At 40.8% G+C, this 144,179-nt stretch overlaps 1 protein-coding gene across 1 annotated transcript; it reads right to left on the bottom strand.

Annotated features, from left to right (window-relative positions):
- Window positions 1-39,389: 39,389 nt before the first annotated feature.
- Window positions 39,390-39,895, bottom strand: LOC148033716 (uncharacterized). Its single transcript, XM_087680954.1, has 2 exons — window positions 39,825-39,895; window positions 39,390-39,714 (listed from the first exon to the last, which is right to left on the bottom strand). Exons 1-2 carry the CDS (start codon window positions 39,893-39,895, stop codon window positions 39,390-39,392), a joined length of 396 nt encoding a protein of 131 aa, XP_087537080.1.
- Window positions 39,896-144,179: the final 104,284 nt, after the last annotated feature.

Here is a 144,179-nt window from a genome sequence, read left to right as displayed (position 1 = left end):
TCATGCAAGACATCACCCTCTTCCCCTCATCATTCATGATCATAGCATGTGTTTTTTCATCTATAAGGTATTCGTAGCCTACTCAAATATGTCTAAGGTGCAATCTCTCCCACCTACAAGGCCACAGTACTAGTCATAACCAAGATACCCTTGTGCATATTGCGTACCTGCAAGGATAGAATATCTCAAAGTATCACTCATAAGGGTACCACCTATAGATGACTAAGAAAAACCTGGAGTCACAAGAGTAGATGTCTCTATAAGTGTGACAAATCCTTGAGGTGATAAGTGCATACTAGATGAATGAGATGGAGACATTGCATCAGGGTATCCACAACATCCACTTGAGCCACCCTCTCTAGAACCGGGATAAGAACAAGAAGTAGCAATCCTCTCTAGAATTCACTATGGGCTCATAGCATCTATATCTTCATAGTACCTCCTAGAACTACTCCCTCCATTCAGGGCAAGTCTAGAGCATTGATCGTGCCTAGTGGAGATCAACGCATCAGAGTGTGCTAAAGTAGACCTCACAAAATGGCCTAATGATGTCTGTGATAACTCTTTCTTTGCCATATCTCTAAAGTGGGCCATCTAATCTAGAGAAATACGTGTGAAGATCTCCTTCAGCCCCTCATTCATCATCCCTTAACTCATCCTCGTCAAGAGTCTTGTGGTGGGGGGACTTTCTTGAGCTGCTGCATACTAAATACACACCATACACAAAAGAGAAAGGTCACTTAAGAACACAAGAAGAGAGAGAGAGGCCAAAATGTTTTCTTGCTTGTTTCTTTCTTCTTCTCCCATAAACAATACAAAGTGCACAAAGTATAGAGATAAGATACAACATACAGGAAAGTGGCCTACTAAATTAAACCGTGCATAACTGACAATACTAATCAATGGGTGCTAAATCTATGCCAATTGTAGATAGGTGTAACAAGCTAAATATAATAAGTAATAGGTCAAAGCCATGTGAGGATCATAAAGACCACGACGTGCTAAGTGTAGACATGCGGACCTATCTAGCCAAGTAGTCCATCATCAATGTCTGCACGTATTGAGCTTGCCATATCAACACTCCCCCTCAAGCTCAGCTCTATTTGTACAACTCCAAGTAAGCTTCAGAACTTTTGAAGCTTCTCTACATTCAATGCCTTTGTGAAAATGTCAACTATTTAATCCTATGTGGTGTTGTTGCATATACCAAGTTAATCTCTCCTGCAAGTAACTTCTCTCTCACAAAGTGGTAGTGCATCTCAATGTGTTTTGTCTTAGCAGAGAACACTAGGTTCCTAGCTAGTTGTATGCTACTCATGCTGTCAAAATGAATGACAACTGGGCCATCTCCCTACACATCCAAATCACCCAATAACTTTTGCAATCATACCACCTCACATGTTGCCATAGCAGTACCACCATACTCAGCCTTTGTACTCGATAAAGCAAGTATAGGTTGCTTTTTATTGCTCCTTGTAACTATTACACTACCAAGAAAAAACATGAATCCACTGGTAGAACTTTTGTCTTCTAACATGCTACCAACCCAATGTGCATCTGTGTAACGAAACACATGTACATCCTTACCTACCTCATAAAAAATCCCATAATGTAAAGTGAACTTCACATACCTCAATATGCGTCCAATTCAATCCAAATGAGGCTTTCTATGCATCTCCATAAATTGATTGATACGGCCAATAGCATAGCTCAAGTCTTCTAGCCTTGTGATAGTCATGTAAATCAAACTTCTTACTATCCTCCTGAACATAGTAGAGTCTTCTATCTATTCCCCGACGTCGGTACTCAACTTCACATTTTTCTCTAGGGGTACTGAAAGAGGATTACATGCTATCATACCATACTTGGATAATATATCCAAGCCAGATTGCCTTTGGGATATCTATATGCCATCATCGCATCTTATCACCTCAATACCAAGAAAGTATCTCAGCTCACCCAAATCCTTTATCTCAAACTTCTTCTTCAAGAAGTCCTTAACTTCAGCAATCCCATTGTCATTGTCACCTATAATAATCAAGTTATCTATATAGATAACTATGATGAGCAAACATGCATCTCCTCTTCTCATATAAAGTGAGTGATCAGCATAAAAAATATAAAATCCAATGTTAACAATCTACTCTTTGATATTGTTAGACCATGCTCTAAGTGCTTGCTTTAGCCCATAGAGTTCCTTTTTTAACTTGCACACATATGTGGGATGCTCTAAATCCTCATAACTTGTTGGCTACTCCATATACCCCTCTTCTTAAAATTCACCATATGCAAGAAGGCATTCTTAACATCCATTTGCTATAAAATCCAACATTTTTCTGCCAAGGCAATCACACATCTAAAAGTTAACATCCTAGTAATTGGATTGAATGTCTCTTCATTATCTATGCCATATTTTTGGGCATAGCCTTTTGCAACCAGCCTAGCCTTATACCTACTAACCAAACTATCCGGAGCATTCTTGACTTTGTAAAACCACTTACATGCAATAGATTCCTTGCACTTAGACAAGGGTATCAAATCGAAAGTCTTCTTGGCTTTTAATGCAACTATCTCCTCATCCATTGCTATGTTCCAATGAGCATAACCAACAACATCCTCAAAACAAGTGGGCTCAGACTTAACTTCATTCACCATATAAGCATAATAGTGACCTGCATAACCTTTAAAATGAAATCTTTTAACAATGTGCTCTTTGGGCACTTGGTGTCAAATTGAAGAAATACCAAGCTCATCATCCAAACTCTTTGAACCAATAGAATCTCCATCAAATCCCAAATGACTAGTAGATGCATCATTATCATCCAACACTTTCTTCTTTCCTTTATCTTTACTTGCAACAGTTATAGATCCACTTGAAGTTATGGAGCTGCTCCTTAGTCTCCTTGATCAAGGGCTAACTATAGGTATATTACTAAATTATGTTTCTGGTCCACTAAGGCTCCATGATTCTCGCTTTTCTTTCTACACATTGTTATCATGATCATTATCGTCATCTAATAAATCACTAGTAGATGCATACCAGCTGCTCATCTCATAAAAAATAACATCCCTGCTCAGTCTAAACTCACAGGTGTGATAGGGTTATAACAATGAGACCCTTTCTACTCTAAAGAGTATCGAATAAAAATACATTATTCAACTTTTGGATCAAGATTCTTTCACATCTCATTTGGCACATGAACGCATGGAATACAACCAAATACTTTCAAGTGTGATACATGAGGCTTCTTACCTATAAAGCATTCTTCCAGGTCATCCCATGAACTATAACTATGGGAGTTCTATTCATAATATAGACAATAGTATGAAAAACTTTAAACCAAAAGTGTTTTGGCATATTCTTTTTAGCCATCAATGCTCGTGTAACTTCTGCAATTTGCCAATTTTTTCTTTTTGTAACCCCATTTTGCTGTGAAATATACCTGCAAGTAAAGTGTCTCTTTATCCCATGAGACCTCAAGAAGCTATTAAACTCATTAGAGAGATACTCTCCCCCTACATCTGATCTCAAGCACTTAACTTTCAAGCCTATTTTTATTTCAATAGCCACCTTGAAATATTTTAAGTGCTTAAGTACATCACTCTTTTCCTTCATAAAGTATGCCCATAGCTTTCTTGAACAATCATCAATAAGCATGACAAAGTATTTACTCTGCCACCAAGAGATACATTCTGTGTAGACCCCCAAACAACTATATGCACAACATCAAGTATATTTCTACTGACATCTTTATCATGCGAAAAGGGTTGTCTTGTCTACTTACTACCGAACTTGCATGCTTTACATATTTTATAAAGGTTTTGCAACTCTAAAAGTAGATAACCCTCTAACCAATCCTTTGGACTGCATTAATTTCAACATTTGCACATTTGCATATTCAATATGCTTATACCATATTACAATATTTGACACCACTCCTTTTCTTTTAATATACATAGCAACATTCATTGTAGGAATTCCACATCTAAAGTAAACATGCGACCCCAACCTGCACTTATCATTAAAGTCTTCTACAAAATAACCTTTTGTGTTAAATTGAACTTACAACCTTTGCTCTACCATTTGGCCAATAGACATTAAGTTCTTTGTGAGATTGATGGCACATGTAATACATCTGACAGACTCTTTGTCTAGCCATCATGCAAGGACAAGGGAACCTTTCCAATATGTGAAATTAGGTGGCATGAGTCATCACTTATCTACACATAACCTGGATTTTACAAGTCCTACATCTCTCCAAACCATTCAACATGACTGGTCATATGATTAGATGCACTTGCATTAGCATACCATACATCATGATGTGTCCCTTTTCTAATAATAGTATTCAACATATGCTTCATAATAAAATGACACTCATTTTTATCTTCATTCTATCGTGAGGATGATACATAGAATCCTTGCTACAATTTACCACTATGGATATCGTCCTTATTTTAGCATAATAATGGGTTGCAATATGATATTTTTTGCCATAATAATGGTAAAAATTAGTAGAACTTCCAGAACCTTTGTTCTGTCATCCACCTCTTTCTCTAGAGATCCCCCTACCTCTAAAGTTTCCACGGCCTCTTGAAACCTACATTTCACCATCTTGCTGACTTAACATGTTTTAGTGGTTATCATCAGCGTGTCCCATACCATGGCCTCTCGAAGAGGGTCTGCCACATTTCCTTTCTAAACTTGAGTAAAATTATTAGACCTATTCACTATTTCTTTTAGATGAGTCACCCTGCATATTGATATTTTTCATAATCATGAGAGAGACCAACTCATCAGAATTTGAAAATGGCTTCCGTACATATACGGAAGTGACAAAAGATTTTCAAGCCTTCTCATTATTAAGAAAATGCAAAGCAAATGAAGCCAAATCATCATCATGAGGCAGTGCATCAATCGTTGTTAAAGGATCTACGATGCTCCTCACCATTGTCAAGCATTTTTGTGAAAACTGAAAAGCCCTAGTCAAACTGTAGTTAGGCTTGAATTTTGCTAGCTTAGTTGTTTGCATGACAGTTTGTTTTGTTATTTCGTAGTTGGATTTCTTGTGTTTGTCTAGCTTAAGATTTATTTTTGTCATTTTGTTTGATTTTTTGAGTGTGAAACTTGATAGCCTTGGTCGAGTTTGGTATTTTTTTGAACAAGTAGGAGCTTGTGTTTGTCAATAGCTACTGAACATGGAGGAGCTAGGTATGTTTTCTTATCGAGACTTACATCACAGGGATTATGGATTCACAAGCACTTCACGTTGCACTTATTGATGCACTACACTCGGGGATCGTCTCTTGTTCTTATCAAATACTTCCATACCATGGGTTGGGATTATGCACATTTTGCACCATCATTGAGCACTAGCATGGCATGAGGCCCACTGGAGCTATATGCAGTAAGTTTTAGATGCACGCACACATGAGAGAGCACGTGTCATTAAGCACGCACATTTCTTGCACACACAATATTTGGGAAGCTCATCACAAAGTTAGGAACCTCTGGTTGAGTGTGTAAGGAGGTTGGGTGAGTTAGAGGTCGTGAAAGACGCCACCAATTATGAGATGGGTTGTTTTTATCTAGTCAACGTCTTGAGGACCATCATTTTCTAGAGTGATTGTGAAATTTTGGATGGGTGAAGCGTAGTATATCATATCTTTTTTTATCAGAGTTGAGAGGTGAGGACAAGGAATTTTAAATTAATCAAGAAATTTTGTTTGCATTTTACATGACGCACGATCACATGTAGATAGACTAGGCATAATTTCTTCTATGTATACATTATTTTTGTGTGTAGCATTGTTTGAATGGTAGCATATCATGGATTTGATCAATTGCATGTTTTCTCAAATCATGTATGGTTGTGCATGGAGTTCTCTTTCATAGCATATTCCTGCTAGGACACACTATATAAAAAAATAGATTCATATCCAAATAATATTTATTTTGAAGACTCAAGGATCAAAGGAAAAAGGTCGTATGTTTTACATCATCAACGAGTATTTCTTGAAGAAAAAGAGGACATGTGTGCTAAATGTGTGTGCAATTATAAGAACAATAGGCCTAGGAAGGGAATAAGTCGTCCAAGATAAAAAACTGAGAAAAATGATACAATTTACAAAAATATGTAATTTTTTCCATTTTTTATAGATTTTTGTAATTCTGCTACTTGTCGACGAGACGTGTTCCGATCGTTTTGAGTACCTAAACAACTATATTTGGATTTCAAATGACGAAGTTATTATCCAAACAACCTGCAAACAGGCATGGGCAGAAAAAACGAAAATAGTGAAAAGCATTGGAAGGCAAAAGCCAAAAACTAAAAGCAAAAAGCCTAATGTGTATGAGTGTGGATAGAAAACTATATAAGGAGATGAGAATGGAGAGTTAAGGGCCTTCCCCCTTGATTACAATTGTATTTTGTGAGAGAGGAGAGTGGAGGGTTGCATACTAGAGTGAGCTCTTGTCATGCCAATTTGGAAGTTGGAGCTTTTGGGTGTCAAAGCGCCGAGCATCGGCTCAAGATTGTTAAGGTACAAAAATATATCTCACTTGGTTTGTTTTCAAATTTTTGGTATTATCGTTGTGTTGTGGTTGTGTGATGCTCTACCTACATTCGGGTTTTTACTTGTTTTGAGCTTCAAGAGGCATTGTGTTTTGTCTTATTTTTATATGTGGCTGGTGGTGTATTATCAAATATTTGAATTTTTCAAGTTGTCTTGTCCATTCAACAAAGTCAATTACCCCAATTGGCACTCCTTAAAGTCAATTACCCCAATCGGCACTCCTTAAAGTCTCATTATTGGGTTGTGAGTGAGGCTTGCTCTCAATCACTGCTCGCATAACAGCGTGTGCATCCATGCGTGTCTCGATCTAGTACATGTGCATCCACTAATATCCTATGACTATACACACACACATAATGCATCCATGTGCACATCCATCTACACACAAATGTGCATCCGCTTGTTGTGTGCATCCATAGATACACATATTCATCCACACCTCATATGCACCCATTCACACGTGCATATGTGACACTACATTATGTATACACTTATAATACTTTAGAAAAAAGTAGTATACATTAAGTATCCATTGATACACACATATTGAATCCATAGACCACTCCACTATGCGATGTGCATGCATGTACCTCCACTACACTCTACACACACCCATGTATCCTAATCACACACACAACATTCGCATGCATATATCAAAATCCCTAGACATGCACATCCCTTAAGACATACATATGCATGCTAGCACACTTTTGTAAGTTCAACATAATAGTATGCCTTTTACACATAGAACTCATTCATGTGAATGTAGTGCCCTTGTCACCAACTATATCTAGTGCATTAGTACACTACACAAACCTGCTTGGAATACCTTATGCTCAAGCATCTCATTCCCTAGCCACATACAAGCTTAAATTCATCCCACATTAGCTCACATAGGATAGGCACAAACTCAAGTGCACCAATATTTACGTACATCACAGATCATATAAAGCTTGCATTAATGCATTTAGGTCATGCACATGTAAGTGTATGCAAGCATATATACTAAGGACATTAATGCATTTGTAGTGCATATAGCTCACTTTTCCACTGTGCACATGCATATACGTAGAGCACACACTTTTATCCACCCACTCTACATTAAAATTAGCCTTACATAACTTGCACTTACCTTGTAATCCATACAATTAGGCACCTATATTGCATTAAGTGTAATTAGGGTAGGTGCAAACACCACCATAAACATCCTAGGATATATTAAGCACTAGGACACACGGTAGTTGCATGCACATATACTAACCCATGCATCCACCCTAGGACCCACACACCTATGAGTTCACATGGTACCTCCTGTGCACATTCACCTAGGACCAAGACATGTAGGCTTGATCGTACTTTGGCATGTGTGAAACTTCATTGTATGTGAGCTTTGAGGCATGGACACTAAAAGTAAAGTGTAACCAAGAAGCCGAGCAAAGCAAGACCTGACATATGAGGAGCTAAAAGATGCAAGAATTGAATTGCAAAGGTTGGAATCTCAAGAGCAAACAAGAAAAAAAGGTACCACAATTCAAAAACATCATCGAATTAGCTTATTCAACATGCTGCAATCAGCTCACAAGTGTTTTGAAAGGAAAGAAAGCCTACTTGGATAGCACGCACTCATAGAGAATTCTGATAAAGATAAGATGTGGTCATTACTTCTCATATTCAAATAATATTAGAGTGTGTAAATAAGAATGAATCCGCGAGCCAAGAATGCTTGAACCATAAAAAGGGACCTAAAACCGTTACTTTTTTCTTCTTGTAGTGTTTGACCACATCAAAAATAGAAACCCTAGTGTGAGGTGGGAGTCTTGAACAAACTTAATAAGCAATCATGGATCCTTTCCAACACACTACAGAGTTAGTAGCCTTCAATATGATCTTAGCAACAACCATTGAGCTGCATTACCAAATCAAGTTTCCATAACAGAATCTCATATTGCACTTGACTTGGATCAAAGAACCTTTCACTCTTCCAATGATCAAAACTCGAAAAGAGATCACATGATTAGAAACACCAAACTTTTTCTTCAACTCCACAACATGATAACCCCACTACAAAGTAAAGTGTGACTTATATGTACCCAATTCAATCAAAATCCAGGTGCTAGGTACTCATCTCATGATCCACTCCATACATCATCTATCACATAGCCTTTCAAGCCTAAAGCTTCTTGGAATTGTCATCAATTTGGTAATGTGGCCTTCTATTGCCCAACACAAAAAACATATGCTTATGATCCTCAATGCATTGGGTTAACCTCCATGTGTCACAAACCTCCAAAACATGTAGTTTCCAATAGCAATTTCCCTACACCTAACAACTCTAAGATTTCTACTCACATGGCATAGGCTATTACTGTACCCATATACAAATTCTCTCATCCTTGTCTCTCTCTCTCATATCTGACATGTGTACCCACACACACTTTCTCTCTCTTTCTCTTCTTACCTTTTTCTATCTATGTGCCATGGGTATGGGAAGGACATAGAGGCTGATTGCATAGGGAGGCAGGTAGGTCACAATGGAGTAATGGGCGGCAAACATAGCAGTTTGGTAGAAGTAGAGAGGTGAGGGGGAATGATGAGGTGATGTGAAAAAGGATTGTGGGCCATGGAATATGGTAGCTAGGCTAGGTGCCGGGACAAGTAGCATGGGTTGTAGGTTTAGACAAGGTGCTCGAGGGCAAGCAAACATAGTGGGAGTCGAGAGGGCACGCATGCAAGGATGTGGAGGCATGGCCCTGGAAAAGGCGGCAATAAACCATAGGTCTTGCTACAACTGCATGGCAAAGGGGTAAAACCCTTTCTTTTTGTGGGCCAGTGGAGAATGGGTGCCCCTCCTCCCCTTTTTGCTTCCTCTTCTTCTTCTTCTTCTTCTTCTCCTTCTTCTTATTTTCTTCTCCTCCTTTTTCTCCTATTCTCTTTCTTTCCTTCTTTCTTTTCTTCTTCTTTTCTTTTCCTCCTCTTTTTCTTTTTCTTCTTCTTTTTCTCCTTCCTTTCTCTACTTTTTTTTCTTCCTCCTCTCCTTCTTCTTCTCCTTATTTTTATTCTTCTTTTTCTCATTCTTTTCCTCTTCTTATTTTTCTCATTTTTATAGTTCTTTTTTCTCGTCTTCTTCTTCTTCTTCTTCTTCTTCTTCTTTACCCACAATGTAAAGTTGAGAGAAGAATGAAGAAGCACTAAGAAAATTTAAGAGAACAACTACAATTTCCACTTTCACAAACAACCATGAGCAACCCAAGATTACACTTATTTTTTTAAAAATTTAGTTTTTCAAAATTCAAAATAAAAATAAGACTAAAGAAGTAAAGGATATCATTTTTGTCAATCAAAATATTGCAATCTTTCTAAAACAAACTTACATTACAAGATACATGCCTCATACCAACGTTCAAAGTGACGAAAATGTTAACAAAAAAAATTGCTCCCGTCATTGCTAAACACTGTTGTTAGTGTCTCCATAGATCGTCGCTATTGGCATTACTATTGATGTCACTATTTGTGTTGCAAATAATGATGCAAATAGCGATGCCAATAGCAACAGTTTGCGACAAAAATTGCAACACGTGCAATAAATTTGCGATGCTAATAACATCGGTTACAAAGAAAAAAAGTAGTGGTAAGCTGCCATGCCACATGAGCACTATGTGCTATATTTACGTTCTACAAATGGATCTCAAGACATATGTGTGAAGATCTCCTACATTTCCTCGTCGCTCATCCCTCGACTAATCGTGCTCTCCAAATATCACCAAGGGTCACCTACACAGACAAAAATTGATATTAGCATAATCAATTTAAAGATTCAAGCAAAGCATGGTAATATAACTCTGAAAAAAATGATATTACTTAAAATGCATATTCTAGAGTACCCTTATAAGTGATTCATCAATGAATTGAGTAGGTGGATGCTACAAGTATGACGTAGCCTATGGTCCCATGTCAATCTCCTAACACAACTCAGCATACACTAAAAGGTTGATAAAAAGGTCACTATAAAAGGATGAGTCCACCTAGTTCTCAAAGATTTCTTAGCCTTCTATCTTTCCAACATAGTAATTACCTAATTCTGACTCCTCTACATGCTCCAAGCTTTGGGCGACCTCCACCCCTTGCAATATCCATCCCTGTATCTGCATATTGTTCTCATCTACATTGGGAACATTACTTTCATCATATACTCTCCCAATTCAGGGAGCTGAAGGCACAACATACCACCATTGAGGTTGTCAAGGGTTTGAATAGAAAATTACTTGTTCCAAATCACATATAAGAGAGATTTAACATTTGTGACATATACCATGTCGTAATAAATTTTTAAAAAATAGTTCATGCACTTGTTCACAATGGGCTGGCAAAACAAACATGTCACACAAATCTTTCCATCTTTTTTCAGAATCTATTTCGAGAAATCCAAATGGACCTCGTCGACCATTGCTCGGGATCCTTCTAATACCACTTTGAACCATTGCACATCGAATATGATCATGGAGAAGCTACGCTAATCCACCATGATAACACTTTGCAAGTTTCAAAAATACTCCATCTCATCTATAATGGTGTTTGGATCTATGTCTCGCCATCGGCTCTCTTGCTCGAACTTTGTAATGACACTATAATCCATTGTGGAGCGCATTTTGTGGATATGCTCCACGTGAAAATGTCATCCGTGTGACCATGCCGCACTGTATATTTTGTACTCTACATTGAAATGGTTAAGTATTTGTCACATATAAAATCTAGATACGACAACTTATAAAACATGTGGTCACCTTTGGATTACATCCCCTCGATAAATTCCACTGCTCTCATCAAAGACCTCCACCCCTTCGCGAGAGGCTGCGATCAAAGCCCCATGTAACCATCATATAGACATAAACTACAGCATCTCCTCCATGCCCTTAGGATATCAAATTGGTCGATTACGCATACTATGTCGAGATTTGGATCGTGCTTCTTCCCAATCTTTCCTGGCTTGCTCATACCTAGCGAGCCACGTCTCCATGGAGACATGCGCAACATACAAAAATGATTCACTTTCTCCTCCATTGCAACATCCATCCTTTTTTCTACCCCATTTCCAACCACCACATCTCTGGTCAGTCTATCATCGTCCTTCAATGACCATAGCATATTATTATCTGAATTCACCATTGGTAGCCTTTGTGAAATATGCACTAACACCTTAGACACCAACCAACCTTTAGCCATGCTACCTTCTGGCCGAGCTCGTTGTCGCACAAAGCCTTTTAGGGTTTTCATAGGAGGAGGCGACATGGTGGAGTGGCAGCAAGCCTTGGTGGCGGTGTTGTGTTGTGTAAGGGGATGGAGAGATATGAGTAGCTTGAAGGAGGTGGGGTTGATGGCCATTGTGTTTGTGTGGAGGCAAGGTCGGCCAAGATATCAAAACTCTCCATGAAGTATTGCTTGTAGAGCTTTTGATAGGGCTTCCAGTGCTATGTTGCCAGAATCAAATGAGAATAGCTCCTCAAATGAGGAAATAACTAAAATAGAGAAGAATGAAGGTAATGACCAAGGATAAAAGATAACAAGAAGAAGAATCAACAACAAGAACAATATATTCAAGAAGAGAAATTTTAATAGCACCAAACGCAATTTCAATCTCAATAAGCCCTATTTGTAACCTAGTCATACAAATAGTAAGATTTAAGGGAATATGGTTGTATGGAAAAATTAGCTTTTGACTTTGATGTCAAGCTCTTGAATGCCATTAAAAAGCATATTCTCTTCATTTTCCATCAAAACTTGGCAATTTTCATGGCCCTTTCAATATGCATGGAAGAAGCTTTGATTATGGCTACTATTTGTAGGGCTTCCTCCACCACTCTCGGGTTGAAGGACACTAGGACTTGTTTAAGATTTATAATCTCATTATAGTGTTTCAAGGAGCATAGTCCTTGTGAGGCTATGAGATTGGTAGGGTTTCAAAGAATTGATCGCACAATTGATAGTTGGTTGGATTATTTAAAAAGTTAATATTATGCAAAAGTGTGGCATTGTCCATGAGGTCTTGGGTTGGCACGTTCTTATCAAGGACATTTGTTAAGTCCCACATTACGTATCATGCCTCTTATCCATGGAAAGGTGTTCTGTCTAGATATTATTGAGGGGTTGAATTCTAGCCTATGGGGGGCTGGTGGTTTTTGCTAATGGAGTTACCAAGGCATGTCATGTTATGCTTCCATACACCATCTATTTACTAGGTATTAGTTTGCACCATATAATTTGTGATAAGATAGACACTCGGTGATTCTATAGTTCCAAGCATTTTGCTTGAATACTCCAGAATTTTCATAGGTTCTTTAGTTTCTAGCCTCATGGCATTTTGCTTGTAATAGGGGCAACGAGCATTTTAATTTGTTAGGATTGGGTGGGACTTACAATTCTGTCTTGATTGGCACAATAATGGAAGAATTGGAACAATATGCACGTGGAAAAGTGTTCATACGTTCTGAACATGAGCTAATTCAGTGTGAAACATAGCTGGCCCATGTTCTCTAATACATATGGACTCCTCCAAGAGTTCTTGCACTTTAGTAGCTAGACTCAGCCCAAAAAACCTTCGACAAGGCATCTATCCAAGCTGCCGGTGTGAAATCGACAAAATGCCGTCCTTGTATTTGAAAACCAATAGTACAATCGACAACTTCTGCGTGACTTTAATCGATCTGCTTCTATATATGGAGTTCGAGACGTATGGATCAATTAGTCAACGGTCCCTATCTATCTATTAGCTAAATTAGACAAGGTTGTATTGATAAAAGTTCAAGGTCGACCAAACTGATCAGAAGATGAAGTGTCTGATGATGCCGAATGCGCCATTTATCCTGGGCCTCATGATGATGGCGCTGGTTCTGGGAATGATGATGGCGGTCACGATGAATGATGCATTTAGAGGTAGTGGTGGTGGCGGCGCGTTTGCCGCTGACGATGCCTGCGGCGGCTGTGGCTTCCTGGCGCAATGCTGCATCTGCCGAACCAGCAGGTTCTGCAGCCTCCTGTGCATCTGCTAATGTTTAATCATCATCGATCTCACCCATTATATCTTAACTATATTCTCTCACTCATAATAACTAATGAGAGCTGGCGCTCTTTTAATCCCTTCACCATATTCGATCGCCCATGTATCCATCAATCTTGCTACCTCGATACATCAAAAGCGCTCCTTTAATCTTTGAATTAAGTACCTGCCGGCGCAGATTTTGCAGGTTTTTGATTACATGTCCTTGAACAGTTTTATAAGATTTTGCAATCTACATGTTAAAGATTCTTCAATCTCTCAATGGTTTGTGCGAAATTTTACAATTCCGACGTCTCACGGGTGTCAAAGAGAAGCTATATTCCTTCGTATGGGAGGTATTACATGTTATACTTCTTCTTCCTCCTCTTCTCAGGAGGAATACGAGAAAGATGCTATGACGTAAAGAAAATGAAATGATGTCCTGATGATACCTCCTCGTGTCCACAGCCTTTCCACAAGTTGCGTAGTACTATGGTACACCGCATACTCTTTCACCAACTCAGTCACCAGACAACTACAATATAGCCATGTTAGAAAAATACGAACTACAATATAGCCATGTTAGAAAAACACAAACACACAGTGAATGCTAGATCAAATAGATAGAAGATTGAAATGATTTATAGAATCCAAACCTAAAATATAAACAAAATGAAGCACAATATTAACAAAGTCTTCCTTAAAAGAGGCCCAACCATCCCTCCCAAGATGTGATGATGAACCTATTGTAACTCACAAGTGTGTCACCTCCACCTCTCCGGATTCTTCTATATGTAATTCTTAATCTTTTTCCATTGGTTTTGGTCAAGCCATCTAAGCTTTCTTAACCTATTTTTGTAAGCATCATGCACCTCCAAACAAAGATGTGCTAGGTATTTTGAAATGCACGATTGTATGTAAAATAAAGCCATTGTTGTAATAAGCATAATGTATCTCCAAACAATGATGGGCTAGGTATTTCGGCATATGTGTCTGTACATAATCATTTGAAACCCTATCAAAGAGAGATGATTATGCAAACTCATCATGGAGAGTGTGGATGATAATATCTAGTTTGTGGAATGGGCCCTAGTTTCTCCATTTCTCTGTGATGACATGGTGGTAGTCCTACATGATAATTAGCTCATGCAACTTGGATGGGTCTCTTTCATTTTTTATTCATGACTAACTAACCTATACTATTGTTGATTGAGTATAATATGTGAAGAAGAGTCGTGGGAGTCCTCACCTTGCAAGGTATAGTAGTCTCAAAGAAAAAGGGGTGATCACTACTATAGCGAGGCTTTGTGTGCCACTAGCTCCCATGGCTATATTAAGGCTAGTAAGCATAGATGTTTTTAATTATATTTATTCTAATTGTTATAGAAAAATCATACAGACACACATCTTTATGAAAATAAAGAACAAAATTAGTAAGGATCTAGCTCTCTGAGGACTAGATTTTTGCTCTCCATATATGCTATCATATCATATATAGATTGCTATCCAAACTGTCATGACTCAAGTGGTGAGGAGACATGCTTGAGCTACTGTGCCAAATATATACCATACATATATACAAGAGGAAACTCACTCAAGAATATAAGAGGAGAGATGGAGGCCAAAACGTGTTCTTGCTTGTTTCTTCTTTTTCTTTTTCACACAATACAAAGTACACAAAGTATAGATAATATACAATATAAAGAAAAGTAGCCTATTAAGTCAAATAGTGCATAACTCACTATACTAATTGACTCGAGCTCCAACTATATTGGCTGTAGTATAGGTAGGTAGATATGTAAAAATATTGAACCAAGTGATCCATTATCAATGTCTGCATGTATTGAGTTTGCATCTCAATGCTCCCTCCCAAACTCACTTGTATCTTTGCAACTCCAAGTAAGCTTCAAAAATTTTTAAGCTTCTTTGAACCCAATGCCTTCATAAAAATGTTAGCTATCTAATCTTGTGTATTTTCATATAGCTAGTCAATATCACTTGCAAGTATCTTCTCTCTCACAAAGTGGTAATGTACCTCGATGTATATTATCCTAGCATGGAATACTAGGTTCGTAGCTAGTTGTATGTTGCTCATGTTGTCACACTGAATGACAACTAGACCATCTCCTTGCACATCTAAATCACCCAATAACAATACATCCTTATATGCTACCATAGAAGCACCTGTGTAGTCAACCTGTATACTTGATAAAGCAACCATAGATTGTTTTTGCAGCACCACCTAACTATTGCACTACTAAGGAAAAATATAAATCTACTAGTAGATCTTTTATCAGATATGTTATTAGTTCAATTTGCATATATGTATCCAAACACCTATATATCTTTACCGATCTCATAATACAAAGTGAACTGCATATACCTCAATATATATCTAACTACATCCAAATCTCAGGTAAGTTACTGATGAATATATGTGTGCATCACATGGGTTCAAAAAGATGTATTTTTAAAATACTATTTTTATACATTTTTTACATATAGAAGGGTATAATATAAAGGGGTTATTTACAGATTGAATAGAAAAGGGTTATGTTTTATTCATGAGAAATTCATAGATAAGGATATTTATAAATAAGCCTTGAACGCACGTGATGTAGAGGATATACATATAGTAACTTTCTCGAGATCCAAATAGGGATTTCTAGGTTTATGCATAAATTGACTGAGGAGGCTAACAACATAACTCCAGTCTAGCCTTGTGATAGTCATGTAAATAAGACTCCCTACTACTATCCTCTTGAATATAGTAGAGTCTTCTATCTCATCCCCAACATCAATACTCAACTTTACATTTTTCTCCAATGGGACTAAAAGAGGCTTACATGTTGTCATACTATACTTGGACAACATATCCAAGCCATATCATCTTTGGGATAGCCATATACTATCATCACATTTGATTAGCTCAATACCAAGAAATTACCTAAGGTTACCCAAATCATTAATCTCAAACTTCTTCATCAAATGGTTCTTGACGTTTGCGATCCCACTATCACTATCACTTGTAATGATCAAGTCATCTACATAGATGACTATAATAACCAAACCTACATCCCTCTTTCTCACATAAAGTGAGTGATCACCATAAAAAACATAGAATTCAATGTTGACAAGATCCCCATTGATCTTGTTAAGCTATGCTCTAATTGCTTGGTACAACCTATAGAGCACCTTCTTTAACTTGTATACATATGTGAGATGCTCTAAATCCTCATGACTTGTTGGTTGCTCTATATACATGTTTTTTTGCAATTCACCATGCAAGGTATTGTTTACACCCATTTTCTACGAACTCCAACCTTTGGCTACCACCAAAGCAATCACATATCTAATAGTTTCCATCCTAGCAACTAGACTAAATGTCTCTTCATAATCTATGCCATATTCTTAAGCATTGCCTTTTGTAACTAGCCTAGCCTTATATATGCTAATAGAACCATTTGCATTATTCTTAATCTAGTAGACCCACTTACAACCAATATCTTTCTTGCCCTTAGGCAATGATACTAGATCTTAGGTCTTATTACCTTCCAATGCACCCATCTCCTCATCCATTGTTGTATCCTAATGAGCAAGACCAAAAACTTCCTCAAAACAAGTCGGCCCAACATCCTCAACCACCTTTACTATATAAGCATAACGGTGAGCTGTATAACATTTAAAACCAAATCTTTGAATAGGGTATTTGAACTTGCTAGACTTGCCTACCAATGGATTAGTTAGTGGAGCCGTTATATTAATATATGCTTTTTGTATACATAGTGTCTTGATTGAAAGAATACCAAGCTTATCATCCAACAGGGTATTAGTGAGTTTGGGAATCTCCCAATTCCCATTTTTTGAATACTAAAAAGGTGGCACCCAGATAACATGCCCATAAGTTTCTGAAAACTAGCTGCATATCAATGTATAAATTCCGAACGGATAATTCCTTTTTATATGAAAGAAAAAAAATTTCCCCCTCTCCTCCAGCCCGATAGTCGAGTTGGAGGAAGAGGGGGATTAGTAAGTGGGAAAGCTCCTTGCTGGAGCTTGCCAAGGGCATTAATGCATGCCCAGCAATACGTCAAGGGGGGAGGATTCCCCCCCTCCCCTATAAGAAGGAGAGTGAGCCGCTAATCGTCGTGAGAAGGGAGAAAGGAGAGAGAGAGAGCTACTCGTGTTTGACTGCGCGGTGGTGGAAGTGGACGCCCTGTCATTACCGGAGTAGGGGGGGAAGTCCGTTGAGTGTCGGCTCATGTTTGGCTGCGTGGTGGTGATCACCACCAGATCAAGGCTGTGCTGCGCTATGCGGCCCGATTGGTCATCAACCGCCGCCATCCATCCTTACATGCCACCAATTTCTAGCACAGCCCCTCCTCTTTCTCTTGGAGTTTTCCTACTCCATGTCGATTTGTTTACCCCAGAAGCTTCCTGGAAGCTTCTTGGGAAGCTTCTAAGGGGGGGCTCTTCTAAGCTCCCTTCCCGTGGAGGCTTTAAGCTTCCCTTCCCGTGAAGGCCTTAAGCTCCCCTTCCATGGAGCCACTAATTCCCCACCCTGCTTAATCCATTAAACCCCACTCCCCTTGGCCTCATAAACCCTTTTCCCTTCCCCGTGCCTAAATTTGTAAAGTCCCTTCTTGTGTTTCTTTGAAACCGTGTTGCACCCCCCCTCATATTCCTTTTTTTTTAACACTCCCCCCCTAAGCCCCTTACCCCCGTGTCTCCTTTTCTTTACACACCTTTTTCCCTCCCTTGTGCTACAAGCCTTCACCCTTCACCTTTCCCTTTCACCTCGGTTTAAATCCATAAAGCCATTACTACTCTATGTCCTAAAACCTCTCTAAAAATCCCCCTTTCTATACCTTTGACCCCAAGCCCAAAGTTCTCCCAAGGTTCATATGGTTGCCAAGCCACACTCACACATAACCTTTTTGCCATGTGTATACCCTATAGGGCCTTCTTAGGCTTTATAAACCTCTCCCTCTTCGAAGAAGCTAAGACCTTAAAGGTCTTGTTACCCCTTTCTCGTGGTCAATCCCTTAACGATTCCTTGACTCGAAAGGGAGAAGGGGAATATTGAAGCGACGGTGAATTCCGGAAAGGAGTATAAAGCTATTTCCTCATTCGAAGGATTACAACTGCGATGCCGCTTAACAAACTCCAAGGAGTAGCTGCGGGAGGGTCATCTCCCGGTATCCATGTGGATATCTCACCCCAAAACTAGATTTTTCCTTCTTGGTTTTATATCGGTTTTAATTCAATCATGCAAGATGAATTGTTAGGGGTAAGATATATTTTGTCCTAATTATTTATGATGAAGGATTTTAGCTTAATTGAACATGGAAAAATGATAATGTATAAAACATAGTTTCTTTCAAATAGCATCATGCATTCAAACGAATTATGAGCAAGATTATCTACCTACTATAGTAGTATATTTCACTTGAAACTTGAAGGTACAAAAATTGCATCTTGCACCATTAACCCCTATTCTTTTTTGCAACGAATCATCATAGAAGATGAAATTCATGAAAGGTTTTTTATGGTGCCTTAACTCTAGGAAGTTATCATTGCTAACTGCATATCTTAGCAAGGAAAAGATTGTTATTTGGCATAAGTTTCATTCGCAAGGAAAAAGGAAGATTAATTGAATTTACCTAACCTCAAAGAAATAAAGTTTAGGAATGAAAAATCAATTGTCACAAGGATAACAAATCGTGCCAAGGTGATCTCAATATTACCTTCTAAAAGTTAACCCAATTAATGTAAACTTAGAAATACCTATGCTGCGAAATATGCCTTGGGAATGATTTAAAAACCAAGAAACGTTTATACCTTAAACACTTGTCTATCTTCCCTGATTGTAGGGTCAAAAAATCGTAAATAAAAAAGAACTAGGGTTTGTCCCTGAGGTTCTTAAAAAGAGATCCTAGGTCTGACAAACGTCAGCTTAAAGAAACTAAAACGGATTGTTTCATCATATATTACGATGTAGGACTTGCGCAGCAAGTACGAAGTCACATGGTCTTGTGATTGATTCACAAGAAGAAATGTTAAAATACCCTCAACAAAGATGGCGGATCCTTACGCAAGTTATCTGGCAAAAGGATGTATTCTTTGATATCCTTCTAAATAAGGAAAGATAAAAACTGGAAACTAAAGTATCCAATGAACCTTAGGGTTGACCAATTTGGGTTAATAGGGTACGCCCTAGCCTAGAATATAAGGGACCTTGCCAAGTTGCAAGACACCCTGGAACGAGTGCTGATGCATTCAAAAGGAAAGAATCATTTCTTAGCAGTTTGCCAACAACAAGATCGATTAATAGAAGTGCTTGTGCTTACTAGAGATTTTAGAGCACTGTTTGATTTATGAATTACAAAATTAAATGAATATCTATACTTCAGGTTGAAGGCCTGAAGGGAGAGGCAACTTCAGTTACCCCCGACTGCCTGCCTGACCCTAACCAAGGGGGTTGTTGACCGCGCCGGGAAGATGGACCAAACCCGCTGCGAGAGGTCTCTCCGTTGAGCTCTACTTGGAGCAGGAGGACGCTTGGGTGCCAGGGGGGCTCTGGCCATAAATCCCTTGCCTTCCGAGTCCTGCACAAGAGGCTAATGTGACTTGGGATTGGATCTCGAGGTCTGTATACTAGTCTATGGGCGGAAGCTTGGAATAGTGATCCCTGTGGATTACTGGATAGCCTTCGTGCGGATTATGGACAAGCCTACGGGCGGAACTCCTTGTATTTCAAAGATGAATATGATGATATGATAATAAAGAACTTGTTTGATATTGTTTTTCTATGTCACATGATAAGATTACGTGAAGGAATCAGTGCTTAACGGATTAATTAAAGAAGTTGATTGTTACATGTCCAAATTAACATGTTAGATAATTACATAACTAAAACAAGCCGAGGAAAGTGTGGAGGATGGGCCATGGGTCCGTCCTACGGTTGGGTGGTCCCGGTTAGCCGAGAACTTTTCTCAAATCTCGAAGAACAACGGGATGATCGTCAAAGGACACGAACAACGAAAGCGATGACCTAGAGTTATGTCTTACCCGATTTACACTGTTTTAGGGAAACATAATGGGACTATGCCTTATGGCAGAGAGGTTGATCTTTGCATCCCTCTCATTTTCCATTCTCCTTGAACCAAGTGCAGTGTGAATCCGCTTCGGACGTGGCGTTTCTACGTAAAGTAGTTCGCTTGGGTCCGACGCTAGTTACTATTAGGTAATGACCAATCAGGAAAACCCTAATTTTGGATGATCCTAAGTGGGAATGGCCAGAATACTTCCGCTACGTGGCAGACGCGGAAAGTCCTAGATCGCAAATCCCATAACATTCTATGGGAGTGCCGGGTGGAGCTTTCTAGACATCCTTTCCGATGGACTACTAAGACGTGTCCTGGACCATACTAGTGGACACGTTACAGTTGGTATGAGAGCCGACCAATAACGGAATTGTTTTTATGAAATCTCAAAGAAATGAAGTAAAGCAATTGTTGATGTCCAAACATTTCCTTACCTTCAATGCTATCTTGCAAAATTACGAAGTGTGGAACAAGTTTTTGGTATTTCAAGTCATGTTTATGACTGCAATGCATTCTCCGCTTTATAGACAAAGAATTGGGATGATGATCATCCTGGAGCAGATTTATAATCCATCACCTTTATACATGGAACGAAGATGGACGGGTGCTTCTGGAATCTACTATATAGCCGCCCACCGGTTTTCTTATCTACAGACCAACCTAAAGAGGATCAAGTGGTTGGAAGACTTGAAAGTCGTGAAGTTGTTCATTTTTGTGGAAGCTCACGTAAATTCGACTTTACATTTTTTAGGTCGGAGGGTTGAAATGAACTCATATGTATATGAGGAAGTAACTCGTATAATCCACGCCGACATGATTAAAGTGTTGGGCCACCATGAGAAGTATGGATTCCAACGGAAAGGATATCCTGAACTTCCAATAACTAATCGATTCCTGAAGATCCATGACCCAAAACCTTACTATTGCACAGTTCCTATAGATAAATGCAATACAATGTTGTTCTCCCCAAACTAAATGTAACAATTGGCTTATCATCACATGAAACGTTGTATTCAAAAGGGCTATGCCCATGTAAATATAAATAAAGACTTCTTTTTATCGATGTCTGGCTGTGCATACGAATTGATAAAAAGTTAAGTAGCTACATTGTTTACGAGATAGCTGAATTAAAGATGTAATATAAGCTAACATTGATTATCGTATAATAACGTTAAGAAAACCTTTATTCAGGCACAACCCTAGGTACAGGTTCCTAATTCGCCTCCTACATCAAGTACTGCTGTGATCCAGAAGAAGAAATTCCTTCTCAAGCAGATTAAGCTACTCGAGTTTGACGGGAGAGGCAGATTCATCCAGGCTGATGCTGAAATTTGGATTGAATCCATGGAGAATTACTTCGAAGCAGCCGGTACTACACCCACCAATCAGGCTATGCTCGCCAAGCTAAAGCTCACCGGCGAAGCCAGGCTTTGGTGGAAACAATGGTGCAGGGATCAAGCGATCACAGAAGGATCCATTACCTGGGAGAAGCTGAAGAAAGCCGTGCAGGGAAGATACTTGCCACCTGCATATCGCACACAGAAAATGAATGAGTTCTACGAGCTAAAACAGCTAGGACTCACTCTTGACGCATACTACTCTAAGTTCGTCTCACTTTTAAAGTATGCGCCACAGATGGACATGACACAACAGGTGTCCAAATTTTGTGCAGGTTTAAATCCACCAGTAAATACCCGTCTCGAATCTATGCGTCCATTATATCTTCAAGATGCACTCATTCGAGCGGCACCTATAATTCAGGAGGTACAAGATAGACCAAGGGGTAACAAAACTTGGTCTTATAATGACCTGGGAGAAGCTGAAGAAAGCCGTGTAGGGAAGATACTTGCCACCTGCATATCGCATGCAGAAAATGAATGAGTTCTACGAGCTAAAACAACTAGGACTCACTCTTGATACGTACTACTCTAAATTCGTCTCACTTTTAAAGTATGCGCCACAGATGGACATGACACAGCATGTGTCCAAATTTTGTGTAGGTTTAAATCCACCAATAAATACCCGTCTCGAATCTATGCATCCATCAGATCTTCAGGATGCACTCATTCGAGCGGCACCTATAATTCAGGAGGTACAAGCTAGACCAAGGGGTAACAAAACTTGGTCTTATAATGACCCGAACAGAGGAGCATTCAGACCTCAAATGAAGAGAGTTCAAGGTCATAATCAGGGACAAAGAAAGAAAGCAAGGATGAATAACATCAACAACTTTGTTCCTACTCAAAGTAATGGCCAAAACCTCCATTGTTTCCACTGCAACGAACCCGGTCACTTCAAGACGCAATATCCCAAGCTCGGCGGAGGACATCGCCAAGCGTCTTTCCAAAAGAACAGGCCGTGGTCAAGGTACCACTACCTGAGGAAGAGGAAGAACCGCCTACATTGCCAATAGGAAAAGGTGCGAAGAAGAAGAAGAAGAAGATCCGACCATGGAAGCAGAATTCGAAAGAGTAACAGTCCATGCCGCTTTACACAAGAACAAGACAAATCGCCAGTTCTTGATGATTCAGACACCGTCGGACTATCAAGGTAAAGGTTTCAAAACCTTAATTGATTGTTGCAGTACACATTCCTTTATCTCACCAGCATGTGCAAAAAGATTAGGAATAGCCACGATAGAAGCACCTACCCTGCTTGTGGAATTGGCAAATGGTCATGAAGTAACTTGTACCAGGCAAACTGCTAAGGTGTAATTCTTTCTGGGAGGAAAGAAGACTTCGGTTAAATTCAGAGCCATGAATTTAGGTATCCATGAGTGTCTACTCGGAATGGATTGGCTTAAGCCCAACGATACCCACATTCATTGTGGAAAGGGTCAAGTTTTCTTTCAAAACTCTGAAAGTGAATTAGTCACAATTCAAGGTGAGGCAGGAATGCCAAGAATCCAATTGGCCAAAGTATCTCGGATCATAAAAGGAGTCAGAAAAGGATTACCCGTTTACTTAATCAAACTCAACAAGCTAGATCAAAAGCAAGAGTCTCATGAAGGACCTTCTTGGCTAAAGGAATACGCTGACGTATTTCCTGAAGAATTGACCGAACTTCCACCTCAAAGAGAAGTAGATCATGAGATTAGGTTAGTGCCTAGAGTTGCACCAATTGCAAAGAGACCTTATAGAATGTCCATACTAGAAGCAATTGAGTTGAAGGAACAACTCAAGCAACTGCTAGATCAGGGCTACATCCAACCTATTAATTCACCCTGGGGAGCTCCAGTACTATTCCAGAAAAAGAAAGATGGGACACTTCGACTATGTATTGATTACCTAGGGTTGAATCAATCAACAGTCAAGAACAAGTATCCTATTCCTAGAATAGATGAGCTTCTTAATCGTCTTCAGGGTGCAAAGATCTTCTCCAAGATTGATCTCAGGTCAGGTTACTATCAGATAAGGTTCAAGGAAGAAGATATCCCAAAGACGGCCTTCAATACAAGATATGGGCACTTTGAGTGTCATTCGGGCTTACGAATGCACCTGCCACTTTCAATAGATTAATGCACGATATCTTTAGGCCATATCTTGATGATTTGGTACTTGTCTTCTTCGATGACACTTTAGTCTATTCTAAACAGGAAGAAGATCATGAACCTCAACTTCGGATTGTCTTTGAGACAATGAGGTCACATAAGCTGTATGCAAAAATGAAGAAGTGTGCATTCTTCAAGCGTAAGATTGAATATCTGGGATTCATAGTATCATCAGAAGGAATATCAGTGGACCCAACCAAGGTCAGAGATGTGCTTCAACGGCCAATACCAGTATCCGTCAAAGAAATACGCAGCTTTCTTGGATTGACAGGATGGTATAGGGTCTTCATAAAAAACTATGCTTTGATTGCAACACCTCTGATGGATTTACTGAGGAAGCAAATATCCATTACATGGTCAACTCCCGAACAGAATAGCTTCGACAAATTGAAGCAAAGTTTGGTATTAGCACCTATTCTAAAACTTCCAGACCTCAATAAGGAGTTCAAGGTAGTAATTGACGCTAGCATTCTTGCCTTGGGGTGTGTACTTATACAGGAAGGTCATCCAGTAGCATACTCTTCAAGAAAACTAAATAACCATGAAAAGAATTATGCTACGCATGATCTGGAATTACTAGTTGTCATCCATGCTCTAAAGCTTTGGAGAAACTACTTGTTGGGTAACAAGTTTACTCTAGTAACCGACCATAAGAGTCTCAAATGGATCTTTACCCAGAACGAGCTCATCATGAGGCAACGTTGGTGGATTGAAGTGTTGGAGGAATATGACTTTGAAATCAAGTACCGACCAGGGAAAGAGAATGTAGTTGCCGATGCACTTAGTCGCAAGGCATTCCTAAATTTCCTAATCTTGAAAAATCCATCAACGGCCAGATCTCTAGCTACAAAATTATCTATGCCAAACAACCCTATACTTGAGTTAGCTAGAGAAGAAGCATGCCATGATTTGGCCTATTAGACAATGCTAAAGGAGATCTCTACCAAGGAGCAGAATCAAAAGTTGCAAGATAAATATCAGGAATTCTCCATTGATAATGGACTTGTCTACTACAGAACAAGGCTGTGTATACCAACAAGCCAATCACTTAAGTAGAAGATAATGTAGGAATCTCATGATTCCCCTTTCGCAGGACATCCTGGCTATGCTAAGACTCTTAATGCAGTTAGGAAGAGCTACCATTGGGGAAGGCTCAAAGGTGACGTTCTCAAATATGTCACTGAGTGTTTGTCTTGCCAACATATCAAAGCCGAACATGTCAGGATGCCAGGGAAACTGCAACCGCTTGACATCCCCCAAATGAAGTGGGAATTCATCAGTATGGATTTTGTTGTAAGCTTACCTCAAGTCCATGGAGGATACAACTCCATCATGGTTGTGGTTGACATGCTTGCCAAGGTTGCACACCTTATTCCAGTAAAGACAAACTATAAAGCCTCCGACATTGCAAGATTGTTTATCAAGGGGATATTCAAGCTACATGGTTTACCCAGAAGAATCATTAGTGACCGTGATTCTCTCTTCACATCACACTTCTGGAGAGCTATCTTTGAAGCTATTGGGACTCAACTCTGTTTTAGCATTGCCTACCATCCCCAAACAGATGGCTAAACAGAGCAAGTAAATCAAGTCATCGAGGATATGCTTAGGGCATACTGCTGTCAAGAGCCGAAGAGGTGGATTCAATACTTGCCATTGGTTGAATTTGCATACAATGCTTCTTACCAGCAAAGCATTCAGATGGCCCCTTTTCAAGCATTATATGGTCATGATTGCAGAAGTCCCCTAAACTTCTCCGATCCAACCTTAAGGGTTGAAGCTTTAAGACAAATGTTGGAAGACGTGGATGATCAAATAAAGTCAATAAGACAAGACATACAAGTGGCCAAGGATAGACAAAAGGCATATGCGGATTTTAAGCGTCAAGAAAGAGTCTTCGAAGAAGGAGACATGGTCTTCATTCGCGTACGCCCTAAAAAGAGTTCTCTATCCCTAGGAGATTGCAAGAAGCTAAGTCCAAGGTATTGTGGGCCGTACAAAATCCTCAAATGCCTAGGAGCCAATGCTTATAGATTGCAACTCCCTGAGAACCTAAAAGTTCACAATGTATTACATATCAGCCTATTGAAAAAATATGTACCCAACCCTAACCATGTACTTGATGACCAACAAATGGTAATGCCTAGTCAAGGAGTCCTTGAACTAAGGCCTGATAGGATCTTAGATGTTAGGGAGAGAGAGTTAAGATCCAGAACCTTGAGAGAATGCCTCGTCCAGTGGAAAGATTATTCCGAAGAGGATGCCACTTGGATAGAAGAAGACACTCTCAACCATCAATATCCCCAGTTTATCTCGAGATGAGGACATCTCGATTCCTCTCAGGGGGAGAGAATGTAAAAATTACGAACGGATAATTCCTTTTTATATGAAAGCAAAAATTTTTCCCCCTCTCCTCGAGCCCGACAGTCAAGCTAGAGGAAGAGGGGGATCAGTAAGTGGGCAAGCTCCTTGCTAGAGCTTGCCAAGGGCATTAATGCATGCCCAGCGACACGTCAAGGGGGGAGGATTCCCCCCCTCCCCAATAAGAAGGAGAGTGAGCCACAAATCGCCGTGAGAAGGGAGAAACGAGAGAGAAAGAGCTGCTCGTGTTCGGCTACGTGGTGGTGGAAGTGGACTCCCTGCTGTTACCGGAGTGGGGGGGGGAGTCCATTGAGCGTCGGCTCATGTTCGACTGCATGGTGGTGGTTGCCACCAGATGAAGGCCGTGCTGCGCTGTGCGGCCCGATTGGTCATCAACCGCCATCCATCCTTACACACCACTCATTTCTAGCACCGCCCCTCCTCTTTCTCTTGGAGTTTTCCTACTCCACATCGATTTGTTTACCCGAGAAGCTTCCTGGAAGCTTCTTGGGAAGCTTCTAAGGGGGGGCTCTTCTAAGCCCCCTTCCCATGGAGGCTTTAAGCTTCCCTTCCCGTGGAGGCCTTAAGCTCCCCTTTCCGTGGAGCCACTAATTCCCCAACCTATGCTTAAGCCATTAAACCCCACTCCCCTTGGCCTCATAAACCCTTTTCCCTTCCCCGTGCCTTAATTCGTAAAGTCCCTTCTTGTGTTTCTTTGAAACCGTGTTGCACCCCCCCTCATATTCCTTTCTTTTAACACTGCCCCCCTAAGCCCCTTATCCCCGTGTCCCCTTTTCCTTACACACCTTTTTCCCTCCCCCGTGCTATAAGCCTTCACCCTTCACCTTTCCCTTTCACCCCGGTTTAAATCCCTAAAGCCATTACTACTTCGTGTCCTAAAACCTCTCTAAAAATCCCCCTTCATATACCTTTTACCTCAAGCCCAAAGTTCTCCCAAGGTTCATATGGTTGCGAAGCCACACTCACACATAACCTTTTTGCCGTGTGTATACCCTATAGGGCCTTCTTAGGCTTTATAAACCTCTCCCTCTCCGAAAGAAGCTAAGACCTTAAAGGTCTTGTTACCCCTTTATTGTGGTCAATCCCTTAAGGATTCCTTGACTCGAAAGGGAGAAGGGGAATATTGAAGCGATGGTGAATTCCAGAAAGGAGTGTAAAGCTATTTCCTCATTCGAAGGATTACAATTGTGTTGCCGCCTAAGAAAGTCCAAGGAGTAGCTGCGGGAGGGTCATCTCCCGGTATCCATGTGGATATCTCACCCCAAAACCAGGTTTTTCCTTCTTGGTTTTATATCGGTTTTAATTCAATCATGCAAGATGAATTGTTAGGGGTAAGATATATTTTGTCCTAGTTATTTACGATGAAGGAGTTTAGTTTAATTGAACATGCAAAAATGATAATGTATAAAACATAGTTTCCTTCAAATAGCATCATGCATTGAAACGAATTACGAGCAAGATCATCTACCTACTATAGTAGTATATTTCGATTAAATCTTGAAGGTACAAAAATTGCATCTTGCACCATTAACCCCTATTCTTTTTTGCAACGAATCATCATAGAAGATGAAATTCATGAAAGGTTTCTTACGATGCTTGAACTCTAGGAAGTTATCATTGCTAACTGTATATCTTAGCAAGGAAAAGATTGTTATTTGGCATGAGTTTCGTTCACAAGGAAAAAGGAAGATTAATTGAATTTACCTAACCTCAAAGCAATAAAGTTTAGGACTAAAAAATCAATTGTCACAAGGATAACAAATCGTGCCAAGGTGATCTCAATATTGCCTTCTAAAAGTTAACCGAATTAATGTAAACTTAGAAATACCTATGTTGCAAAATATGCCTTGGGAATGATTTAAAAACCAAGAAATGTTTATACCTTAAACACTTGCCTACCTTCCCTGATTGTAGGGTTAATAAATCGTAAATAAAAAAGAACTAGGGTTTGTCCCTGAGGTTCTTAAAAAGAGATCCTAGGTTTGACAAATGTCAGCTTAAAGAAACTAAAACGGATTGTTTCATCGTATATTACGATGCAAGACTTTCGCAGCAAGTACAAAGTCATATGATCTTGTGATTGATTCACAAGAAGAAAGGTTAAAATACCCTCAACAAGGATGGCGGATCCTTACGCAAGTTATTTGGCAAAAGGATGTATTCCTTGATATCCTTCTAAATAAGGAAAGATAAAAATCGGAAACTAAAGTATCCAATGAACTTTAGGGTTGACCAAGTTGGGTTAATAGGGTACGCCCTAACTTAGAATATAAGGGACCTTGCCAAGTTGCAAGACACCCTGGAACGAGTGCTGATGCATTCGAAAGGAAAGAGTCATTCCTTAGTAGTTTGCCAACAACAAGATCGATTAATAGAAGTATTTGTGTTTGCTAGAGATTTTAGAGCACTGTTTGATTTATGAATTACAAAATTAAATGAATATCTATACTTCAGGTTGAAGGCCTGAAGGGAGAGGCAGCTTCAGTTACCCCCGACTGCCTGCCTGACCCTAACCAAGGGGGTTGTTGACCGCGCCGGGAATGTGGACCAAACCCGCCGCAAGAGGTCTCTCCGTTAAGCTCTACTTGGAGCAGGAGGACGCTTGGGTGCCAGGGGGGCTCTGGCCATAAATCTCTCACCTTCCGGGTCCTGCACAAGAGGCTAACGTGACTCGGGATTGGATCTCACGGCCCGCATACTAGTCTACGGACGGAAGCTTGGAATAGTGATCCCTGTGGATTACTGGATAGCCTTCGGGCGGATTATGGACAAGGCTCTGGGCAGAACTCCTTGTATTTCAAAGATAAATATGATGATATGTTAATAAAGAACTTGTTTGATATTGTTTTTCTATGTCACGTCATAAGATTACATTGTCGAAGGGTTTGTGAAAGCAAAGTCGCGTCTGCTAAAGACCTTGATAAATTTCTAAATAGAAGATTAACAAAGATGCGAAGATGAAAGAATCCTATACAAAGCTGTCGTCACTATTTTAACAGTGATCAGTTGAGCTAGCAGCCCTTTTTCAGCCTGTAAGTGACATAAAGCAAAACATACATAAGCTGTTGTATGGGACCAGTTAGTTTACGGCTTGGAGTGTTGGAAATAGTACACGATCGACAAGCACAAAGCCTTTTATACTGTAGATGGAGTATTGACTAACATAATAGGACTACAATCCTCATGTTCATATCATCCAATTCAGCTCTGAATGCTTTGTGACCTCTCCATGCACCTCTACTTCAACCATTGTATAACACAGCCACTGCAAGATCCTATGTCCTTTGTTTTCTATCTTCTTGAGTGAACATTTGCCCTGTTAAGGAATGAATATGCCTTTTTATGCTGCAATTGAGACTGACGCAGTTCGAGAGGGCATATCATATACATTTGTTTTGAATGTGCTCTCCAGGATGGAGAGGGGCAATTCGACGATGGGAGCCACACAAGAAACTCTTGCTTTGTTTATGAGGATGTCAATGCGACCATGCTTTTCAATGATCGAGGATACGGCCTCAGAGATGGAGTCCAGAGAGGAGACATCCAAGGCACGGGTTTCGACATGCGGGTGGCTACAGAGGCTATCATCCAAGGTGGAGAGGGAGCAGCTTGTGGCAACGACATGGAAGTCAGCCCAACCTGCAAGTTCGAGGGCAAGAGCGTAGCTGATATGTAACAATCAGCTGAGAAATAGTTTTGCTTCTTCCTTCTCAATCTGCTGGAAGCCTTCTCATCTTCTGTTCGAAGCGATTACCACCATGAAGGATTCTGCTACCTGTTCTTCAATGAGAATGCTGCCAGGACCCACACTGATCCGTCGAATTCGTGACACTTCCTTTTCTCCACAGTCGATTCACCTCCCAGTACAGTACGATGGCCTCCCATCCTCCTTCTCTCCTCTTTCACAAGCGCTATGCAGCCCCAAATACAGCGATCCCCCCCCCTCTTCAACGAGAAAAAGCCCACTTTTTTAGCCACACTTTCCTCTCATACACACGCAGCTTTTACCTATCGAAAAGTAGCCTCCACCTTTAGCAAATATAAATGGAGAGCGTCGAGGATAGCATCACCTGGTTGCCTGTGGTTAGTACCTTCCATTTAATGCTTGTGCATAACTCTCCCACACTGTGAATGTGGGGAAGCTGCAGCCCTCAATGTGACAATTGCAGGGGTGCGAAGGGATAGACAGCATGGCAAGCTAAATCTTCTTTAAACAGAAGTCTTACAACAGAATCTCCATTCAAATGCAACCACAAGCCGCCCCGGACACTGTGCAGCCGCAGCTATAGCATATCCCATACCAACACCCATCATACCCCATGTGCCAGCATCAAGACGTGTTCTTGGTTCTGTCTTTGGTAACACAGATCGGCCAATGTCCATTGTATTTGCACCCTTTGAAACAAGTATAGGTGAGGGTGATCCCAATTCAGCTAGTGCATCTTTGATTATTCTTAATGGAGCTAAGAAGTTGAAACACACCACATCCTTGCTGAAAGACTCTTGCATCCTCTCACTATTCTTGGTTACCTTTTCTCTTATAGCCTCAAGCCAGGGGTGACTATCACCAAGGGCAAAGGGATCATCCTTTATCTCTGCATTTAGCTATTGTAGAACTATTCTTGCATCACCCAAAAGCTCAACAGCTGGTTTACGAAGCTCAATTTCCTCTCTTGATATGTTCACCAAGATAAATTTCACATCGGTTCACCAAAGATGTCTCAAGTACACATCCTGAGCACCATTTGGGTAACGCTCTGTAACTGGAATTGATGTGTTGTAAACAGACATCTAGACATAACGCAATTCATCAGTGCCTGAATCCTCATCATATGGCTGTCCACCCAGCTCTCTGTTGAGCAAGTCGGCCTTGCTGGATTACAAGTGCATTTAATGCATGTTTCCTGTAAGCACATTCAATACCTTTTTCTTCAATAGCTAGCACAGTTTAAAACTGTAATACTTGAACCTCTTTCATCTGTCCAATCCAGTGAGCTTGGTCCTAAGCTTGTAAATCGACCTATGGATTCCAATCTCTATCATAAAGAATGACACATCAGCCGTTGCCATATTAATTTCCAACCCTCCAGCCCTTGTAGATAGTAAGAGAATGAACTTGTCACTGCCTGGTTGATTGAAAGAATCAGTAGCACTTTCCCAATCTTCCCCACTTGTGTCTCCATCAATATGACAGCACTGTTAGTCTCTGAAAACACAATAATCGTCCAGAATATCTAGCAGTTGTGTCATCTGCATTTTGGATCAGATGTTCCCCTGTTCTGAAAGTTTGTCAAATACTTGATAAGCTTCTGCAGCCCAACCACAACTGTTATACATGTCCACAAGTGTATTGCCAACATGAAACTCATTATCTAGTCCCCTTTTGTATATCTCTACATGGAGTTCTTGGCTTGTATCTAAAGCTCCTATGATGCTACATGATTTTAGGCTGTAAACAAATGTACTAGCATCAGCAGAAATACCATCCAGTTGTAGATGTTGGAAACATCCTCACAAAGCCCATAATCAGCATATCTTGAAATAAGTGTAGCCCATGAGATTGCATCTCGAGTTACCAGTCTACCAAAAACTCCCTGTTCTTCTACAAGCATGTCACATTTAGCATACATGTCAACCAGAGCATTGTTGATTAATTCCTCTTGATCCAAACCCTCTTCACTATATTTCCCGCATAGAATGAAAAAGCAAACATAACGACTAAGTATGTACAAAGTATCAAATCACACACACAACTTTCGTGTGGTTTTCACACCTCCAATGTGCAGCAATATGACATCCAGCCCCTCTAATCCTGGGCATCCTCCAGATGGGTCAACTACCCATGATCGTTATCATCAAGATCCACAAACAGATCAATCTCTTCATTATGCATTTCCGGTATATCAACAAGATTATCTGTCATATCATCTGTCTCTTCCATTGGAGTTTCTTCTCATTGCTCTTCTCTTGAAAATTCTTCCAATGGATAATCTTCATCATCTCTTTTCTTGAAAATCTTGATTCTTTTTCCAGTAATAGGCACTTTAAGCAATGTCCCATCCAATTCTGTCAACTCATATGTTGCATTATCAAAAACATGTCTGACTATGTACGGCCCAAACCATCTTTTCACCATCTTCCGAAGTGCAGTATGCTGATTTTCAAGGCTACTATCAAAGACCAATACCCAATCTCCCTCTTCTATTGCTCTAGGCCGCAAGAGATGCCTACTGTCAAACCTGTCCTTATTCCTTAGTCTAGCAACCTTCAACCTGTCAATAGCTAGCTGAATATCCTCTAGTCTCCTCTCCAACTGTCGAATCCAAAGAGCTAAGAGCTCCTCTCTCGTCAAATCCTCCTGCCAAGGTAAAACTAACCAAGTCAAAGCACAAGTCTCAGTCGGCATAACAGGTTTCTGACCATACATCAACTCTGCAGGCATATATCCTATGGTAACACTATGAGTCGTACGATCAGCCCACAAAGAAAATGGTAGAAGTCTCGGCCATTCTCCAATCCGTCCTCTGCATGCTTTGGCTAATGCTGTCACTATCGGCGGATGCCCTCTTTCACTCTTCCCATTTCCCTCTGGATTATATGCTATAGTTAGAGCCAACTTGATTCCTAGCTGAGAGAAAAACTCCCTAGCTTCATCTGCATCCAATTCACCACGATCCATAGTGATCTTACCCACACAACCATACCTGCAGAAAATTTCCTCCAATAAGAACTTACACACTGCACTAGTGGTCTTCGTTCTCAAAGATCTGCCCTCAACATGATTAGTAAGATCCTCTCTAGCCAAAACAATATATCTCATCTGCCATAGACCCATAGGCATAGTAACCAAATCAACTACCCACTTATAATGAATGCATAGCGGATAGGTCGGATGAAGCTCATCTCGATGATGCACTACCGAATACATTTGGCAGTGTCTGCAAGTCTCAACAAAGTGAGAAACATCTCTATACATGCCTTTCCACCAATATTTCTCCTTGATTTTCTCATAAGTAGCCCACACTCCTCTATGACCAGCCCAAGGACTCTCATGAAACTCCCTCATCACCTGTAACTGTGTCTCTCTATCGCAGACAACCCGCAAAGGTAATCCACCTCTTTTCTTCGGATGCTTCCAAAGAAATCCGTCCTTGAGAAAATAACCATAGGCTTTCCTTCTGATTTTCTTGAACTCTTCATCTGTCCATTCATCTCTTTTTCTTAGTGTACTAAGGTACCTGCCAATCTGCAACCAATCTCCAATATAGAGTTCTTCTATGAAAGCCACAATATCATAGACATGGCAAACATGATCAACCATAGTGGCTGAAATTTCTGCATCATCCTCTTCTGCAAGTAGAGTCTCCTCATCATCATATCTGGCTCTAGACAACATATCTGCCACTGGATTATCCTTCCCTGCTATGTGTTTAAATTCTGGATTTAATGACTTGATGTATGCAATCCATCTCAACATAGCTATATCCAGAGTAGAGCAACTCGTGATCATACCAATCAATGGCAAACAATCTATCTCTACCACAACTGAAGCTCCAATAAAGTACTCCTTGTCACATTTGAGAGCCGTGACAATCCCCAATAACTCCCTCTTGATTTGCGGATATCTCCTCTGTCTCTCATTTAGGACTTTCGCCCCAAATCGAATAGCATACATATTTCCATCTGCATCATCTTGACCCACAGTCCAACCTATACCAATTGGACTAGTGTCAACTGTCAATACAATAGGCTTTTCACAATTATAATCTGCTTTCCTGAGAGTAGGAGCATTCTGCAATAACTTCTTCAATTTCCGCATGGCTTTAGTGTGGCTCTCATCACAATAGAATTTCTGCCCCTTTCGAAGCAGCTGATATAAACAATCTGCTATGTGTGCAAAATGAGGTATCCAAATCATATAAAACACACAAGCTCCAATGAATCTTTGTACCTCTGAAGTGGTAGAACAATACTCCGCAATCTTGCCTATAGCATTCACCTTATCAGGTGAGGGTTTCCTGCCATAATATCCACACATATGTCCAACAATGACAACCTCATTCACTCCAAAAACAGATTTTTGCCCTGAAAGTGTCAAGTTCACTTCTTCTAACCTGGCCAAAATCTTCTCACATGCTGAAATATGATCAACCACAAAGGATCTGCATCCCTGCTCATTTAGACTCTCATTCTTCTCTTCTTCTGCACACCCCTTAATGGGCACATCATCCAAGAAAGGCATGGTAAGCTGAGGTATGTAATCACGAAGGACCTTATGCATGGCATTCATCATATGCGCAATAGAATTAGTGGCACCTTGAGGCAAGGTACACATCCTGACAAGCCCAATAGGAGTTCTCATGGTGGTTATGTCCCTGCTTTCCAAAGCCAGCTGAAACTGATCATATCCTGAATACAAATCACCTAAAGAATAGATGGCACGTCTAGCAAATGCCTCTGCCAACTCATCCACAACTGGACGTATACCAACATTCCTGATAGTAACTCTGTTCACTGGCTGCATGTCCTGAATAAATCGGAGAGTAATATTCTTCTTTGGAACTGTAAACCACCTGTTTGAGTATGGTGCAGATGAAGGCTCAAGAATTCCCATCCTGATTTTCTCATTCAATAAATCAATCAGCTTTGGCAGGTGTGCCTTAGGCACTGGAATATGTCGGAGATTCCATGGAATATGAGGAATAGTAAAAATGACCATAGGAGCAACAATATCTGGATTCACACATCCAATCTCATGCGGGAAAAAAGCAAATCCCCTTCCATGACGCTCAAGCATCTCCTGAAAGCATTGCTTCTCTATGGGTAGCAAGAAATCACCATTTCCAATTTTCAATTCAACAAGAGTCTCTGCTGAAAATTTATGACCAATATGCTCCGGATTCCTCAAAATTTGCTGTTTAGCAGCCCTCTCTATTTGCTGATCACTGTCAGGTGGAAGCGGTATAGCTACCGGCTTCACCTTCTTATCCACAGTTTTGTATTTCGTGTCAACCCTGGCTTCATTATGCTCTTCTGCATTACACAAATCTTGCTGTAAATCAGCAATTCTGCACTTCAATGGCTGAATATCCTTAGCCCTCTGCTCTATGGACTGCATACGAACAACCCTAAACTCTGAATGCTGAAATATTTCAGCAGTACACTCTGTTGGCTGAAAATTTTCCCTCTGTGTCTCTGAAAGTTGATCATAACTAGCTGGAAACTTTGTTTGCTGAATTTCTTCAGCACTCAACACTCTTTGCTGAGTTACCTCAGCCTGTGACTCAATCTGTGACACAAAATTTGCAATTTCATGAAACATGTCCAGGGACTACACTAATACATTACTGTGACAATTCTACATATCAGTTTTCAGCATATCTCCCATCTCTGTCATCGTATCTGCACAAATCACACTGTCATACATCCCATCTATGTGCTCATCATCCTCCAAAATTCCTGCATTTTTCAAAATTTTCTCATTCCTGCATATATACAGCATGGCAGCTCTAGGCAACCTAGAAGTCTTTTGATAGCTCATTGAACTATTTGCTGAAATCCCAATAAAACCGGAGGAGAAAACACCACTGCCAGGAGGCGAGAATTCCAATCTCCTCTGCTCTGTACCACCATCGTCTCGCGAAACGGCGATACCTAATGAAAACCCGAATCCCTCACAGTGGGCAAAGGTGCATCTCTGAGAGTATCCTTGTTTCTAACATGGTTCACACACATAGTCATAAACTGAACTGCTCTCATGCCATCTTTACTGCGAATCCGTGCATAAGCAGATCCATCATCCATGACCTTTGTTTCCATGCGCATCTCTGTGATGAATGGCTGTCCAAGAATTATAGGATAAGAGCATGAATCCTGCACAAAGAAATGAAAATCCTCCTCTACATCACCAATAGAAACCCTGACACTAGGACATGCATCATACAAATTACCAGCAGTGTTATTGGCGGCTCTCATACGCCACCCATGCTCTACATCCATAGGCCATCTGTTACTCTCATAAACTCCATGAACTATGAGATTAATCTCTGAACCATGATCCACCAATGCAACATAAGGCACCTATTTCTCTCCAATCTTTACCATCGTCTCTGTAGTTGCCCTAGCCCAATGGCTCCGCGAAAAGTGACTACACGGTATCAAAACAGGCTCATCAATTTCAGCATAATGCATAGGCTGAACCCTCTTCTCTACGTGTGGAAAAACATAAGCATTTTCAACCATAACCTCATCCTCATCCTCATCCAACTCCCCAATCAAAACTCCCTATGTATCAATGGTAGACAATGCATGTCTTTTCCTCTTCAAAACCTCCTGAAACTGATCCTGAAACTCTCTTTTCGAGATGCCCAAAATCTCAGAAATAGTGAAAGTTACCTCACTGCCAAGTATCTTGTCATTAAAGATTTTCTTCATGTCTGTAGATATCTCAATATCGGACATCAATCTAAACCCTGGCTGCTTTCTCTCTCTAGGCTCTTGCCTCTTTTCTCTCTTTTGAGCATCTTCCATCTGTTGATCTGGCCCTGGTCTTGAAGACGGTCCTGCAGTAGGTGGAGTAACAAACTCACCCCCTCTAGTCTTCTTAGCTGCACTTGGATTTTCTTCATCCCTCTTACGCTTCTCCTCAACAAGTGCATCTGCTCCATGAGACTTAGCCAAATAAGCATAAATAGAGTACCTGTCAACAGGCGAGTCCCAACCTGTCTCTGATCTGATGCTAGAGTCTGCACTAGTCAAAACAATTTGCTGAATTTTCCCCTTGTTTGCAGTCTCCATAACATAAGTCCATAGTGCTGACTGAGTCTCTGATCCCTTTTCAATCTGGACTCCATATGCAGAAGCATCACCTCTAGCTGTCACATAAGAAGTACGCACAGCCATGTCATCCACTAACTTCTTCATTCTGCCTTTACCAAAGTTGGTAGCAAGTGGAGCTCCTGTCTCAGTCAACCAAATCTTACCATCTTGTCCCCAATATACCAAATTCTGCCTCCTTGCATCTTGAAAAGATTCACAATCCCTGCAATACTGATGGTCCGTACTATCACACCAAATACATCTTCGATCTCTCCTAGGTGCACTATGAGCACTCCTAGGTGCAGTAGGAGCACTAGAAGAAGTAGAAGGCGCAGTCGAAGCAAACTGCTCTTTCAACTTTCCCACCAACTCCGCTTTGACTAACTCTAGTGTCAAATTTGTTATGCCTTTGATTATGTCATCAAGAGAAGTAGGCACCGATGGAGCGGATGGTTTTGGAGCAGAAGGTGTAGGCATCGGTCATGGAATAGGACGAATAGGTGGAGTGGAAACAGTAGGCACTGGCATAGGCCAAGAAACTGGCTGAGGAGGAGAAGAAATAACAGGGATAGAAGAAGGCATAGGAGCTGATGATGGTGTAGGTATCATGGAACCATTCTGTAGGCGAGTCTTCCATATCCTTCTCTTGGTCAAAGTCGAGACTGCATCCTGAGCATCCTACCAATCTGTTTTAAGACCCATAGGCTTCGTGCGATCCTCAAGAAGCTCACCCAATTCTTCTTGAAGAGCAGGATCTGCAGCTTGCAAAAAAAGCTCAACTTTTTCAACATCCAATGCTCTTTGTTCAATGGCATCAAGCTGACTATACCTCTCCTCAAATTCTCGAATCAACTCTGAAGCAGCTAGACCTTTGTTTGGCATGTAGACCCACTCTCGGAATGACCGCCGAGTAGCCATACCAAAGTCCTCAAGGAAATATTCTTCTTTGAGGGCCTTTTTAAAATCTTTCCAATGTGTATTTTGAATAAAAAGATCAGTCACTTTTGCCCTCAAAGCGGGTGTGACAAGACAAAGGAAGTACTTACTCATAAGTCCAGCTGGAACTCCGAAAAACCCCATCTTGATCTCATATGTCTTCAAATATGCTGAAACATTACGGCCGTCAAATAGCTTCTTCTCATTCTCAACTGCTTCAATAGCCTTAGTCGCGCTGTTTGCATTCTCCTGCTCCGAATAGAGTTGCCTTTGCTGAGACAACTGTTGTTGATGCAATTGTTGCTGCTGCTGCATATACAATTGTGTCTGCTGATTTTGGAGCTGCATATACATGGACATATTCTGCAAAATCTGCTTTAGATCCTCTGTTGAAGTACTTGACGTAGTAGTCATTGATGGAGCTAAAGTAGACACAGCTAGAATTGTAGAAGAGGCTGAAAGAGAGGCTGAAGTATCTCCCATCCTGAAATTTATGCGACGCTTTCATGTCGGCTTCACCAAAGATGTCGAAGGGTTTGTGAAAGCAAAGTCGCGTTTGCTGAAGACCTTCATAAATTTCTGAATAGAAGATTAACAAAGATGCGAAGATGAAAGAATCCTATACAAAGCTGTCGTCACTATTTTAACAGTGATCAGTTGAGCTAGCAGCCCTTTTTCAGCCTGTAAGTGACATAAAGCAAAACATACATAAGCTGTTGTATGGGACCAGTTAGTTTACGGCTTGGAGTGTTGGAAATAGTACACTGTCGACAAGCACAAAGCCTTTTATACTGTAGATGGAGTATTGACTAACATAATAGGACTACAATCCTCATGTTCATATCATCCAATTCAGCTCTGAATGCTTTGTAACCTCTCCATGCACCTGTACTTCAACCATTGTATAACACAGCCACTGCAAGATCCTATGTCCTTTGTTTTCTATCTTCTTGAGTGAACATTTGTCGTGTTAAGGAATGAATATGCCTTTTTATGCTGCAATTGAGACTGACGCAATTCGAGAGGGCATATCATATACATTTGTTTTGAATGTGCTCTCCAGGATGGAGAGGGGCAATTCGACGACGGGAGCCACACAAGCAACTCTTGCTTTGTTTATGAGGATGTCGATGCGACCGTGCTTTTCAATGATCGAGGATACGGTCTGAGAGATGGAGTCCAGAGAGGAGACATCCAGGGCCAGGGTTTCGACATGCGGGTGGCTACAGAGGCTATCATCCAAGGTGGAGAGGGAGCAGCTTGTGGCAACGACATGGAAGTCAGCCCAACCTGCAAATTCAAGGGCAAGGGCGTAGCTGATATGTAACAATCAGTTGAGAAATAGCTTTGCTTATTCCTTCTCAATCTGCTGGAAGCCTTCTCATCTTCTGTTCGAAGCAATTACCACCATGAAGGATTCTGCTACCTGTTCTTCAATGAGAATGCTGCCAGGACCCACATTGATCGGTCGAATTCGTGACGCTTCCTTTTCTCCATAGTCGATTCACCTCCCAGTACAGTACGATGGCCTCCCATCCTCCTTCTCTCCTCTTTCACAAGCGCTATGCAGCCCCAAATACAGTAATCCCCCCTCTTCAACCAGAAAAAGCCCACTTTTTTAGCCACACTTTCCTCTCATACACACACAGCTTTTACCTATCGAAAAGCAGCCTCCACCTTTAGCAAATATAAATGGAGAGCGTCGAGGATAGCATCACCTGGTTGCCTGTGGTTAGTACCTTCCATTTACTGCTTGGGCATAACTCTCCCACACTGTGAATGTGGGGAAGGTATAGTCCTCAATGCGACAATCGCAGGGGTGCGAAGGGATAGACAGCATGGCAGGCTAAATCTTCTTTAAACAGAAGTCTTACAACAGAATCTCCATTCAACTGCAACCACAAGCCGCCCCGGACACTGTGCAGCCGCAGCTATAGCATATCCCATACCAACACCCATCGTACCCCATGTGCCAGCATCAAGACGTGTTCTTGGTTCTGTCTGTGGTAACACAGATCGGCCAATGTCCATTGTATTTGCACCCTCTGAAACAAGTATAGGTGAGGGTGATCCCAATTCAACTAGTGCATCTTTGATTATTCTTAATGGAGCTAAGAAGTTGAAAGGCACCACATCCTTGCTTAAAGACTCCTGCATCCTCTCACTATTCTTGGTTACCTTTTCTCTGATAGCCTCAAGCCAGGGGTGACTATCACCAAGGGATCATCCTTTATCTCTGCATTTAGCTGTTGTAGAACTATTCTTGCATCACCCAAAAGCTCAACAGCTGGTTTACGAAGCTCAATTTCCTCTCTTGATATGTTCACCAAGATAAATTTCACATCGGTTCACCAAAGATGTCTCAAGTACACATCATGAGCACCATTTGGGTAACGCTCTGTAACTGGAATTGATGTGTTGTAAACAAACATCTGGACATAACGCAATTCATCAATGCCTGAATCCTCATCATATGGCTGTACACCCAGCTCTCTGTTCAGCAAGTCGGCCTTGCTGGATTACAAGTGCATTTAATGCATGTTTCCTGTAAGCACATTCAATCCCTTTTTCTTCAATAGTTAGCATAGTTTAAAACTATAATACTTGAACCTCTTTCTTCTGTCCAATCCAGTGAGCTTGGTCCTAAGCTTGTAAATCAACCTATGGATTCCAATCTCTATCATAAAGAATGACACATCAGCCGTTGCCATATTAATTTCCAACCCTCCAGCCCTTGTAGATAGTAAGAGAATGAACTTGTCACTACCTGGTTGATTGAAAGAATCAGCAGCACTTTCCCAATCTTCCCCACTTGTGTCTCCATCAATATGACAGCACTGTTAGTCTCTGAAAACACAATAATCTTCCAGAATATCTAGCAGTTGTGTCATCTGCATTTTGGATCAGATGCTCCCCTGTTCTAAAAGTTTGTCAAATACTTGATAAGCTTCTGCAGCCCAACCACAACTGTTATACATGTCCACAAGTGTATTGCCAACATGAAACTCATTATCTAGTTCCCTTTTGTATATCTCTACATGGAGTTCTCGGCTTGTATCTAAAGCTCCTATGATGCTACATGATTTTAGGCTGTAAACAAATGTACTAGCATCAGCAGAAATACCATCCAATTGTAGATGTTGGAAACATCCTCACAAAGCCCATAATTAGCATATCTTGAAATAAGTGTAGCCCATGAGATTGCATCTCGAGTTACCAGTCTACCAAAAACTCCCTATTCTTCTAGAAGCATGTCACATTTAGCATACATGTCAACCAGAGCATTGTTGATTAATTCCTCTTGCTCCAAACCCTCTTCACTATATTTCCCGCATAGAATGAAAAAGCAAACATAACGACTAAGTATGTACAAAGTATCAAATCACACACACAACTTTCGGGTGGTTTTCACACCTCCAATGCGCAGCAATATGACAACGTGAATGAACCAATGCTTAACGGATTAATTAAAGAAGCTGATTGTTACATGTCCAAATTAATGTGTTAGATAATTACATAACTAAAATAAACTGAGGAAAGTGCAGAGGATGGGCCATGGGTCTGTCCTACAGTTGGGTGGTCGCGGTTAGCCGGGAACATTTTTTCAAATCTTGAAGAACAACAGGATGATCGCCAAAGGACATGAACAATGAAAGCGATGACCTAGAGTTATGTCTTACCCGATTTACACTGTTTTAGGGAAACGGAATGGGACTATGCCTTATGGTAGAGAGGTTGAGCTTTGCATCCCTCTCCTTTCCCATTCTCCTTGAACCAAGTGAAGTGTGAATCCACTTCGGACGTGGCATTTCTGTATAAAGTAGTTCGCTTGGGTCCGACACTAGTTGTTGTTAGGTAATGACCAATTAGGAAAACCCTAATTTTGGACGATCCTAAGTGGAAACGGCCAGAATACTTCCGCTACGTGGCAGATGCGGAAAGTCCTAGATCGTAAATCCCGTAACATTCCATGGGAGTGCGGGGTGGAGCTTTCTAGACATCCTTTCTGATGGACTGCTAAGACGTGTCCTAGACCATACTAGTGGACACGTTGCAATCAACCACTCATCTCATAAAAAATAACATGCTTGCTGCTCACTCTGAACTTGCTTATGTGACATGGCTATAACAATGATATACTTTCTACTCTAAAGAGTATTCAATAAAATAATAATTTTTAGTCTTTGAATAAGCTTCTTTTGTAGTTCATGTGGCATATGAATATATGTAATATAACCAAATACTATCAAGTGTGACACATCAAATTTCTTGCCTATAAAGTATTCTTGGAGGGTCATTCTATGAACTACAGCTGTGAAAGTTCTATTGATAATATATATATCAAATATGAATAGCTCTTTAGACCAAAAATATTTTTGTGTATTCTTTTCAATCATCAATGTCAATGCAACTTCTATAATATATATATATATATATATATATATATATATATATATATATATATATATATATATATATTCCTTTTACAATTCCATTTTGTTGTGGGGTATATGTGGAAGTAAACTATCTCTTTATCCCATGAGACCTCAAAAAGTCACTAAACGCATTAGAGAGGTACTCTTCCCCTCCATTTGATCTCAAGTACTTAATGCACCCTTAAAAGTTTTGAAGTGCATAAATACATCACTCTTTTCCTTCATGAAATATATCCATAGTTTTCTTGAACAATCATTAACAATAAACATGACAAAATATTTGCTGCCACTAAGAGATATGTTTTGTGTAGGCCCCCCAAACATGTATATACATAACATGAAGTATATTCCTACTCACGTCTCGATAATGAAAAATAGGTTATGTAGTCTACTTTTATGAAATTGATATGCTTTATACACTTTATGAAATTATGCAACTCTAAAAGCAGGCAACCTTATAACCAGTCCTTTAGACTTCATTAATATTAGTCTTTGCACATTATCATGCCATAATATGTTTGTGTTATATTTCAATGTCTACACCACTCCTTTTCCTTTAGCATGCATAACAGCATTCATAGTAGGAATTCCAACATCTAAGGTGAACATGCAACCAACTCAATCATTTAGCATGACTGGTGATATGATTAGATACATTTGAATCAATATACAATGCATTATCATGTATCCCCTTTCTTGTGACAACATTTATCATATGCTGCATAGTAAACAAACACTTATTTTTATATTCATTTTATCATGAAGATTGTGCATAATTTCCTTGTTCTAACTTACCACTATAGATATCATCCTTCTAGCATAATAATCAGCTAAAATATGACCTATTTTATCACAATCATAACAAACAATACTAGAATTGCTAGAACCTTTGTTCTTCCATCCACCTCTTTCTCTAAAGCTTCCCTTGCCCTTTAAAGTCTGCATACCCTCCTAAATCATGTATTTCATCGAAATGTTGATTTAACATGTTTTGCTGATTTTCACCAGTACGTCCCATATCACGGCCTCTTAAAGAGGATATGTCACATCCCCTTCTTGAACTACTTGAGTAAAATTCTTATACTCGTTTACCACTTCTTTGAGTTGGTTCACACTACATATTGATCTCTTTGGTGATCATGAAAGCAACCAACTCATCAAAAAATGGAAATGGCTTCCATACATACATAAAAGCGACAAATCATTTCTAGGCCCCTCATTATTAAGGCCACACAAATTAGATGATTGGAAAAGGCCTCTATGAGTTTGTTTCAGGTAAGGAAAAAGAGCTAGAGCTAAGTAATCTTGTGAGTGTAGAAGAATTAAAGGTGTGAAGAAAAGAATGAAATGCAAAAGACAAAAATGTAATATATTGGCTGTTTGCACTCATTGGATAACACTATGTTGGGATATATTAAAAATGTAGAAACTTCATACGTATCTTGGAAAATCTTTGAGAATATAATTTTAGTAACACAAAGGTACGAAAGATTCAACTCAAGCAAGAGTTGAATACTTTGAATAAAGAGAAGATTTCTGTAAATAAGTATGTTTTGAAAGTGAGAAGCATTGATAAGTTTTTTTGTCCAGCCTTCTGAATGATGGGACTTCCGTTCTACTATTATTACAAAATTGGTAAAAAATAGCAAGCAAGTATTTTGCAACCTTTCACAACAAGTACACAAAAACATACAAAACAACCTTTTTGAATGGCTTCTGAATAATACATGTAACCTACAACTAATTGGCAAATAAAACTTGTATTTTCTTCTAGGTAGACACCTCAAAACTTACGAATTTGAAATCTGCAACATATGCATCCTCTTTCAATCAACAAAATCGAACTTGCAATATACCCCCAAACTATTATTCACAATCTTGCAGGTTTAAAATAGTGCTTAAAATGACCTTAGATGAACAAAAACACTACACGAATTTACAAAATATAAAGTGCTCTACTTTTACACAAAATCTCATAGCAATATGAGATTTTTGCTATGCCCTTCTTCCCATGTTTGGACATGCTAGTCCAAGAGAAAGAGTGGAAGAATGGGAGAGCTTCTAATCCATTGCTGCCTTAAATCATTGCTTCTTATCCTTCACTTTAGCTTTCAAAATTAGCCTCTCTTAGTAGTGCCACTCTAAAACCATATCACAAATCACATGGAAAGGGGACTTCCTTGAGCTACTATGCCAGACCCATGCCATACACACTAGGGAAAACTCACTAAAGAACACAAGAGAGATGGAGACCAGAACATTTTCTTGCTGGTTTTCTGTTCTTCTTATTCACACAATATAATATACAAAAGTATAGATAATATACAATATAAATGAAAGTGACCTACTAAGTTAAGTAATACATAAACTGACTATATTAATGGACTGGTGCTATAACTATGCTAGCGAGATATGTAGGTGCAACAAAATAAATAAAATAAGTGATAAGTTAGTGGCCATGTGAGGATCATAATGACCACTAACCTGCTAAGTGTAGACATGCAAACCCATCTAACCATGTCCTCCTCCCATTGATAGCTCTCTACAAGATACATAATCTCATGATACACCACATATGCTTTCTCTAGCTTGGTTGATGAATCATGAGTGTAGTCTTGCTAGAAAAGAATAGCTATAAAATGTATACTAAATCAAATATATTCAATACCTAAATGGTTCATAAGATCCAAACTTGAAATACAAACAAAATGAAGTATAATATTTACAATTTCTTCCTTGAAGGAGGCACAACAACCAATTTTATGGTCTGATGCTGAGCCCATATGCATGGCATCTCTAATTTTTTGGATTTTTCCTTATGTCATTCTTGATTTTCTTCCATGGATCCCAATCAAGCCATGGACACTTTCTTAACCCATTGTTATAGGCATCACCTACCTCCAAACCAAGATGCACTAGATATTTCTAGATGATTTTATGTATATGATCATTTAAAAACCTATATGAGATAGAAGATTGTGCATACTCATCATGGAGAGTGTGGATGATATAATCTTTGTGGAATGGGTTCCTATCTCTCCATTTCTCTATGGTACTATGGTAGCATAGCTACATGATAGCTTTGTACAATCTAGAAATGAGCTTATTTCCTTTGTTATTCATACGATAAATTGATGTGTAGGGTTATTGATCAAGTATGATATGCCGTGAGGAGTCTTTGGAGCCTTGAACTTGCAAAGTCCAATAGTCTCCTAATGAAGGGATGATCACTACCAACTAGGCTCATCGTGTGTCCTTAGTTTCAACTCCCATGGCCATCTCAAGGCTAACCTATCAAGATGCTTTTTATGACCTATAGTTTGACAAATACAGAAATATTGACATGCATACTAATGAGTATAGAGATAAACTATTGGTAGGGATCTAGCTTTCGAGGTGTTAGATCCACGGTTTCCATTTTTTCTATCCTAAGAAGCCAAAATTGATTTTTTGAAACTTGTAATGATAGCATATGCTTTGGTGGAGAAACTGTGAAGATTCTAGTTTGTTCTTACCATAGGAAAAACATGTACTAAGAGATAATGGACCTTGAGGCCCAAAAGTGGGCCAGATACTCAAGAGGGATAAGGAAACCCTAACCTTAAAGATCATGTATAAAAAGGATGAGGATGAATAAAAAGTGAGTACTCAAGGTATAAAAACCCTAACCTTAAAGATCATGTATAAAGAGAGTAAGAGAGTAAGACAGTGAGATAGCAAGAGAGATCTTTGTCCTTCCTTTCCCCCCTCTATTCAACCTATGTTTCTGCGTGTCTCGCCGAGACCATTGCTGCCTCGTGCGCTTCTTGTGCCAGCCATGGATGCAATCAGGAAGCAGCTCGACACTCTCATGGAGAGCCAATCGGAACGGTGACATGCAGGTAGTCAAGTGCAAATAGTAAGATCCACACGTCTACCGCCTCTACATCGCTGGTCTTTGCCCCCACGAGCTTTTCCAACTCAGGGAGTGAAAGAGGGGAGAGTTGAAGTCGCTACGCTAGCTGCCGCCACTTGAAGCCTGAGCCCCTACCAGCGCCGTCTGGATTCGCTGCCGCCTGAAGACAGTGGCCACCATCAAGCTCCCATCCTCTTCCCTCCATGCCACGTACTACAGTCTAGAAGCTTCTTGGAAGCTTCTAAGGGGGCTCTCTAAGCCCCCTTTTCCATTACTCCCTAAAGCGTTTTTTACAACCCTAGGATTTAAGCTCCCTTTCCCCCCTTGCATTCCACAAAGCGATTTTACCCACTCCCGTGGATTCACACTAGCCGGTTTTAAACCCCCTTTTTTTCCCACTGAATCTCCTTAGGTCCACTTTACCCCCCCTCCCCCCCCCCCGATTCTTCTTTAAAACCCTTTTTTCATTGCAATTCCCACAAGCACATTTTACCCCGTGTTTCCCTTAAAACCCTTTCCCATTGCAACTCCCATAAGTCCTTTTAGATTCTCAATAAGCCATCCTGCCTTTGAAGCAAAGGAGAAGTTTATACATCCCCATTTCCACAAATCTATACAACCCTTCCTAATTGAAATTTCAAAGAGAAGAATCTCCCAAGCCTCCGTTTCTGCAAGGCTTTTGCAAGAACCCACTTAGGAATCTCTCTTTTCCGAAAGAATGAAGGCCAAAGCTCAAAACCCTAAGGCCTTCCAAAGCCCAATTCTGCAAGTCGGTACTTCGGTCAAGGAGCCGTACCTCAAAGGGATTTCGGATACGAGGGAGACAGGCCAAGATCATAAGATTGCGGCCAAGGCAAGAGGGAAAAATTCAAGATGGCCCCTAAAAAGGCACAAGTCGCAACCGCAGGAGGATCATCTCCTAATATTCATGTGGACATTTCACTGAACCCACAAGTCCAGGTTTTCTTCCTATTTCTTGATTTATGTCTAAGTATTACAAACATGCATGGTTAATTTATGGAATTAGGTTGCACTTATGCTTGTCAAATCTACCTAGTTTGATAAGATATACTTTTGCGCATGTAATACATTGGCTAAGTTAAAGGAAATAACTCACGATTGAAGAATCGATCATTTTTATTTTCAATGAAACGAATGAAAAAAAGAACATAAGATGTCTATGCATTCTTAGCAAGTTGTTTTTATGCATTGCAAAGTAACGACTCTAGATCAACTAATGACCATCATTACAAAGTCAAAATTATTGTAGTGCACTTTGATTACGCATGGAAATATTAAATCGCATGTCGCATTATTAGACATCTCTCTCTTTGCAATGATTCATTAAAGAAGGTCGCTAACAAACCGTAGGAATTTGCAAGGCATGGAAATGATTCTAGGGCTGCATGAAGTAGGTTAACTCTAGTCAATTGGCATAAATCTCATTCAACTACATTGTAGCTAGGAAAGGTTGCGTATGAATATTTCATTCAGAAATGATGTTAGGGAAAAGCTGCATGGTTCATTTGAACATAAAGCCCTAAAAGCTTAGTGGCATAAATCGTGAATGCATGTCCTAGTAAGATCAATGGGAATTGTATCATAACTTAACATGCGCTTTGAGGTTAGCTAGAAAATCTAGGGTTTGTAAATCTAATCATACGTAGGCAATGAATCGTGTGCTTACGAGAATGGTATCGTAATGCAACTAGTTTTTTCCCTCTTTGACCAAGACAATATCTTTAGGAATAGACAAGTACATTGTTTTACCCTAAAAACCTAAACCGTAAAGGACTCGCTTAGGAATGGTTAAATCGATGCAACATATCCCAAGTGCTAACTAGGGTTTAGCACAATGAGAACGTGACCTAGTCACACTTATTGCCAAGTTGAAACTCTCATACCCTAAAGACCTGCCCACATTCATAGAATGTAGGGACAATAGGACATACTTGCAAGAAACGATCTAGGGTTTTGACCTTAAGGATCGCTCGTTAAAAACATGAAACTCGGATTGAGTTGGAACCCTAGGACCGACAATGTCGGCCTAGTGCAATCAGGAATGGATTGGATATGAAGACACCCTAACCCTGTTTCTTATCTAATCATGATCTCATGATTGGAAGACGTCATTCATTGGGTAGAATAGCTCCATGGATTAGATGTGGCACTTATGCAACAAGTTATAAAGTCACATGATCTTGTGGTTTGATCACAAGAGAATGGTCAATTCCTTGGAATGAGATTGGCAGATTCTTGCGCAAGTTTATCTTGCAAGAGGATGAGTAGTCATCCTGATATAGCACCTTTCTTGGGAAAAGTGACCAAGATAAGGGGATTAGATATTTTCTTGGAAGGAAAAGACCGATCAATAATTTGGAGCAACATATTTTCTGTTAATAGAACTTAAGGTATTGGTTAAGTTGGGATAATAGGGTACGGCCCTAACCTAAGGATATAAGGGTTAACAAAGAAACCCTTGAAAATCTTGCCAAGTCACAATTGATCCCGGATCAAATGTTGGATGCATTTGGAGAGAAGGATTCACTCCTTAGTAGTTGGTGAAATTAAGAACCACTAGAAATGATTGTGCTTGTAACAGTTTAGAGAGCATTGTTTGCTTTGTTTGCTCAAGGAATTAAAGGATGAAAAGATATCTAATGCTTCAGGTTGAAGGTCTGAAGGTAGAGGTAGCCTTAGTTACCCTCGACTGTCTGCGTGACTCTAACCAAGGGGATTGTTAGCCACGCTGGGAAGGTGGACCGAACCCGCCGCGTGAGGTCTCTCCGTTGCGTGCTACTTGGAGTAGGAGGACACTTGGGTGCCAGGGGTTGCTCTGGCCATAAATCCCTTGCCTTCGGGGCCCTATACAAGAGGCCAACGTGACTTAGGATTGGATCTCGAGACCCACATACTAGTCTACGGGTGGAATCTTGTATTAGTAATCCCTATGGATTGCTGGATAGCGGATTATGAACAATCATGCGGGCTGGACTTTATAAATGTATTCCAAAGATTAATATGATAACATGTTGAAAAGGAACTTGTTTGGCATTGCTTTTTTATGTCAAGTGCTATGATTACGTGAAGGAACTAGTGCCTAACGGGCTAATTAAGGAAGCTACTTGATGCATGTCCAACTAAAATGTGGTAGGTAATTAGACAATGAAAACAACTTGAGGAAAGTGCGGTGGATGTGGCCATGGGTTCGTCCTATGCAACGTGAATCCACTTTGGCCCTGGCGTTTTTGTGTAAAGTAGTTCGATGCTAGTTGCCGTTTAGGAAATGACCATGTGTATTGATTATAGAGGGTTGAATCAATCAACTGTCAAGAACAAGTACCCTATTCCTAGAATAGATGAGCTTCTTGATCGTCTTCAGGGTGCAAAGATCTTCTCCAAGATTGATCTTAGGTCTGGTTACTATCAGATAAGGATCAAGGAAGAAGATATTCAAAGACGGCCTTCAACACAAGATATGGATACTTTGAGTTTCTAGTTATGTCATTCGGGCTCACAAATGCGCCCGCCACCTTCAATAGGTTAATGCAAGATATCTTTAGGCCATATCTTGATGACTTCGTACTCGTCTTCTTCGATGATACCTTATTCTATTCCAAATAGAAAGAAGATCATGAACCCCAACTTCGGATTTTCCTTGAGACAATGAGAGCACATAAGCTTTATGCTAAGATGAAGAAGTGTGCATTCTTCAAACGTCTGATTGAATATCTGGGATTCATCGTATTAGCGGAAGGAATCTCAGTGGATCCAGCCAAAGTTAGAGATGTTCTAGAATGGCCAATACCAACAACTATCAAAGAAATATGCAGTTTTCTTGGATTGACAGGATGGTATAGGGTCTTCATCAAACTATGCTTTGATTGCAGCACCTCTGATGGACTTACTAAAGAAGCAAACATCCATTGCATGGTCAACAGCCAAACAAACCAGCTTTGATAGATTGAAGAAAAGTTTGATATCAGCACCTATCCTAAAACTTTCAGACCTTAGTAAGGAGTTTGAAGTTGTAACTGATGCTAGCACGCTTGCCTTAGGATGTGTGCTCATGCAAGAAGGTCATCCTGTAGCATACTCTTCAAGGAAACTGAGGAGCCATGAGAAGAATTATACTACCTATGATCTAGAATTGTTAGCTATCATCCATGCTTTAAAGCTTTGGAGACACTACCTGTTGGGTAACAAGTTTACTCTAGTGATTGATCATAAAAGTCTCAAGTGGATAACAAGTTTACTCTAGTGATTGCTAAGTATCATGAATTCTCTATCAATAGTGGACTTGTCTACTATAGAACGAGATTATGTATAATGGCAAGCCAGTCACTTAGGTAGAAGATACTGTGGGAAGCTCATGATTCCCCTTTCTCAGGACATCCTGGCTATGCCAAGACTCTCAATGAAATTAGAAAAAGCTACTATTGGGAGAGGCTTAAAGGTGACCTTCTCAAATATGTCACTGAGTGTTTGTCTTGTCAACGTATCAAAGCCGAACATGTCAAAATGCAAGGAAAGTTGCAACCACTTGACATCCCCCAAATGAAATGGGAATTCATCAGTATGGACTTTGTTGTTGGCCTACCCCAAGTTCAGGGAGGATACAACTCCATCATGGTTGTGGTTGACATGCTTACTAAGGTTGCACACTTTATTCCAGTTAAGACAAACTATAAAGCCTCAGACATTGCAAGGTTGTTTATCAAGGAGATATTCAAGCTACATGGGTTACCGAGAAGAACATCAGTGATCGTGATTCTCTCTTCACATCACACTCTGGAGAGCTATCTTTGAAGCCATTGGGACTCAACTCTATTTTAGTACAACTTACCATCCCCAAACTGATGGCCAAACGGAGTGAGTCAATCAAGTCATTGAGGATATGCTAAGGGCACGCTGCTTTCGTGAGCCAAAAAGGTGGATTCAATACTTGCTCTTGGTTGAGTTTGCCTACAATGCTTCTTACCAACAAAGCATTCAGATGACCCCTTTTCAAGCATTGTATGGTCATGACTGTCGAAGTCCCTAAACTTCTCAGATCCAACCTTGAGGGTTGAACCTTCAAGGTAGATGCTGCGAGAGATGGATTACCAAGTAAAGTCAATAAGACAGGACATCCAAGCTGCCAAGGATAGACAGAAGGAATATGCAGATTTGAAGCATCAATATAGAATCTTCGAGGAAGGAGACATGGTCTTCATTCGTGTACGCCCAAAGAAAAGTTCCCTATCCTTAGGAGATTGCAAGAAGCTAAGTCCAAGGTATTGCGGACCATACAAGATTCTCAAGTGCCTAGGACCTAATGCTTATAAACTGCAACTCCCTGAGAACCTAAAGGTTCATAATGTATTCCATATCAGCCTATTGAAGAAGTATGTACCTAATCCTAACCATGTACTTGATGACCAACAAGTTGTAATGCCTAGCCAAGGAGTCCTTGAGCTACGGCCTGACAAGATCTTAGATGTTAGGGAGAGACAATTGAGATCCAGAACCTTGAGAGAATGCCTCGTCCAGTGAAAAGATTATCCTGAGGAGGATGCCACTTGGATGGATGAAAGCACTCTCATTGATCATTATCCCCAGTTTATCTCGAGATGAGGACATCTCGATTCCTCCAAGGGGGAGAGAATGTAATATTTCTGTTGGAAAATATTACTAGCCGCGTGAGACTCATGTAAATGACAATGCTGGCGCATTGAAGTTATGGACGGTGTGATCTTTAAACTGTACGCAACATATCATGACTCTCCACTGGCCAAATAGGGCAGAGGTTTAAAAGAACCCGCATAACCGTAGGTGAACATCCTCTTGGGAGGAGGTCAAGAGGATAATAATAGGATAAGTGCAAATTTGTTTATTACCTTCCCCCAGCTGAAGCATGGCTGAGGGAAGGGGATGGGCTGAATTGGGAAACTACAGAGGTGGAAGGGGGGATAGCCATGCAAGGCAACACATGAGAGGGATCCCTCACCCCCCCTCTTCCTATAAATATTTCCCCCTTTAAGGGGTGGAGAAGGAGCAAGTGGAGGAAAGAGACAGTGAGAGAGCAAGAGAGATCTTTGTCCTTCCTTTCCCCTCTCTATTCCACCTATGTTTCTGCATGTCTCACCGAGACCATAGCTGCTGCTGCCCCGTGCGCTTCTTGTGCCAGCCATGATGCAACCATGAAGCAGCTCGACACTCTCATGGGGAACTAATCAGAACAGTGATGTGGAGGTAGGCAAGCACAAATAATACGATCTAGATGTATGCCGCCTCTACATTGCTGGTCTTTGCCCCCATGAGCTTTTCCAACTCACGGGGTGAAAGAGGGGAGGGCTCAAGTTGCTGCACCAATTTCCGCCGCTTGAAGCCTGAGCCGCCGCCAGCGCCATTTGGATTCACTGCCGCCTAAAGATTGTGGCTGCCAGCAATCTCCCATCCTCTTCCCTCCATGCCACATACTGCAGTCCAAAAGCTTCCAAGAAGCTTCTTGGAAGCTTCTAAGGGAGCTCTCTAAGCCCCCTTTTCCATTACTCCCTATAAAGCGGTTTTGACAACCCCAGGATTTAAGCCCCCTTTCCCCCCTTGCATTCCATAAAGCCATTTCACCCCTTCCCATGGATTCACACTAACTAGTTTTAAACCCCATTTTTTTCCCACTGAATCTCCTTAGGTCCACTTTACCCCCCCCCCCCCCCCCGGTTTCTTTAAAACCTCTTTTTCATTGGAATTTCCACAACCACATTTTACCCTGCGTTTCCCTTGAAACCCCTTTCCATTGTGACTCCCATAAGTCCTTTTAGATCCTTAATAAGCCATCCCACCTTTGAAGCAAAGGAGAAGTTTATACATCCCCATTTCCGCAAAGCTATATAACCCTTCCTAGCTGGAATTTCAAAGAGAAGAATCTCCCAAGCCTCCGTTTCCGCAAGGCTTTTGCAAGAACCCACTCACGAATCCCTCTTTTCCAAAAGAAAGAAGGCCAAAGCTCCAAACCCTAAGGGCTTCCAAAGCCCAATTCCGCAAGTCTGTACTTTGGTCAAGGAGCCGTATCTCAAAGGGATTTCGCATACGAGGGAGACGGGCCAAGATCATAAGACTGCGGCCAAGGCAAGAAGGACGAATTCATGATGGCCCCTAAGAAGGCACAAGGCGCAGCCGCAGGAGGATCATCTCCTAACATTCATGTGGACATTTCACCAAACCCACAAGTCTAGGTTTTCGTCCTATTTCTTGATTTATGTCGAAGTATTACAAACATGCATAGTTAATTCATGGAATTAGGTTGCGCTTATGCTTGTCAAATCTACCTAGTTTGATAAGATGCACTTTTGCGCTTGAAATACATTGGCTAATTTAAAGGAAATAACTCACGATTGAAGAATTGTTCATTTGTATTTTCAATGAAATGAACGAAAAAAAGAACATAAGATGTCTATGCATTCTTAGCAAGTTGTTTTTATGCATTGCAAAGTAACGATTCTAGATCAACTAATGACCATCATTACAAAGTCAAAATTATTGTAGTACACTTCGATTATGCATGGAAAGATTAAATTGCATGTCGCATTATTAGACATCTCTTTCTTTGCAATGATTCATTAAAGAATGTCGCTAATAAACCGTAGGAATTTGCAAGGCATGGAAATGATTCTAGGGATGCATGAAGTAGGTTAACTCTAGTCAATTGGCATAAATCTCATTCAACTACGTTGTAGCTAGGAAAGGTTGCTTACGAATATTCCATTCAGAAATGAAGTTAGGGAAAGGCTGCATGGTTCATTTTAATATAAAACCCTAAAAGCTTAGTGGCATAAATCATGAATTCATGTCCTAGTAGGATCAATGGGAATTGTGTCGTAACTTAACATGCACTTTGAGCTTAGCAAGAAAAGCTAGGTTTTGTAAATCTAATCATACGTAGGCAATGGATTGTGTGCTTATGAGAATGGTATCATAATGCAACTAGTTTTTCCCCTCTTTGACCAAGACAAAATCTTTAGGAATAGACAAGTACATTGTTTTACCCTAAACACCTAAACCACAAAGGACTTGCTTAGGAATGGTTAAATGGATGCAACATATCCTAGGTGCTAACTAGGGTTTAGCATGTTGAGGACGTGACCTAGTCACACCTATTTCCAAGTTGAAACTCTCATACCCTAAAGACCTGCCCACATTCACATAATGTAGGGAAAATAGGATATACTTGCAAGAAAAGATCTAGTGTTTCCACCCTAAGGATCGCTCGTTAAAAAGATGAAACTCAGATTTAGTTGGAACCCTAGGACCGACTTTGTCGGCCTAGTGCAATCAGGAATGGATTGGATATGAAGACACCCTAACCCTGTTTCTTATCTAATCATGATCTCATGATTGGAAGACGTCATTCATTGGGTAGAATAGCTCCATGGATTAGATGTGGCACTTATGCAACAAGTTACAAAGTCACATGATCTTCTGGCTTGATCACAAGAGAATGGTCAATTCCTTGGAATGAGATTGGCAGATTCTTACGCAAGTTTATCTTGCAAGAGAAAGAGTAGTCATCGTGATATAGCACCTTTCTTGGGAAAAGTGACCAAGATAAGGGGATTAGATATTTGCTTGGAAGAAAAAGAACAATCAATAATTTGGAGCAATATATTTTCTGTTAATAGAACTTAAGGTATTGGTTAAGTTGGGATAATAGGTTACGGCCCTAACCCAAGGACATAAGGGCTAACAAACAAACCCTTGGAGATCTTTCCAAGTCGCAATTGATCCCAAATCAAATGCTGGGTGCATTCAGACAGAAGGATTCACTCTTAGTAGTTGGCGAAATTAACGACCACTGGAAATGATTGTGCTTGTAACAGTTTAGAGAGCACTGTTTGCTTTGTTTGCTCAAGGAATTAAAGGATGAAAATATATCTAATGCTTTAGGTTGAAGGCTTGAATGTAGAGGCAGCCTCAATTACCCATGACTGTCTGCCTAACCTTAACCAAGGGGGTTGTTAGCCACGCCGGGAGGAAGGTGGACCGAACCCGTTGCGTGAGGTCTCTTCGTTGAGCGCTACTTGGAGCAAGAGGACGCTTGGGTGCCAGGGGGGCTCTGACCGTGAATCCCTCACCTTTCGGACCCTGCAGAAGAGGCCAATGTGACTCAGGATTGGATCTCGAGGTCCGCATACTAGTCTACGGGCGGAATCTTGGCTTAGTAATCCCTGTGGATTGTTGGATATCCTTCGGGCGGATTATGGACAAGCCTGCAGGTTGGACTTTATAAATGTATGCCAAAGATTAATATGATAACCTATTGAAAAGAAACTTGTTTCACATTGCTTTTCTATGTCAAGTTCTATGATTACGTGAAAAAACTAGTGCATAACAAGCTAATTAAGGAAGCTGCTTGATGCATGTCCAACTAAAATGTGGTAGGTAATTAGACAACTAAAACAAATTGAGGAAAGTGCGGTGGATGTGGCCATGGGTCCATCCTACGAATGGGTGGTCCCGGTTGGCCGAGAACTTTTCTCGATCATAATGGACAACAAGAAGATCATTTCAAAGGAAATGAACAGCAAGGACGTTGATCTAGAGTCTAGGTTATAATAATCCCAGTTTACGCTGTTTTAGGGGAACGGAATGGAACTATGCCTTATGGCAAAGAGGCTGAGCCTTGCATCCCTCTCGTTTCCCATTCTCCTCGAACCAAGTGCAGCGTGAATCCACTTCACCCATGGCATTTTTGCGTAAAGTAGTTCGCTCGAGATTCGACGCTTGTTGCCGTTTAGGAAATGACCATTAGGAGAAACCTTGATTCAGGTTGATCCTAAGTGGGAACAGCCAGAACACTTCCGCTACGTGGTAGACACGGGAAGTCCTAGATCGCAAATCCTGTAACATTCCATGGAAGTGCCGGGTAGAGGTTTCTATATCTTCTTTCCGATGGACTTTTAAGACGTGTCCTGAAGGGAATAGGTGGACACGTTACAAAGTTCTTCCTTTATAGGATTGAAGGAAAGCCATGCTTGTCACTACAAAGAAATTCTTGCATTCATGTGCAAGAGACCATGTGAGGGGTAGTCATTAGTTCTCGTATGTCAAAGCAATAAGGGAGTGTCCAATGTTCTACTACATTGAGTGTGTAGCACAATATTTTGATTCCATCATTGGGACCAAGGAGTTATTGAGCATGAAGTCACTCATGCATTGTGTATGTGGAATAGGAGGGGTGCCAAAGTACAAACTATAAAACATAAGTAGTGAGTTAGGGTGGTTTTTGCATTCATTATCTGATTAACACTATAAGGATATAGGGGAATAGTGACGGGCTATTAGGATACATATCAGTAGCGCTACTATTTGCAATGCAAAGAGCAACAATACTGAGAAAAAAAAGTGGCCAAAACTCGAGCACGACATTTTGCCGCGAAGAGTGAAAGAGAGAGCCAAAGAGATTGTGCGTTTGGTAGAGAGAGAGAGAGAGAGAGAGAGAGAGAGAAGGAGAGATTCTTTCCACCATCGTCGCCATCCATGTTCATGAAGAAAAGGAAGAAGTGCACAATGGGCAAAGAGGGATCGTCGTGAGGAGGAGATGAAGAATACATCATCGAGCCTTTGTGGTAAATACATTTCTCCCTCTTGGTTTTTTCTTATTATTTCTTCTTTTATTTTTTTCGTTTTTCTTGAGAATGAGGTGTATTGAGGGAGAAAGAGAGGAAGAAGAAGAAAGAAAAAGGAATAAATAACAAGAAAGAGAGGGAAAAAACATGAAACATAATAAAAAAAGAGAGAAAGAGAGAGGGTGAGAGGAAGGGAGAGAGAAGAATGAATGAGAAAATATGAGGGGGTAGAGAGAAATGAAGAGAGAGTTTGTTCTTAATCTTTCTTCTTTTTTTGGTTTCTTTCTTTTGAATGATGTGCATTGAGGGAGAAAGAGAGGAAATGAGATAGGAAATGAGAGAGGGAGAAGAAGAAAGGAAAAGGAAGAGAGAACGAGAGAGATAATAAACATGAAAGATAACAAAGAAAGAGATAAAGAGAGAGAGAGTGGGAGGGAGAGAGGAGAATGAGTGAGAAAACATGAGGGGGTGGAGAGAAACAAAGAGAGTGTTTTTCTTGAGAATGAGGTGTATTGAGGGAGAAAGATAGGAAATGAGAGAGGGAGAACTTAAGAAAGGAAAAGGAAGAGAGAATGAGAGAGAGAGAGAGAATAAACATGAAAAGAGAGAGAGAGAGAGAGAGAGAGAGAGAGAGAGAGAGAGAGAGAGAGAGAGAGAGGGAAGGGGAGAGAAAACATAAGGGGGTGGAGAGAAATAAAGAGAGGGGTAACAAAGAAAGAGAGAGAGAAAGAAAGATAGAGAGGGAGAAGAAGAAAGGAAAGGGAAGAGAGAAGGAGAGAGAGAGAAAGGCAACAAAGAAATGGGAAAAGAGAGAGGGAGGGAGGGAGAGAGAAGAATGAGTGAGAAAACATAAGGGGGCGGAGAGAAACAAGGACAGACGCAATAAGGAAAGAGAGAGACAAAGAAAGACAAATGGGAGAGAACATAAAATGAAGAGGACAAAGAAAGGTGGAGAAACAAAGAAAGGGAGAGAAAACAAAGACTTTAGTTGAAGTTAATTTTGTTGAGCTATAAGAGAAGAAATCCCTTCTCAGACAAATTAAGGAAAAAAGAGAGAACGAGGAAAAAAATAAATTATTTATCATAACATAGACAAAATAGAAAATGATGGTCATGATGTTCAAGATCACGAGGTATATCTTAATCAGTGTGTCCCGTGTTCTTACTCTCAATGCAAGCTAGAAATAAGACGAAAGCATCACTTATCTACAAAACACATACGAAACTTTGACGAGTCTCAATTGGAGATAATTGATCTAGCGATCTCAAACTTTGATCAAATGGTAATAAAAGTGTATATCAATCATGCATTATACTCGCAAACTAATTGAATATTATATACAAAAACATTGGATGTGGCTGTAAAAATTTATACATGGAGGTGATTTCTCATCCCAAGTAGGGGTGCACCTATTGCTGCCAATTAGAAGGGTTCACGGGTGTGCGATGGATGGAGTGATGAAGCCAATCCACCACTTGGAAGGCACTATCCAATCTACAGCGTCAATACCAGAGGAGACAAGTAGCCTTTCAGACTTTCCTACAATACGGAAGCCTGAGTCTTGTGATGATACATGACGGTTTTACAAAAGTTGGTCTCTCTTTTACCATTTCTTTGTTCTCTTTCTCTTTCCCCATGCCATTATATGATGATGGGTGCCGAGTATCTCACCTGAAGACGCTACTTGCACTCCTAAGTATGCAAGCAAAATATAGGTGGAGCAATGCGAGTGTAACCGAGTTATTGAGGTACCTTCTTCGTATGCTTCGTTGATTTTTTTTTGTCACCATTATTAAAAAACTTTATACTTTTTCAAGGTGTTTTACGATTTCTTTTTAGGTTGCTAAAGTATCATTTATTACCACTTGGAAATACCATGCCTAAGTCTCTTGATGATACACGACATGTTTTATGAAAGCTTGGCATGGACTACAATAGCATCCATGCATGTGTCAAGGATTACATGTTGTTTCGAGCAGAGTAGGAGACTATGGAGACATGTCCATAGTGTGGTACTTATAAGTATCGACAAGACTTGCAAGGGTAAACCATTCCTCAAAAATTTCTTAGATACTTTTCACTTATCCCTTGTATATATCACATGTTTTATAGGTCAAGAATAGGGACGTCTATCTCCATCCATTATTTGATAAGCTTAAGATTTTGTGGGAGGAGAGGGTCACCATGGAAGATACGAGCAAGCACATTGGTCGATGGTCTGTCAATATATGAGGAAGCATTTTCATGTGGACCATGCATGACTTTCCGGGATTTGGGGAGTGTTCACGTAAGTAGGCTTTGGTTCTCATTGGCCATATCTATCATAGCTCATTCAAGTTTGTATTCATAGGATAGAGGTGTTGGGACATGTCTGAATACCTCGCGTTATCATGCATGTCCATTGTATGGGCCACCGTTAGACTCCCGAAGGTCACAAAGCATGAAGAAGATGGTGTATCAAGAACACGTCCCTTTCTTGTTGGAGGGTCATGAACTCAAAAAAGGTTTTCTTGGACGACCTTCAGCATGAATAAACATCCAAAGTTGGTACGAGTTGAAAATGGTCCACATGGAGTCGCATCCAAACAAAATGTGATGGTTCTCACTTTTCTATGGGTTGCCATATTGTACCCACTTGCAGATCAACCAATTTTTGGATCCCATGCATATTTTCAAGGATGTGGGCAGCTTAATATGGGACCACATCAAAGGAACGACAGACACTACAGGGGCATAAATGGATTTGAAGGAGGTAGGCAATATGGAGGTGCTTTAGCCACGATTGAGTGTTGATGGTCGCTTGCAACTACCTTGCACTCCTTAGGTTTTTCTCACTACAAAGAGCACTTGTGAATCAAATTATGAGATCTATCCACCTTTCGACATTTATGATGTGTTCTCTCAGATCCACATTTTCTAAAGACAACCAACTATCAAGGCTAAAATCCCATGATTGTCATAAGATATGTCAGGTTTCTACTAGGAATGGATTGCAAGCGGCATGCATATTTTTCTATTTGGAGTGTAGTCCTTGTTCGTAATGCTTCTTCATTTGTGGCAATTTTTACTATTGATCATGATCATAGGATGTCTTACTCCAGAAATACATGGGGCGATTTATTGGTTGGAAAATTCAGTGCAATGGATGTCACAAAAAGAGATCAAGACATCCTCTATTGAATCTGCAAGGCAGGGAGTAGTGGAGATGTTCTCTCTCTTTAAGAAGCACATACACACCAGAATGTTCATGATACAAATCCACCTCTTGGTGCATCTTGTAGACAAAGTGGAGATTGTTGAACCTATCCATACACAATGGATGTTCTTCTTGGAGTGCTTCATGAAAACCTTGAAAGGCTTTGTGCAACAAGGAGCTCTCGGCTAGAAGGTAGCATGGCTGAAGGTTGATTGGTGTCTGAGGCGTAGTACGTACCATCAACGGATTCGATATCTTGAGGGCATAGAGGAGATGACGTGATTTATGTCTATGAGATGGTTAAATGGAGCTTTGATCGCAGCCTCTCATGAAGGGGTGGAGGTCTCTACTGAGGAGTGGGAATTGTCGAGGGAATGTAGTCCAAAGGTGACCACATGTTTTATAAGATGTTATATCTAGATTTTATATATAAAAAATAATTAATCATTTCAATATACAATGCAAAATATATAGTGCAGTGTTGTCACACGGACATAGTTTCCACGTGGAGCGTATCGACAAAATGTACTCCAGAATGGATTATGGTGTCATGGCAAGCTTCAAGCAATAGAGCCAATGGTGAGCCGCGGATCCAAACACCATTATAGATGAGATTGAGTATTTTGAAAACTTGCAAAGTATTATCATGGTGGATGACGGTAGGTTCTCCATGATCATATTTGATATGCAATGGTTGAAAGTTGTACTAGAAGGTGCCGAGGCAATGGTTCAACGAGCCTATTTTTTCTTTTTGTAACCCCATTTTGTTGTGAGGTATACTTGCAAGTAAACAATCTATTTATCCCATGAGACCTTAAGAAGCTATTAAACACATTAGAGATATACTCTCCCCCTCCATTTGATCTCAAGAACTTAACTTTCAAGCCTGTTTTTGTGTCAACAGTCGCCTTGAAAGATTTGAAGTGCTCAATACATCACTCTTTTTCTTCACAAAGTATGTCCATAGCTTTCTTGAATAATCTTTAATAAGTGTGACAAAGTATTTACTCTGCCACCAAGAGATACATTTTTTGTAGATCCCCAAACATCTGTATGCACAACATCAAGTATATTTCTACTCACATCTCTATCATGCAAAAACGATTATCTTGCCTACTTAAGAAACAGGCATGCTTTACATCGTTTATAAAATTTTTACATTTCTAAAAGTAGGCAACCCTCTAACAAATCCTTTGGACTGCATAAATTTTAGCATTTGCACATTTAGATTTCCAATACGTTTATGCCATATTACAATATTTGTAACCGCTACTTTTTCTTTAATATACATAGTAGCATTCATTATAGAAATTCCAACATCTAAAGTGAACATGCGACCAACATACACTTATCATTAAAGTATTAAAAAAAAACAACATTTTGCATTAAATTGAACTTACAACCTTTACTCTACCATTTGTTCAATAGACATTAAATTATTTGTAAGATTGATGGCACATGTGATACATCTGACAGACTCTTTGTTTGGCCATCATGCAAGGACAAGGGAACCTTTCCAATGTGTAAAATTAGATTGTATGAATCATCACCCATCTACACATAACCTAGATTTTGCAAGTTTTGCATCTCTCCAAACCATTCAACATGACTAGTCATATGATCAGATACAGCTAAATTAGTATACCATACATCATGATGTATCGCTTGGCTTATAACAATATTCATCATATGCTTCATAACAAAGTGACACTTATTTTTATCTTGATTCTATCAAGAGATTGATACATAGTTTCCTTGCTACAATTTACCACTATGGATATCATCCTTCTTTTAGCATAACAATGGGTTGCAATATGACATGCTTTACCACAATAATGGTAAAAAAGAGTAGATTTTTTAGAATCTCTGTTTTGTCATCCACCTCTTCCTCTAGAGCTCCCCCTATCTCTAGAGTTTCCACATCCTCTTGAAACCTACATATCACCAACTTGTTGACTTAACATGTTTTGTTGGTTATCATCAACAAGTCCCATACCACCACCTCTCAAAGAATATCTACCACGTTTTTCTTCTTGAACTTGAGTAAAATGCTTGGATCTATTCACTATTTCTTTCAGATGAGTCACCCTCCTGCATATTGATATTTTCCATAATCATGAGAGAGACCAACTCATCAAAATCCAGAAATGGATTCCATACATGTACAGAAGTGAAAAAAGATTTCCAAGCCTTCTCATTATTAAGACAACCCAAAGCAAATGAAAGCAAATCATCATCATCAAGCATTGCATCAATTGCTACTAAAGAACATGCAATGCTCATCACCTTCAAAACATACTCATTAACATACATTTTTCCTTTCTTCAAGGTATTTAAATCTTACTTGAGTTGAATATTTCATGCCTTTGTATTTACTGAAAACATGCTCTAAAAAATTTTCCAAGTTGCATGTGAAGTTTTTTCATTCTTGATATATCCCAGTATAGTATTATAAATTATTGCAGATAGCCAATACATCACCTTTTTTTTTGCATTCCATTCTTTCCACGCCTTTAATTCATCTAGAGTCACATGGATACTCAGCTCTAGCACATTTTTTCACCTGAAACAAACTCATAAAGTCCCTTTCAAATGAGAAAGTTCATCACACAAAACTTCTATGAAGGGTATTTGTTCTTGTCTAGCTTCTTAATGATGGGATTTCCATTGTTCTCTACCATTATCAAAAAAATGATACAAAACAACAAGCAAGTCTTCTACATCCTTTCACAACAAGTACACATCAATACACCAAGCAACGTTTTTCACTAATTGATCAATAGTTTATGTAATTTGAAACCTATTTGTAGATCAAACTTATGTTATCTTCTTGGCAAACACCTCATAAATTACATATTCAGAATCTGCAACAACCTATATATCCACTTTCAATCGATACTGTCGAAATTATAGTATATCCTAAAACTGTTGTCTACAACCTTTCAGCTTTAAAGCAAGGCGTGAAATAGCCTCAGATGCCGAAAAAAACAACAAAAAATCTCTAAAGGACACATTTGCAAAATATAGAATACTTTTCTCGCACACTAAATCTCACAGCAATCTGAGATTTTCTCTCTGCCTTGCTTTCAATGCCTCCACAAGGACTATCCAAGATAAAGAGTGGAAGAATGGGAGAGCTTCTTATCCTTTGCATACTTTCATTGATTCTTCTCCTTTACTTTGGCCTTTAAAACTAACTTCTCTTAGTGGTGCCACTTTGATACCATGTCAAGAATTGCGTGGTGGGGGAACTTGCTTCAGTTGATGTGTGAAACACACACTGTACACATACGAGAAAGCTCACTCAAGAACACAAGAAGAGAGATGGAGGCCAAAATGTTTTCTTATTGGTTTCTTTATTTTTCTTCCACATACACAATATAATGTACATAAAGTATATATAAGATACAACATAAAGGAAAGTCACCTACTAAGTCAAACAGTGCATAACTAACTATACTAAAGGATTGGTCATATATCTATGCCCGTTGTAGGTAGGTGTAAGAAACTAAATATAATAAGTGATAAATTAGTGGCCATGTGAGGATCATAATGACGGTTGGAATGCTAAGTATAGATATGCTGACCCATCTAACTAGGTGGTCCATCATCAATGTCCGTACATGTTGAGCTTGCCATCTCAACAATCTTTCTCTTTGAGTATCATCAAAGGTAATCTGCACAGACAAAAGACGATGTTAGCATAATCAATATAAGTATTTAGGTAAAGCATGACAACATAAATCTACAAAAAAGAATGCTAATTAAAATACATATACTAAAGTACCCTTAAAAGTGAACTATCAATAAATTGAGCAAGCAGACACAAATTAGACTTGACTTATGGCTCCATGCCAAGCTCTTGGCATAGCTCGGCATAGAGTAAAAGATCTATACATAGGTCACCATAGAAAGAGGTGTCTACTTCATTCTCGAAAAATTCATGGGCTGTAGTTTCTTCATCTATGTTATCCATGCATGTCTCCTCTACACACTCCAAGCCCTCTTTGCCCTTCACCTTTGCAACATTGACCCCTCTATCTGCATATTATCATCATTCATGCTGGGAACATTGCTTTTATCATGCACCTCATACTCTAAGGTGTTGATGGAACAACATATCACCATGAAGGTTGTCGAGGATTTGGATAAAAAATTATATATTTAATATTATATATAAGAGTGAATCAATATTTGTGACTATTTTGTGTTGTGAAAAATTTAACAAAAAAGGTTTTGTACCTATTCACAATAAACAACAAGACAAACGTGTCACACAAATGAAATCTATCTCCAAAAATCAAGATGGACCTCACAAAATGATTGTCCTAGCTCCTTCTAATACCACTTTAAACTATTGTACATTGAATATGATCACGGAGAAGCTATGGTAATCCATTGAGATAACACTTTGCAAGTTGCTAAAATATTCCATCTTATCTACTATAATATTCGGATCTGTGGCCCATCATTGGCTCTCTTGCTCAAACTTTGCCATGACACCACAATCCATTGTAAAGCACATCTTGTTGATGCACTCAACTTGATAATGTTGCCCACAAGACCACACTACACTGTAGATTTTGTACTATATACCAAAACGGTCACATTAGTTATCATGCATAAAATCTATATATGACAACAAAGAAAGTATACGGTCACCTTCAGACTACATCCCCTTGAGAATTCCCACTTCTCTGGTAGAGGCCTCTATTTGTTCACGTGAAGCTGTGATTAAAGTGTCATATAACTAGTGCATAGATATAAACCATGACATCTCCTCCATACCCTTAGGATATCAAACCAGTTGATGGCATGTGGCATCAAAATTTCAATCACGCTCCCTCCCACTCTCTATCGGCTTGCTAATACCTAGCCAGCCACTTCTCCATGGATGCATGATGTAATATATAAAAACGGTTCACTTTCTCCTCCATGGCACCATCCATCCTTTTTTCTACCCCATATTGAACCACCACATCTTTGATGATCACTCTATCATTGTGCTTTAACGTCCATAGCATACTATTGTCTGAATCCACCATCCATAGCCACTTTCAGATATATGCACTAATGCCTCTAGTACTACTAGCCAACCTTCTACCATGCTGCCTTTTGGTGAGCTCGTTCTCACACAAAGCACTCTAAGAAGAATTTCCATCGTGTATGGATGGGTCCACCAATCTCAACTTCATATCACAAGATGTACCAAGAGGTGAATTTGTATCATGAGAATGCTTGTGGCTAGGTACTTCTCAAAGAGACAAATTGTCTCCACCGCTCCTGCCTTGTGGATTCAATAGAGAATGTCTTGATCTCCTTCTATGAGATACATTGCACTAAATTTAACAACTTATAAATTGCCGAGTGTATTTCTAGAGTGAGGTATCCCACAATCGTAATCGATAGTACAAACTGTAAAATATTTGAAGCATTATGAACATCGAATAGACACTGAATAACGAAATAGTGAGGCTACTTGCTATCAAGGCCAAGACACATTTGGCATATCTTCTGCCAATCATGGGATTTTAGTCCTAATAGTTGGTCATCTTTAGAAAAATAGACATGAGGAAATGCATCATACTTGTCAGGATGTGGATAGATCTAATAATTTACTTCACCATGCACCCTTTTTTAGTGGACAAGATCTAAGGAGTGTGAGAGGTAGTTGCAAGTGAATGTTAGAGTTCATTGACTATGGTGCCTTCATCTTTCCTATCTCCTTCAAATCCATTTGTGCTCCTATAGTGTGTCTCTTTCTTGTGATGTGGTCCCATAACAAGCTGACCACATACAAGATATTTCTAGATGCTTTTATGTATATGATCATTTCAAAACCTATGTAAGTGTAATATTTCCGTTGTGATAATATTTCTAACCCATGTGATAGTCATGCAAGGGAATTCCAACATCCAAAAATACACTGACAGTGTGATTTTCAAATTACCTACAACGTATCTTAATCTCCACTTGCATAAACAAGTTAAAAGAAAAAGAAAAACCGTTTAGTTACGTGGGAACCTCCTCCTAGGAAGCCAAAAGAATAAGCTTTAGGAATAAGGGGAAATTTTTTTATTATTATTTCCCCCCTTTTTCCCCCAGCGAGACTGTCGTGCTGGAGGGGAGGGGAATAGCAAGGATGATTGAGCATCCTTGCTGGATGCCGTAGAGGGAATAAACCCATGCACGAACCGCGTGGGGGAGGGGAGGTACCTCTCCCTCTCCCATATAAACCCCCTGTGGGGGGAGGGAAGGATTAGAGAGGGAGAGAGGCGGTCATAGCCATCGCTCTGCTAAAACCACGAGTCGAGGAAGGAGGCGAGTTTCTGTTGGTCACACCGGGAGATCAAGAGGGAGGAGGAAGCACCACGTGAGGCCGCTGTCATCCACAAGAGTGGAGGGAGGAGACGGCAAACTTTTGGCGGCTGCTGTGGAGCTAGGAGAGGTCGTTGCCATCTTCAGACGTGACCCTCGCCGCCTGTCTAATTAGTCGCCAGGCTGGGCCAATAGCCCCAGTCGTCGATTCCTTCTTTTTCCCCCCCCCACATGGCGTGAAGCCTTAGAAGCTTCCTGGGGGGAAGCTTCTAAGGGGCCTCTTAAGCCCCCTTTCCCCCTTAAACCCCTTCCTAGGCCTTGGGAACTAACCCCTCCCCCCCCCCCCCCCCCCGTGTTTTATTCCCATAAGCCCCTTTTCACCCCCTTATAACCCTTTTTAACCTTTTTCACCCCCTTATAACCCTTTTTAACCCTTTTCACCCCCTCATAACCCTTTTATTTCCACAAACCCCTAAGATTTTTCTTAATCCCCCATATCCCCATTATTATCAAAATCCAAATCATCATCATGGCCTCGGATGATATCCCGTAAGGAAAAAGGTAGGCCGTGAGATAAAAGATAGGGAGGGAAAGTAAAGGGAGTGAAAAGAAAGAGTGAAGGAGGAAGAGTGGGAAAAAGATAAAAGATAGGGAAGGAAAGTAGAGGATAAGGAAGTGAAGTAAAATATAAGAAAGGGAAGTCGGGAGGAGTGAGGAAAAAAAGAGAGTAGTGTGAAAGAAGTAGAGGGTGAGGAAAAGATAAAGAAGAGTAAGAAAGGAGTAAAAGAGTTAGAAAAGAGAAGGAATAGAGGAAGGGCAAGGAAGGAGAATAAGTGCCTTCTATTTCTTTTACCCCAAGTCAAAGTCCTCCCAGGGTTCTTGTGGTTGCAAAACCACACTCACCCTTAAACTTTTTTTTTCCAAAGAGACAGTGGAATTCTAGAAGAAAGAGAAAAAGGCTATCTCACATTTGAACTACGATGCCGCCTAAGAAAGTCCAAGGTGTAGCTGCGGGAGGGTCATCTCTCGGTATCCATGTGGATATCTCACCCCAAAACCGGGTTTTTCTTCTTGGCTTTAATTCGGTTTTAAGTCGATCATGCAAAGAGAAATTGTTAGGGATAGGATATATTTGTCCAAGTTATTTGTAATAAAGAAGTTTAGCTTATTTGAATGAATGATAATGAATAGAACTTAGTTTCCTTCGAGTTGCGTCAAGCATTATAAATTACGAGCGAGATTATCCATTTACTATAGTAGTATATTTTAGTTAAATCCTAAAGGTGTAGAAATTATATCTTGCACCATTAGTCTTATTCCTTTCGCAACGAATCATTGTAAATGGTTTAATTCATGAAAGGTTTCTTTCGATGCTCAAATTACTAGGAAGTTATCTTTGCTAAATTGCACATCTTAGCAAGGCAAATGTTGTTATTTGGCATGAGTTCATCTGTAAGGAAAACGGAAGTTAAAATTAAACTGTATTGACTGGAAAGTAAATTGTCACAAGGATAGCAAAACCGTGACAAGATGATTAATATTACCTTCCAAAAGATAACTAAACCAATCTAAACATAGAAACATTCATACCCTAAGCACTTGACTACTTTCCTTACTGTAGGGACAATAAATTTGTAAAGATAAAGAACTAGGGCTGTCCCCGAGATCCTTAAAAAGAAACCCTAGGCCCGACATACGTCAGCTTAAAGGATCTAAAATGGATTACTCCATCGCAGGACTTGCGCAGCAAGTACAAAATCATTTAGTCTTGTGATTGATTCACAAGGAGAAAGGGTACAAACCCTCAACAAGGATGGCAGACCCCTACGCAAGTTATCTTGAAAAATGACGTATTTTTGCATATCCTCCTAAATAAGGAAAGTTGTAAACCGGAAACTAGCATATCTAAGGAACTTAGGGTTGACCAAGTTGGGTTAATAAGGTACGCCCTACACCGGAATGTAAAGGATCTTGCCAATATACAAGACACCTTGGGAACTAGTGCTGATACACTCAAAAGGAAAGAACACTTCCTTAGCAATTTGCCAAACAACTGGGTTGATTAATGGAATTGTTTGTGCTTGCTAGAGATTTTAGGGCTCTGTTTGAATTATGAATTACAAATTAAATGAGTACCTATGCTTCAGGTTAAAGGCTTGAAGGAAGAGGCAATTCAGTTACCCCCGACTACCTGCCTAACCCTAACCAAGGGGGTTGTTCACCGCGCCGGGAACGTGGACCGAACCCACCGCGAGAGGTCTCTCCGTTGAGCTCTAATTGGAGTAGGAGGACGCTTGGGTGCCAGGGGGGGCTCTCGCCGTAAATCCCTCGCCTTCCGGGTCCTGCACAAGAGGCTAACGTGACTCGGGATTGGATCTCGAAGCCCGCATACTAGTTTACGGGCGGAAGCTTGGAATAGTGATCCCTGGGGATTACTGGATAGCCTTTGGGTGGATTATAGACAAGCCTACGGGCGGAACTCCTTGTAATTCAAAGATAAAACGATGAAATGTAAAAAAAAAGAAACTTGCTTGATATTGTTTTTCTATGTCACGTGATAAGATTACGTGAAGGAACCAGTGCTTAACGGGATTAATTAAAGAAGCTGATTGTTATATGTCAAATTAATGTGTTAGATAATTACATAACTAAAACAAACTGCGGAAAGTGCGGAGGATGGACCATGGGTCCGTCCTACAGTTGGGTGGTCCCGGTTAGCTGGGAACTTTTCTCAAAAATCTTGAAGAACAGCGAGATGATCATCATCATCAAAACGAATAACAAAAACGATGACCTAGAGTTACGTCTTACCCGATTTACGTTATTTTAGGGGAACGGAATGTGACTATGCCTTATGCAGAGAGGTTGAGCTTTGCATCCCTCTCGTTTCCCATTCTCCTTGAACCAAGTGCAGCGTGAATCCACTTCGGACCTGGCGTTTCTGTGTAAAGTAGTTCGCTCGGATCTGACGCTAGTTGCTGTTAGCTAATGACCAATCATGAAAACCCTAATTTCGGTCGGTCCTAAGTGGGAACGGCCAGGATACTTCCGTACGTGGCAGACGCGGGAAGACCTAGATCGCTAAACCCGTAACATTCCATGGGAGTGCCGAGCGGAGTTTTCTAGACATCCTTTCCGATGGACTGCTAAGACGTGTTCGGGATGATACTAGTGGACACGTTACAGTTGGTATCAGAGCTGACCAACAACGGAATTGTTTTTATGAGATCTCAATAAAATGAAGTAAAGAAATTATTGCTGTCCAAACATTTTCTCACCTTCAATGCTGTCTTGCAGAATTATGAAGTGTGGAACAAGTTTTTGGTATTTCGGGTCATGTTTATGACTGCAATGCATTCTCCCCTTTATAGACAAAGAATTGGGATGATGAACATCCTGGAGCAGATTTATAATCCATCACCTTTATACATAGAACGAAGATGGACGGGGTCTTTAGGAATCTACTATATAGCCACCCACCGGTTTGCTTATCTACAGACCAACCTAAAGAGGATCAAGTGGTTGGAAGACTTGAAAGTCGTGAAGCTGTTCATTTTTGTGGAAGCTCACGTAAATTCGACTTTACATATTCAACGTCAGAAGGTTGAAATGAACTCATATGTATATGAGGAAGTAACCTGTGTAATCCTAGCTGACAGGAGTAAAGTGTTGGGCCGCCATGAGAAGTATGGATTCCAACGGAAAGGGTATCCTGAACTTCCAATGAACTATCGATTCCTAAAGATCCATTACCCAAAACCCTACTATTACACAGTTCCTGTAGACAAATGCAATACAACGTTGTTCTCCCCAAATTGAATGTAAGGAATGGCCTATCATAACACGAAACATTGTATTCAAAAAGGCTATGCCCATGTAAATACAAATAAAGACTTCTTTTATCAATATCTGGCTGTGCATAAGAGTTGTTAAAAAGTTAAGTAGCTACATTGTTTACGATATAGTTGAACTAAAATAAAAAATAAAAGATGAAAGATAAGCTAAACGTCGATTATTGTATAATAACGTTAAGAAAACTTTTATCCAGGCACAAATCTAGAGTTTCTCTTTCTCTTTGGCTTGGAAGTGTCTTCCTCTCCATGAAGATAAGAGGATCCAGGTTTCTCTGTTTGTTGAATAGGGGCTCAAAGGGAGGTTGGAAACTTAGCAGTTGTTGTAGGGCAGGACTGTACATGATGAAACTTACTCTGGACAGGAGAAGACACTCTCTCTACACTAGATTGTTTAGATTCCATGGCAAGAGACTGAGGGCAAGCAAGGGTAGGTGGGATCTCAGGATGGAAAGATTGAGAAGCTGAAAGCCTTGTCTCCTCCTCACTCTCTTTGTTGTCTATATACACCTTCCTTGCAGTCTGCTTTGTCCTAGCCATGAACCTGCAGAAGAATGAGACTTGTTAAAACATTTAAAAACTATGAGTAAAAATGAGACTAGATAGAATATTTAAAAACCATAAGTAAGCCAAAGAGAAATAACAAATACGACGTGATATGCAAAAAATCCTAGGTTTGAAGTGAAGCTGCTCACGGCGTATTTGCGGATGACCAATATGGCACGATAACGACAACCTGTGGGTCAAAAGTTCTAATCTTCACATCGTATTTGCGATAGGCTAAAGTACGGTTTAACTGATACGACGCGAATGCATCGAAAAGAAGTTTTAAAAAGCAACCTCTTGCGCCATATTTGTGGTGAACGATACAACGTGAAAACAGTGAAAAGGGTGGATTTGTAGTGTTCGATATGGTGCGTAAACAATGAAGTGTATGTTTAAAAAGCACCTGCTCGCACCGTATTTGTGGTGACTGATACAGCACGAATATGTTTAAGCGTAGGTTAAAAAATAACTCCTCGCACCGTAATTGCAGTGACCAATATAGGGTGAAGTTGATCTCGACGTGGCTGTGTATTTGTGCTCTGGATTTGAAAAGTGAGCCACTTAAGCTACAATTAATCTTTTATAACTATGAGGTCTGTGACACGTGGTCATGTTTAATTGGCTAGGTTTTGCATGGGCCATCCACGTGGCATCGCACATGGCAAATATTTTTCACTCTATATAAACACAGTTGTCAGGCATTTATGACTTTTTTTGCAAATTTACAAGCTTGTTTAGAGTTGAGGTCCACTTTCTGTGTCTCTTATGTGAATTTGCGCGATTGTGTTTACCCCTTGATATGAAGCGAGGAGATATTGTCCTTGAGGTCGCTTGGCCAAATTCGTGTCATATCACCGATTAGCAAATACAAAGCAAGAACGCATAACTCGTGATGTGGTTGCACACTTTCACGTGGTATCGTACTTTCATTCATGTCTAAGCCTAAGGATGTTGTAGGCTCCCAAGAGCACGTAACCCCTTCTAAAAAAAGAAGAATATTGTTATTAGGGTCAACAAGAGCTTCTGGTTGTGCTGCCTTCTCCCTTGAAATTCCCACAGCTTCCTCCCCTTGTTTAGCAAGTGTGGGAATACCTAAGAAGTCTCCAATCAAAGGCAAGTCACCATTGAGGATTTTTGGATTGTCTCAGATCACAGAGGTTTCTCCATCTGAAAGGCTCATAGAAATTCTTCTTCAGAATGGCATAGAGTTATCTTACTCTGGAACTACAAAGGATATTTTCAACCCTGACTGGGATATTGACCATGCATTGAACTCATGTAAGAAGTTTTTCTTGGAGGAGTTTGCTGAGTTTGAAAGTCTTGCATTTCCAGTTGTTAAAAAGGATGCAAAGGAATATGTTCACATACCTATTGGGAGCTCACCTTCAGAGAAGGCTTTGTTTTCAAGAAAGTGTACATCTCAATCTCTTAGCTAGTTTTGTACCTCGGATTTGTTTTGTTCTACTCATTCTAGGAAATGCAGGATTATGTCCAAAACAGCTACATTCATTACGTTTTCTCTTGTTAAATATCCTGTGAAACTTGATGAGAAACAATTAGAAGGTCCAAAATGTTCTAGCTTTTACATTTTGGATGAGGTAGCAAATGACAAGGATGCAGAGGAATGTTTGGACCCTTAGCAAGAAACAAATATTACTAGAAAACTAGATATTGCCCAATTCAAAGTTGAGACCATTATTGAAGAAACCCATGCAAATGCAGATCTTGTTTATGACTCTTCTTTTAATACTATTGCTTCACTTCCAACATTCCCTATCAAGGACAAAGAATGCATACTGCTAGCAAAAATTCACAGGCTCTTTAATCTTAGGGAGGATTATTGTTTAGCCATCATTACAGAGACTTTTGATGCTACAAATGTCATTGTTGATGTCGAAAATGAATCAAAAGAAGAGTTACTTAAACTTGGCACTGAAATTATGGATGACAAGTTTATTGAAGCAAGGGATGCCCTTTCTCTTTGTTTTCGTAAGGCAAAGAATGCTGAGGAAGAGTATGGGATTACTTAAGAGGAATTCCACGGCCTTCAAGACCGACTTGGAATTTCCCATTTTGGAAGAGAAGAGTTGCAATATGTTAAAGAATTGGAGGATACCAATGAGGCACAATCATCAATTAACATATGGAATCCAACTAAGCTAGAAAATGATGAAAATCAATTGGTACTATTATCTCAAATTTTGTAAGATCTATATACACTAATATACTTGATTTCGACATTCATTTGACATTTATCTTTTTTCACAGTTGGAGATTGAAGATTTTGATAACTTGTTGGGATGGGGTAAAGGGACAAGAGTTGGTAATAGTTCACATAAAGATGTTGCACTTAATTATTACTTAGCAAGGATTGATTTGCATGTTTTCTTGGTTTTTCATAACATCTTCTCAAAGGAAGCAACATGGCCTATACTATGTATTAAGGCACTTACAAGGCTACTTGGTTTCTCTAGGCTACAATACAATGCACACAAGGTGATGCTTTTGGAGAAGACTGTGGCAATTAGGATTTTTGGTTATGGTCTTGGTCTCTCTGCTTCTAGAGCATGATACTTTCTAGCCCTCTCATCTTATGCTTTGGTAGCAAATCGAACTGATATAAAATCCATAGTTTGCTACAAGAGAAGAAAATTTTTGCATTATAAAGGAAATATCCTGGAAAGGAAGGATGATGTAAAGGCTCTTGAGAGCTAGCTTTGTACTTTCCTTTCTTGAATTCTCAAGTTGAAGTATTCATTCTTTGAAAAATACTATGAATTCTTAAGTTGAAGTATTCATTCTTTGAAGCTGTCGTCAAAAAACCAATTGAATATCTCCTCAAGAGCATTGCTTTTGGTAACTCCACCTCCATGTCTTGTGCTTCAACAAAAACTTGTATGTGCTTGATAATGAGATTTTTCCATGCCTTGGCCGCTAGAAGTTGCGAGGGGGCCTTGCTCATCCACAAAGTAAGGCCCATGGATATGAAGGATATGCTGCAAATTCGTAAGAGTAAGAATCAGTTTTTGCTAGTGGAAATTTTATCGAAGAAAGATTGGATTAAATATTCTCTCTTACCAAATAAAAAGTGATATCTTTTTTTTCCCATGCCTCCTTTATTGCTTGAACAAGATTTGTAATCAAACATTTGAACTCTATAATATTTCTACTCAAAATACTAAGTCGACCTTAAACCCTAAGCAATAAGGCACCCCCAAGTAATCTACCACATCGTACAAAGTCGGTAGTTAAATGCTTAATCCGCGCACGCGATAAAGAATCCCAACCACATTGTGCGAATAAGGCCGAGGCTAAAACCCACAAGGCCGCATGAGAACACCCTTCACGGGGGGGAAAAAGGGTTACTGGATAACTTTAGTGCAATTTTTTTAATAATTACCCCCTTCCCTCAGTTGATTGATGGCAGGGGGAGAGGAAGTGTGAGAGGGAGTGAGTTAAGTGGATAAGCATGTGGAGGAGAAGGCATGCAATCATGCCAAGGGGGTGGCTATTCTTCCCCCCCTTAGCCTATATAACCTCCCCCTTAAAGCTTGGGGGGAGGCACGAAGAGAGAGAAGATAGAGGTCGTGGTGCTGCTGCTACTGCTGCCCTGCGCCGTGCTGGTCGCCATCCTGCCATCTACCATCGCCGCCCTACTACAGGCCGCCTTCACTGCCACCATCATCATCACACCCCTCCTTGTTGACATCACCGTGGCTGTCGTCCTCTCCTCCAATCATTACCCCCCCTCCACGTCATTGTGTTGAGAAGCAAAAGCTTCTTGGACTAACAAGGCATTCATAAGCCTCGTACACGTGTGCTTTCCCGGGAATTAAAATCCAAGCCTCCAAGGCCCCTGATCCTGCACAGGAGAGGAAGATCGTGGACTGTGAGTCTTCAAGACGCGCGAGTAACCCAAGGGAAGCTGCTGCAACAAAAAAAAAAAGTGTTGCATGAATGGCCCCAAAACAAAAGATGCAAGGCGCACATGCGGAAGTCTCCAACCCAAGTCTACGCATGGACATTCCTACGAGTTCTCATGCCCAAGTTCTACGAGCTTAATTCCGCATAAAAGAAATGCATTAGGTACGTTTAATTTTCATGGGAAGAATGCATTTACGCATGTCTCTAATTCACGTAGTCAAGTTAAAATACATTTGGGAATTTATCTCCTTCGACGATTTACAAGAGTTAGTGCATGTCGTGCATTTGGGTTTGCTTGCATTTCCAAGTTGAAAATCCTAAGAGCATATTGCGTAGGTTTAAAAAGATGAAATTGTTTAAATACATATTTGATTGACTGCGGAAAAGAAAAGCGCATAAGGCATTTAGGTAGTAATTTTCTAATTGTAGATTCGTATGATGTAACCATTGTCGCTATTGTCCAAGTAGTTGCATTGCATGGAAATGAAACCATGAACTTGCCTATTACATGCGAAGATGCGTGCATTTTAAGTCAGATTAATTGTTGTAGAATGGATTAAGACAACATTAGTCTTATGATATTCGTCATGCATGAACTTCATTTATCGAAATTGTATCTAGAAAATGTTGCTTGTCATATTAAAGTCTGAAATTCAATTGCATTAAACAAAAGGTAGTAGGCATAGCTTCTTGATGTAAATCTATGTAGGTTTTATGCAAGTTATTCCCCAAGTTGTCAATCATCATGATTTTATCAAGGAAAAGAAATAGTCATTGCAAACCTTAGAGTTGTACAGAAGTAATGAATCACATATTTGCACGTAATGTGATGTCTTGCAAATATTTATACCTTTAGAAAAAATTTAGCATCTCTATGAAAATATCATTTCTTGTCACAAGACTAGTAGACTGATTTAGCTAAAACACTTGTAATGACATAACCCACATGGGATTCTGAAAAGAATAAGTAGTTAGTATAGTGAACACCTCAAAGTGCTAGCTAGGGTTTAGTACGCTAACAATTATGCCTAGTATCTCACTTGATACACCAAGTTGAGACTTTCGAACCCAAAGGTCCTATCCACATTCACGGAATGTTGGGTTAATTGGACGCCCATACAATAATGATCTAGGGTTTTACCCTAAGGATCATTTGGTCAAATACTAGACTTCCATTGAGTTTAGAAACCCTAGGGCCAAACATTATTGGCCTAGTAAGGTTAGGGATTGGGTTGAGTCAAGAGGACTCCCAAACAGCTTAACTAAACATATTTCTTGACCAAGAAATGCCGTTTGATGGGAGAAATGATCCCATGAGTTGGGTGCGACACTTGTGCAACAAGTTGCAACGTCGCATGGCTTCCTCTTGAAATCCCAAGATAGATTTGCCACTCCTTGGAACATGGTTGGCTATAACGTGTCTACCTGTTTGCACGTAGGACACGTCTTAGCAGCCCATTGGGAAGGGAGTCTAGAAAGTGTCACCCGGCACTCCCACAGAATGTCACGGGGTTTGCGATCTAGGTCTTCCCGATTCTGCCATGAAGCAGAAGCATTTCCGGCCATTCCCACTTAGGACCAACCTGAATCAGGGTTTCCCTAGTGGTCAAATTCCTAGAACGGCAGCTAGCGTCGAACCCCAGGCGACTACTTTACGTAGAAACGTCAGGGTTGAAGCGGATTCATGCTGCACTTCGTTCAAGGAGAATGGGAAATGAGAGGGATGCAAAGCTAGACCTCTCTGCTCATAAGGCATAGTCCCATTCCGTTCCCCTAAAACAGCATAAATCAGGATTCTAGTCACCTAGATTCTAGGTCATCGTTCCTTGCTATTCATTTCCCTCAAGAAGAGTTTCTTTCTATCAATTTTGTTTGAGAAAAGTTCTCGGCCAACCAAGACCACCCATCTGTAGGATGGACCCATGGCCACATCTACTGCACTTTTCTTAGGTTTTCTTTAGTTGTCTAATTACCTACCACATTTAGCTAGACACGCATAAAATAGCTTCCTTAATTAGCCAATTATTCACCGGTTCCTTCACATAATCTTAGTGCCGACATAGAAAAACAATGTCTAACAAGTTCCTATACAATAATTGATCTTATTTATCTTTGAAAAACATCATATAATCCATCCCATAGGCTAATCCATGATCCGCCCGAAGGCAATCCAGTAGTCCACATGGATTAATCCAAGATTTCTCCCATAGACTATTATGTGGGCCTCGAGATCCAATCTAGAGTCATGTCAGTCTCTTGTGTAGGGCCTGGAAGGCAAGGGATTTATGGCCAGAGCCCCCTGGCATCCAAGAGTCCTCCTGCTCCAAGTAGTGCCCAACAGAGAGACCTCTCATGGCAGGTGCGGTCCACGTTCCCGGCGTGGCTAACAACCCCCTTGGTTAGGGTCAAGTAGACAGTCAGGGGTAATTGATGCTGTCTCTCCCTTCAAGCCTTCAATCTGAAGCATTTATTATATTTCCATCCTTAGTTCATTGAGCAAAGCACTATAAAAAGTGCTCCTAACTTATACAAGCACAAACAATCTAGTGGTCATTTTATTTGGCCAACTGCTAAGGAGTGAATCCTTTCCTCCGAACGCATCCAGCATTCGATCCACGATCAATTGCAACTTGGCAAGATCCTCAAGGGTTTGTTTGTTTACCCTTTTTTCCTTGGGTTAGGGTCATACCCTATTAACCCAAATTAACCAACACCTTAGGTTTCATAAATTAAGACAGTAAATCCTGGTGACCATATCGCTCTAACTTGATTGATCCTTTGCTTACTAGGCAATACATAATTTCCCTTAACTTGGAAAATCAGCCCAAGAAAGGTGATGTAACAAGATGTCTACTCATCCTCTTGCAAGTTAGACTTGCGCTAGAACCTGCCAACCTTATTCCAAGGAGTAGCAAGTTTATCTTGTGGTTAAACCACCAAGCCATGAGATGTTGCAACTTATTGCACAAGTGTTGCATCTAACTCATGGGATCATTTTACCCATCAACGGCATTTCTTATCAAGGAGTATGTTTAGTCAAGATGTAGGGTTTGGGGTGTCTTCTTACCCAACCCAATGCTATCCCTGGTAGGCCAATAACGTTTGGGCCTAGGGTTTCTAGGCTCAATCGAAATTTTACTATTAGGTCATTCGATTCTTAGGGTAAAAACCCTAGTTCGTTATTGCATGCCATTCACTTAACCCAACCATTCCGAAAATGTGGGTAGGATCCTTTAGGTTTGAGGGTCTCCACTTGGAGTCCAAGTACGATACTAGGCAAAATTTATAATGTGCTAAGCCCTAGCTAGCACTTGAGGTGTTCATCATATCGACTAGTTATGCCTATACAAATCCCTTGAGGGTTATAACATTACAAGGGGTTTAGCTAAACTGGTCTACTTGTCTTGCGACAAGGAACAATTCTTTCTTACAAACGCTAAACTTGATCTAAAGGTGTAAATAGTTGCAAGACATCACATTAAGTGTAAATATGTGATTCATTACTTCTAGGCACTATAAGGGTCACAATAACCCTTTCTTTTCTTGCTAAACTAAAGTTGACTTAATTCATTTTACAAGATTATGCAACATACAAGTCCATAGTTTCATTTCCATGCTATGCAATTTTTCGAACAACATCTAATGGATGTTAACGATTTTTCCTCATGCGAATCACTACAAGGAGGTTATTGCCTAAGTGCAATATTCCCTTATTCTTTCCATAGCCAAAAGATGCACTTAACAATTTCATCTTTTAACCCTAAGCAATATGCGCTTAGGCTTGTCACTTTGGAAATACACAAAAAAGGCAACATGCAACTAAGCTCGTAAGAGAGACAATTAATTTATGTTCACAACTTGGGAAATGCAAGTAAGAGCAACATGCAATTTAAAACTTGTAAGATGAATGCATAATTTTGTATTCATAATTTCGGCATGAAATTTGAGCATTCCCATTGTGGAATTAAACTTCCAAGAACCTGGGTTTGGGGACTTGCAGCGATGTCCACGTGTAAGATTGGATTCAAGACTTCCGCGGGTGCGCTTTGCGACTTTGACTTTGGAGCCATCGTTGATGATTTAACCTCCGCGAACTTCTACGTGATCCCCGAACTTCCTCTGAGCTTTTGCAAAACAACCTCCAAGTCTGCCTACTTTCTCCCTTGCACAGGAATACCCTTTACGATTGTGGGTTATAGGCAACCGTGGCCAAAACCATGTGCACAAGGCTTATGGGGCCTTATACTTAGAAGCTTCTAAGGAAGCTTCTAAAAAGCCTCTGCTTTACTATAGAATGACGTGTAAGAAGGGGAGGGTAATGATTGGAGAGAGGAGATGACGATGAAAACAAGGGGGGATTATGATGAAACAGCGGTGATATGGCCGCTGGGCGACGGCCCAATGGACTGGGGAGCGGCAAGGCGGCAATTTCTGTGGGTTGCAGTACAGCATTAGTATGACGCTCTTCCTTCTTCTCCTTCGTGCCTCAAGAGCACGGCAGCCTCCTCTGAGCGTGCCTCCCCCTAAGGCTAAGGGGGAGGTTATATAGTGTAAGGGAGGGGGGGGGGGGGAGACTCCACACACATGGAGCCCTCATGCCTTCTCTCTTCTTCCCATGCACTCCACCTCCACTACAACAAAAAGGCCTCATAGACGCACATTTAGACGCGATTTTTGAATATAGAGAAAATCTTACGGCCGCATCTATCTGCCCGTCTATTTCGCGTCTACCATTTCGCGTCTATAATCGCATGTATTCACGAATTTACACGCACAAATAGACGCGCTATAGACGCACATATACATGCGCATATAGACATGCTGGTAGACGTGTTTTTACAAGCACTGGTAGACACGAACGGAAAACAAAAAATGTTCCTTTTTTTTAAAGATATTTAATTCCTTTTTTAAATTTGAATTATGAAGCGTGTGTATAAGTGCGTGTAGTCTGCACTATAGACGCGCATATAAACGCGAATTATCTGCAATTTAGACGCGCGGATAGACGCACAAAACAGAACTGGGAAAAAAAAACAAGAGAGCATGTGGTTGCAAAGTAAGCACATGCTCTCTGGTTTTTTTTCCCCCTCCCATACATCAAATTGTGCATTTGGGAAAAAGACAATGTATCTTACGTGCACGAGAATTGAAAATAAAAGTCCATGTATTCATTATATATCAAAAGCATTTACATGGGAAGTTTAAGTGCTTGCGACCTAAAGCGTGGCCGCAAGCAGTAGGCTCAAAGATGGATCATGCATATACAAGAAAAGAAGGCCTCATGAGGAGGTATGGTGCTCCTCTACGAATCTGAAAAGGAAACATCTTCGCTAGTACCACCATGGCTACTAGCATTGCTATCCCCCTCCTCGCTATGCTCCACATCCGGGTTCGCCTACACACACAAAAGATCAGGGTTGCTTACATAGAAAAGGTGGAGAAAAAGTTATAATTAGCTATACTTTTAATAGGAAAGTAAGAAAAACATACCTCCTCTATGCATTCATCTCCCACTCCCTCTGCCCCTGCCATGCATCGGCTGAGGGGAGGGATAATTATTTTAAAAAATTACACTAAAGTTATCCATTAACCCTTTTTCCCTTTACGTAAGGGTGTTTTCACGCGGCTTTGCGGTCTTCATGCCCTGGCCTTATTTTTCACAACGCGAATGGGGATTATTATCGCGCACGTGGGGTAAACACTTAGCCACCGTCATTAATGGACGTGGGAGATGGCTTTGCATAGCTTTTGCGTAGTGATCAAAGATCTTTAATATTTTCAGTGGAAATATTATATTCTCTCCCTCTTAGAGGAATCGAGATGTCCTCATCTTGAGAAGAACTGGGGATATTGTTGGTTGAGAGTACTTTCATCCATCCAAGTGGCATCTTCCTTGGGATAATCTCTCCACTGGATGAGATATTCTCTCAAGGTTCTGGATCTCAAATGCATTTCCCTAACATCTAAGATCCTGTGAGACCGTAGCTCAAGGACTCCTTGGCTAGGCATTACAACTTGTTGATCATCAAGTACATGGCTAGGATTAGGTACATACTTCTTTAGTAGACTGATGTGGAATACATTATGAACCTTTAGGTTCTCAGGGACTTGAAGTCTATAAGCACAAGGCCCTAGGCACTTGAGAATCTTGTAGGGTCCACAATAGCTTGGACTTAGCTTCTTGCATTCACCTAAGGATAGGGAACTCTTCTTTGGGCGTACGCGAATGAAGACCATGTCCCCTTCAGCGAATGTTCTATCTTGACGTTTCAAATCCGCGTATGCCTTTTTTCTATCCTTGGCGGCTTGGATGTCCTATCTTATTGACTTTATTTGGTCATCCATATCTTCCATCATTTGCTTTGAAGCTTCAACCCTCAAGGTTGGATCCGAGAAGTTTAAAGGACTTCGATAGATGTGCCCATACAATGCTTAAAAAGGGGTCATCTGAATTCTTTGTTGGTAGGAAGCATTGTAGGCAAACTCAAGGAGTTGCAAGTATTGAATCCACTTTTTAGGTTCACGGCAGCAGTGTGCCCTTAGCATATCCTCAATTACTTGGTTGACTCGCTCCATTTGACCATCGGTTTGGGGATGGTAAGCTATACTAAAATAGAGTTGATTCCCAATGATAGCTCTCGAGAAGTGTGATGTAAAGAGAGAATCTCGATCATTAATGATTCTTCTGGGTAACCCATGCAGTTTGAATATCTCCTTGATAAATAACCTTGCAATGTCTGAGGCTTTATAGTTTGTCTTAACAGGGATAAGGTGTGCAATTTTGGTGAGCATATCCACCACAACCATAATGGAGTTGTATCCTCCCTGAACTTGATAGGCCAACAACAAAATCCATACTAATGAATTCCCATTTCATTTGGGGAATGTTAAGTGGTTGCAACTTTCCTGGCATTTTGACCTGTTTAGACTTAATACGTTGACAAGACAAACATTCAGTGACATATTTGAGAACTTCACTTTTAAGCCTTACCCAATAGTAGCTCTTTCTGACTGTATTGAGGGACTTGGCATAGCCAGGATGTCCTAAAAAAGGGGAGTCATGAGCTTCCCAAAGTATCTTTTTCTTGAGTGACTAGCTTGTAGATATACATAATCTCATTCTATAGTAGACAAGTCCATTATCGATAGAGAATTCTTGATACTTAGCCTCTAGCTTTGGATCTTGATTCTTGATAGGGATTTCACTTAGCAACTTTTGATAGGTTGGATCATGGCATGCCTCTTCTCTAGCTAGCTCAAGTATTGGGTTGTTTGGCATGGATACCTTTGTGGCTAGAGATCTAGTGGTTGATGGATCTTGCAAGATTAGAGAATTTAGAAATGCCTTGCAACTAAGTGTATCGGAAACTACATTCTCCATTATAGGCAATTATTTGAATTCAAAGTCATATTCCTCCAGCACTTCAATCCATCGACGGTGCCTCATGTTGAGCTCGTTCTGGGTAAAGATCCATTTGAGACTTTTATGATTTGTCACTAGGGTAAACTTGTTACCCAGTAGGTAGTGTCTCCAAAGCTTGAGAGCATGGATGACAGCTAACAACTCCAGATCATGGGTAGCATGATTCTTCTCATGGCTCTTCAGTTTCCTTAAAGAGTATGCTACACGATGACCTTCCAGCATAAGCACACATCCTAAGGCAAGTATGCTAGCGTCAATTATTACTTCAAACTCCTGACTGAGGTCTGGAAGTTTCGGGATAGGTACTGATACCAAACTTTGCTTTAGTCTATCAAAGCTAGATTGTTCAGCAGTTGACTATACAATTGATGTTTGCTTCTTCAGTAGATCGGTTAGAGGTGCTGCAATCAAAGCATAGTTTTTTATAAAGACACTGTACCATCCTGTCAATCCAAGAAAATTGTGTATTTCTTTGACAGTTGTTGTTATTGGCCACTTCAGAATATCTCTGACCTTAGCCAGATCCACTAAGATTCCTTCCGCTGATACGATGAATCCCAGATATTCAATCTGTCATTTGAAGAATGCACACTTCTTCTTTTTGGCATAAATCTTGTGTGCCCTCATTGTCTCAAGGACAATGCGAAGTTGGGACTCATGATCTTCTTCCTATTTGGAGTAGACTAAGGTATTGTCGAAGAAGATGAGTACAGAGTCATCAAGATATGGCCTAAAGATATTCTGCATTAACCTATTGAAGGTGGCAGGTGCATTTGTCAACCCGAATGACATGACTAGGAACTCAAAGTGTCCATATCTTGTGTTGAATGCCGTCTTTGGGATATCCTCTTCCTTGATCCTTATCTAATAGTATCCAGACCTAAGATCAATCTTGGAGAAGATCTTCGAACCTTGAAGACGGTCAAGAAGTTCATCTATTCTTGGAATAGGGTACTTTTTCTTAATGGTTGATTGATTCAACCCTCTGTAATCAATACACAGCCGAAATGTTCCATCTTTCTTCTTTTGGAACATCACTAGAGCTCCCCATGGTGAACTACTAGGACGGATGTAGCCCTGATCTAATAGTTGCTTAAGTTGCTCCTTCAACTCAATTGCTTCCGGGATGGACATTCTATATGGCCTCTTTGCAATTGGTGCAGCTCCTGGCACTAGCTTGATTTCATGATCAACTTCCCTTTGAGGTGGAAGTTCTGTCAGCTCTTCAGGAAATACGTTCGCGTACTCCTTTAGCCGTGAAGGTTCTTCACTAGACTCGTGATTCTGATCTAGCTTATTAAGCTTTATCAAATAGACAGGTAGCCCCTTTCTAACTCCCTTTATTATCTGAGATGCTTTGGCCAATTGAATTTTTGTCTTTCCAGCCTCTCCTTGAGTTGTGACCAATTCCCCTTCAGAGTTTCGAAAGGAAACTTGGCCCTTTCCACAATGAATTTTAAGCCAATCCAATCCAAGCAAACACTCATGGATACCTAGGTTCATAACCCTTAATTTGATTGAAGTCGATTTTACTCCCAGTAAGAATTCCACTTGAGGTTGCGCTTGGGCAATAATTTTCTTTATGTTAAAACTTGCTAAGCATTCCTCACATTACATTTCATGCCCAATTCGACTTTTAGCCAAGTGACTTAATCACGTAACGTTTTTATCAATACTCATAGTCAAGATAATCATTAATAGAAAGAAGTCTTAATTCATTCATATGGGCATAGCCCTTCCGAGTATAATTATCCTTGGAGAGATGCAACAAGCTGATACATTAGTTCAAGGAGAATAATATTGTGTTACATGTAGCTAATGGAACTGGGTAATAATATGGATTTGGGTCATGAATCATCAGGAATCGATAAGTCATTGGAAGATTAGGGTATCCTTTCCTTTGGTACCTATTCTTCTTGTAAAGTCCCAACACCTTGATTCAGTCGGCAGGGATTATTAGGGTCACTTCCTCGTACACATACTTGTTCTTCTTAACTCTTCGACCTCCGACATGTAGGGTTGCATTTGCATGAGCCTCAACAAAGACAAACAGCTTCATGATCTTTAGGTCCTCCATCCACTTGATTCTCTTCAAGTTGGTTCGAAGGTACGCAAGTCGGTGGGGAGCTATGTAATAGATCTCTAAAACACCCATTCATCTCCATTCCATGTACAAGGGTGATGGATTGTAGATGCAGTCTAGGATATTCATCATTTCAATCCTCCGTCGGTAATCTGAGGCATGTATCATGGTCATAAACATGACCTGGAACACCAAGAATCTGTTCCATGCTTCATGACTCTACAAGACAACATCGATAAGTAAGGAAATGTTCTTTACAACAAAATTTGCTTTACTCCACCTTATTAAGTTTTCTTATAAATAGATATCCTCATTGGCTCGCTCTGATACCAACTATAACGTGTCCACTTGTTCACACGTAGGACACGTCTTAGCTGCCCATCGAGAAGGGAGTCTAGCAAGCGCCGCCCGGCACTCCCATGGAATGTCACGAGGTTTGCGACCTAGGTCTTCTCGAGTATGCCACAAAGTGGAATCATTTTCGGCCGTTCCCACTTAGGACCAACCTGAATTAGGGTTTCCCTAGCAGTCAAATTGCTAGAATGGCAGCTAGTGTCAAACCCCAGGCAAACTACTTTACGCAAAAACGTCAGGGTCAAAGCAGATTCATGCGGCACTTGGTTCAAGGAGAATGGGAAACGAGAGGGATGCAAAGCTCGACCTCTCTACCCATAAGGTATAGTCCCATTCTGTTCTAGTAACCTAGATTCTAGGTCATCGTTCCTTGCTGTTCATTTCCCTCCAGAAGAGTTTCCTTCTATCGATTTCGTTTGAGAAAAGTTCCCCGCCAATCGGGACCACCCATCCGTAGGACAGACCCTTGGCCACATCCACCGCACTTTCCTCAAGTTTGCTTTAGTTGTCTAATTACCTACCACATTTAGTTGGACACACATAAAATATCTTCCTTAATTAGCCAATTATTCACCAATTTCTTCACATAATCTTAGCATCGACATAGAAAAACATTGTCAAACAAATTCCTTTACAGTAATTGATCTTATCTATCTTTGGAAAAAAAACATCATATAATCTAGCCCGTGGGCTAATCCATAATCCACCCGAAGGTAATCTATAATCCGCCCAAAGGCAATCCAACAGTCCACAGGGATTACTAATCCAAGATTTCGCTCATAGACAAGTATGCGGGCCTCGAGATCCAATCCGATGTCATGTCAGCCTCTTGTGCAGCGACCGAAAGGCAAGGGCTTTTTAGCCAAATCCCCCTTTGGCACCCAAGCGTCCTCCTACTCCAAGTAGCGCCCAATGGAGAGACCTCTTGCGGCGAGCTCGGTCCACGTTCCCGGTGCGACTAACAACCCCCTTGGTTAGGGTAAGGCAGATAGTCGGGGGTAACTCATGCTGCCTCTCCCTTTAGGCCATCAACCTGAAGCGTTAATTATCTTTCCATCCTTAGTTCATTGAGCAAAGCCATATAAACAATGCTCCTAACTTATACAAGCACAAACAATCCAGTGGTCATTTTATTTGGCCAATTGCTAAGGAGTGAATCCTTTCCTCCAAATGCATTTAGCAATCGATCCAGGATCAATTGCGAATTGGCAAGATCCTCAAGGGTTTTTTTGTTTAACCTTTTCTCCTTGGTTTAGGGTCATACCCTATTAACCCAAATTAACCAACACCTTAGGTTTCATAAATTAAGACAGTAAATCTTGGCGACCATGTTGCTCTAACTTGATTGATCATTTGCTTACTAGGCAATACATAACTTTCCTTAACTTGGAAAATCAGCCGAAGAAAGGTGATGTAATAGGATGTCTACTCATCCTCTTGGAAGTTAGACTTGCACTAGAACCTTCCAACCTTATTCCAAGGAGTAGCAAATTTATCTTGTGGTTAAACCACAAAGCCATGCGATGTTGCAACTTATTGCACAAGTGTCACATCTAACTCATGGGACTATTTCACCCATCGATGGCGTTTCTTATCAAGGAGTATGTTTAGTCAATATGTAGGGTTTGGGGTGTCTTCTTACCCAACCCAACGCTACCCTTACTAGGCCAATAACGTTTGGGTCTAGGGTTTCTAGGCTCAATTGAAATTTTACTATTAGGCTATTCGATTCTTAGGGTAAAAACCCTAGATCATTATTGCATGCCATTCACTTAACCCAACCATTCCGTGAATGTGGGTAGGATCCTTTAGGTTTGAGGGTCTCGACTTGGTGTCCAAGTACGATACTAGGCAGAAATTCTAATGTGCTAAGCCCCAGCTAGCACTTGAAGTGTTCATCATATCGACTAGTTATGCCTATATGAATCTCTTGAGGGTTATAACATTACAAGTAGTTTAGCTAAACTGGTCTACTTGTATTGCGACAAGGAACGATTCTTTCTTAGAGATGCTAAACTTGATCTAAAGGTGTAAATAGTTGCAAGACATCACATTACGTGTAAATATGTGGTTCATTACTTCTATGCACTATAAGGTTCGCAATAACCCTTTCTTTTGTTGCTAAAGTCATGACCAATGACAAATTGGAGGGATAACTTGCATAAAACCCATAATGATATACATCAAGGATTTATGCCTACGACCTTTTGTTTAATGCAATTGAATTTCATGCTTTGATAAGCCATGCAACCTTTTCTAAATGGAACTTCGATTAATGAAGTTTACGCATGACGATTATGTAACATGCAACCCTTTTCTAGATACAATGTAGTTAATGAAGTTCATGCAAAACAAATATTATAAGACTAATGTTGACTTAATCCATTTTACAAGCATATGCAACATGCAATTCCATAGTTTCATTTCCATGCTATGCAATTTTTCAGACAACATCTAACGGATGTTAACAATTTTTCCTCATGGAAATCACTACAAGGAGGTTATTGCCTAAATGCAATATTCTCTTATTCTTTCAACGGCCAAAATATGCACTTAACAATTTCATCCCTAAGAAATATGCACTTAGGCTTATCACTTTGAAAATGCACAAAAAAGGCAACATGCAACTAAGCTCGTAAGACGGACAAGTAATTTATGTTCATAACTTGGGAAATGCAAGCAAGAGCAACATGCAATTTAAAACTTGTAAGATGAATGCGTAATTTTGTATTCATAATTTCGGCATGAAATTTGAGCATGCCCATTGTGGAATTAAACTTCCAAGATCCTAGGTTTGGGGACTTGCGGTAATGTCCATGTGTAAGCTTGGATTTGAGGCTTCTGTAGCGCCTTGCAACTTTGACTTTGGAGCCATCGTTGATGATTTGAACTCCGCGATATTTTACGTGATCCCCGAACTTCCTCCGAACTTTGGCAAAACAGCCTCCAAGTCTGCCTACTTTCTCCCTTGTGCAGGAATACCCTTTACGGTTTGGGTTATAAGTAACTGTGGCCAAAACCGCGTGCACAAGGCTTATGGGTCCTTATCCCCTAGAAGCTTCTAAGAAGCCTCTACTTTACTATAGAATGACATGGAAGAAGGGGAGGGTAATGATTGGAGAGAGGAGATGAAGACAAAAATAGGGGGGGTTATGATGAAACGGCGGTGATATGGGCGACGGCCTGGCGGGGACTGGGGCGTGGCAGGGTGGAGATTTTTGCGGGCTATAGTATGGCGAGGCACTCTTCCTTCTCCTCCTTCATGCCTCAACAGCACGGCAGCCTCCTTTGATCATGCCTCCCCCCAAGGCTAAGGGTGAGGTTATGTAGTGTAAGGGAGGGGGGGAGACTCCACACACGTGGAGCCCTCACACCTTCTCTCTTCTCCCCATGCACTCCACCTCTACGCATTCTTCTCCCACTCCCTCTTCCCCTGCCATGCATTGGATGAGGGGAGGGATAATTATTAAAAAAATTTGCAATAAAGTTATCAATTAACCCTTTTTCCCTTTATGTAAGGGGCGTTTTCACACGGCTTTGCGATCTTCATGCCCCGTCCTTATTTTTCACGACGCGAATGAGGATTATTATCGCGCGCACAAGGTAAACACTTAGCCACCGTCATTAATGGATGCGGGAGATGACTTTGCACAGCTTTTGCACAATCGTGCAATGATCAAAGATCTTTAATATTTCGAGCACAAATATTATATTGGCAGGTTCTAGTGCAAGACTAAATTGCAAGAGGATGAGTAGTCATCCTGCTACATCACCCTTCTTGGGCTGATTTGCCAAGTTAGGGGAAGTTATGTATTATCTAGCAAACAAAGGATCAATCAAGATGGGGCGAGGAAGTTGCCCAAGATTTAATGCCTTAGTTAAGGAACCTAAGGTGTTTGTTAATTTGGGTTAATAGGGTGTAAACCCTAACCCAAGGATAAAAGGGTAAACAAACAAACCCTCGGGGATATTGCCAAGTTGCAATTAATCCTGGATCGGATGCAGGACACATTCGGAGAGATGGATTCACACCTTAGTAGTTGGCCAAATAAAGGACCACTGGTTTGATTGTGTTTGTATAGTTTAGGAGCATTGTTTGTATTGCTTTGCTCAAAGAACTAAAAATGGAGAAATAATAAATGCTTCAGGTTGAAGGCCTGAAGGGAAAGGCAACATCAGTTACCCTCGATTGTCTGCTTGACCCTAACCAAGGGGGTTGTTAGCCACACCGAAAACGTGGACTGAATCCTCCGCAAGAGGTCTCTCCATTGGGCACTACTTGGAGCAGTAGGACACTTGGGTGCCAGGGGAGCTCTGGCCATAAATCCCTTGCATCTGAGTCCTGCACAAGAGGCCGACGTGACTCGCGATTGGATCTCGAGGTCGGGATACTAGTCTACAGGCGGAAACTTGGATTAGTAATCCTTGAGGATTGTTGGACTGCCTTCGGGCAAATTATGGATTGCCTTCGGGCAAATTATGGATTAGCCTTCGGGCTGGATTATTATGATGTATTCCAAAGATTGTTTAATAAGATAAGTTGTTGAAAAGAAACTTGTTTGACATTGTTTTTCTATGTCAGTGCTAAGATTACGTGAAGGAACCAGTGACTAATTGGCTAATTAAGGAAGGTGTTTTATGTGTGTCCAACTAAATGTGGTAGGTACTTAGACAACTAAAGCAACCCTGAGGAAAGTGCGGTGGATGTGACCATGGGTCCCTCCTACGGATGGGTGGTCCCGGTTAGCCGGGAACTTTCCTCGAAGGAAATGAACAACAAGTAATGTTGACCTAGAGTCTAGGTTACTAGAATCCGGATTTATGCTATTTTAGGGGAATGGAATGGGACTTTGCCTTATGGGTAGAGAGGTCAAGCTTTGCATCCCTCTCGTTTCCCATTCTCCTTGAACCAAGTGCAGCATGAATCCACTTCGACCCCGATGTTTCTGCGTAAAGTAGTTCACCTGGGGTTCGACGCTAGTTACTCTCTAGGATTTTGACCATTAGGAAAACCATGATTCAGGTCGGTCCTAAGTGGGAATGGTTGGAATGCTTCCGCTTCATGGCAGACTCGGGAGGACCTAGATTGCAAACCCCGTGACATTCCATGGGAGTGCCAGGTGGCGCTTTCTAGACTCTCTTCCCGATGGGCTACTAAGACGTGTCCTGCAAGTGAATAGGTGGACACGTTACAAACTCTTCTGGATACATGTATGTTTTTGTTTGTTGCTTGAGGAGCTTTAGGAAGACATCAACATGTCTCCAAACCTCCATCCTTAGAAATGCAAGTCATGGTGTGGTTGTAACGTTTGTCATTATCCCACATAGCTCTCTCCAATGCTCCCAAGTAATGCTCACCTATTTTCCTGCTGGTTACCTAAAAAATGTCTATCTTTTGAGCCTCCCATTGAGATATCAGCCAAGACATCTCTTTTTTTCCCTGAAAGTGTTGAATCTTTTCTTAAATTAACTTGATCTTCATGAAAACCCATTTTGGAGAGTAATGCCTCACATTTGTCAATACACTCATTCGATAAAGACAAAGGCTTAATTGAGTATGCATAGTCAAGATGCAACGTGAGAAGTTTATCAATAATTCTAATCTCTGTATGCAAAGTACATATATGAACATTAGTAAGAGAAATTGAAAGAATTGGATCCCATATATCTTCCTTGTTTTTAAAAAAAACTTAGATCTATAGATTCTTTAGTTGGGGCTCTTCTTACAGGGCGCAAGTTGCTCCAATTTTTAGACCCAACACTTTCTATGCAATAAGTACAAGGATATTTTGCATTTGCCCCATTACATATTCCAAGCAATAAATACAAGGATATTTTGCATTTGTCCCATTACATATTCCAAGCATACATTTGATAGTTTTCAAGTCAGCGCTCATGTGCCATTCCACATTAAAATTACCAACCCCATCAACAACCAACATTTCTCCTTCACTTTGAGACTTAATAATGTTTGGAATACCTATATGAGTAAACAACCATTTCAGTGTTTCATGATTCTCAATTGGTATCTAAGCTGCACCAACCCACCAAATCTCCATCTCAGATGGGAACTTATGCATTGGTGCTTGACCCCCACCATTGTTTTATTCCAATGCCATGTTCATGATGCAAATGCTGACTCTTTCCATCTTTTGTTATTTTTGAATCTGTGCTTCATCTAACTTCAAGGAAAACTTTAAAACACCGTGACATTCCTCTAACGTGAGTCTATACATGTGAACCATTGCAATCTGCACTTTTCTTAGATCAACCCATATATTGTTTAATATATTGTATTCAAAACTAGATTTTCTTTTTGTCTTTTCATATGGCATAGATGCTTCAATATGAATGTATTCCCTAAAAACTTGTGGAATCTTACGATTCATGGCAGTCCTTGCAACCAATACTCCTAGGGCTCGAGGTAACCCAAACGCAATTATTCTATTACATTTTAGATTTTTAAACCATAATCTTGAGATAGCCCAATAACCTTTTCGACTAATGCCCACAGTATCACATGTCTCTACAATCTCATTTGTTTTTAGTGTCCTTTAAGTCCTTCACTAATTTTTTGAGAGTTGAGCCTCTCAAATCCATATTTTGAGGTGACCTAAAAATCCTTAAAATATCATTCTTATTCATGGTCTCTTTTCGAAAATTGATTCTCTCCTCACTCTCTTGAATATTTATACCCGACATGTTGGAGACATATTTTTTTGCAAGATTCAATCTTCTTTTTTTTGCTCTCTCACACAAGCTAGTTATATTTTTTAATGGTCTGTTTCTCTCTCTTAATCCTATTGGAGTTTTCTTTAAATGTGCTAACTTGTCTTGTAATGACTTATTAGCATTTTCCAAAACGTCAATCTTATTTGTAAGCTTCGAAATGCTTGTTTATGCAATAAATAATGCTTTTCTCATTTAATTCATTTGAGCCATGTATGTGTAAGATGCAGAGTATAAGCTTTTACAGTACCCAAGCATCCCATTATAACCTTCCCCAACATATCTCACGTAGTCATGAATATTAAAAAAAATTAGGAGGTTTACCTATTGAAGGATCCTTTGGATAAATATTTCCATCTATCCACAAATCTATATGTTTCTTTCTTCGAGTTCAGCCTCCACCTCATCTATTAGTACTCGACGATGTATACTTCTCCAAGATGAATAAATTGAATCTAGTTGGATGGTAAGTTTGTATTTGCATGTGCTCGCATTTGTATCACTTGTAGAGGTGTTGCTAAACATTTTAGTAGATCAACGATCGCAGTGATAAGAAAGTGAGCACAACATTATAAGATATAGGCCTTATACCGACGTTTAAAGCGACAAAAATGCAAATAACAAAATTTGGTCCCGTTGTCGCAAAAAGCGTCGTTATTGACGATGCCATAAAACAGTCATACCGTCGCTATTAGCGTCAATATTGGCTTCGGTATTAGTGTTGCATTTACCGACGCCAATACCGATGCTAATAACGACGATTTGTGACGTAAATAACAATGCCAATAACGACGTGAGCAGTAAAATTTACGACGATAATAGCGATGGTGACGGGGGGAAAAAAATTTGTGGCAAGGCAGTGTGTGCTTTATTAGAGCCACACAAAATAGTTTCTGCACTCTGTACAATGCACTTGCAAACAAAAACAATGTATACTGAAATCATAACACTGATACATGAAACAAAATAAAAACTCTAAAAAGTTCTCCAAATATGTCATGTGGCCGCCACTCCCAAGATGATGGACCACTCCGGCCTCGAGTCATGCCCTTGCTGCCTCACACTGCTGACTCCAACGTCTAGGAGAATCTGTAGCCTCCTCCCTCAGTCGGCACCAGTCATCTGCATCTAATCACTTGGGCTTTGCAGCCCCACTCTTGATTATCTTGCGTGCGTCGGATCTTCTATGTGACATTTATGCATGCATGCAATCCATCATCGAGCTCGTAGAGAATCTATCTACTGAGGTTGGCACCGAAAACTCCTTGTGCAAGGATGCTACCATGTAGTCCTTGCTCCCCTCCTGTATGTTCTTCCAATGATCCAAGACGTTGTGCCGAAAAACTTGTTGGCACAACTCTCTCATGCGAGCCATCACCCTCCTCCCCTCATCATTCGTGATGATGGCTCCTGACCTACCATTGACTAGATATCCATATCCCCCTGAAGTCTACCTAAGATGGGTCCTCTCCTATCTGCATCCATGCTCCTAGGCATATCCAGGAGACCCTTGTGCATCCGATGTACCAGTTGGGGTAGTATCTCTCGGAATGGCACCCATAGGGGTGCCACCTGTTGATGATTGAGCAAAAGCCGGAGTAACTAGAGTAGACGTCCCCACAAGTGTGACAAATCCCTAATGTGACACAGCTCCAACTGAACGATGAGACGGAGACATCGCGTCCGTAGGTCCACAGCATCCATCTCAGCTTGAGCAACACTCCCTGGAAGTATCCCATGTCGATCGCCGGCTCACTGCCTCTATATCTCTGCAGCATCCCCTTGACGCCGAAGCACTCCCTCCCTCTGGCCCAAGTCGTGAGCGTTGAGCTTGTCTGCTCAAAGCTGAAGCATCCGATCGTGCTAAAGTAAATCTAGCAGAGCACCTTGATGAAGATCGAGACAGCTCCTGGTCTGCCATATCTTTGAATCTCACGATCTGGTCTGGAGACATGCGTGTGAAGATGTTCTATAACTCCTCATCGCTCATCCCTCGAATCATCCTGAAAATGTCACCTGCACAAACAAAAAATAATGTTAGAATAATCAATTGAAATCATACAAAGCACAATAATATAAATCATTAAAAAAAATCTTACTTAAAATGCATATCTTATGTACCCTTATAAGAGATTGGTCAAAGAATTGAGTAAATGGATGCTCCAAGTATGAAGTATTCTATGGTCCCATGTTAATCTCTTGACACAACTCCGCATACACTGGAAGGTCGATAGACTTGTCACCACAAAAGAATGAGTCCACCTCGTTCTCAAAGAATTCTTGAACTCCTGTATTTCCATCATTGTTAGTCGATGCTGGCTCCAAGCTTTCGACTGCCTCGACCCCTTGCAATATCAACCCCTCTATTTGGATATTATCTTCATCTATGCTCGGAACATCGCTTTGATCATATACTCTCGTACTTTGGGGAGTTGAAGGTATAACATACCACCATCGAGGTTGTCGAGGGTTTGGATAGAAGATTACTTGTTCACAAACACGTACAAGAGAGTTCAAACTATTGTGACATAAACCATGTCGTAATAAAATTAGCAAACAAATAAGTCCATGCACCTGTTCACAATGGGCTGGCAACACAAAGGTGTCACGCAAATTTGTCCAATTTTTTTCGGAATCTATTTCGAGAAATCCAGATGGACCTCGTCAAACTATTGCTCCAGCTCCTCCAAGTACCACTTTGAACCACTGCACATCGAATAATATCATGGAGAAGCTACGATAATCCACCGTAACAATACTTTGCAAGTTTCCAAAATACTCCATCTCATCCAGAACCATGTTTGGATCCGTTGCTCGTCACCGGCTCTCTTGCTCGAACCTTGCCATGATACCACTGTCCATTGTGGAGCGCATTTTGTCAATACGCTCCATGCAAAAATGCCGTCCGCGTGACCATGCTGCACTATATATTTTGTACTGTACATTGAAACACTCAAATTAGATCTCGTATATAAAATTTAAATATGATAGATTCTAAACCCCTCATCACCTTTGGACTACATCCCCTCGATAATTTCCACTCCTCCATTGAGACCTTTGTCCCTTCGCGAGACACTACGGTCAAAGCTCCATGCAGCCATCTCGTTGACATGAACCATGGCATCTCCTCCATGCCTTCGGGATATCGAATCGGTTGATGATGCATACTACGTTGTAATTGAACTTGCACTTCCTCTCGGTCTTGCCTAGTAATCTAGTACTTGGTGAGCCACATCTCCATAGAGGCGTTGATACAAAAGTAAATCACCTTCCCCTCCATTGAGGCATCCATTATTTTTTCTACCCCATTTCCAACCACCACATCTCGGGTCAATCTATCATCGTCCTTCAGCGACCATAGCATTTCATTGTCTGGATCCACCATTGGTAGCCATTGTGAAATATGCACTAGCGCCTCAGACACCAACCAGCCTTCAGCCATGCTACCTTCTGGCCGAGCTTGTTGTCGCACAAAGCCTTTCAGGGTTTTCATGAAGCACTCCAAGAAGAACATCCATTGCGTATGGACAAGTCAAGCGATCTCCACTTCATCTACAAGATGCACAAGAAGATGGATTTGTATTGTGAGCATGCTGGTGGGCAGATATTTCTCAAAGCGACAGACTGTCTCCACTACTCCCCGCCTCGCGGATTCAATAGAGGACGTCTTAATCTCCTTTTGTGAGATCCATTGCACCAAAGTCGACAACCTGTAAATGGCCCCATGTATTTCTGGAGTAAGACATCGTGTGATCGCGATCGGTAGTACAAACTACCACAAATGAGAAAGCATTATGAATAATGACTACACTCCAAATAGCACAATGTGCACGCCAATTACAATCCATTCGTAGTACAAACCTGACATATCTTATGCCAGTCATGGGATTTTAGCCTTAATAATTGGTCGTCTTTAGAAAATGCGGACCTGAGAGAACGCATCGTACCCATCGGAGTGCGGATAGACTTGATTACTTACTTCACAATGCGCTCTTCTTTAGTGGACAAAACCCAAGGAGTGCGAGGAAGCTGCACGCGACCATCATCACTCGATTGCAGCCAAAGTGCCTCCATCTTACCTACCTCCTTCAAATCCATTTGTGCCTCCATAGTGTCTCTCTTTCCTGTGATGTGGTCCCATAGCAAGTTGCCCACATTCGTGAAAATATGCATGGGATTCAACAAATGGTTGACCTGTAAGTGGGTCCAATATGGCAACTCGTAGAAAACTGAGAACTGCCACATTCCCTTTGGATGTGATTTTGCGTAAACCATTTTCAGCTCGTACCATCTTGCGGCGTTCATATGTGTTGGAGGTCGTCCAAGGAAACCTTCCTTGAGTTCATGATCCTCTGGCAAGAAAGCAGTGTGTCCTTGATATACCATCTTCTTCATGGTTCATGACCTTCGGGAGTCTAACTATGGCCCGCACAATGGACATGCATGATAACCTGAGGTAACCAAACCTGTTCCAACACCATGACCCTGTGAATACTTGCTTGAAAGAGATAAAATATAGATATTACCAACGAGAACAAAGGCCTTTCTTACTCTCTCTCTCCCTCCCTCCCCCTCCCTCTCCCATTTCCTCCCTCTCCCTCTCCCTCTCTTTCTCTCTCATTTCCTCTCCCTCTCTCAATATATATACACAAATCATATAAGAAAAAGTAAAAGAGAGAGTGAATGCACTCTCCCTCCCTCTCCCTCTCTCATTTCTTCCCCATCCCTCTCCCTCTCTTTCTCTTTCTCGCCCTCTCTCATTTCCTCCCCCCTCCCTCTCCCTCTCTTTCTCTTTCTCTTTCTCTTTATCTCCCCCTCTCTTTCTCTTTCTCTCCCTCCCTCTCCCTCTCCCTCTCTTTCTCTCTCATTTCCTCTCTTAAACAAGCAAAAGAAGGAGATAATTAAACCCTAAACAAGCAAAAGAAGGAGAAAATGGACTCATTGTAAAGATATAGCGAGGGTTTGGCGGTTCCTTTTCGCAATGAAGGCTCCTCCTCTCCTTCGCGAATGGTGGCGGCAAGCCTTCTTCCTCTCCCTCTCTCACCCTCTATGCAAGACGGTCGCTCTCTCTCTCTCTCTCTCTCTCTCTCTCTCTCTCTCTCTCGCTCTTCCTCTTGAAATGTCTCACGAAAATATGCGAAATGAAATGCGCTCGGGTTTCAGCCCTGTTTTTTTTCCTTGTGGGGCGTCGCTATTTCGCTATTTCTGCGTCGCTACCCGTCGTCGCTATACCTCTCTTTCCTTGTAGTGCAAAGAAGAGAATGGCGAAAGAGAATGGAGAAAGAGCGTATGAAAAGAAGACGTAGGAGTAGACAAATGACGCGGGAGTAGACGAATCACGATATAGGTGGACATTTCTTGAAAATACAAATTCTCCCAAGTTCCAAGACAAAAAACGGCCGAAAAGGTGACACTGACATAAGTTAAATTTGAGGGAGAATTAATGGCTCAGCTCTTTGATGAATTCAATATTCTCTCACTTATCACATCTGAGCAACCAAATTTGGCATTTTCATTCTTTCAAAATCTCAACTAATTAGCAACTTAATCATTTTCTTACAAGTGCCTTTTTTGAAACATTTTTGGCCCTAATGAGCTAATCATGGAGAGTGTGGATGATAGAATCTTTGAAGGATGCATCCTCATCTCTTTATTTCTTTATGATGCTATTGAGTTGTATAGATGCATGAAAAGCTCTTACAACTTGAAAATCAATCTCTTTCATTTATCATTCATGACATATTAACCTATAGGGTTAGTCATATCAATTGGGATCTATATGAGATGGAGATGCAACTTGGGGTCTAATGGAAAGAGGAGTTGGAGATGGGAGAATGAGATCTTGATCCAATGTAGTAGGTGACAATCCCTAAAACTAGCTTCATAGTATTAAAGCATAATAATTCTGATGGATCAGAGGTGATGATATTTCTTCTTGGCATAGTTTATTAAAATATATAGATCTGTATAGAGCTCTCTTCTAAGAGAAAGCTCCAACTTCTCTTCATCAAGGTCCTCCTTATCCATCCAAGAAAGCTCTTCCTCAACCTTGGCTCCTGAGTACTTAGTGCAATAGACACTTTCTCAACTTTATTGGGAGCATCCAGCTCTTTACTTATGTCATAGTCTAATATATCCATTCAAATAGATTCAATGCTAGCTTCAATTAAGTTATGCTCTTCACACAACCTAAGAAATTATAAAGCTACTTTTACCACGTAGTATCACTACTTATCTAATGGATTAAGATTTTAAAAACCTACAAACAAAATAGTTCATATGAGAAAGATGTGTAGAGTGAATGATGGTTAAAACAAGTGGAGGGTAACAAAGTCTGTACACCTACTAAAATTGTCGAGGATCATAAAGATATTGCCTCAAACTATCTATAATTTTGTATAGTCCACCTCCAAAAATCATGAAATTTGAATGCATGTAAACTTTAAATGGATTGTAGCATTACTTGTTTGGGTAGGAATGAGTAAGGGGAAGGGCAAGAAGTAAGCTTTCTTGGAAAATTTTGAGAAATCTTTCACAAAGGGATGGATCGTCTGGAATCATAGGGAGAGGAGCAGCCACAAAAGATGCAAGGCCAGCTTTTGCAATAGGCTCAAAAGTCAATAGGAAAGAATAATCCCTACTGACCAATGGGAGGAGGCATACGAGATGCCATTCATATAGTGAACACACAACACAACTCACAAATAAAAGAGATGCCTGTAAAACCAACAGAAAAGACCAAAGATAAGATATCAACAAAGGTTTTGAAATGAAACTCGATCGACTATCCCAAGCAAGGCACATCCTAGAAAAAATTCAACATGACCTCTAGACAAATGCGACCGAAAGCTTTATGCTATGCAAGACAAACAAGCACACAAAATCTCCATATTAGGCAGATAAATGAAAAAATAAATTTAGACCGTACCCTTAATCGCATAAATCAATCAAATCAATAACCACACACAACATAACTATAACATCATTGACCATCAGTAACAAGAGAAGACCATTCTGGAGACTACACATACCCATCCCGTAAAGTGTATTTATTAAAAAATGGAAAAAAGAAAGTGCAGTGAGGGAAATGATCTTAGTGAAGGGTTTGTTTCGATAAAGTATTAAAAATTGGCTGAATTTTTATTAGGTTGTAAGCCTTAGAAAAGAAAACAGTGGTTCATTTTTAAATTGTTATTTACAATTTATTAACATGGAGCAGTGCTTTTAACAAAACTTAGACTCTAATACCAAGAATGAGGTCTCTAAATGTAGATTCATGAATAAAGAAATTAATGTGTCTAAAGCCATCTTCTTTTTCAATGCGTGCATTTTTGTGACGCGACTGGTTCATTTTATTTTAAATTAAGGTGCCTTTGAAGTGCACATAGCACATGCAAAGTGAATGGCTGGTTGAGTTTTATTTAATTAAAAAGGTGTGTTGAGTGCGGATGCACGTGCCATGTTGGTGATTAGGGTTCATTTTAGGAATTAATATGTGAATTTTAGGGTAGCAGAAAAAATAAACAAGAAGGGAGAAAGAATTACCACTGTGTGTGTGTGTGTGTGTGTGTGCAAGGATATTGAAATGTGCATGTATGAATCCCACAATGGGAATGAGTCTTAAAAGAGAAAAGCCAAAAACTGAAAAATATTTGAACATGGTAAGCTCATAAAAAACCAAACCAACACCTCATTAAAAAATAAAAAATAATCAAGAAATATATGGTGCTTGGTTAGATTCTTTGCAAGACAATACTTTTGCCAACAAGATTAGGGTGGGTGTATTTAATACTGTTACCAATTTTAAATGGTTTTAAATGAATTTTGAAGTGTTTGAACTTTTTGCAATTAATTTTTGAAATTTGAGCTTTTAAAAATAATCCTAAAATTTTCTAGTTAGTCAAATGAATTTTTAGTTATTTTTTGTAAAATTTTATGAATTTTTAGGATTTTTTTATTTGTATGTGTTTTTTAGGGTTTTTGACAGTTGTTTCATGAAAAATTGGGTATCTCACTGCGTGTGAATAGCTTCTTGTGAATGGACGGGCAGACACCACCACACAGACAAATCCGAACGCATGTCCTCACTCGTGAACACGTATGGACGACTCCTGGACACGACACGAGCACACTTGCGATGCGCATGAACACCCTCACGAACACCCACAAGCAGTGTTGTGGGTTTAGTAGTGGGGAGTCACTGGGGTTGTTGCAGAAATCAAGGGGAAGGAGATTCGAGGCCGTGGGAGGTTGTGGTTTGTTGCGGGGGGTGGTGTTGCGGGTGTCAACGGGGGGCCAAGGGCCAAGGTGGGTGTTATGTTTTTTGTTGGGGGGGTGGGGTGGTGGGAAGGGGGGCTTAAGGGGGAGGGTAGGGGGGTGAGGTTAGTTTAGTTTGGTTGGGGGGATCAGGGTAATGTGGTTGCGGGGTGGGGGGGGAATAAGGTAATCGGGTGGGGGGCTAGGAAGGGGGATGGGCGAGTAGGGAAAAGGGGGAGGGGGGGTTGGTTAGGGGAGTGGAGTTTGTTGTAGGTAGCGGGCAGGAGCGATGTGGCATGGTGACGGCGGCAAGCAGAGGGCGGCCTAGTGGTGCGATCGGTGGCAACACAAGCGTCAGTCGGGGGTGACAAGCGTGAACTTGGGCAGTGACGAGGACAGAGAGGCGACAACGAGCGTAGGTCGAGGGGCGAGGAGGGCTATAGGAGGAGAGGGGGAGGAGGAGATGTGGGCAGAGAAGGAGGGAAGAGGAGGAGATGGAGGAAAGAGCAGGTACGTAGGGAAAGGGAGTCGAGGAGAGAGAAAGAGAGGGAGAGAGAGAGAGAAAAGGGAGGGACTTAGGTGGTTGGGTTTTTTTATTTTTGTTTTCTTTTGCAAAAATGGGTTTTTTTTGTTTTTGTTGAAATTAAAAAAGAAAGAAAAAATGGGGTGTCGCCCCCGTCCATGCAAGTGCGCAGGGCGAGGGTAAAAAAAATTGCGTGGATGGGAAGCAATGGGGGTCAAGATAGAAGCATGGATGCAGGATGATGCGATGGACACAACATCATGATTAAAAATAAAAAAATGGGCAATCACACGCGACGCGAGAGGCACGACTCGCACAAATGAACGGAAAAAATGCATAAAACCCAATTCATGCCCTAGAATGAAATATTGTAAAAAAGAAAACTGTGTCCGAAGTGAAGAGGAAGACAACGGAAAAGTGCAACGGGGTGTCCAATAATAATTCAGGGCGTTCACATGGAAAAAATACAAAAATCGAGCTCAAAAACACATATGAAAATGAATATTGAAAAAGCAATTAGTCAAAACAAAGTGAGGAAAAAAGAAAATATGTGCCAAAAAATCTGCTTGACAATCCTTTCACATCAAAACATTGTGCCTAGCAACAGAAGCCCCGTTTGCATGGAAAAAACCCAAAAATCATACTCAAAAAGGGATTCAAAAATTAGTATTGAATGATCCGTGTGCCGGAATGGAGGACAGTAAAAATGAAAAATGTCAAGACACAGATGATCTTCAGGATGTCACATTAGAACTCAGTTTGGATGGGGTTAGGAGGCGTTCACATGGAAAAAAATAAAATGGAGCTCGAAAACACCAATAAAATTTAATAACAAAAAATCTAGAGGTTCAAACAGGGAAGACGAGAAATAAAAATTGTCCAAGAAGGATGGTCGAACAAGGCTATCCAGTCACAATTGAATTCTGAGGAGAATAATGTAGGTTCCTATTGAAAAAGGGCAAAAATACATATGAAAAATACATGAAAACTGACAAAATTTAATAACGGACAAACCGTACAGCAGAATAATAGATGGGGAAAAGAAAAAATGTCAAAAGGAAGGCGTAGGACATGGCTATATATCATATCATTGTTCGGAAGTGATAAGGGTACGTTTGCATGGAAATACATCCAATTGTGCGGGAAAAGCTTCAAAAATTAATAACGCAAAAACTTGACGATAGGGGGCACGAGGGTAGGTGGGTGAGGAAGGGACCCCATCACGGTAGAACGAGTATGTGGTAGACACGCATGATTGGGTAATGACATATGCAAGCAGTATGCACATCAGACACGCAAGTATGCATCCCCACACTTAAGACCTTACCGGCGGTTAGGGTAGATTCATTGACACGACCTAGGACTTGTCAATTGATTAGACGCTGATGTTCTCACACTTAAGACATAACATGCACTTCCAAATAGAAAGGTAGGGTTAGGAACACTTGGGCCATGTCGTAGATGGTTGAAGGGAATCATTATTGTTGATGTAAGAAGATCAGAGCCATCGACAGGAGGTACTAGGACTCACCATAGAATATGTCCAACATGGCAAGGACCATGCAACATCACCCATAGAGGTATCTTTGTCAGTAAAGTTTGTCGATTCAAGTTTTGATAATGAAGAATAGAACTCTCAGCTCACGGGCACTCAAGAGGATGATAGAATAGTCACTTGCCCCATGACACCCATTGCTTAATGAATAAGCATGAAATCCCATAACTCACTCCTGGTTTAGAATTGAACAAGGGAAAAATGATTTGGAGGGAGTATGCTAGTGTGCACAATTAATGGTGCATTCATGCATTCGATCCGGTGTCAACATATGGTGAGAGAAGAAGGGCCAAAGAGCCTTGTCATGTAGTGTACAAAATAGGATGATATGGCATGTGATGGTGGTAGAGACCAATCCCATGTGTGCATAGGGAAACGAGAATGTACGTTACTCCACTATCGTAATGTCCCTCAATCCTCACCTCTCGATAATTGATTTAGGAAACACCAATTACACTCAACCCCCCTCTCACTAACACTATTGATAGATACAAGAGGGCAACTCGTTCCTAGAACCCATTGATGTTAGCCTCATAGTCACTTGTGTAGAGGTTGTATGCCTTGTGTGCATTTGCTTGTGCAACTGTGCATCCCGCCCTGTGTCGGCATATGGTGCGAGAAGGAAGACCAGGGAGCCTTATAGTGTATTGCACAGGAACAGATCGTGCTTTGTGCATTGAGAGGCCCAACCCGTGCGTGCAACACTCCATTCCACATAGCTCACCTCTTATTTGAATTGAAGGAAATTGATTGGTCACTCACCCCACCCTTTTTCTTATGCTTACTAATAGATACATAGAGGGAAAACCATATACACATTCCTATCCGGTTAGGATGAAAGCTCCAATCACTCAAGGGGTTGTCAATGAAGATCTTTTTGTCTATTATTGTCATCAGGGTATTGAAGATGAGGCGTACGTACCCAAGGAGATAGCCAACACGTTTAGTACTTCGATGATTTGTATGAAACATCATTGGTTAAAGAGGGTCGGACGGATTGATGAAGTTACAGGGACAGCGCACCAAGGGAGGTGGCTTGAAATTGTATCTGAAGAAGTTATGTTGGTAAATTAGCTATCCTAAATTGTGGGGTGTTAACACCATTTCCATAGCTAGCTTCCCCCCCACAGGTGTTTACTACCTTTTATTGAAATGAGGCTTGCTATGACAAGGAATTGCTTCCTTTTCTCCTATAGTAGTTTGTTTGTTTTCTCTCTCTCTCTTTTTCTTTTTTCTTTTCTTCTTCCCTACTCCTGAGGGTGTTTCCACCTTTTCTCGAAGAATAGGTTGGCATAATAGGGACCTATGTCCTTTTCTCCCTTAACCGATATATACTTTTTCTCTCTTTTTTTTCCTTAATAGAGAGAATGGTAGAAATATTATGTGTCAGGACCATCCTCATTACCACTACTGGATTTGACAAGAGGATAACATAGTAAGGATTGGAGGTCACTGGGAGGGGCTAGCAGAATGAGACTACCTCAGAAGGAAGATCATAAGGGCTATCAGGAGCACAAGGAGAAAGACAGTGCGATACCCTGAAAGGGAAAGGGTGGGTCGACTGTGATTGTCAGGATCCCCAAGGAGGAAAGTACTTCTTTAGGTGATAGCCATTGATCAGAAAGGGATCCTCAGAAGTGTCGATGGCTTACACTTGGATAGAGCCATTAGGATTGACAACAAGTAACATATAGGACCCATCTAAGGTTGTTGGAGCTTGCTAGGAAACTTCCAAAATTGTGAACCATAGGCCAGGACAAGATCACCCTCCTTGAACTCCTTGTGCTTGATGAAACTGTCATGATAGGTCTTGCATCATGCTTGAGTGGTCTCCATGTACTGTAGAGCCATCCACCAAATCTCATTCCAAACATTCCAAATGTAGGAGGCGGTGCTGGAGAGACTCATCATCTCTAAGGCCTTCTTTGACTGCCACTCACAAAGAGAAAAACTCTAGCTCAACAGGGAAGATGGCTTCTGTGCCATACAACAACTGGAAAGGAGTTAGTCCCATAGCAACCTTATAAGAGGTTCTATATGCTACCTAAAGGGCCTTTGTAAGTCGATCATCCCAATTGCGACGATGTGCAAAAATTGTATGTGTTAAGATCGAGCAAAGGATACGATTGGTGACTTTGACTTGGCCATTGGCTCTGGGGGATAATAAGGAGTGGACTTGCGATGGCGGATCTTGTACAACTCTATCAACTCTTCTGTGATCTTACTAAGGAAATGAGTACCTCTGTCACTTACCAGCTCTAGGGGACTACCAAAATGAGTGATGATGTTCTCATACAGGAACAAGGCCACACTATTACCATCGTCCCTCTTTAGAGCTTTAGCTTCACACCACTTTGTTACGTAGTCTGTATAGAACAAGGTATATTTATTCTGCTTTTTTCTAGCTGGCAGATTAATGGGGCCCATGAAATCAATTCCCCACTTCTGAAATGGCTTTCGAGAAAGAATGGGTTGCAAGGGCATGGCACTAGGTTTGGTAGGCTTTCCCATTCATTGACAAGCATCAGACCATTTGCAGTAATCATAAGCATCCTTGCCTTTCTTGTATAGAGTGCCACCTAATAGGGTCTAGGAGGATGATTCCAATAGAAGCTTCTTCTTCTCATGCCTCAAGATGCTAGGGGGATACTGTTAGGTTGCAAAGAGGTTAGCTATGTCTATGTACCATGCGGTAACTATATCAACTAGAAACAAGAAAGCATCAGGAAGGTCTGGATCATCTTGCTCTTCTTCATCATCACTTTGAGGGATTTGCGAAAGGTGATCAGCTAGGACATGAGAGTGATCGAGTTGGTAACCACTTCAAAGTCAAAATCTTGAAACAGAAGGAGCCATCTCATCATTCTTCCCTTCATGTCGGCCTTGTTCATAAGGAAGGAAATGGCTTCATGGTCCACATAGAATTTGAAATGCATTGACAAGAGATAATGTCAGAACTTCTCTAAAGCAAGCAACATTCCTAGACACTCAATGTAATGTGTCCCCATGTCCAATTGTAGGACACGTCTTGGCAGCCCATCGGGATGAGAATCAAGAAAGTGCCGCCCGGCACTCCCAAGGAATGTCACCGGGTTTGGCATCTAGGTCTTCCCAATTTTTCCACAAAGTGGAAGCATTTCGGTCGTTCCCACTTAGGACAGGGTTTTCCTAATGGTCAAGTTCCTAGGAGGTAACTAGCGTCGAGCTCCAGACGTACTAATTTTGTGCAGAAACATCAGGGTCGAAGCGGATTTATACTGCACTTGGTTCAACGAGAATGGGAAACGAGAGGGATGTGAAGCTCGACCTCTCTACCCGTAAGGCATAGTCCCATTCCGTTCCCCTAAAATAGTATAAATCGGGACTCTAGCTTCCTAGATTCTAAGTCATTGCTACCTCACTGTCAATTCCTTTAGGAAAAGTTCCTGGTCAACCGAGACTACCCCTCCATAGGATGGACCTAGGGTCACATCCACCGCACTTTCCTCGAGTTGCTTTAGTTATCTAATTACGTACCACATTAAGTTTGACAAGCAAAAACAACTTCTTTAATTAACCAATTAATCACCAGTTCCTTCACGTAACTTAGGCCACTGATATGGAAAAACAATGTCAAGCACGTTCCTTTTCAACATTTGATCTTTATTTATCAGTCTTTGGAATACACCATATAATCCGCACAAAGGCTATTCTAGCAATCCTCAAGGATTGCTATTCCAAGTTCCGCCCGTAGACTAGTATCCGGGCCTCAAGATCCTAACTTGAGTCACATCGGCCTCTTGTGCCGGATCCAGAGGCAAGGGATTTACGGCCAGAGTCTCCCCTGGCACCCAAGTGTCCTCCTGCTCCAAGTAGCACCCACGGAGAGACCTCTCATGGCAGGTTCGGTCCACATACCTGACGCGGCTAACAACCCCCTTCGATAGGGTCAGGCAAACAGTCGGAGGTGACTAATACTACCTCTCCCTCCATTCTTTTAACCTGAAGCATTAGTAATCATTCCGGCATTAGTTCCTTGAGCAAAGAAGTACAAACAATGCTCCTAAGTGTACAATCATGAGCATTCCAGTGGTCGTTTGTATGGCCAACTACTAAGGTGTAATTCCTTCTCCTCAAATACTTCCAGCATTCGATTTTGGATCAATTGCAACTTGGCAAGATCCCAAGGGTTTCGTAAGCTGTGTTGCTTGTTTACCCTTTTTCCTTGGGTTAGGGTTTATACGTTGTTAACCCAAATTGTCAATACTTTAGGTTTCCATATATTATGGTCTTAGACAACCCTGTTGTCCTCACTTGATTGGTCAATTGCTTGCTGGGCAATTCATAATTACCCTAACTTGGAAAATCATCCCAAGGAAGGATGATGAAGCATGATGACTACTCATCCTCTAGAAAATTAGACTTGTACTTAGAACTCGCCAACCTTGTTCCAAGGAGTGGAAATACTGTTTTGTGATTTAGACACAAAACCATGCAACGTTGCAACTTGTTGCACGAGATAGGTGTCAGCACCTAGCTTGTGGTATTATTTTCTTCTTTCGTACGGTCTCTCTTGATCAAGATAAGGGCTTGGGAGTCCTCTTGACCCAACCCAACCCTAACCCTACTAGGCCGATAATGCTTTGTCCCTAGGGTTCCTAAATTCATACGGGGGTTTAATATTTGATCCATTGATCCTTAGGGTGAGAACCCTAGATCATTCTTGCACGGTGATTAGATAATCCTAACATTTCATGGATGTGGGTAGGACCCTTAAGATTGGAAGTATTAGGTCGGCATCCCAAGTGTGATACTAGGAAAATTTTTATCATAGCTTAACCCTACCTAGCACGTTGAGGTGATCATCATATACTACTAATCATACCTTTATGATTCTCATGTGAGATATTCAATTATATGCGAATTACTTAGTTGATCTATGTTAAAATACTGAGAATGCATGTTATGGAGGATCATTGATGAGCAAATAGACAATCATAATGATGCAAAAGCATTGACAAGGAAGAACGACTAATATTATCCAAGACTAATGCAAGTACAGCTGGTTGATAATGACTGACTGAATGAGTGTGGGGATGAGTGCCTTTTATAGGCTTACAATAGGTGGTATTGGTAGATGGAGATAGGTGGAAAGGGACCATGGTATTCAACAACCATGGTTTTAATAAACTGTGCATACATGACCTAGTCTAAGGCTTTATTTGCAGTTTTTTTCTTTGCCTTGCTTGTCCCATACAAAGGGACTATGGTGGATGTGATTGCACATTTCTCAACACCCCTCCTCAATCACAACCGTAAAAGACACTGAGTATACAGAGGTTGTCATGAGTAGAACCTTGCTAAGTGTAGACATGGAAGAGACAAAAACAACCATACAAAGCTAGAGGCTATTATAAGGCCTCATTAAGTGTGTAGAGGCTGTAGTGTGCAAAGGCTACATGAGGAGTTTAGGAGCTTATGGTGGGAACATAAGGCAAGTCCACATGTTAAACTTTAGAACAATCTATCATCAAAAAATAAGCTATAAAAGAGGGACTGGTGAGTCTTATCCTTTTAATCTTGGATTTCTTCTTCTCCTTCTTCTTCAATGTTGTCTTCATCTTCTTTGACTGTAGCAAGATATTCTCTTTGAGTCTTTTCTTAGCATAGCAGAATTTCTCAATATGCCCAGGTTTCTTACAAAAGTCACAGACTACGCTCTTCTTCCCTTTCACATAGAGGAGTTGTTGGTCTCCTCTTCGGATGCTTGTTTCTCCTTTGTTCTTGACCTTCTTTTCCTCTTCCAAAAGAGAGGCTTTGATGTCTACAAGCTTCGGTTTTGGCATGTTGATTAATGTGGTAGACACATGATCAAATTCAGGTGGAAGACTTTTGAGAAGCACTCCAATGCAAATGTCTTCATCCATCTTCAAGTTGATTCTTGCAAGTTGTGTCAACAAGATTTCCATATAATTCAAATGAGTTGCAAGTGAGGTATTACTTTTCATGTCGAGCCTAAAAATTTCAATTAGTAAACCGTATTTTGAGGATTTGGAATGAGCTCCAAAGAAGGTTTCTAATCGATCCCATGTCGAGTAAGAGGTTTCACAATCATCAACATGATGAATGTAGTTGTCATCAAGTTTGAGCTTGATAATAGCTTGATCCTTATCATCATCTTTATCCCATACAACTGAAAGTGCATCTTCCCTTGGTTTCTTCTCTTGACCACTTGTGATTGACCACAAGCCTTTCTTCATTAGGATCAATTTGATCCTAGTTTGCCATGTATGGAATCCAACACCATTGAATCGGGATGTCAATGAATCCTTTCTGATTTTGAGATTTGCAAGATCAGCAACAAATCACCTCCAAACAATTCTCGTTTCAGTTGAGCACAAGTGCTAAGAATCACTAGGTGATTAATATCAAGAGATACTAGGCAATTTAGTGACTATGATGCCCTTGAAGTTGAAATATTCAAGATCTGATGCATGTTCGAGTCTTCCCCTCCTTGATTTGAAGCTGGAGTTGCACAAAAAATCAATTTTGATTCGAGGAAAAGCTGATTGTGTTAATTGACATTAGTGCTAAAAGCACTAGATGAGTGTCAATGGACATTGTTTCTTAAAATGCTTGAGAATCTTATTAAGGTCTTCTCTCCTTGTTGATAAATAACTTGAATGCTTGCTGAAGACTGAGTAATAGAGCAGATTAGAGAGTCAGTGACTTAATTTGAGCCATAGGAGTGAGAGAAGGAAGTAAAACAAGATCTTGAAGCTTGAAAGCTATGGAGTCTACATTAGGGTTTCAGGGGGTAGCCTGGTTTTTCACCTCCTGTGAGCTGAATACTTGATCATTTCCAAAAAAAAATTGATAGAAATGAAGCTTAGGAAGTATCACAACATGTATGGGCAGAATTTGACGTACAAACAGCAGAAGGCGCAATCTGGACAGCGTGCTGTTGCAGGCGCAATGCTGGAGCAAAGAGGCAGCAATGTTGGGATTTGAAGTGATAGGGATGAGCAACTAGAGCAAAGGAAGAGTTCTCAAGAAGAAATTACAAGCTAAAATGGCCCGGTTTGATAGATACAAGCCCTCCATTGAAGATGGGTAGCTATGGAGGTAGGTGAGAGATTCATGGAAAAGTGAAGGGAGCCAGAAATTCAAATTGGAATGACTCAATTTGTGGGCTGATGACTCACTCACTTAAAAACTGCTCTGATAACATGTTAAAATACTGAGAATGCATGCTATGGAGGATCACTGATGAGCAAATAGACAATCATAATGATGCAAAAGCATTGACAAGGAAGAACAACTAATATTATCCAAGCATAATGCAAGTACAACTGTTTGATAATGACTGACTGAATTAGTGTGGGGATGAGTGCCTTTTATAGGCTTACAATAGGTGGTATTGGTAGGTGGAGATAGGTGGAAAGGGACCATGGTATTCAACAACCATGGTTTTAATAAACCGTGCATACATGACCTAGTCTAAGGCTTTATTTGCAGTTTGTTTCTTTGCCTTGTTTGTCCCATACAAAGAGGAGATGGTGGATGTGATTGCACATTTCTCAACAATCCAACCAACCCATGATTTAAGATTATATTTCCTTTTAAAGATGCAAATACTTTCTTCTAAAAGATGTAAGTAACTACAAGATAGGTGAGATGCATCATTTCATATAGTTTTGAGACCATAGACCTTTTTGCCTTTATGCAACTTAGAGATCATTCCTTTCCTTGCCCTATACTATAATGGTTGACATTTAGAGCTAACTCTTATAAACCCTACATTGATGCAACAAAATCAAAGCTTTAATATTTTTAATGAAGATGCATTCAAACTTTGATAAAAGAACTCCATGCATGAGTGAATACCATGAGTCCATCATTAAATTAATCCTTCCTTTAGCACTTAACCCGACCCAAAATGTAACTATCATTGCATGCAGTTTTTAAGGTACATAAATCCTTTCCATGCATTGCAACTATTCGAACATCATTTAATGTCCGTTTATGATTACCTTAATCACAAGACACAACTAAGAATTTATTACATAAATGCATTATGTGTTATATGTCCTATCCTTTGCGAGATGCAACAAGGATGCCTTTGCACAATTCAGTCTTTTTACTTATGTATCATGCGTTCAGGATTACAACTTGACCATAGAAGTGCAAGCAATTGCAAATACATGACATGCAACTAAATTTCGTAAATCGGGGGAGCAATTAAATTTTCCAATGTATTTAAACTTGCCTACAAGAATTAAACATGCTTAATGCATCCTTTTCATGCAGGAATTTTATCGGAACCCGAGCATTAAGAATCAAGGCATTGTCCACTCGCGTACTCGGGGTGGAAGCTCCTGCGTGCGCTCCTCTGGACTTTTTCTTAGGAGCCATTGGCACAGTGGACTTGAACTCCGCGAACTCTCCTTGCCCTTTTTGGGATTCCCAAAACTGCCTACTAGGCCGAGATTTCGCCCCAATGCAAAAATTGGGCTTTGCAAAACATGGTTTTTAAAAACTAGGGAAGGCACGGGTGATCAAGGCTTATGGAAGCTTTAATGGAAGCTTCCAAGCTTCTGTCAAGCAGGTGACGTGGAGAGAGAGTGATTGGGATGATGATGAAGATGACGATGAAGGAGATGAAGACAATGATGAGGATGCTGATGATGATGATGATGAGGCGGAGGCAGCAACAGCATGGCGACGGTGGTAGCTCTCACGAAGCTCCTCACGACAGGCACAACACGACCAGTTCTTCCTCCTCCCTCTCCCCTCAAGCTTGGGAGAGGGGTTTTCTTATAGGCATAAAAGTGGGGGGGGGGGGGTAGCCATACAAGTGGCAGGCAGCATGTTCCCCCCACCCCCCCCCCCCCCCCCCCCCCCCATGCTCCTCCCTACTCCACACATACTCATACTCCCTCTCCCCACAATGCAAGCTGAAGGGGAGGGGAGTTTTAATAATAAAAAATTTGAAAGAATTATCCATTATCCTTTGGAGGGGTGTTTCCACAATGAACTACGAGTTTTTAGCCACAGTCTCTTATGCACAATGCAGGCTGGAGTTTATTAATGCACAAGGGTTGAGCACTTAGCCCAAGGTTTTTCTGTGCAGGAGACCACTTGAAATTGCTCTTGCGCTGGGTCTAGGGTCTTCAATATTTCGTCGGAAACATTACATTCTCTCCCCCTTAGAGGAATTGAGATGTCTTCATCTCGAGAAGATTTGGGGGTATTGTTGATTGAGAGTACTTTCATCCATCCAAGTGGCATCCTCTTCAGGGTAATCTTTCCACTGGACGAGGTATTCTCTTAGGGTCCTGGATCTCAAGTGCCTCTCCCTAACATCTAAGATCCTGTCAAGCCATAGCTCAAGGACTCCTTGGCTAGGCATTACAACTTGTTGTTCATCAAGCACGTGACTAGGGTTAGGCACATACTTTTTCAATAGACTGATATGGAATACATTATGAACTTTTAGGTTTTCAGGGAGTGGAAATCTGTAAGAATTAGGCCCTAGGCACTTGAGAATATTGTAGGGTCCACAATACCTTGGACTTAGCTTTTTGCATTCACCTAAGGATAGAGAACTCTTCTTTGGACGTAGGTGAATGAAGACCATATCACCTTCAACGAAGGATCTGTCTTGATGTTTCAGGTCCGCATAAGCCTTCTGTCTGTCCTTGGTGACTTGGATGTCTTGTCTTATTGATTTGATTTGGTCATCCATGTCTTCTAGAATCTGCTTTGAAGCTTCAACCCTCAAGGTTGGATCTGAAAAGCTTAAAGGAGTACGACAATCGTGCCCATACAATGCTTGAAAAGGGGTCATCTGAATGCTTTGTTGGTAAGAACCATTGTAGGAAAACTCAACCAATGGAAAATATTGAATCCACTTTTTGGGTTTGTGACAATAGTGTGCCCTAAGTATATCTTCAATGGCTTGGCTGACTCGTTTCATTTGACCATCCGTTTGGGGATGGTCAGCTGTACTAAAACAGAGTTGAGTCCTAATGGCCTCGAAGATAGCCCTCCAGAAGTGTGAGGTGAAGAGAGAGTCATGATCACTAATGATTCTTTTGGATAACCCATGTAGTTTAAAGAATTTCCTTGATGAATAACCTTGCAATGTCTGAGGCTTTATAGTTTGTCTTAACAGGGATAAGATGTGCAACCTTGGTGAGCATATCTACTACGACCATAATGGAATTGTATCCTCCCTGAACTTGGGGTAGGCCAACAACAAAGTCCATACTAATGAATTCCCATTTCATTTGGGGAATGTCAAGTGGTTGCAATTTCCCTGGCATTTTGACATGTTCAGCCTTAATGCATTGACAAGACAAACATTCAATGACATATTTGAGAACGCCACCTTTTAGCCTATCCCAATAATAGCTCATTCTGACCGCATTAAGGGTCTTGGCATAGCTAGGATGTCTTGAGAAAGGGGATTCATGGGCTTCCCAAAGTATCTTCTGCTTGAGTGATTGGCTTGCCGGGATGCATAATCTTGTTCTATAGTAGAAAAACCCACTATTGATAGAGAATTCTTGATATTTTGTTTGCAGCTTTGGGTTTTGATCTTTGATGGGAACCTCCCTTAGCAATTTCTGATAGGTTGGGTCATGGCATGGCCCTTCTCTAGCAATTTCTGATAGGTTGGGTCATGGCATGCCCCTTCTCTAGCTAGCTTAAGAATTGGGTTGTTTGGCATGGATACCTTTGTGGCTAGGGATTTGGCTGTTGATGGATCTTGCAAAATTAGAGAATTTAGGAATGCCTTGCGACTGAGTGCATCAGCAACAACTACATTCTCCTTTCTAGGCTTGTATTTTGATTTCAAAATCATATTCTTCCAGCACTTCAATCCATTGACGTTGCCTCATATTGAGTTCATTCTAGATGAAAATCCATTTAAGACTCTTGTGGTCCGTCACTAAGGTAAATTTGTTACTGAGAAAGTAGTGTCTTGAAAGTTTGAGAGCATGGATGACAGCCAATAGCTCCAGATCATGGGTAGCATAGTTCCTTGCGTGGCTCTTCAGTTTCCGTGAAGAGTATGCTACGGGATGACCTTCTTGCATGAGCACACAACCTAAGGCTAGTGCGCTAGCATTAGTTATCACTTCAAACTCTTTACTAAGATCAAGAATTTTTAGGATGGGTGTTGATACCAAGCTTTGCTTTAGATTGTCAAAGCTGGTCTGTTTAGTAGGTGACCATACAATTGATACTTGCTTCTTTAGTAGATCAGTCAAAGGTGCTGCAATCAAAGCATAGTTTTTGATAAAGACCCTGTACCATCCTGTCAATCCAAGAAAACTACATATTTCTTTGATAGTTGTTGGCATTGGCCATTCCAGAACGTCTCTAACCTTGGCATGATCTACTGAAATTCCTTCTGCTTATACAATGAATCCCAGATATTCAATCTGTCACTTGAAAATTAAACACTACTTCTTCTTGGCATAAAGCTTGTGTGCTCTCATTGTCTCAAGGATGATGCGAAACTGAGGCTCATGATCTTTTTCCTGTTTGGAGTAGACTAGGGTATCATCAAAGAAGATGAGTACGAAGTCATCAAGATAGGGCCTAAAAATATCTTGCATTAACCTGTTGAGGGTAGCAGGAGCATTTGTCAGCTTGAATGACATGACTAGGAATTCAAAGCACCTTGAAGATGGTCAAGAAGTTCATATATTCTTGGAATGGGATATTTGTTTTTAATGGTTGACTTATTCAACCTTTGTAATAAATGCATAACCGAAGCATTCCATATTTCTTGGAATAGCACTAGAGCTCCCCATGGTGAACTACTAGGAGAGATGTAGCCTTGGTCTAAGAGTTGCTTGAGTTGCTCTTTCAGCTCAATCGCTTCCGGGATGGACATCCTATATGGTCTCTTTGCAATTGGTGCAGCTCTTGGCGCTAGCTTGATTTCATGATCAACTTCTCTTTGAGGAGGAAGCTATGTCAACTCTTTAGGAAATACATCTGCGTATTTCTTTAACCATGAAGGTTCTTCCCTAAATTCCTAATTCTGATCTAGCTTATTTATTTTAATCAGATAGACGGGTAGCCCCTTTCTAACTCCTTTTATTATCCGTGATGCTTTTCCTAGATGATTTTTTTGCTTACCATCCTCTCCTTGAGTTGTGACTAGTTCCCCTTTAGAATTTTGAAAGGAGACTTTGCCCTTTCCACAGTGAATGTGGGCGTCATTGGGTATTAGCCAATCCATTTCAAGCAAACACTCGTGGACACCTAGGTTCATAACCCTGAATCTGACCAAAGTCGACTTTTCTCCCAGTAGGAATTTCACCTTAGCAGTTTGCCTGGTACAAGAGACCTCTCGACTATTTGCTAATTCCACAAGTAAGGTAGGTGCATCTTTTGTGGCTATTCCTAATCTTTTCACACAAACTGGTGAAATGAAGGAATGTGCACTCCCACAATCAATTAGGGTTTTGAAACTTTTACCTTGGTAATCTGAAGGGATTTGAATCACTGAGAATTGGCGATTCGGGCCTTTCTTGTGAAGAGCAGCATGAAATGTTGCCCTCTCAATGTCTACTTCCATGGATGGGTCTTCTTCATCACACAGCTCCTTGTTGGCAACACTGGAGTTTCTCCCCCTTGCCATGATGGTGGCTCCTTGGCCATGGATGGCTCCTTAGGATGGCCCTTGACGTTGTCCTCTGCTAAGCTTGGGACACTGTCTTTTAAAGTGACCAGGCTCATTGAAATGGAAAAACGGAGATTGTGGCCATTACCTTTGGTAGGGATGAAGTTATTGATAGTGTTGGTCCTAGCTTTCTTCCTTTGTCCCTGATTTTGGCCTTGCGCTCTCTTAGCCTGAGACCTATACATTCCCTTGTTTTGATCCTTGTAAGACCAAGTCCTATTATTTCTTGGCTTGGTTTGCACCTCCTCTATTATGGGTGTAGCTCAAATGAGTGTGTCTTGAAGGTCTGTTGGGTGCATTAATTCTAGGCAAGTGTTTATGGGTGGGTTTAATCCGGCATAAAACTTTGACACTTGTTGTGTCATATCCATTTATGGTGCGTACTTCAAAAGAGAGATGAACTTTGAATAATACACATCAAGGGATAGTCCCAGCTGCTCTAATTCATAGAATTCGTTCATCTTTTGTGTGCGATAGGCAGGTGGTAAATATCTCCCTTGCACAGCTTTTTTTAGCTTCTCCCAAGTAACTGACCCTTGTGAGATCCCTTGGTCTCTGCACCATTGTTTCCACCACAGTATTGCTTCGCCGGTAAGCTTCAGTTTGGCAAGCATAGCTTGGTTAGTGGATGCAGTACCTACTGCTTTAAAATAATCCTCCATGGACTCGATCCAGACCTCGGCATCAGTTTGGATGGTCCTTCCCTTACCATCGAATTCAGGTGGCTTGATTTGTTTGAGAAGAAACTTCTTCTCTTGAATTATAGTTGTACTTAGTGTAGGGGTCAGACTGGGAGTCTGCACTTGAGGTTGTGCTTGGGTGTAAGAATCTTACATCAAAAGCTTACTAAACATTTCTCATATTACATTAATATGCCCAGTTCAGCTTTTAGCCAAGTGACCTAATCACTTAACTCCGTTACCAACACTCACAGCCATGATAGATAGTAATAAAAATCTTATTCATTCATGTGGGCATAGCCCTTTCGAATACATTTATTTGGGTAGGTAAAACAAGCTGATTGGCACATCAATTTGGGAAAAATAAGATTGTATTACATTCGACTACGGGAACTGAGTAGTAGTATGGAATGGGGTCATGGATTTTCAAGAATCGATAGGTCATAGGAAGCTTGGGGTATCCCTTCCTTTGATACCCGTTCTTCTCATAACGTCCCAACACCTTGATTCTATCGGCAGGGATTATTCGAGTCACTTCCTCATACACATACTTGTTCTGCTTGACCTTTCGACTGCCGACATGTAGGGTTGCGTTTGCATGAGCCTCGACAAAGATGAACAGCTTCACGATCTTTAAGTCCTCCAACCACTTGATTCTCTTCAAGTTGGTCCGAAGGTACGAAATTCTGTGGGCAGCTATGTAATAAATTCCTGATTCACCCGTCCATCTCCGTTCCACGTACAGGGGTGAAGGATTGTAGATGCCGTCTAGGATATTCATCATACCTAGCCTCTGTTGATAATCCGAAGCACGCATTGCAGTCATAAACATAACCTGGAACACCAAGAGTTTGTTCTATGCTTCGCGACTCTACAAGTCAGCGTCAATAACTAAGTAAGGAAATGTTCTTAACGGCAACATTGCTCTACTTCCCCTCATTAAGTTTTCCTGTAAATATTAGATTTTGTTGGTTCGCTCTGATGCCGACTTTAACATGTCCCCCTGTCCAATTGTAGGACACATCTTGGCAGCCCATCAAGAAGAGAGTCTAGAAAGCGCCACTCGGCAATCCCAAGGAATGTCATGGGATTTGTGATCTAGGTCTTCTTGAGTCTGCCCACGAAGGGAAGCATTCCGGCCGTTCCCACTTAGGACTGACTTGAATCAGGGTTTTTCTAATGGTCAAGTTCCTAGGAGGTAATTAGCGTCAAGCCCGAGATGTACTACTTTGCGTAGAAACATCAGGGTCAAAGCGGATTTATACTACTCTTAATTCAAGGAGAATGGGAAATGAGAGGGATGCGAAGCTCAATCTCTCTGCACGTAAGGCATAGTCCCATTCCGTTCCCCTAAAATAGTATAAATCAGGATTCTAGCTCCCTAGATTCTAGGTCATTGCTACCTCGCTGTCAATTCCTTTAAGAAAAGTTCTCGGCCAACCAGGACCACCCTTCCGTAGGATGGACCCAGGGTCATATCCACCGCACTTTCCTCGAGTTTCTTTAGTTATCTAATTACCTACCACATTTAGTTTGACAAGAAAAAACAACTTCTTTAATTAACCAATTAATCATTGGTTCCTTCACGTAACTTAGGCACTGAAATGGAAAAAAAAATGTGAAGCACGTTCCTTTTCAGCATTTGATCTTTATTTATCAGCCTTTGGAATACATGATATAATCTTCCCGAAGGCTATTCCAACAATCCTCAGGGATCTCTATTCCAAGTTTCGCCCGTAGACTAGTATGCGGGCCTCGAGATCCCATCTTCAGTCATGTCGGCCTCTTGTGCAGGATTCGAAAGGCAAGGGATTTATTGCCAGAGCCTCCCCTGGCACCCAAGCGTCCTCCTACTCCAAGTAGCACCCATAGAGAGACCTCTCGTTGCGGGTTTGGTCCATGTACTCGACGCGACTAAAAACTCCCTTGGATAGGGTCAGGCAGATAGTCGGAGGTAGCTGATACTGCCGCTCCCTCCAAGATTTTAACCTAAATTATTAGTTATTATTCTGACATTAGTTTCTTGAGCAAAGAAGCACAAACAGTGCTCCTAAGTGTACAATCACGAGCATTCTAGTGGTCATTTGTACGGCCAACTGCTAATGTGTAATTCCTTCTCCTTGAATACTTCCAGCATTCGATCCTGGATCAATCGCAACTTGGCAAGATCCCAAGGGTTTCGTAAGCTGAGTTTCTTGTTTACCCTTTTTCCTTGGGTTAGGGTTTATATGCTATTAACCCAAATTGTCAATACTTTAGGTTTCCATATATTATGGTCAATAAATCCTGGACAACCTCATTGTCCTCACTTGATTGGTCAATTGCTTGCTAGGCAATTCATAATCACCCTAACTTGGCAAATCAGCCCAAGGAAAGGTAATGAAGCAGGATGACTACTCATCCTCTAGAAAATTAAACTTGTACTTAGAACTCGCCAACCTTGTTCCAAGGAGTGGCAATATTATTTTGTGATTTAGACACAAAACCATTCAACATTGCAACTTCTTGCACAAGATAGGTGTTAGCACCTAGCTTGTGGGATTATTTTCTTATTTCTTACGGTCTCTCTTGATCAAGAATACCTTTGATCAAGATAAGGGCTTGGGAGTCCTCTTGACCCAACCCAACCCTAACCCTACTAGGCCAATAACACTTTGCCCTTAGGGTTCCTAAATTCATACGGGGGTTTAGTATTTGATCCATTGATCCTTAGGGTGAGAACCCTATATCATTATTTGCTTGGTGATTAGATAATCCTAACATTTTGTGGATGTGAGTAGGACCCTTAAGATTGGAAGTATTAGGTCGGCATCCCAAGTGTGATACTAGGCAGAATTTTATCATAGCTTAACCCTACCTAGCACATTGAGGTGATCATCATGTACTACTAATCATACCTTTATGATTCTCATATGAGTTATTCAATTGTACATGAATTACTTAGTTGATGTAACCAACCCATGATTTAAGATGATCTTTCCTTTTAAAGATGCAAATACTTTCTTCTAAAAGATGTAAGTAACTGCAAGATAGGTGAGATGCATCATTTCATGTAGTTTCAAGACCATAGACCTTTTTGCCTTTATGAAACTTATAGATCATTCCTTCCCTTGCCCTATACTATAATGGTTGACATTCGGAGCTAACTCTTATAAACCCTAAGTTGCAGTGAAATCAAAGCTTTAATATTTTTAATGAAGATGCATTCAAACTTTGATAAAAGAACTCCATGCATGAGTGAATACCATGAGTCCATCATTGAATTAATCCTTCCTTTAGCACTTAACCCGACCCAAAATATAACTATCATCACATGCAGTTTGCAAGGTACATAAATCCTTTCCATGCATTGCAACTATTCAAACATCATTTAATGACCATCTATGATTACCTTAATCGTGAGACACAACCAAGAATTTATTACATAAATGTGTTACGTGTTATATGTTCTATCCTTTGGGAGATGCAATAAGGATGCCTTTGCACAATTCAGTCTTTTTACTTATGCATCATGCATTCAGGATTGCAGCTTGACCACGAAAGTGCAAGAAATTGCAAATGCACAACATGCAATTACATTTTGTAAATCAGGCAAGCAATTAAATTTCCCAATGTATTTAAACTTGCCTACAATAATTAAACATGCTTAGTGCATGCTTTTCATGCAAGAATTTTATCGGAACCTGGGCATTAAGAATCGGGGCGTTGTCCACTTGTGTACTTGGGGTGAAAGCTCCCGCATGCACTCCTCTTGACTTTTGCTTAGGAGCCATTGGCACAGTGAACTTGGACTCCACAAAATCTCCTTGCCCTTTTTGCGATTCCCAAAATTGTCTACTAGGCCAAGATTTATCCCCCGTGCAGAAATTGGGCCTTGCAAGACACAGTTTTTAAAAATCGGGGAAGTCACGGGTGATCAAGGCTTATGGAAGCTTGAATGGAAGCTTCCAAGCTTCTGTCAGGTAGGTGACATGGAGAGAGAGTGATTGGGATGATGATGAAGATGACGATGGAGGAGATGAAGATGATGCTGATGATGATGATAATGATGATGATGATGATGATTATGATGAGGTAGAGGTGGTAGCAACGTGGCGACGACAGCAACTCTCAGGCGGGTCCTCCATGGCAGACACAACACGACCAATTATTTCTCCTCCCTCTCCCCTCAAGCTTGGGAGGGAGGTGTTCTTATAAGCATGAAGGTGGGGGGGGGGGGGGGTAGGCATACAAGTGGCGGGTAGCATGTTCCCCTCCCCATGCTCCTCCCTACTCCACACATACTCATACTCCCTCTCCCTGCCATGAAACGGCTCAAGGGGAAGGGAGTCTTAATATTTAAAAAAATTGCAAGAATTATCCATTATCCTTTTCCCCTTGGAGGGGTGTTCCCGCGGTGAACTACAGGTTTTTAGCCACGGTCTCTTATGCACAACACGGGCTAGAGTTTATTAATGCGCGAGGGTGGAGAACTTAGCCCAAGGTTTTTTTGTGTAGGAGACCACTCAAAATTGCTCTTGCACGGGGTCTAGGGTCTTCAATATTTCGTGCGGAAATATTACACTCAAGCTCTGTCATTGTGTAGTTCTGAGTTAATTTTCAGCTTGCATAATAGATTGGTTGATCTAACTTAGAGGGGCTCTTTTAGCAAAAGACTACTCCTAGGCCTTCAACTGATGCATCAGTGTGAGCATGGAACTCCTTCGTCTAATCAGGAGGCTATAGGATGGGTGCTTTAATCAAACACTGCTTCAGGGTATTAAATGCCTCCACTACAACAGAAACGAGGCATAGACGTGCATGTTAGACGCGCAAAGTCGGGCGCGTCTATCATAGCGTCTATAAGTGTGTGTAAACGTGCGTGTAAATAGATGCGAATTGTGCGTCTATATATCCGCGCAAATAGACGCTAATATAGATGCGCCAGCAGACACACAATTATTTAACCACCTAAAATTGCAATTCACATAATTAAAAAACCAAATTTAATAATTATTTAACCACCTAAAATTGATTCTTGAGCATGCACGTGTGCGCATGATAAAAACCATAGAATTAATAAATATACACATTGAATCATTGAATTAAAAAAATAGAGTTAATGATTACTAGAAGTACCATTGGCATCCTCGAAGTGAGCAAGGACACCAAAATCTTGGGTATTTCTCTTTTCATCTTTATGTTGAGTTCGAAGATGTTTACCCTAACACGAAAGTGCATGGAATAATGTGCACTAGTCGTAAAAGATAAAAGATCAAAATAGACATGCTGGACCCTCACGAGGTGTTCAAATAACTAGACATGCTGGACCCTCACAAGGTGTCTGTAGCAAAATATGTTGGGTAGATGAAAGATCCCTTAAGCTATGGTACACTTACTTGGGCCTTAAAACAAAGATCAGTATTACTCCTACTCTAGACTTGGATAAAAGTGCCAGTGAAGACTCGAGTGTTTTATGGCTCAAGATTCAATCTATGAATAGAAAAACATCACGTCCACATGTAGGTTCTATCCCACCCTTCAAGTTCAAAAAGGGCATGGGATTTGGAATTCTTGGCCTTTTTAAAGGCAAGCCAAAACCATTGAATAGTTTGATGGAAGGCCCTCCCTTTTTCTATTTTGAAAATGTTGAGAACGTTTCCAATTCAGAGTGGGAGACCATCAAACGACATTTTAATGGCATAGATCCACACTTCACAGACTCTAGATATTTTTCAGCGTGGTTTAGGCTGAGGTGGCTATGTTTATAACCTTCCAGTAGATGGAAGAAGGTTGATCCTTCCCCTTGCTCCCATGACAATCTTTGAGGTGCTTCCAAAAACAAAGAAGTATTGGCCCCCATAGGATCCGAGAGAGAAGCTGAATTGCATAAACACACGGGGTGCCCCTAGCACTATATGTGGATTGAACAGAAAAATAGTTTCTTCCCACAAAGAAAGAAAGATACCTCTTATCTTCAACATGACATTGTCTTGGCATGCAAAATATGGAACTTGGTTTGGGTCAGCCCAGGCCAAGCTGCCCCACTTGAACCCCATGAGATTGAGCTGGTGCTTGGATATGATCGTGACCACACTTGAGGCTGCTCTACCCTTTCAGATTGGTATGATGCATTGGGCAACTCTTTTCACGTCAATACTATTGCGTACAGTCTTTCACCACTGAAAGAATTATATCCGCAAGGTTTAACAGTTCTGTCCTTATTCTTGAGCCTTGGTGGGAAAGAAATGGCATTGCAAAAATTGGGTATAATTTTGAAGGCTGTTGTTATTGTGGAGATCAATGATAAATGTAAAAACGTAATAGCCAACTAGTGGAACAAAACCTTCCAAATAGGCTGATTTCAAATGGAGGATGATGCTAGAGATCTTACTGATGGCTGGGATTGTGGATGTAGTGGGAAAGATTGTGGATGCCAATTCATAGCATGAGTAGATTGATGTGAATCGGTTGGCTTGTGCATATGCAAGCTATTCCAATCATGTCAAGGTGCACTTATAGCTCACATATCTTTGATTGATTGATGGATAATATGCCTTTCTCTATCTCTTTTGTGTACACCTTCATTGCATTATCTTTCTCTTGCTAAAAACCATTCGTGCTTTATCCACCTATTGATACGTAAGTGGGGCAATATGCAATTGTAAGTGGGATGGTCTAGTAAGTCACTACATATATATGTGCCAATTGACTTGCCAATGTGTTATCTCTTATCCTCAAGCTTTGTTATATATGTCACCACATAGGTCAATTGATTCCCTAAATGCATGCATTGATTTCTTAAATTGTTTCTGCGCATCTGTACGCGTGTGTAACATGAATTATTTGCGCATATACACGCGCTATTACATGCGCTAACAGACGCGCCACGCAAGTATACAAAAATTTAAAAAAAGATTTGGCTTTCTTTTCAAACCTGTGCTTTCCTGCGTTTTTTGTGTGTTTTCTACAGTTCGAGCTCGACATCACTACTCGTGTCTATCTATCACTTCATGAAGACAATGAGGCAAGGATATAAGAGTAAAAAGAGGACAGGAGGAAAGAAGAGCCAAAGAGTAAAGAAGAAGAGCCAAACAGCAAGGAGGAGGACAAGATTGAAGCAACTTACCAAGGGAAGGGAGAAGGAGGACAAGGAGCTTGCAACCTAGCCGCCACCACCCATTGGAACAAGCAAAGAAGGTGAGTTCTTCTTCTCTCTCTCAATCTTGTTTGGTTTCTCTGTTCGTTTGTCTCTCTCTTCACATGCTGGATCTTGTCGTCTATGGAGGTTTTTTAGCTTTGTTTTTAAAGCATGTTTAAGAAGAAATGGTGTGACTGTGTGCATCTGTCAGCACGTCCAGATGACAGTGTAGACACAGCTATAGACGCACTGACAGACGCCCACAGAGACGTGTTGGCAGACGCAGACAAAGACGCAGGTATAGACGCGCATAGAGACGCAGGTATAGACGTTGTATGTAATATGTTTTATCTCCACAGGATAATATGATTTTTCTTGTGTAGATGTGGAATCCTGGATCCTCCAGCACCCCATTCAACAAGGAGCAATTCATGGGGGAGATGACCAATTATCTTGGTCGCCCTCCCACTGCAGATGAGGTTTTCAGTGTGATGTGTGGGACACCTATCACATCTTTGCCTACACAGGGATCAGCTATATCACAATCACTTTGTCAAACGAAAGGGGATCTTCTGCTTCTGAGGCTTCAAGAATGTTAGGAACATCTTTCTCATCTCTGCCTTCTGTGAGTAGGATAGATCCTTCCATCTCACTTTCATAATCTTTGTCTACAGTATCACTTTCATCCTCTTCAGGTTCTGTTTCTTTATTTGTGGGTGTTTTGTAAGAGAAAAATAAGGTCTGTATTGTGTCCTCTACTTCTGCTTCTGCTTCTGCTTTTGTCTCTGTCTCTGTCTCTGCCTCTGCCTCTGCCTCTGCCTTTGCCTCTTCCTCTTCCTCTACCTCTAACTCTGACTCTACGATTGCCATGTCACAAGGAGAATAGTACATCCATGCTTCAATTTTTCTATAAGAGGTGATTTCAAAAGTCAATTCAAGTTTAAGCAGGAGGTATTCACCTATGGAAAAAGTTTTTGATTCCTTCGGTAGTTGGCTTACAGTGCCCACTATTAGGAACTATGCCTATGTTTTCTTGGGAAATATTTGCCTGATAGCCTCTTCGTCTCCTGATGTGACATCTATTACTTCATTGAAGGAGTTTGTTATGATGTCGATGGATGTAGATCTATTGCCTTTTTGTGATCCATACAACTTCAACACCACTTCATTGGGTCCTCTACAGAGTGTTAGGGTTCCTTTGAACCACTCCTTCCTTGCTCTTGCTTCAAAAAGCCAAGGTCTTCACAACAGTAGAGGGTATGAAGGTTTTGTAGGAATTCATTTTTTGACCACCAAATATGTTAGCCAATAGTCTCATCCTGCAATAGTTTTTTTTACGTATGGGAGGATGCCCAATGGTTTGATTCTACTTTGGTTTGCCAATCTAATAAGCCACTACATAGGTTGCATTCCTTGCAAGCCTAGATCCTTCATTGTCACATCCATCATTATGTTTACCGATGAGCCTCTATCAATCAATACATCTACGATAAAGCACCCTTCTATCCATATGCCAATCTCTGGGTTTCCAAGATCTAGGATGGCGTTAGCCACATCTACTCCCTTTACGGGTTATGAGGCTCTGAACTTGGTCACCACGGAGAGAATAATTCATAGTCCTCTTATTCTTGTCGAAAAGCTTTTGAATTTCTTTCGATAGCTGGGAAACAACATCAACAACTATCGGAAGGTTAAGTTTGGTTTAAAAGTGTCTAGGTCTTTGACCAAATCATGCTCTTTGATGGAATCTACAGGCTTTTCCAATTGACTGGGAAATGGGGTCACACCCAAGTTTATCTTTCATTTTTCTTCTAGGAATGGAAACATCTGTGCCTCTTCTTCATGAGGAGGTACTTCTACATCGGCTATTTCCTTGACCTCTCATCCTATCTCTCCAATTGTCTTTGTAAGTTCTAGACTACATTGTTCTGTTTTTCCCAAGGAAGGTTGAACTTCATAATCTTGGCAAAAGGAACGTTCTCTTTTAGAACTACAAGTTCTCCTTTCTTTGCACACATTATGGCGGCCACTTCCAATTCCACCAAATTAGAAGCAGGTTCTTGGGTCTTTTATTGGGTATCAAAAGTAGATTTCACATGGGTTGGACTTGGACAATCTTTTGCAGTATGGCCTTCTCCTTTGCATCGACTGCATAAGGGCTTGTAATCCGCAGCTGATCTTCTAGGGTTTGGATAATTTGGTGAGATATGACCCTTTTCTCCACATCTTTAACATTCCAACTCTGATCTCTAACCACTGCTAGCAGACTATCGTCCATTGTAACTTTGAGAGGGAAACCTCCTTGGACCAAAATTAGGACCAAACTCCCTAGGCTTCGGTCCAATGTCCTATGTTGTCATTTTGGATTCTAGCAAGTTGAATCTTGCATCTTCATATTTCTTTCTTCTTTCATGCATCTCTTTCAAAGAGAAAATATCATCTATGTGGTTCTTCCTCAAACAATATGAACAAAAGGCTCCAAGAATGGTTGGTTTTTGGGTAAATTCAGTGGCTAAATATTCTGCTTGATGGCAATTTCCACACCATGTATTAGAATGCATCACATCTCTTCCACCTCCTGCAAGAGTGGATACATTGGTAGTATTCACCTTCAGTGTGTATAGCTGCTTTGTAATCACATCCATAAGCTCTTTCTTGATACTTGCCACTGAATTGGATAGGTAGTCCTTCAAATTTTCACCTCTTAAAGTACTTGTCGTAGGGTTTTGGGAAGTTTTTGTGATTATTGCATACACTGGTTGGGTTGATCCAAAGGGTCCTCTCTTCTAGTTCCGATTCACAACTCTTATTTGAGACTTGGGGTTGTCAATTCTAGTGGGTAGGATTCCACTGTTGAGTCGCCATTGGAGGAACTGTTTGAGGCCACTGCTATTGTGGTTGAACCACCATTTGAGGCATTGTTGTCTGAGGCCATTGTGGATTAGGTGAATTATATTGCGGCACTGTTTGCATGAGGGGGTAGGGGTAGGGAACTGTCCCTGGGGCTGCATTTGGTGGGTATACCATTCCTCACATGGGAGGAGGTAAGACGCCTCTTCCTCAAGTCATTGACAACCTTACTTCAACTTCGTCATACAGTCTTGTACCTTCCATTGCAGCTTGCAGATTGACCGGTCTTCTCAATTGCACAAACTTGCAAACTTCTCGTTGTAGGCCTTTGAGGAATACTCCTTTTCTGGATGCCTTCATCCAAATGATGATTGGTCCATCTCTTCAGGATGAATTCCATTTGTGAGACATAAGCTTCTACTCTTTCTCCAGAGGATTGACTTAGGTTCATAAACTCCTCTTGCATCCGCTCTTCAAAACCTTCACACCTGAATTTAGTGAGGAAGGCCAACTTCAGGTTGTCCCATGTACCAAAAGTTCATGCTGCTTGTCTCTCATACCACTGAAATGCCATGCCCTTGAAAGTGGTGATGATATTGCTAGTACAGTGGTAGATGGTGACTAATGTTATTTTTTGGTGACAATGTTATAGAAGTTGGTGATTCTAAAGATACACTTGTGGGTTGATCCTGGTGATGGAGACAGTTGGGATGGTAATTGGAAATGACTAGGATATTGCAAAAGATGGGAGATTTGATATTGATGTAGAAGTGATGGCTCATAATTCTCCATGAACTTTTGTACATTCAAAGTAAAACCTCACTTGTAATCACTTCCGAGGGAAAAGTTCTAGTCTTCTCTTCGTGCATACGACATATGATGTTGTTGGTTGGGGAGATGCGTCGAACTCCACCTAAAGTCTTGTTCCACACTTGAGGACTCGAAATCATAAATAGGTTATGTTGCAAATATTGATAGTGAGTGTGCATGCATACATAGTTAGAATATTGCTTCCAGGGTCTTTTTGATTATGTTCGTAGATGAAGTAAGGAACCTTGAAGCTAATGAGTATGAAAAGAACGGTCGTTACTAAGGGAAACATGATTGTTGATGAAGAATATTGAAAAACGCTGATGAGAGAGGGATAGAAGCTAGAGATGGAGCCAGCTGACTGAAGCCACTAGGGATGCATCCAACTTGAGGACCCCTAGGTGCGGCGCAATGCATGTGAGTGCATATTTCTTTTTCTCTTAATTTTTTCTCTCTTTTTTCTCACTCTTTTTCTTTTCTTTTGGAAAGTCAAGTAAAAACAATGATATACAATAAGGCATGATACCTCACAAGGAGAAATGAAGGTATGAGATCAAAAGGCTGACTGCAAAGAATAAATCTTGGCGCATAAGATGATTGGTACACTCATTAGGTGTGTACAATGAAGATTTGAATAGTGAGCCTCGACATTGAAGCACGTTGCCGCATTGTTGATGAAGTTGTGGTTGAGGAAGAACTTAAACTTGTTGATGAAGACTTGTATGCTCATTGATGAATAAGTTTGCAACTACTCCTAAGGAAGTAGATGACCATTAGATATTGTAGTCAAGGTATGTTGTCATTGAAGAAATCAGAACCTCATTGTTGATGGTTCTTGAAATTTTGTGTTTCTTCACTGAGGCTCCAAGATAAACTTGTTTTCTTGATTGGCCTTTGATGTCTTGATGTGATGCCTCTTGAGCTTGAGATATTCAAGAAGGTTTTAATGCTAGTATTAGCTTCAAGTCTTTAATATTATTGTGGTATAGGATATTCATAGGAAGCTTCTATTGTCGATGATATTGTCTTCAAGTCTTGAGGTTCATTGCATAGCTTTTCACATATTGTTTTCTTGCATTCACTTGATGAAACTTTGAGAGGACCATGCAATGGAGTCAAGGGAAAAAGATAGAAAGAATTATGAACAACTTCTTTCTTTGAATTTCATCATCACACAAGGAGTGAAAGGGTTTGAGCTTGTGCCTCTTGTTTTTATTTTTTTGCCCTTGCATAAGATGTAGCATTGTTTCTAAAGTCCCAAGGACTTTTGCTCTTGTCACTGTAACAAATTGAGCTAAATAAAAATATGAACAAAGAAACTAAGACTAAAAAGGAAAAATAGTTAGTAATTTGCAGTTTTTGGGATCCACCAATCATAGAAATTCAGATTGTACTACTCCAATTTGGCAAAAGCATCCAAATGAGGTGGTTTGGTAACCAATCCACAAATGTAGGTGATCAGATAATCAAGCAAAGAGGGTCCTAAAAAGTGACTGGCAATGTGTAGTTCTTCTTCAATTAGAATCTTGTCAAGTAATGGGTCATATATCAACTTTTGTGGCAAGGCAAGACTTGGAGCTAGGATGATAGAGTGGAGTGAAGTGGTCTCATAGTAATTTGGGTCAACTTGAAGTGTACTAACTGTACCATGTTACGAAGATGTAGTCATAAGACGACTACCATCGCAAGAAATCTCAAGTCGATGAGAAAACCACTTTTGCAAGAAGGGACTTGAGGAATGACAATTCTGCTCAAGCTCATCAAGTTCTAATACCGTGTTTGTAATAGGACACAGTCCAATGTTTACCTTCCTGTCCCCTTAGAGGGAGATCCCATAACATATAGGTATAATACCTCATATCACAAACATAGGGGATCACCTCTCGACTGACTATTGTGGCTCTAGTGCACCTCTCCTACATCAAGCGGATTGGCCCCAAGATGCGCTATCTAACATACAAAACATAATACACAAACTCCACTCTTTTCTTATTTTGTACAATCTAGGAATATATATATCCTCACCAAACAGTCCCAAGGAAATCATACAACTAACCTATAGCAAAGGCTCCTCTTCACTCCACGTATTAGTCATATCCTAGGAAGAAAATTGCTATGCAATCTAGGAGATTATACCATATGGCATGCATCATGCATAGTGCATATGATCCTAGTGCACAAACAACATTTATCAAATCAGCATTTTGTGTTGTCGAAAAACAACCCTTTCATGATCATCACTAAACATATGCTTTGATGTATGGACACTAGCACCGATTTCTCATGCTACTAGCCCCTTAAACTAAGATATCATAATTCTACATGAAATGCATAATTAAATATTTCAAAGATCCAGACCCTCTTAACCCTCTCAGCCCTCTTAATCTGTTAGCATCACCCTTTCCCTCTAACATTTAGGTTGTGTTGCGTTGTTGCATAGGTGTAGGGTTTTCATTTTTGTCATTTTTGATATGAAAAGCAACAAAGACACACTAAAAAATAAAAGAAGGGTGAATTGAGGCTTAAACTCATGCCTCAACCTTGCCAAACATGCAGATACATTAATCATATTTTTTTCTATTTTTCAAAGTATAAAAATTCGTTTCTAGCAAATTTTCTCTATTTATTTATACATAAATATATGTTATTTTTTAATCTATAATAAGTGACTCATCATGAGAGTTGAGAAATGGTTTTTATTAGAATTTTATCCCATGTGCAGCTCTTTACCCCACCGAAACCAACAAAACCTTTATTTTTACTCTAAAAATGTGATTTTTGGTTTATAATTTAGTTATTGCGACTATTTATCATTATGATTCTATATTTCTTTTATACACAACCCTCAATCATAATGCAAAAAAGATAGAAACAAATTTTTGTTCCATATGAATTTCATTTAGACATTCGAACATAAAAAATAAGCAAATTTCCTTTGTAAAAATGAGGCATAGTGCTTATGTACGTGTTGCAGGTTTTTTTAATAATTGATACAGACTGCCAATGGACCATCCAACAATCATTCTTTAGTGTTGAACACCTTCCCTTATCCTCCTCTTGATCTTGGAGCAATTTGATCATTGCCGGACAAGAATCCTACGGCCCCTCTTCTTCTTGATTTCATACACATGAACAACCTCTTGAGAATAGAGAGAGGGAGGAGAGAGAAATACTAAATCTAGTTTTGTCAATCCGGGCAGCCATTAGAGGAGTGAAGGGTAGTGATGGAGTGTGAAGGAAGGATGTAGATCACTGCTGCCATCAGTTTATAATGTTGCATTGAGACTCCATAGCCCCTCCCCTCTCCAGGAAAAGTGTCACCTGCAAGAAGCCATCACCATTTTCTTCGCGCTCGAAAAAAAATAGCCACCCTTTCCCCATTCATTAAGTTTTTTGCGGGCCCCCAAGGGTCACACCCTTTTTCCCCTTAAGTCTTTTTAGACTTGGCCCCCTTTTGGTCTTGGCCTCGCGCACCGCCATTCTCTTATCTGACGTCAGAATCGACATTTGAAAAATCAGGCACATCCATCTTGAACTCTTCCACTTACAAGCATCTCCTAAAGTCTCATCCAACATCTTGAGAAATTATGAAAATTACCCAACTGTCACTCGGTGGGTCTTTAAAGCACTTTTGGAACCTCTCAGCTGCTTGTTGCTTAAAATCGACTCGATTGCCTATGTCGCCTTTGACGAAGTTTATTTTTCCCTTGAAATTCATATTTTAAAGCAAATTTTAAGCACTTCACAGAGTCAAAAATCACAATCAGTTGGTGACCACAGGATAGGGTGACTCAATCTGTGGAATCCCATGAACAGATTTGCACATAAACACAACCACAAAGAGCATCAAGCTGATATAGAATATACTCAACAAAACACATCACAACTCTCACCCTACCCTCTATCAAAACCATGGCATGAAATCCATGAGGAGTAGGCCTAGCATAACGTGATAGAAAACCTAAAGCTAGTCACTAACCGAGTGCTCCAACATGGCCAGGTTGAAAAGAACTATCAACAAGGTCATCAAAAGTGGTGCTCTGAACTATCTTCCAAACTGAGGAAAAATCAACTAGGAGCTCCTACTAGGCGAGGACTCCTATAGCCTGATCAAGAAATATTTTCTTGTAGCACATTGTCCTTGTAGGCCTTTATTTTCCATACTCGGGTGGCGTGTAAAAAGGAGGGAGCTAAGCGTAGTGACCCAAGGAGAAAAAGGCATCAAGCCTTAGGACCTATCTCGGTGCCCAAGAACCTACCAAGCCCTCGCAAGGTGACACTTAATCCTTTTCTAATGCACACTTTTCTTTTCACTCCAACCTTCTCTTATTCTTATTCTTTTAGCTAGATGACACCCCTAGGAAGACAAGGCATCAGCCCTGGGTGGGGACTCGTCCCCAGTAACCTACTAGGCCTTTGCAAGGTGATGGACAACGTCTTATAATTTTTTCTTTCTGTCTTTTCCTTTTTATAAGGGTTAGAACCCCTGTTTATACACCTCTGTATATTCATATATTTTCGTTCAAATATTTAATGTTTTTTCCTTTGTATCATTATTTTGTTTGGTAGGCTTTTCTACTTGCCTCACATTAACAAGAACTCCTAGAACGGCCTCCTAGCAGGGCAGCACCAGAATAGGGTCACTAGAACTCCTATCTAAAATAGGTCTTCCAGTGCCTGACAATGCCTTTGCAAGAGACAACAACTACTCAGACCTCCCACAGCCATGGCTAACCTAAACATGGGACTTCATGCCTTGATTTCTGGCTCCCAACAAACAAAAAGAAAGTACCCCTTACATACATACGCATCATTAATTTCTTAAGGGAAAAGAAAAAAGACTCGAAAAGGGGGACGAATCCACCTGGAATGGCCACAAGAAGCTCTTCCGTAGCAAAGGCTCCCTCTAGTGTCTTCATCAACTTGTATGATGCAATCACTAAAACAAAAAACTATTAAGCATACCTGCACCAAACAGACATATGGCCCTCTTGGGCTAAAGAAATAGCACATTTTATTGCAAACAATTGACTGGCCCTCTTGGCCTAAAGAAATAAATTAGACTAGCTTATAGTTATCCCTCCTTGGAAGAAGGCAGAGATGCAAAAATAAGCTCCATTCCAAGGGGGAAAATAGGGCTCTTAGCCCTAAACTAAATGCATCAAGTTGTGACCTATCCCTGTTGCATATATAGCGAGAGGCGTATGCATAACATGTCATCGAACTAGCTTATGGGTCCAAGATAATAGTGGTAGATGGGTCTTAGCCACTCTTCGCATTACCCATACCAACCCATTGCCTGCCATATAACATGTGGTCTGATAAAATTTTCCACAAACGACCAGGTCCTGTCTCATTATCAATAGCAACATTCGGACTAGGACCACAGTTGAAGAAGATGTCCTCTTCATAAGAGAAATTGGCTAAGGAATCTGCAAATTGATTCCAAGAATGTGGAATCAGCTGAAGAGATGCTCTCTCAAATTCATCAAGTAGGGTCATACTAGTGCGATGATACATGCGAAGGATGGGATTCCGGACTATGTATATCTCATTTAGTTGATTTAAGATCAACTAGGAATACCCTTTTACTAATAGCCATCTAATACCACCTTTCTTGGCAATGTTGAGTCCCATAATCAAGGCTTTATACTTTTCTATATTGTTAGTGAATCCTACCCCGAGATAAATGGCTAATTTTATTGTAACTCTATGTCCAGGATCTTAGATAACTACTCCAACACTCCCTTTTTTATTAGGGCCCCTGGACATGCCATCAAAGTATAATGTGTACGTTCACAATGGGTTTATACAACCAGCCATCAAGAACTCCTCTATTCGTAATTATGATAATCAAAATTCAACATGCTTAGAGGATGAACTGACGTCTCCATCCCACCTTCTTCATTAAACTCAACAGGGATACTTGTCAAAATTTGTAAGCAATGATGGCAGAAAACTTTGATCTCACATACAAAGGTTCCATCTTCTTGCTCAACCACTTTGTATCCTTTGGTCCACCGAATAAGCTTCCCCTGAGGATATCTTTTCTCTAAATATGGGTGCTCCAAATAATGAATTAACCGCCCCATCAACCAGTTTAAGCTCTCCTACAGGTCTCAAATCAGCCCTAGCATGGATCTGCAATGCATTTAGCGCGTTAGCATACTAAAAAATAATAAGGTTTAATCTTACTAAGATTAATCTTATTTTTAAATTCCACTCCTTGTAGATAAGTTAGTAAAGCTGTGGACTTATTTATACCTATCCTAACTACCTTGTAGGTTCTAGCTTTTCGAGAAATAACTCCCTACGTGCATCATAATACATAATTAACTATCCTCTTTTAAATGTATATTTCTTTGCTTTCAAATTACGACGCTTAGCTACTTCTTGATGCAATAGACTCTGAAATTTAAGCTCATCCAAGTGGGCCAGAGTCGTAAAATGCTTGAATAGGGTATCCTCATCACCCAAAGAATGATTGATCGCGAATCTTATGGTCGGAAACTCAATTTCTAAGGGCAAGACACACTCCTCCCCATAAAATAATTTGAATGGGGTGTGGTTAGTGGTTCATTTAAACATTGTGTTATATGCCCACACCGCCACATACATTTTTGTATCCTAGTCACACTTCTTTTTAGATACTATTTTTGATAGGATACCCACAAGCTGCTTATTGGTGCTTTCAACTTGCCCAGTTTCATGCAGGTTATAAGGAATCATCTTGTTGTGCTTAATTTTTCATGCTTCAGTTAAACTTATAATCACCTTTTTTAAAAAGTGAGTTTCATGGTTCGATACTATTTCCTTCAACGGACCAAAACGGCAAATGATCTGCTGAAGTAGGAAACTAATAGTCTCTTTTGCATTGTCCTACCTCTTTTCTTGTGCTTCTGACCACTTTGTAAAGTAATTAGTTGCTACTATAATATATCTCATCTCATTAGTAGACAACAGGGTAATAGGACCCAAAAAATCGATACCCCACTTTTCAATTTTCAAATGGAAGGATAGCCATAATAGGAGTAAGTGGGCACTTCTTGTTCTCTCTATTGTCATGTCTTTGACAAGTATCACATCTCTTAATATACTCAAATGAATCCTAGAAGATGGATGGCCACCAATATCTAGCTCTTACAGTAGTTTGTGCCATCAACTGCCCAACAAAGTGCCCTCCACAAGTGGAGTCATGGCACTTTTCCAAAATAAATGAAACCTTGTCAGGCATCACACATAGGTGATAGATATCATCAACCCCCTGTCGATATAGTGTTTCTGCAATCAAGGAAAATTTCAAGGCCTATCGTTTAATTTTCCTTTTCTTGGATTTTGATAGAACGACTCCAAACTCTCTTGTAGATAAATAGTGCATTATAACAGTATACCAGGAGGGAATAGACGTTGTATAAATCTTAAACAATGTTTTCATGTTGCTTTCTTCAACCAAGACATCTTTTGGCTCTTCGAAATCCACAAGAAATTCTACAATACCCTGTAGCTTTGGTGGCTTGCTCTTAATCTCATAATCAAATTTTTGCAAAGTGATTAACCACTTTGCTAAATGATTAGGTAGCTATGACTTGTTCAGCAACAATCGAAGCCCTTCCGTCTTTGTATAAAAATCCACTTTCTCATAAAGAATGTAGTGCCTCAAATTTTTGGTTGCAAATACCATCACAAGGCACAACTTCTCCATATAGGTGTAGTTAATTTTCAATACGCCCAACTTTCGACTAGCAAAAGCAATCAGATGGTATCATTTTTTCTCCCAAATTTGGGATAGCCAACAACTAATGCTATGCATGGTGGCTGCTGCTGAAAATATATAAAACACATATTGCATCTTTTAGGTGCTTTTAAAACAAGTTCTTTGGCAACCTCCTGCTTTACATCATCAAAAGTTACTTTGCAAGTATCACTCCATACAGATAGATAATTAAAGGACAATAGTGTTTTAATATACTGTACAAAATATATAGTGCAGCATAGTAGTGCGGACGGCATTTTCGCGTGGAGCGTATCAACAAAATGCGCTCCACAATGGATTGTGGTATCATGGCAAGGTTCAAGCAGGAGAACCAACAAAAAATGAGCAACAGATCCAAACACGATTATAGATGAGATGGAGTATTTCGGGAACTTGCAAAGTATTTTTATGGTGGATTACCATAGCTTCTCCATGATACTATTCGATGTGCAGTGGTACTTGAAGGAGCTAGAGCAATAGTTCGACGAGATCCATCTGGATTTCTCGATCGAAAAAAAATGGACAGATTTTTGCAACACCTTTGTGTTGCCGGCCCATTGTGAATAGGTGCATGAACTCATTTCTTTATTAATTGTATTACGACATGGTTCATGTCACAATAGTTTAATCTCTCTTGTATGTGTTTATAAATAGGTAATCTTCTATCCAAACCCCCGACAACCTTGATGGTGGTATGTTATACCTTCACCTTACCGAACTGCAAGAGTATATGATCAAAGTGATATTCCGAGCATAGATGAGGACAATATGCAAATAGAGGGGTTGATATTGCAAGGGGTGGAGACCACTGAAAGCTTGGAGCATGTAGAGGAGCCAACATCGGCTAACAATGGTGGAAATACAGGAGTCCAAGAATTCTTTGAGAATGAGGTGGAGTTATCCTTTTGTGGTGACATGTCTATTGAGCTTCCAGTGTATGGAGAGTTGTGTCAAGAGATTGACATGGGATCATAGGTTACTTCATACTTGGAGCATCCACTTACTCAATTCGTTGACTAATCACTTATAAGGATATATAAGATATGCATTTTAAGTGAGATCATTTTTTTAGGATTTATATTACCGTGCTTTGTATGATTTAAATTAATTATGCCAACATTATTTTTTGTCTGTGCAGGTGACCTTTTTGGATACTTAGATAATCACGACGAGTCGAGGGATGAGCGATGAGGAGTTGTAGGATATCTTCATGCGTATGTCTTTAGATCAAATGAAGAGATTCAGAGACATGGCAGATTAGGAGCTGTCTCAGACATCGTCAGGCCACTCTACTAGATCTACTTCAACGCGATTAGATGCTTCAACTTCGAGCTAGACGAGATCGATGCTCCAGACTTGTGTTAGAGGGAGGGAGTGCTTTAGGGTCAAGAGGATGCTGTAGAGATATGGAGGCAGTGAGCCTACGATCGGCATGCAATACAGGTGCTACTCCTCACTCTCATGGCAGTTCCAGGGAGCGTTGCTCAGGTGGTTGCTATGGAGGCACAAACGTGGTATCTCTGTCTAGTCGTTCTACTAGAGTTGCCTCACCTCCAAGATTTGTCACACTTATGGGGATGTCGACTACTCCAACTACTTCAGCTTTTGCTCACTCGTCTGCAAGTGGCACCCCTATCAGTGCTACACTGATATATACTACCCCAGTCGATACACCGGATGTACAGGGGTCTCCTGGATATGCCTAAGAGTGTGGACACAGGTGGGAGAGGACCCATCTTAGGTATACCCTAGAGGGATATGCCTATCTTGTCGATGATAGGTTGGGAGCCATCATCATGAATGATGAGGGGAGCCTGAGAGAGTTGTGCCAACAAGTTTTTCGGCACAACGTCTTAGATCATTGGAAAAACATATCGGAGCGGAGCAAGGACTACATAGTAGCATCCTTGCATGAGGAGTTTTTGGTTCCAGCCACAATAGATATATTTTCTATGGGCTAGATGATGGACTACATGCATACATATATGTCACATAGACAATCAGACGCAGGCAAGGCACTCAAGAGTAGGGCTGCAAAGTCCGAGTGGCTAGACGTGGACGACTGGCGTCGACTGTGGGAGGAGGCTACAAATTCTCTAGGACATTGGAGTTAGCAGTGTGAGGCAAAGAGGGCACGACTAGAGGCCAGAGTGGTCCATTATCTTGGGAGTGGCAGCCACATGACATATCTGAAGGACTTTGTAAGTTTTTCTTTTGTTTTGCTTGCTTTTTTTTTGCAATATCCTTTGTACTGACAATCATGTTTCTAACAGTTAGTGTTTTGTTTTATTTGTAGCACTCCATTACAAATCATGATCCAAACGGCCTTGAAACTCAATATGCAGAGAGGCACGGTCTCATTGCATTGATCAACCGATTGTATAGATACAGCAGGCCTGTAAGCCACAGATCTTTCTTATCTGTAGTTACCATGTTCTATTAGAATGCATTATTGTATGGTGGACTGATGTGTAGTTGTTTCTTTTTTTGTAGAGTCCATTCGATGCTCCTTTATGGTGAGACGAGTTTTTGGATGGCGAGGATATATAGCTCACCCTTGGATCCCTAGAGCTCACACACCCTTCTTTTTTGGTTGCTTGATTTGTGTACACATTTTCTATGTAGTAGTGATATCTTGCCATGATTGCACCAGTCGCTTTCATTATGTGATTATGTATTTATTTCATGTATTAGTGTTATGATTTAAGTACACTTTGCTTTTGTTTACATGAGCATTGTACACAGTGCAGAAACTATTTTGTATGGCCCAAATAAAGCACACAATGCTATATGCTGCCCTGCCACAAATTTTTTTTCTTGTTACCGTCGCTATTAGCGTCGCAAATTTACCTGTACGTGTCGTTATTAGTGTCGTAGAGTATCATTATTAGTATTGTTATTTACTGATACCGACGCAAATAGCGATGTTGATAATGACACTAATACCGACTGTTTTATGGCATCGCCAATAACAACGCTTTTTGTGATGACGGGGGTAAATTTTATTATTTACATTTTCATTGCTTTTAACGTCGGTGTAAGGCCTATATTTTATAGTGACATCCTCTTTAAGAGGCCATGGTATGGGACGTACTAGTGAAAATCAACAGAACATGTTAAATCTACATTTCGATGAAATACATGATTTAGGGGGTCATGCAGACTTTAAATGCAAGGGTAGCTCTAGAGAAAGAGGTTGATGGAAGAACAAAGGTTCTAACAATTTTGGTATTTTTTGTCATGATTGTGGTATTGTAGCCCATTATTCTGCTAGAAGGATGATATCTATAGTGGTAAGTTACAACAAGAAAATTATGCATCATCTTCATGATAAAATGAAGATAAAAATAAGTTTTGTTTACTATGCAACATATGATGAATGTTTTCACAAGAAAGGAGACACATGATAATATATTGTATATTGATTCAAGTGCATCTAATCATATGACTAGTCATGCTAAATGATTTAGAGAGATGTAGGATCTACAAAATCCAAGTTATGTGCATATGGGTGATGATTCATAACACCCAATCTCACACATTGAAAATTTTTATTTATCCTTGCATGATGGTCGACCTTTCAGATGTACTACATGTGCCATCCATCAAAAAGAATTTAGTGTTTGTTGATCAAATGGTAGAGTAAGAGTTGCATGTTCAATTTAATGTAAAAGGCTACTTTATGGAATATTTTAACGATAAGTGTAAGTTGGTCGTAAAAGGTAATAGAGTTGGTTGTGTGTTCACCTTAGATGTTGGAATTCCTACTATGAATGACACATATAAAATATAGATACGACAAATCCTAAATACATCATCACCTTTGAACTATATCCCCTCAAGAATTCCCACTCCTCAATTGAGACCTCCGCCCCTTTGTGAGACAGTGTGGTCAAAGCTCCATGCAACCATCGTGTTGACATGAACCACGGCATCTCCTCCATGCCCTCAAGATATCAAATCGGTCAATGGCGCATACTACATCGAAATTCAAATCGCAGTTCCTCTCGATCTTGCCTAGCGATCTGGTACCTAGCGAGCCACGTCTCCATAGAGGCATGGTGCAACATACAAAAGCAATTCACCTTCTCCTCCATGGCAACATCCATTCTTTTTTCTACCCCATTTGCAACCACCACATCTCGGGTTAGTCTATTATCGTCCTTCAACGACCATAGCATTTTATTGTCTGGATCCATCGTTGGTAGCCGTTGTGAAATATGCACTAGCACCTCATACACTAACCAACCTTTAGCCATGCTACCTTCTAGCTGAGCTCATTGTCGCACAAAGCCTTTCACGGTTTTCATAAAGTGCTCTAAGAAGAACATCCATCATGAGGTCCAACAATCTCCATTTCATCTACAAGATGCACAAGAAGGTGGATTTTTATTGTGAGCATGCTGGTAGGCAGGTATTTCTCAAAGAGACTGACCTTCTCCACTACTCCCCGCCTCGCGGATTCAATAGAGGACGTCTTAATCTCCTGTGAGATCCATTGCACTAAATTTGACATCCTGTAAATGGCCTCGCATATTTCTGGAGTAAGGTATCCTGTGATTGTGATCGATAGTACAAACTGCCACAAATGAGAAAGCATTATGAACAATGCCTACATTTCAGATAGCAAAATGCGCACACCAATTACAATCCATTCATAGTACAAACCTGACATATCTTATGCCAGTCATGGGATTTTAGCCCTAATAATTAGTCGTCTTTAGAAAATACAGACCTAAGAGAACGCATCATACCCATCAGAGTGCGGATAGACTTGACTAATTGCTTCACAATACGCTCTTCTTTTGTGGGGACAAAACCCAAGGAGCACGAGGTAGCTGTACGCGACCATCAGGACTCGATTGTAGTGGCCAAAGCACCTCCATCTTACCTACCTTCTTCAAATCCATTCGTGCCCCTATAGTGTCTCTCTTTCCTGTGATGTGGTTCCATGGAAAGCTGCCCATATTCTTGAAAATATGCATGGGATCTAACAAGTGGTTGATCTGTAAGGGGGTCCAATATGGCAACTCATAGAAAACTAAGAACCGTCACATTTCATTTGGATGTGACTCCGCGTGGACCATTTTTAGCTCGTACGAGCTTGCGGCATTCATACGTGTTAGAGGTCGTCCAAGAAAACCTTCCCTGAGTTCATGACCCTCTAGCAAGAAAGCAACGTGTCCTTGATATACCATCTTCTTCATTGTTTGTGACCTTCGGGAGTCTAATTGTGGCCAGCACAATGGACATGCATGATAACTTGAGGTAATCAGAACTGTTCGAACACCTCTATCTAGCGAATACAAACTTGAACGAGATAAAATATAGATATTACCAACCAGAACGGAAGCCTATTTACTTGAGCACTCTCCGAATCTTAGAAAGCCATGCATCGTCCACATGAGAATGGCTCAAATATTGGTAGATCGTTGACCATCGTGCTTGCTCATATCTTGCACGGTGATCCCCTCCTCCCATAAAATCTTAAGCTCATCGACTAATGGACGAAGATATACGTCCATATTTTTGACTTTATAGCGGCCGGGGATGAGAAAGCTAAGGATGAGATGTTCTTCTTCGTAGAAAGCCATGGAGGGATATTGTAGTTGACAAGGACTATAGGCCACACATTGTAAGCAGTTGAGAGCAGACCGAATGGGTTCATGCCATCCATTACAAGACCAAGACGAAGACTCCTTGGCTCTCGAGCAAAGCCTAGGAAGGTAGAGTAAATGTGGCTCCATGCGAGTGAGTTCACTGATATTCGTTGAACTCCATCTGTGGACCTATTCTGTGCATGCCACGTTGTCAAGCTCGCCATGTCGGATGTACAAAATATGTGATTTATGTAGGGGATAAGCGAAAAGTGTCTAAGAACTTTTTGAGGGATGGTTTGCCCTTGCAAGTCCTGTCGATACCTATGAGCACCACACCTTGGACATGTCTCCATAGTCTTGTATTCTCCTCAAAATAGTATGCAATCATTGATGCATGCATGGATACTGTTGTAGTCCATGCCAAGATTTCGTAAAACATGTCGTGCATCATCACGAGACTGAAGCATGGTATTTGTAGGTGGTAATATATGATATTTTAGTAACCTGAAAAGAAATCATTAAAAAACTTGAAAAAGCATATATTTTTTTAATGATAGTGCTGAAAAGAAATCAACGAAGCGTACGTACAAGGTACATGAACAACTCGGTCATACTTGCATTGGTCCACCTATATTTTTCTTGCACACTTAGGAGTGCAAGCAGTGTTTTCACGTGAGATACTCGACACCCATCATATAATGGTATGGATGCTTCCTCTCTAAGTAAATCAAAAGTCTCAACATCCATGGGAATCAATGTATCGATCATTGACTCCATCTCAGGCTCCAAGATTGTAGGTAGGTCTGGAAGGCAGTGTGTCTCCTATGTTATTGACGGTATAGATTACACTACAAGGGAATGGGGCAATAGCGACGCCGATTAGCGACGGCGGATATCGGCGTCGCTATATGCGTCGCAATTTGCGTCGCTATATGCGTCGCTATTTGCGTCGCATTGGCGACGCAAATATCGACGCAAATAGCGACGCATATAGCGACGCCGCAGGGAAAAAAAGCGCGGCCGAAACCAGAGCGCCGTTTTCATTTTGTTTTCTTCGCCTTTTGAGAGCGAGAGCAAGGGAGAGAGCGAGGGAGAGAGCCAAGGCTTTGTGGGAGAAGAGGAGGAAGAGATTTACCGCCGCCGCCGCCACCGCCGCCGCCACCGTCGTTGTTCGTGAAGGAGAGGAGGAGCCCTCGTTGCAAAGAGAAGCCGCCCACGCTCGCCATATCTCATTGGTGAGTCTCCCTCTCTCTTTCTTTTACTTGTTGAAGGTTTAAATCGTTCTCTTTTGTTTGTTTAGGAGAGGAAATGAAAGAGAAGGACAGGGAGAGGGAGAGAGAGTGAGAGAAAGAGAGGGAGAGGGAGAGAAAGAGAGGGAGAGTGCATTCTCTCTCTCTTCCTTTTGCTTGTTTAATGTTTAAATTACTTTCTTCTTTGCTTGTTTAGGAGAGGAAACGAGAGAGTAAGAGAGAGGGAGAGGGAGAGGGAAAGAAAGAGAAAGAGAAATAGAGGGAGAGGGAGAGGGAGGGGGAGGAAATAGGAGAGGGAGAGAAAGAGAAAGAGAGGGAGAAGGAGGGAGAATGCATTCTCTCTCTCCCTCCCTCTCCCTTTTGCTTGTTTAATGTTTGAATCACCTTATTTTTTACTTGTTTAGGAGAGGAAATGAGAGAGAAAGAGAGTGAGAGGGAGAGGAAGGGAAAGGAAATGAGAGAGGGATAGAAAGAGAAAGAGAGGGAGAGTGCATTGTATCTCTCCCTCTCCCTTTTGATTGGAGGATGTTTAAATCACTTTATTTTTTGCTTGTTTAGGAAATGAGAGAGAAAGAGAGATAGAGAGGGAGAGGGAAAAAAAGAGAAAGAGAGGGAGAGGGAGAGGAAGAAGGAGACGGAGGGGGAGGGGAAGGAAATGAGGGAGAGAGAGGGAGAGGGAGAGGGAGAGGGAGAAAGAGGGAGGGAGAGGGAGAGAGAGGGGGAGGGAGGAAATGAGAGAGGGAGAGAAAGAGAACGAGAGGGAGAGGGTGAGGGTGAGGGTGAGAGAAAGAGAGGAAGAGAGGGAGAGGGAGAGAAAGAGAATATTTTTTGCTTGTTTAGGAAATGAGAGAGAAAGAGAGATAGAGAGGGAGGGGAAGGAAATGAGGGAGAGAGAGGGAGAGGGAGAGGGAGAGGGAGAAAGAGGGAGGGAGAGGGAGAGAGGGGGGGAGGGAGGAAATGAGAGAGGGAGAGAAAGAGAACAAGAGGGAGAGGGTGAGGGTGAGGGTGAGAGAAAGAGAGGAAGAGAGGGAGAGGGAGAGAAAGAGAGATAGAGAGGGAGAGGGAAAAAAAGAGAAAGAGAGGGAGAGGGAGAGGAAGAGGGAGAGGGAGGGGGAGGGGAAAGAAATGAGGGAGAGAGAGGGAGAGGGAGAGGGAGAGGGAGAAAGAGGGAGGGAGAGGGAGAGGGAGGGGGAGGGGGAGGGAGGAAATGAGAGAGGGAGAGAAAGAGAACGAGAGGGAGAGGGTGAGGGTGAGGGTGAGAGAAAGAGAGGAAGAGAGAAAGAGAGGGAGAGGGAAATGAGAGAGGGAGAGGAAGAGGGAGAGGGAGAGGGAGAGAAAGAGAAGAGAGAAAGAGAGGGAGAGGGAGAGGGAGACGGAGAGGGAGAGGGAGAGGAAGAGAGGGTGAGAGAAAGAGAGGGAGAGGGAAATGAGAGAGGGAGAGGGAGAGGGAGAGAAAGAGAGGGAGAGGGAAGGGAAGAAAATTTAAGATAATATACGTATTGATAATGGTATGCAATGTGCTTTGCATACGGCCGCGTACTTCATCAAAATGAACCCAAAATTATTGTTATAGAAAAAGAAACCCTTAAATTGAGTATAGGATAATTTCTCTCAGGTCTTATGACTATGAGTAGAATTGATTGAAATAAATTTTATTACTATAGTTACAAAATTTCATAGATGGCGCGCATTAATTTTAAAATGGATTACTTATACTCAAAGCCGAGATATAACAAAAAATGATCTACCGGGACAAACAAATCGTTGAGCATGATACAAGGCTGAGATATAACATCGGATAATCTCTCGACTACTATATACAATGCAAGGTTTATGGTCAACTTGCAACTTGACGTACATCTCCATAAAGCTATCCATTTAAGCCTTGTTTGCTGTAATGTAGATAAGATGGCAAACGAAGAAGGTCCTATTGTTCAAGACCGCGAGTCGTATCTTAATCAGCGTGTCCCATGTCCTTGCTCTCAATGCAAGTTGGCAATTAGACGAAAACGCCGATTGTCTATAAAACACGTACGACGATTTGGCGAGTTTCAATCTGAGATCATTGATCAGGCGATTGCAGACTTTCAACAAACGGTACGGTAATTTGAAGTTAGCATTTTTCATGCATTGTACTCTCAAGCTAATTGAAAACCATACACAATAAGATTGGGTCTTGTTGGTAAATTTTGTATCCAAGGGGGTGATGTCTCGACCCAAGGGGGAGTGCACCCTTTGCGGCCAATTAGAAGAGTTCGTGGACGTGCGATGGATGGATTGCAGGAGCCAATCGACCACTCGCAAGGCCCATCTATACCGTCAATGCCAGAGGAGACAGACAACCTTCCCGACTTGCCTACAATCTTGGAGCCTGAGATGGAGGCAATGATCGATGCATTGATTCCCATGGATGTTGAGACATCTGACCCGCTCAGAGAGGAAGCATCCATACCATTATATGATGGGTGCCGAGTATCTCGGTTGAAGACATTGCTTGCACTCTTAAGTGTGCAAGCAAAATACGGTTGGAGCGATACGAGTGTGACTGAGTTATTTAGGTACCTTGCACACAGACTTCATTGTTTTTTTTTTAAAACAGTATTATTGCAAACGTGGATAGATTTTTCAAGGTGTTTTATGATTTTTTCAGGTTATTGAAATATCATATATTGCCACCTGCAAACACCATGCCTGAGTCTCGTGATGATGCGCGGCATGTTTTACGGAAGCTTGGCATGGACTACAATAACATCCATGCATGTATCAACGACTGCATATTGTTTCGAGATGAATACGAGAGTATGGAGACATGCCCAAAGTGTGGTGCTCACAGGTATCGATAGGACTTGCAAGGGCAAACCATCCCTCAAAAAGTCCTCAGACACTTTCCGCTCATCCCCCGCATAAACCACATGTTTCGCACGTCTGCCATGGCAAGCTTGACAACGTGGCATGTGCAGAATAGGTCCACGGATGGAGTTCAACGAATATCAGCAGATTCGCGCGCATGGAGCCACATTGACTCTACCTTCCCAGGCTTTGCGTGAGAGCCAAGGAATCTTCGGCTCGGTCTCGCCATGGATGGTGTGAACCCATTCGGTTTGCGCTCGACTTCTTACAGTGTGTGGCCTATAGTGCTTGTCAACTACAACATTCCTCCATGGCTTTCTACGAAGAAAGGACATCTCATCCTTAGCTTGCTCGTCCCGGGCCGCTACAAAGTAAAAAATATGGACGTGTATCTTCGTCCATTAGTCGATGAGCTTAAGATTTTGTGGGAGGAGGGGGTCACGGTGCAAGATATGAGCAGGTGCGATGGTCGGCGGTCAGCCAACA

This window comes from Lygodium microphyllum, chromosome 7 (assembly GCF_053477565.2).
Source record: "Lygodium microphyllum isolate KBCC chromosome 7, Lygodium_microphyllum_v1.1.10, whole genome shotgun sequence".
Lineage (NCBI taxonomy): Eukaryota > Viridiplantae > Streptophyta > Polypodiopsida > Schizaeales > Lygodiaceae > Lygodium > Lygodium microphyllum.
This window is presented reverse-complemented; position numbering and strand designations above follow the sequence as displayed.

What these genes read in the sequence shown, in the direction of transcription:
- LOC148033716 (XM_087680954.1), bottom strand. Translation starts at nt 39,895, where the DNA reads ATGGAGAAAAGGAAGCGTCACGAATTCGACCGATCAATGTGGGTCCTG. An exon ending in GCATTCTCATTGAAGAACAG is followed by an intron (nt 39,715 to 39,824) that starts GTAGCAGAATCC and finishes GTTACATATCAG; the next exon opens with CTACGCCCTTGCCCTTGAAT.